The sequence below is a fragment of the Tauraco erythrolophus genome, chromosome 2 (genome assembly GCF_009769465.1).
Source record: "Tauraco erythrolophus isolate bTauEry1 chromosome 2, bTauEry1.pri, whole genome shotgun sequence".
Lineage (NCBI taxonomy): Eukaryota > Metazoa > Chordata > Aves > Musophagiformes > Musophagidae > Tauraco > Tauraco erythrolophus.
This window is the reverse complement of record NC_141466.1, coordinates 4775180-4917776: the sequence shown is the minus strand read 5'-3', so window position 1 is coordinate 4917776 and position 142597 is coordinate 4775180. Positions and strand designations below refer to the sequence as shown.

Below are 142597 nucleotides of genomic sequence, written 5' to 3'. Positions count from 1 at the left end.
TAAACAACTCATTTGCATTTAGAGCAATTGCTTAAGAAAAGGCACCTCATGGGTCTCAAAACATCTCTCAAAGATCATTCACCAATATCTTGGATATTCACAAAATACAATGCTGTTCAGAAACTCAAATGTTATTCCTTTAAAAAAGAAAAAAAATGACAAAACCACCACCAACAAAAAACTCTGAAGCAACCTCGTCAGCTAGCCTGCATAGAAAAGATTAAAACTGGGATTCCGAGATGTTACACGTCACTCTGCCAAGGTGCCAAGTAGCAAAACCATCATGCTGCTCATTTTATATTAACAACAGGATGAGAAACCCATGGGTTTAGTTCTTTTTTCCACTTAGTTCTCTGAGAGGTTTTTAGGCATCTTGCTTCCCTGCCCCGTAGTAGATGGCGTTTATTAACATCTCCCATCCCACACACACCAGTGCTTTGGACTCTTTCTCCTTTCTAAAGCTGTTTCTCATCTCTACTGAATGACAAGTATGACCCATCTCAAACTCTCACTTTGAAACAAACTTGCAGTATGTGACTTACGGGAAGTCAGCTGAGGCTTTTCACAATTTACATACAAACAAATATTTAAACGCGAGGATCTGAAAAATCACAGGCTAGCACTGAATATCATATTTTCGATGCTTATAGTCTACCTTACTATGATTTATGCCTTTCATCAAAAACCTGAAACGTAAACATTTTACAAAGTACCAAAAAGTTGCAGTCACATAGCAATATAAAGGGCAAATTAGTAAACTTCTTATTTTTAGTCTGCTGAAAGAAATTAACGCCAAATGCAAAGGGAAATCTCGCTTTAAGAGAGATATTGAGCTCCTGGAGCGAGTCCAGAGAAGGGCGACTAAACTGGTCAGGGGGCTGGAAAATAAAACTTATGAGGAGCGGCTGAGGGAGTTGGGGCTGTTTAGCCTGGAGAAGAGGAGGCTGAGGGGAGACCTGATTACAGCCTATAAATACTTGAGAAAAGATGGTGGGGAGATAGGGGAAGGGCTCTTTACATTAGTGATGGGTGATAGAACAAGAGGAAATGGGCATAAGCTTAGTGAGGGGAGATTCAGGTTGGATGTTAGGAAGTATTTCTTCTCTGAAAAGGTTGTCAGCAACTGGAATAGGCTGCCCAGGGAGCTGGTCGAGTCCCCATCCCTGAATGTGTTTAAGAATAGGGTGGATGATCTACTTGAGGATATGGTTTAATGGGGATTAGGGATGGTTGGACTCGATGATCTCTAAGGTCTTTTCCAACCTAGAAATCTATGAATCTATGAATCTATGAAATAAAATGCAGTGCAAACCCATTTCAGCCACAGTCACAACAGACTTTGCTGCTCGCCTCTCAACAGACAGGGAGTATAAAGTCCACAGTGGCACAGAAAGGCTAATGGCAGCCTGCAATCTAATTAGCCCTTATTACAGTATTGTCCAGAGATTCTACAGATTCTTCTTGAGAAAGGACACAAGCACAAAGAACCCACCCACAAAGGAGCTTCGTTTCCTTTCAGAAGCCTAGAAATGCAAAATAAAGGAGAGTCTTTGACCAGGAAGGAGCTTGGCTGAGCCTGGCATGTCAGTTAGTCTGCCTTGAGATTTTCTTGACTGAAAGAAGCAAAATCGAGAACAAGAGTATTTAGAATCATAGAATCACAGAATGGTTTGGGTTGGAAGGGACCTCAAAGATCATCTAGTTCCAACCCCCCTGCCATGGGCAGGGACACCCTCCACTACAACAGGTTCCCCAAAGCCTCATCCAGCCTGGCCTTGAACACTTCCAGGGATGGGGAAGCCACAGCTTCTCTGGGCAACCTGTGCCAGTGCCTGAGCACACTCGCAGTGAAGAATTTCTTCCTTAGATCCAATCTAAATCTGCCCTCTTTCAGTTTAAATCCATTGCCCCTTGTCCTATCACTACACGCCCTTGTAAAAAGTCCCTCCCAGCTTTCCTGTAGCCCCTTTAAGTACTGGAAGGCTGCAATAAGATCACCCCGGAGCCTTCTCTTCTCCAGGCTGAACAGCCTCAACTCTCTCAACTGTCTCGGCCTGGTGCTGATTCTCATCGTGGTCTAGGGGCCTTCTTCACTCTGGTGTGATGTATCCACGATGCTTGTTCTCGAATCCTGACTGCTGTGTGAGTGGTTAGCGACACCTGGAATGGACCTTCCCACCCAGGTTCTAGAGATGAACCTAAAAGACCTCTAACACATCCATAATCACCAGGTTCAATATTGTGCACGGGCCCATCGAAACCTTGGGCTCTAGTTCCCAAAACCAGCTTCTCTATTTCCCGAAGCTGGTTTTGCAGACTTATTAAATAATCAGTTACTATCTCATCCCTGATTTGAGTCGATGTTCCTGCCTGTACAGTGTCAAAAGAGCTCAGCCCTTCCTTGGTTCTGGGCTTAGTTCTAATTCTCAGGAGTGCTAAAGGCAGTGATTGGGGCCAAGACAAACCAGCTTCCTGACCTAATTTTACAATTTGCAGCTTCATCAGGTGATTCACCTTTTCTACTTGACCACTAGATTGGGGATCATATGGGGTATGAAGTTGCCAATCTATTCCCAAAAGCTTACTAACTTGTTGAACAATCTTTGCAATAAAGTGTGGCCCCTGATCTGATGATTACCACGGGAACCCCGAATCTCGGGATTATTTCTCGCAATAGTATTTTGGTTACTTCCCTGGCTTCATTAGTTCAGCAAGGGAATGCTTCTGGCCACCCTGAAAAGGGATCCATCAAGACCAACAGGTATCAAAACCCCCCTTTTCTTGGGAGTTCTGAGAAATCAATTTGCCACTGCTGTCCTGGATAATTCCCTTTCCCTACTTCGCCGGGCCGGGCTTTTGTTCCTGACTTGGGATTATTCTGCAAACAAACCTCGAACTGCTGTGTTACTTGCTGGATAGTGGTCCATAACTACGGCCCAGAGCAACGCAAGGGGTATTATTATTTTACCATGTGGAGTTCGTTTTTTTTTTTGTGATACCAGAGACTTTTATTGCAGTTTACAAGCAGCTTTTATAGATCATGCTTCCAGCCACCATATGTGATGACCAGGCAGGTGTCAGGCAGCTGGTGGCCCCGAAGCACTCAGATGCTGGCCGGATCTGGAGGCTGCACCACGTCCTCCTGCAGCCGGTCGCCGGTGAGATCTGCTGGCTGGGTCACCTCCTGCTCTGTGGCTGCCCACTCCTCCTCGTGCTGGCGGAGCTGCTCCAGATGCAGCCTGGCCAGGCAAAGCTACTTCTCCTGCGGCGTCTCCTCCAGCTCGGAGTCGCTGGACTACTCCTCGTCGACAGCCCAAGAGGCCGCCTGCGGCGTCCCCTCGGCGCCCGGCACCTCGGCGCGGGCAGTGCCGGGGGGCTGCGGCTGCGGCTTCCCCTCGACCTGAGCAGAGGCCTCGCTGGGGGCCGGGGGCCGCCCCCGCCGTGCCTTCCGCAGCTGCGAGCGCAGCCATTGCAGGCTGAGCCTCGACTTGGGCTCTCCTCCTCTTCCTCCTCCTCCTCCTGCTTCGAGGATGTGGAGTGTCTGAATCGCCAGGGAGGTGACCGCGGGGCTGGGATCTCTGCTGGCGCCTTGAAGGGCCTCTCTGATGTGCTCCATCTCACCATCTGCCACCCGCCGTCCCAAGAGCCCCAGGAACCTGACGGCCTCCTGCCGCAGGAGCTCCTGCGGGTTCTGCAGGTAGCGCTGGCTCTGCTGCAGGTAGTCCTTGGCCCTGCTCTTCTTCCTGGCCAGCAGGCACTCGCCGACCTTCCACGCCTGCGCCGTCTCGACCAGCTGCACCAACTGCCTCCACTTGAGGAACCGGCCAGCGCTGCAGAGGGCTTCCTGGGAGGCCTTGGCCACGCTCTTGTCCTCATCGTACAGGTGAAAGAGCAGCGGCAGCAGGCTGTCCCACACCACCTCCTTCATCTTCTTCCTTTTGGCACCCGCAACGAGCCCCATCGTGTCTCGGAAGAGACGGATGGAGAGCTGCCGCACGGTGCCCGACTCCTTGTCGAAGAGCCGCCGCAGCTTGGCAGCCAGCGCCAGGGCGGTGCGGCTGGACTCCTTCCCCTCCAGGAGCTGCAGCATGTTGGCGAGCACGGACAGGACCATGTCACCGGCATCACCGTCGCCATCCTCCAGCTGCTCCATGACGACAGGCAACAGGACAAGGGATTTCTTTGCCACATCTGGCCTCTCGCAGAGCGAGAGGATGCCCCTGAGCACCAGTCTGGCCATCTCCGGGCACTGGCTCTTCAGATAGGTGGGAAAGATTTCCAGGACACGGTCCAGCTCTTCGTTGAGGTTGGTGCAGCCCAGCATCTCGATCAGGAAGGCCATGGTGACCATCTCCTGGATGGGGTCCTCCACCCTGAGGAGCTCTGCCAGGCAGCCGAAGATGGTGGAGCACACGTGTCTCGGGGTCTTCGTCATCTCCCTGGCCACAATGCACACTCCCGAGAGGTGGGTCTCAGTGCGGAGCAGGGCATCCCAGCCACCCTGCGCCTCGATGGCCAGCACCTGCTCCTCAAAGCCCATGCTGCAGAGCAGCAGTCTCAGGGAGTACACCAGGGACCTCAAGGCAGTCAGCGGATCCTGTTCGTCCTCCTTCCAGAAGATGTGCACCTCCTGCAGCGTCAGCTCCCTGGCAAAAGGCACTTGGAGAAGCAGTGCCAGGAAAAGCCGGGGAAAAATCGCCTCCACCACCTGCAGGTGGGTGGGCTGCACGAGGATCTTGGTTATCATTATGGTTGTGGCCAGCGAAAGGACACATGCGTCATCCTGGGTGAAGGTGGAGGTCCGGTGTGTCAGTGGGTCCATCAGCATGCCGAGCAGCTCCCGCAGCACCCTCTCTGCAGCCTGGGGCTGGGACAGCATGGTCTCCCACATGGCCGGGGCGGCACCGGTGCACAACGGGGAGAGCCGCAGCAGGCTGGCCACCACCTCGCTGGGATGTCTGTCCAGCAGCACCAGCAGGGCCCTGTTCAGGCCGTTGAGGGCTCTCATCTCACTGATGGAGGGCAGGTTTGTGTAGATGGCCCACACGATGTTCGTGACCTGCATCGCCTGGAAACCAGAGTCTGCCACAAGGACGTCCAGCATGTCGGCAGCCGCTGTGATGGTGTCGGCACTTGAGGACTTCAAGTTCTTGATGGCCATGAGGATGATGTCTACTCGCTCAGAGGGCCGGAGGCATTTCAGGAACTTGAGGAAGATTTTGCATGCAGGGCTGGTTTCTGAGTGCTCCCAGGACTGCCCTGCTTGCCAGTCCTCCTGGAGCCACTGCTGCCCTGCCTCATGCAGCCCCGATCCCCTGCTTCTCTGCTGCAGGACGAAGGTATGCAGGTGATGGAGAGCTGCTTCAGCCTCGTAGCGGGTGCCCGTGTCCTTGCAGGTGCAGCAGAGGGTGAGGTGCCCCACCAGCCTCCCCAGCATCCCAAAATGTTGTACCTTGGAGCACTCATGCTCGCGGGCTCTGGGTAGTGCAAAGCAGGGGCAGACCAGCAGTAGAGGGTAGGTGGTGAGGAATTCCATCAGCCTGGCGATCTGTGCCATTGCCCTCTCCCGCACCACTGCTCTCCGGGAATTGGTGAAGGGAAGCAGGAGCTGCAAGTGGTCCTGCAGCTCCAGGATGCCGAGGCTGCCCGCGCTGCATACCAGCGCCTGCAGCATTCTGTCCATCTTGGCCAGGGTCTGGGAGCAGAGAGAAGCCTCGGGGTCCTGGCTGTCCTCCTGCGGAGGCAGGTGGAAGACGCTGTGGAAGCAGGTCTGGATGAGGCTTTTCTTCTTCTCGTCCTCCGCAAGCAGCCCTGCTTCACTCATGGAGGTGATGGCCCGCATGGCTTGCAGCCGCACCATGGTGCCCACGTAGTCAGCGGGCTCCTCTTGCAGCAGCATCTCAACGGCCTGCATCAGCAGCAGATGGTAGAAGAAAAGCTTACGCCACATGGCGAAGCTCAGGCGGACAAGGCGGCAGGTGGTGCAGATGGAGGACAGAAACCTCAGCTTCCAGCCCTCTTGCTCTCGCCTGCTCCTGACAGAGCCCCGGATGATGTCCGGGTCGTTCTGTCCCTGCCTGGCCGCAGCCGAGGTGGAGCAGCACGAATCCGCTGGCAGCGGACCGTCCTCACGCATGTCCCTGGGCTCGGAGCTGGGAGCCGGGGCAGCTCCGTTCTCCCCCCAGTCCTCCCGGAGGCGGTCAGGGGGTCTCCTTGCCATCCTGCAGAAGGGGCAGAGGGAGGGAAGAGAGGGGCGAGAGGGACCCGGCACCACCCGGGGCTGCCTTGCCAGAGGCGCTGGGGCAGAGGTGGCCGCGCTGGGGGGCTCCTGGCTCCCGTGCTGTCCCAACACCGTCCTCTCAGACACTGCGAGGCCAGGGCCAGGTGACACAGAGTCACACAGTACCCCAGTGCCACCCCCAAACCCCCTCCTGCAGCCTCAGGCACGCCGAGGCTCTTCACTCTTCCGCACAACGCCGGGGAAAAGGCCCACGGGGCTCCCCTTCTCGCGGACTCGCCAGCACACTGGCACGCGAGATGCGCTCCCGCTGCTGGCTCAGCAGCGAGTGACGGGCTCTGCTGGGTGCCCCAGTTACAGCTGCCCCAGTGCACGCCAGGGTCCCTATGACGTCATCCCATTATGAAGGAGTGAAATTCCGTGAAGGAATTGCAGGAAGAGTTGAGGAGGCTGTTTGCACGTATCCAAAGCCAGACGTGCACACAAGGTCTGAGGACAAGGTGACCAGCCCTGAAGTTACACAGAGTGTCTCGTTGAAAAACTCCCCAGCGAGACTTTGCCATCCTTGAAGGGGGAACACGCAAAGTCATTTACATGCTGGGCAAGAGAAAATGAACCAGTTGGCTAAGAGAAGAACACTGAATATGCACCATTTTGGGGAAACGTTACCCAGATGGATGATTACGAGGTATAACTAAGGTTCTGTCCCGGGACCATGTAGATACATTGGGAGGAATTTCTCCCCCATGTCTCCAGGATGAAAGTTAGCCATGCCAGCAGGAAAACGACTGATCCCAGTGTAAGCTCACCAGCAGCAACTCTGCAGTGTAGATAAAAGGCTCCCAGCCTTGTCATTCCCCATCTTGTTCCAGCATTCCCCCGAGTAGCTGGCTTCTGCGGCGAAGCGGGCTGCGGTGGAGAGGGCAGCCTGTGGGCTGGAATCCTTGGAACATCCACAGAAGAGCACAGCCCCCACGCAGGCTCTTGTGCCCAAACGTTCTTTGGTGGTGTGACCGGAGAGGGAGATGACGTTTCACTACAGGTAGCAGCTCTACGCCAAGGGTAGACCTGTAGAATCCCGGGGGATTCCCCAGGGATTAGAAAACGGCCCAGTTCTATTTCTGTAATTTCAGGGAGAAACAGACTGACTCAGCAGGAAACCTTAAAATAAAGACTGCTGCTTTAGCACACGTGCATTCCGTGGCTTGAGGATGTTGTCCTTTCGACATGTGGTGGCTGTCACACTCTAACTTTTTTCCACTTCTGCACTTTTATTGCAAACAGCTAATCCCTCTGTTAGCGTTCATCCTGCTTTTTTCTTCTACATATCAGAGTCCCATATATTCCCTGCTTTCTAGAGAATGTCAATATTTGTTTCAATACACATCAGTATTTGTTTCACTCTTGAATCCTGCAGAAAGCACACAAACCTGTCACTGGTGGTCATCTTTTTAACATTCACTGACTGGAGTTGCAGTAGCAATTAAAACTCCAAAGGACAAGGAATTCTCCACCCATGCTGAACTCCTCCCAGCATCAGAGTCCGTGTTAAAGTGGTGCAATTAGAAAAATGTTTCCCAAACACCGCATGAGGACAGGCAGGCACTGACAACTCCGATTATTTAATACAGAAAGTTGCAGCACAGAAAAGACTCCATGCAATGGAAGGAATCCGAGATATTTTTCTTTTATTGCTTTGTTCAGGTAAAAACACACTTGGCACAATCCCTTGTAATGAATCTACATTATCACTGCAGAATTGCCTATTTTTTCAACTTTTAAAAATTACATTTCATTGTGGTTTTACTTTGTTCAGATCTCCAAACTTACTTCTGTGGAATGTCAGGGCTTTATAATTTCATAAAAGTCGGGGGGTTTCCTATTTATAGGTTAAACAACTTCATATTTTGTTGTACTGTGGCACACTGGCACATTTGCGTTTTCCATCATCCCGATAATAGATTTTTATCGTGTGTTTCCCCATTTTCAGATAGAGCAATCAAGTTTCCTTTTTTTTTTCAGCCTAAGGACAAAACAACTACCAACATGGACTTCTATCCTACAAGTCTTTGTAGATCTTTAGGTTGATGTAGATGATGCAAAGATTCAAATGGAACTTGACTTTATTAAGAATATTTTTAATTTAAAACACTAAGTTTGAAATTTTCTATACTAGTTAAAAGTATTATTTGATAGGTTTTATAGATCTTTACTCTATATTGGAACTCTCCAATGCAGTGCTCAAATCCCACTCGGTGTGCGGCAGCGCTACCAAAAGCGAAACGAAAACACGGGCCTATGAATAAGAAATGGTGAAACTGGCACATTTTTATTACTGCATCGACGGCACTATACATAACTGTTTCTCTGACGTGTTTACAGCCTGAAAGGGAAAAGAAAGCTCTAAAATACACACTTATTAAAAGGCTCTCTTACATTTATTGTTGCCTCTTCTCTCAAACACATTAAGCACCATTCAGGAACTTCACCTTGTTACTCTTCAAAAAGAAATCCCTTACTTTCTTTCTCTGTAAAGTGATAAACACTCCATTGACCGTATTCTCTGTTATTGCAAGAACCCCGAGATATTTAGACACGGTGATGAATTACCTCTGGGAATAATACATAATAATATTTTACACTTCTGTGATCTTTTCACCCAAAAGCCATATAACACTTGACTATCAGGGTAACTTTACAGATGATGAAAGAGGAAAGCAGAAGGTGAAATTCATTTTACTAAAGGAAATCATGGAAAAGAATCATAGTTATATTCCACAGAGCATGGAATACCTTTTCATTTTTGTTCTCTGTGTTGTGGTAGGTTTAACCCACACAGTGAGCAATGAAACTTGCTCAACCTCAGACACTACGCCAATGGCACAGTTTATTATTCCTTAATTCTGAATCTTCTGGACTCTGACACTTCCTGGTCATCTTATTTCCTATCAGCATGATAGGAGCCATCATGTCACGGTTTAACTGGGCCGGCAACTAAACGCCAACTAAACGCCACACAGGCGCTCGCTCACCCTCCTCCACCCTGGGGAAAGGGGAAATAGAATTAAAGGGGAAAAGGCAAAGAGACTAATGGCTTGAGATAAGAACAATTCCTACTAATGAGAACAATAATAAGTCATCTATATATATAATAATATATACAAACAAGTGACGTGCAGTGTAATTGCTCAGTCTGCTAACAAACGTCTGTCTCGTCCCAGCAAGCAATCCTGAAACACTTCAGTCCTGACACCACAATCCCAATCAAGTGAGAGGCCCAAAAAGAGAGTGAGATAGAGCTCTAAGAGCCCAAGAGTCCCAGAAGAGACCAAGAGAGTTCTTGCAGAAAAGAGGGAATTCCAACTTCTCATCTATACACTGGGCATGATGCTGCATGATATGGAATAACACCTCACTGGCCAGTTTGGCCCTTAATCCTAAACCTAAGTTCAAATCACAAGGGGAGTTGAGGACCCCCATCCCAGCCATGCTCCCCCCCAGCCTGTTGTGCTCCTGCACACTGGGAAGAACACGGGAAGCTGGAAGGTCCTTGATGTCTCAACAACAAACATCAATGCACTATCAACATTCTTCTCATAGCAAATCCCTGACTAAATCCAAAACACAGAGCTCTTCCAGCTGCTAAAAAGAAAAACTAGCTCTGTCCCAGCTGAAACCAGGACAATGACTAAATCTGAATTGGGCACAAATCACCTACAATTTTTAGTAATGCTCTGTTAAGCGGCTATCTTTGTTGTCTAGTAACTGTATCTCATATAATTTAATAACTAAATACACTAAATAAGTAAATTACAAAGCTGCCTACTCCAGTTTCTAGTCCTATTGTTAATATGCCCTTCTGAAATTTTCCAAAGACAGAAAATGAAGTAAAATCTGATGACTTAAACTTCATCAAAGTAAACCTAAAGGCATTTTCTGCAAAACAAATACAACATGTACTAGCAAAAAATGTGTTGGGAACAGAGCTTATACCTGTTTTTTTGTAGAACTCAATCTGCCAGACAACGTATAAAAATTCATACACAGACATCCTGCTATTTCTTTCAAAGGAATAATAAAAGTATAAGGCTAGCCAGGTTTATATATGAGCCAAACCAATTGCTCTCTAGCTCTGGCTGCCCCGAATCAAGTCATACGAACACCCATATTAACATTCCGCTATTCAAAATAGGACCATTAATCATAAAACATAACACTTGAGACTGCTTCTAAAACTCTAGCCTTGCTTTTTGTGTCTATCACTACTCTGTTCAGCCTGTCAGAGAGACTTTAAGCTTAAAGAAAAACCCAAAGAGTATTTTGTTAATGCATGTGTACGTACGCGCAATAGTATCTTGCTTTACTCTAGCTTGTTTGAGGAACAAGGTTTACACAGAAATTGCACAATGAAAATCAGAAGCTCTTTAGACCAGCACACCCCTTACTGCTGGGTGCCCCAGTTAGAGTTGCCCCAGCGCACGCCAGGGTGCCTATGACGTCATCACAGCAGATCTTTACCAAAGACTGAATTGGATTCACCCCTGGTATGTGGAGCCATTTCCTACCCAAGTGATAGTTTATCTGACTGAAGAGTTATATATTAAATATATACATATCAACTGAGAACTTTTCTAAAAACTCCTCTCAGGCAGAGGCAAGCTTTTTTCCAACAATTTCCTGTTGATTTTTAATTTGCAATGTTTCAGTAATTTCTCTTGTGTTCATTGCAAGAAAGCTTAATTTTTGCATGTCTTTTTAGGTGGGAGTCACAGTCCCACACGTCCAAGTGCACTTACCTCGGCACAGTTTGTACACTTGGCCTCAAACATCAGAAATTGCAGTATCAGGTGCATTGCCATGAACACATGGTGATGAGGCAGTATCACCAATTTCCTATGAGTTCGAGCATGCATTATTATGCTAATTATTATTGCTTTGGAGGCAACTGCTTGTGGCATAATTCCTTGTAAACAACTCATTTGCATTTAGAGCAATTGCTTAAGAAAAGGCACCTCATGGGTCTCAAAACATCTCTCAAAGATCATTCACCAATATCTTGGATATTCACAAAATACAATGCTGTTCAGAAACTCAAATGTTATTCCTTTAAAAAAGAAAAAAAATGACAAAACCACCACCAACAAAAAACTCTGAAGCAACCTCGTCAGCTAGCCTGCATAGAAAAGATTAAAACTGGGATTCCGAGATGTTACACGTCACTCTGCCAAGGTGCCAAGTAGCAAAACCATCATGCTGCTCATTTTATATTAACAACAGGATGAGAAACCCATGGGTTTAGTTCTTTTTTCCACTTAGTTCTCTGAGAGGTTTTTAGGCATCTTGCTTCCCTGCCCCGTAGTAGATGGCGTTTATTAACATCTCCCATCCCACACACACCAGTGCTTTGGACTCTTTCTCCTTTCTAAAGCTGTTTCTCATCTCTACTGAATGACAAGTATGACCCATCTCAAACTCTCACTTTGAAACAAACTTGCAGTATGTGACTTACGGGAAGTCAGCTGAGGCTTTTCACAATTTACATACAAACAAATATTTAAACGCGAGGATCTGAAAAATCACAGGCTAGCACTGAATATCATATTTTCGATGCTTATAGTCTACCTTACTATGATTTATGCCTTTCATCAAAAACCTGAAACGTAAACATTTTACAAAGTACCAAAAAGTTGCAGTCACATAGCAATATAAAGGGCAAATTAGTAAACTTCTTATTTTTAGTCTGCTGAAAGAAATTAACGCCAAATGCAAAGGGAAATCTCGCTTTAAGAGAGATATTGAGCTCCTGGAGCGAGTCCAGAGAAGGGCGACTAAACTGGTCAGGGGGCTGGAAAATAAAACTTATGAGGAGCGGCTGAGGGAGTTGGGGCTGTTTAGCCTGGAGAAGAGGAGGCTGAGGGGAGACCTGATTACAGCCTATAAATACTTGAGAAAAGATGGTGGGGAGATAGGGGAAGGGCTCTTTACATTAGTGATGGGTGATAGAACAAGAGGAAATGGGCATAAGCTTAGTGAGGGGAGATTCAGGTTGGATGTTAGGAAGTATTTCTTCTCTGAAAAGGTTGTCAGCAACTGGAATAGGCTGCCCAGGGAGCTGGTCGAGTCCCCATCCCTGAATGTGTTTAAGAATAGGGTGGATGATCTACTTGAGGATATGGTTTAATGGGGATTAGGGATGGTTGGACTCGATGATCTCTAAGGTCTTTTCCAACCTAGAAATCTATGAATCTATGAATCTATGAAATAAAATGCAGTGCAAACCCATTTCAGCCACAGTCACAACAGACTTTGCTGCTCGCCTCTCAACAGACAGGGAGTATAAAGTCCACAGTGGCACAGAAAGGCTAATGGCAGCCTGCAATCTAATTAGCCCTTATTACAGTATTGTCCAGAGATTCTACAGATTCTTCTTGAGAAAGGACACAAGCACAAAGAACCCACCCACAAAGGAGCTTCGTTTCCTTTCAGAAGCCTAGAAATGCAAAATAAAGGAGAGTCTTTGACCAGGAAGGAGCTTGGCTGAGCCTGGCATGTCAGTTAGTCTGCCTTGAGATTTTCTTGACTGAAAGAAGCAAAATCGAGAACAAGAGTATTTAGAATCATAGAATCACAGAATGGTTTGGGTTGGAAGGGACCTCAAAGATCATCTAGTTCCAACCCCCCTGCCATGGGCAGGGACACCCTCCACTACAACAGGTTCCCCAAAGCCTCATCCAGCCTGGCCTTGAACACTTCCAGGGATGGGGAAGCCACAGCTTCTCTGGGCAACCTGTGCCAGTGCCTGAGCACACTCGCAGTGAAGAATTTCTTCCTTAGATCCAATCTAAATCTGCCCTCTTTCAGTTTAAAGCCATTGCCCCTTGTCCTATCACTACACGCCCTTGTAAAAAGCCCCTCCCAGCTTTCCTGTAGCCCCTTTAAGTACTGGAAGGCTGCAATAAGATCACCCCGGAGCCTTCTCTTCTCCAGGCTGAACAGCCTCAACTCTCTCAACTGTCTCAGCCTGATGCTGATTCTCATCGTGGTCTAGGGGCCTTCTTCACTCTGGTGTGATGTATCCACGATGCTTGTTCTCGAATCCTGACTGCTGTGTGAGTGGTTAGCGACACCTGGAATGGACCTTCCCACCCAGGTTCCAGAGATGAACCTAAAAGACCTCTAACACATCCATAATCACCAGGTTCAATATTGTGCACGGGCCCATCGAAACCTTGGGCTCTAGTTCCCAAAACCAGCTTCTCTATTTCCCGAAGCTGGTTTTGCAGACTTATTAAATAATCAGTTACTATCTCATCCCTGATTTGAGTCGATGTTCCTGCCTGTACAGTGTCAAAAGAGCTCAGCCCTTCCTTGGTTCTGGGCTTAGTTCTAATTCTCAGGAGTGCTAAAGGCAGTGATTGGGGCCAAGACAAACCAGCTTCCTGACCTAATTTTACAATTTGCAGCTTCATCAGGTGATTCACCTTTTCTACTTGACCACTAGATTGGGGATCATATGGGGTATGAAGTTGCCAATCTATTCCCAAAAGCTTACTAACTTGTTGAACAATCTTTGCAATAAAGTGTGGCCCCTGATCTGATGATTACCACGGGAACCCCGAATCTCGGGATTATGTCTTGCAATAGTATTTTGGTTACTTCCCTGGCTTCATTAGTTCAGCAAGGGAATGCTTCTGGCCACCCTGAAAAGGTGTCCATCAAGACCAACAGGTATCAAAACCCCCCTTTTCTTCGGAGTTCTGAGAAATCAATTTGCCACTGCTGTCCTGGATAATTCCCTTTCCCTACTTCGCCGGGCCGGGCTTTTGTTCCTGACTTGGGATTATTCTGCAAACAAACCTCGAACTGCTGTGTTACTTGCTGGATAGTGGTCCATAACTACGGCCCAGAGCAACGCAAGGGGTATTATTATTTTACCATGTGGAGTCGTTTGGGGTTTTTTGTGATACCAGAGACTTTTATTGCAGTTTACAAGCAGCTTTTATAGATCATGCTTCCAGCCACCATGTGTGATGACCAGGCAGGCGTCAGGCAGCTGGTGGCCCCGAAGCACTCAGATGCTGGCCGGATCTGGAGGCTGCACCGCGTCCTCCTGCAGCCGGTCGCCGGTGAGATCTGCTGGCTGGGTCACCTCCTGCTCTGTGGCTGCCCACTCCTCCTCGTGCTGGCGGAGCTGCTCCAGATGCAGCCTGGCCAGGCAAAGCTACTTCTCCTGCGGCGTCTCCTCCAGCTCGGAGTCGCTGGACTACTCCTCGTCGACAGCCCAAGAGGCCGCCTGCGGCTTCCCCTCGGCGCCCGGCACCTCGGCGCGGGCAGTGCCGGGGGGCTGCGGCTGCTGCTTCCCCTCGGCCTGAGCAGAGGCCTCGCTGGGGGCCGGGGGCCGCCCCCGCCGTGCCTTCCGCAGCTGCGAGCGCAGCCATTGCAGGCTGAGCCTCGACTTGGGCTCTCCTCCTCTTCCTCCTCCTCCTCCTGCTTCGAGGATGTGGAGCGTCTGAATCGCCAGGGAGGTGACCGCGGGGCTGGGATCTCTGCTGGCGCCTTGAAGGGCCTCTCTGATGTGCTTCATCTCACCATCTGCCACCCGCCGTCCCAAGAGCCCCAGGAACCTGACGGCCTCCTGCCGCAGGAGCTCCTGCGGGTTCTGCAGGTAGCGCTGGCTCTGCTGCAGGTAGTCCTTGGCCCTGCTCTTCTTCCTGGCCAGCAGGCACTCGCCGACCTTCCACGCCTGCGCCGTCTCGACCAGCTGCACCAACTGCCTCCACTTGAGGAACCGGCCAGCGCTGCAGAGGGCTTCCTGGGAGGCCTTGGCCACGCTCTCGTCCCCATCGTACAGGTGAAAGAGCAGCGGCAGCAGGCTGTCCCACACCACCTCCTTCATCTTCTTCCTTTTGGCACCCGCAACGAGCCCCAACGTGTCTCGGAAGAGACGGATGGAGAGCTGCCGCACGGTGCCCGACTCCTTGTCGAAGAGCCGCCGCAGCTTGGCAGCCAGCGCCAGGGCGGTGCGGCTGGACTCCTTCCCCTCCAGGAGCTGCAGCATGTTGGCGAGCACGGACAGGACCATGTCAGCGGCATCACCGTCGCCATCCTCCAGCTGCTCCATGACGACAGGCAACAGGACAAGGGATTTCTTTGCCACATCTGGCCTCTCGCAGAGCAAGAGGATGCCCCTGAGCACCAGTCTGGCCATCTCCGGGCACTGGCTCTTCAGATAGGTGGGAAAGATTTCCAGGACACGGTCCAGCTCTTCGTTGAGGTTGGTGCAGCCCAGCATCTCGATCAGGAAGGCCATGGTGACCATCTCCTGGATGGGGTCCTCCACCCTGAGGAGCTCAGCCAGGCAGCAGAAGATGGCGGAGCACACGTGTCTCGGGGTCTTCGTCATCTCCCTGGCCACAATGCACACTCCCGAGAGGTGGGTCTCAGTGCGGAGCAGGGCATCCCAGCCACCCTGCGCCTCGATGGCCAGCACCTGCTCCTCAAAGCCCATGCTGCAGAGCAGCAGTCTCAGGGAGTACACCAGGGACCTCAAGGCAGTCAGCGGATCCTGTTCATCCTCCTTCCAGAAGATGTGCAACTCCTGCAGCGTCAGCTCCCTGGCAAAAGGCACTTGGAGAAGCAGTGCCAGGAAAAACCGGGGAAAAGTCGCCTCCACCACCTGCAGGTGGGTGGGCTGCACAAGGATCTTGGTTATCATTATGGTTGTGGCCAGCGAAAGGACACGTGCGTCATCCTGGGTGAAGGTGGAGGTCCGGTGTGTCAGTGGGTCCATCAGCATGCCGAGCAGCTCCCGCAGCACCCTCTCTGCAGCCTGGGGCTGGGACAGCATGGTCTCCCACATGGCTGGGGCGGCACCGGTGCACAACGGGGAGAGCCGCAGCAGGCTGGCCACCACCTCGCTGGGATGTCTGTCCAGCAGCACCAGCAGGGCCCTGTTCAGGCCGTTGAGGGCTCTCGTCTCACTGATGGAGGGCAGCTTTGTGTAGATGGCCCACACGATGTTCGTGACCTGCATCGCCTGGAAACCAGAGTCTGCCACAAGGACGTCCAGCATCTCGGCAGCCGCTGTGATGGTGTCGGCACTTGGGGACTGCAAGTTCTTGATGGCCATGAGGATGATGTCTACTCGCTCAGAGGGCCGGAGGCATTTCAGGAACTTGAGGAAGATTTTGCATGCAGGGCTGGTTTCCGAGTGCTCCCAGGACTGCCCTGCTTGCCAGTCCTCCTGGAGCCACTGCTGCCCTGCCTCATGCAGCCCCGAGCCCCTGCTTCTCTGCTGCAGGACGAAGGTATGCAGGTGATGGAGAGCTGCTTCAGCCTCGTAGCGGGTGCCCGTGTCCTTGCAGGTGCAGCAGAGGGTGAGGTGCCCCACCAGCCTCCCCAGCATCCCAAAATGTTGTACCTTGGAGCACTCATGCTCGCGGGCTCTGGGTAGTGCAAAGCAGGGGCAGACCAGCAGTAGAGGGTAGGTGGTGAGGAATTCCATCAGCCTGGCGATCCGAGCCATTGCCCTCTCCCGCACCACTGCTCTCCGGGAATTGGTGAAGGGAAGCAGGAGCTGCAAGTGGTTCTGCAGCTCCAGGATGCCGAGGCTGCCCGCGCTGCGTACCAGCGCCTGCAGCATTCTGTCCATCTTGGCCAGGGTCTGGGAGCAGAGAGAAGCCTCGGGGTCCTGGCTGTCCTCCTGCGGAGGCAGGTGGAAAACGCTGTGGAAGCAGGTCTGGATGAGGCTTTTCTTCTTCTCGTCCTCCCCCACAAGCAGCCCTGCTTCACTCATGGAGGTGATGGCCCGCATGGCTTGCAGCCGCACCATGGTGCCCACGTAGTCAGCGGGCTCCTCTTGCAGCAGCATCTCAACGGCCTGCATCAGCAGCAGATGGTAGAAGAAAAGCTTACGCCACATGGCGAAGCTCAGGCGGACGAGGCGGCAGGTGGTGCAGATGGAGGACAGAAACCTCAGCTTCCAGCCCTCTTGCTCTCGCCTGCTCCTGACAGAGCCCCGGATGATGTCCGGGTCGTTCTGTCCCTGCCTGGCCGCAGCCGAGGTGGAGCAGCACGAATCCGCTGGCAGCGGACCGTCCTCACGCATGTCCCTGGGCTCGGAGCTGGGAGCCGGGGCAGCTCCGTTCTCCCCCCAGTCCTCCCGGAGGCGGTCAGGGGGTCTCCTTGCCATCCTGCAGAAGGGGCAGAGGGAGGGAAGAGAGGGGCGAGAGGGACCCGGCACCACCCGGGGCTGCCTTGCCAGAGGCGCTGGGGCAGAGGTGGCCGCGCTGGGGAGCTCCTGGCTCCCGTGCTGTCCCAACACCGTCCTCTCAGACACTGCGAGGCCAGGGCCAGGTGACACAGAGTCACACAGTACCCCAGTGCCACCCCCAAGCCCCCTCCTGCAGCCTCAGGCACGCCGAGGCTCTTCACTCTTCCGCACAACGCCGGGGAAAAGGCCCACGGGGCTCCCCTTCTCGCGGACTCGCCAGCACACTGGCACGCGAGATGCGCTCCCGCTGCTGGCTCAGCAGCGAGTGACGGGCTCTGCTGGGTGCCCCAGTTACAGCTGCCCCAGTGCACGCCAGAGTCCCTATGACGTCATCCCATTATGAAGGAGTGAAATTCCATGAAGGAATTGCAGGAAGAGTTGAGGAGGAACTCAAGAGTTTCTAGAAAGTTGTCATCTCTGACATACTTATTGATGCTTTCTCTATAGTGGTGCTTTTTTGAAGGTGAGGTCCTTATCTCTCTTCTTTACTGTGGAGACATAACTACATACACATAGAGAGTTAGTCAAGTAACTGACTTTAAATAGACACCTCACGTTCGGGTGGCTAAAGTCTGGTGGGATAAATACTGATGTAAGGTGTACACAGAGGTAATACAATTTAAAAGCCTCACTGAAAACTAGGGATCTTCCAACTCCTACCCAGAATCCTAGGCACTGCATTTCACCACAGGATTTCTTAAATATGCCTGCTGACTTTTCAGGGAGATTGTTAATTGTTCTCTACACGCTTCACATCAGTTCTACTTGCTAGCATCTGCAGATAAGCACATTTCAATGGCTAATGTACATCCTAGTGCAACGCCAGCCCTTTTAAACAGTGTGCGTCATGGTCACTCTTTCTTCTGAAAGGTGCACTAAGAGAATGCCAGCTGAGGTCAAGGGAAGTTTTACAAAAGATTAGAGCACGAATGGTCACAACCCACCCTTCCAAGAAAAAAACGAGGTTAGGCTCTCACTACATTTTCTCATCGTATCTCTTTTCTCCTTTGCTTCCCCTGGCAAGTGAAATAATTCAATAGGAGGAAGGAGGGAAAGTTGGCTGACTGGAGTCTTTGGCTTTGCATGCCTCCCTAGTACTAGGCAGATTGACTACTGATGACCACTGATGGACCTGATGATCAGTTGCCTCTGTTTTAGAGACTCTTTCTCCAGTTTTCCTCCACCCAGAGGACTGCTGTGAACCATCCTCTTACGGCTCCAGCTATGCCACTGTGTAAAATAACTGAGATTAAGTCTCTGCTCTGTTTTTTATTTAAGACCACCGCCTCTCCTGATTGTACTCCTGAGGAAGACAGCTGGTGTTTCCTCTATACCTTATCCCAAATACTGTGCATGTGCCCACCTGTACCTTTTCCCTCTGATGGACCTGCGTACCTTGTTTGTGGAGCTGGAAGGTCCCTCATCCTGCACTGACTGACTTTATTTAGTATATGCTATAACTGATTGCCTAAAGAAAAAACAAAACTGTCCCTCTCATTTCTGTTTCCTGCTAGCACTGTAATTACACAGTTATTTATGGGTTTTAGAGCAAAAATACTCAGGTATATAGCTTCTGGAATCATCATCAGCCCCCTATCCCGTTGTTTCCACCAGATTTGCAGATCGTCAGAAGCACACTTTCACATCATCTAATATTATTTTACAAGCTTCCATTGAGTTCAAAATGGAGATGAGCTGTTGAAAATGGAGTGATACGTTGGTTCCTTGTAGCAGAAGGAAGTTGAAGCTGGTCTAAACTTGCGTAAAGTAGACTTGGATTCAGAGGAAGTTCATTGGGAAGTTTCTGTAACAGTTCACAAGGAAAAAACTTGTCTGTGTGCAGGACAGCTTTTGTGCTTCCTTCAGTAAACACAAGGGAAGTGAGATTCATTTGTGCTCTTCGTGTGACAAAGAACAAATAATATTTGATTCAAAATATGACATCACAACACCTTGAGAAGCAAATATTTTTTATATACATGTAACACAAACATAGGATAACTGTGAACCAAACAAGAAGATGGTTATACTTAGTTTTCTTAAGGGTGTTTTTAAATCTAAGCTTCTTCAACACGCCAGAGATGCTTGGACAAAATTTCCTCGAGGAAAAATAAAAAAGGGTAAGACTTATCCCAGAAGTTTGGGATTCACAGTTACAATTAACTTTGCGGACGAAAAATTAATAAGAATTCATAAAATTTAGGTGTCAGATGAAGGAGAGAACTGGCATATCATTTGTAATAAAACTATATGATGTGTTTAAAAGTGTAAATTAATTCAATGTTCTCATAGTACTTCCCCAGTAGATATTTGTCTACTCTTTGAAATCAGTATACCATTTCACCTTCCACATCACGACAGAAATTCCTCCTAGGCTATTAGGTCAACATGTGAGAGCATTGGCAGAGCTCTATGGGAAGCTGGGAAGGGAGTCTGATCGTCGTTCTGCGTTGCACTTTTAAACAACCTGGAATCAAATTATTTAGGATCAAAAGACTTGTGGCTTCAGTGGCAGTTTGATTGGTTATGAATTTGGACCTCATTCAGATTTCAGAGCTGGCACTGCATCTTGAAACCAGAAAAGAATTCTTAAAAGACAGTTTATACATAAATTTGACCCTAAAAATACACTTCCCCATATTCAGCAACCAATAAAGTGCTCCTGTACTTGACTTCAAAATTGCAAACATTATCAGATTCAAATGATGCAATGTGCACCTTAAGCACAGTGTTTGAGCTAAGAACCTGGAATGTAGACTAGCAAAATTACAAGTTTGTCCCTAAAAATGCTTGTAAATGGGATTGTTGCATTAAATTATTATTAACTGTCATTAATCATAGAATCATAGAATGGTTAGGGCTGGAAGGTGTCGCTCACCAGCCTGGGCTGCGGCACCAAGGACGCTGTTGCATCTTCCGCAGCCAGGAGGAAATGGCCTGCCTCTTGTGGGCAGGATAGGTACCTTGAGTTGAGTACTTAATTAGTTAATTAGTAGTTCATTAGCTCAACTCAGTCCAGCTGGATAAGAATGATTGGTGCCATAATTCCCCCTTTTTGTTTTAGTATTTTTGTTTTCACAAAGGCTTTATGGGTGAGCAGAGACCCGGCCCATTCATCCAACTCCAGCACACTTCCCTCCCGCGAATACCATGTCGGGGCTTGCGGCTTTACCTTCTTCTCCGAAGGACTCTCGCTCGAGCTCCCGGCTCCGGCTCTGGCTCCGGCTCTTTTGGCTCGGGCTCCTTTGCAGCCAGGGCTCTCGGCTCGGCGAGGGAGTCGGGGCTTCCCAGGGTCTCATCGATGTATCACGTCGACGTATCACGTCGGGGTCACCAGTTGTCACTCACCAGCCTGGGCTGCAGCACCAAGGACGCTGTTGCATCCTCCGCAGCCAGGAGGAAATGGCCTGCCTCTTGTAGGCAGGATAGGTACCTTGAGTTGAGTAGTTAATTAGGAGTTCATTATCTCAACTCAGTCCAGCTGGATAAGAATGATTAGTGCCATAGGAAGGGACCTTCAAAGGTCATCTAGTCCAACCCCCCTGCAAGGAACAGGGATATCTCCAACTAGATCAGGTTGCTCAGGGCCTCGTCCAACCTGGCCTTGAACGTCTCCAGGGATGGAGCATCCGCCACCTAAACGTGATAACGTTTTCTTAGGCTTTTTAGCCAACTATAAACTTCTGTGAACAATGCTTGCATGGCTAGCAGGAGGTCTTGACATTTCACGAAAAAAAATTTAATGCAATGACCTTTGCCATGACAAGATTTCGTGGGTTAAGTAAATGCATTCCGACAAATGTCAATCCACAGTTCCATTTTCCTTCAGGAACGATTTGATGTGCTTCTGTCATGAGTCATTATAAATGCCTGAGCTTTAGGAAGGAAATTTATATGAAGCTAATAAATAAAGATATTACACCTAGAGCTGTATTTCATGTGGATGTGAATAGTAATTCTGTATTAATGTAACTGTCATCTCTGCTGTTATTTGACATCTTCATGCCAGTATTTTTGGTTTTCTGAAAAAGTCCCCAAAATGTGAGTGTGTTTATGTACATGTTTAGAGGGAAGGGGAGAAGGGGAGAAGGAGAGAAGGGGAGAAGGGGAAAAGGGGAGAAGGGGAGAAGGGGAAAAGGGGAGAAGGGGAGAAGGGGAGAAGGGGAGAAGGGGAGAAGGGGAGAAGGGGAGGTGATTTTTTTTTCATGATGCATTCCAGACAAGAGGACAGAGGGGCTGGATGATTCAGCTGTTACCATGCCGTCTGGAGATCAGGAGATATACTGCTATTTCCTTGCTACAAGAGATTTTTTGATTCCAGGAATCTGTGAAAGTAATTAGTCTTCATGGTCCTCTCTCTCAAATACTCAGCTGTTACAGCAAAGAACACCATAAACCACATTAAATACAAACAGTTATTTATATATTTTCCTTCTCTTTGTAAACTGTCTCCAAACACTTTTTGATACTCTGCTCCCTTAAGACATTACTGCACATCCTCTTGTGTAGAAAAGCATCACCCAAGCTCAAAATACACCCCCTACTAATTCTGACTCTGTGCATATTTAGGGAGGTTTTGAGTTCAGTGTTACCGTTTTCAAGTAACTAACTAGTCTCAGACACATGATTAGGGTCACCCCGTCGTTCTCTTTACAGTTTGTGCTGTATGACTGACATTATGACAGCATCTTTCTGTCATTCCATACAGAGGTTTGCTCTTGGGTTAGGTGTAGAGCAAATAATTTTGGTGATTTACATCAAGATTTTAAGCACTCTTCTTTTCTAGTCATGATTTCTATTCAAGATTTACATGCTAAATTTAGGAAGAAGCAGCATTATGTTGTTTGAGGCATCTAGTGGATAACAAGACAGGTATGATGCCCTGAGGCCATTTCTGAAGGAAGTCTCCTCTCCTGGACAGGCACAGGTGAGTTACAGCAGAAGTGAATCATTCCGTTTACTTCAATGAAAGTGCTCGTTCAAGTGCCAAGACTGTCAGTAGCCACCGTGTTTGTAGTCTCTCTTGTTCTGAGGCTGGTCCATCGTGTTTGCTTTTACATTGAAAGAAATGCTTAAGGAAGAAATTCTTCACTCGGAGGGCGGTGAGGCACTGGCACAGGTTGCCCAGAGAAGTTGTAGATGCCCCATCCCTGGAAGTGTTCAAGGCCAGGTTGGATGAGGCTTTGGGCAACCTGGTGTAGTGGAGGGTGTCCCTGCCCATGGCAGGGGGGTTGGAACTAGATGATCTTTGAGGTCCCTTCCAAACCATGAGTCTATGTTTTGCTAGGTTACTTATTCAACTTGCTGAGAGAGAGAAAAAAGAGAAAGTAGGGGTTTTGTTGCTATGTTTTGGTTTCGCTTTGGGTTTTTTGGTGATTATTGGAAAAGTAAAGCTAAGATCCCATACAATTAATATTTTAAAACACGGCTTTACAGGAGAATGCTTGGAAAGTTTTCCAGAGCATCACTATGCTTTTCATTTTGGTAAAATAATTTTCTCCCTTGAAAGAACTGCTGACTTAAGACAGAGAGAGCAGTCGAGTAACACTAATAATTGGACCAAAAATTATGGAGTTGCTTTGGCTATGGAGTTTGTAAGAGAATAGAGTGCTATTTTCCTGATGGACTGGCTTGTCTCAAACAATATAGTTGTTCTTCTGACTACCTCTAACAACTGTACTCTCTGAATATTGCTTACTCCCCTCAGATTTCTATAACAGCATTGGCTTGCTATCGTATTTTCTTTCCCATTGTATCCAAAGACCCTGTCTTGTTCTAGGAAAAGATATCTTACTTTTTCCATGGTGTTACAAAGTCCACAGGAATAAGGAATGCAGTCAGTCCCCTAGCACTTGAAATCTTGAAATCATGCGAAGACATATTTTTAATGACCTGTTTTAACCTGGGCTGAAGAGGCTTTACGACTTCATATTGAGTCATAACCCTACAGCAGGTTGCATAATTGGGCACACCCATGTTGAGAAGCGACTCCCAACAGGCCAACGGCACGGATACGTGATGGGGCTGGGCTAAGACGAGACACATATGCACACTCCTTGTTGAATCACAATTTAGAGATTCTGTAGTTTCTGTCCAGCTTTGAAGACAGTGAAGAGGATCTCTGGCACTTTGAACAGGTACAAGTTGCTGGTGTTAAAGCAAAGGGATGGCACGTAGGCACATGAGACAGGAACTCATGTCTCCACTAAATCAACAAGACAAAAATGTGTTGAAAGAACAAAGTAAGACGTAGGCTACGTAAGAAGACAGATAAGTTGATCTCTTCTAGCAGTGAAATCTGCAAATCACGGTGGCAGTTGTAATGGTTTTTAGCTGGGGGAGGATCTCAACAGAAAACTGTATGCACGTGTGGTGCATGTGTCTGCTATTCACAAGCAGATATAATGCAACAAAAATTCAAGAGAACAGTATTGTGCAAAACAAGAACAGCATGGGTTATCAAGATATACCAGTAAAGTGAGAATATTTAGTTAATATATGCTGTGAAACAGAAAAAAAAATGGCCATTACCGTGCAAATGACCTTGTAATTTTTTCCTACATTTTTCAGGCTTGGCCCATGCTGTGACACGCCTGTCTCTGGAGAAACCTGTTACAACAGGTATGTTTACAACATGCTTACTGTAAACATTAAATACTTTTACAAAACTAATTTCTCATGGGGAAAGAAGACAAGCTCCATTCAGAATCAATAAAGAGCTGAAAGGGAGGAGACAAAGAGGTAGAGCTGATGGTCAACTTTCAGGAGGAGGGAGGCTACTAGTGTGCTACTAGTACCACCTCTGTTTGGACCCGTGTTGTTCAAAGCTGTCATTGATGACATGGAAAAAGAGGTGACAAAGTTTGTGTGATCCTATTTCAAATCACAGAGTAAAACAGCCGATGGTACTGAAAAATGCAAAGTAATACACTGAGGGGAAAATAATCCTAGTTCTGTCTAACAGAACGATTAATTACTACCACTTTGGAAATAGTTTTTGAAACCACTGTGGATAGTGCTCAGCACTTTTCAAAAAGGCAAGTCAAATGTTGGGAATTATTAGGAGTGAGAACAAAATAGAAAACATTATTATGTTATTGTATATACTATACCCATGTGCTGAATAATGCTGACAGTTCTACTAATTCAATCCCAAAAAAGAATGTGGAATTATATAAAAAATTAAAACAAACAACAAGAAGGATCAGCAACATGGAAAGGCATTCATCTTACATGAGATTAAATAAAACTAGGGCACTTCATCTTAAAAATAAGATGAGTGATGGGAGAGATACGGGCATGAACGTGATGGAGAAAGGAGAAGATGGAATAATTACTTGCTCCAATAAGTGCCGGAAGCCAGGAGAGAAACCAGGGGATCAACAATAGTTTTCATTGATTATACTGCTTCCCAAATGCCTGCTTTTGGTCACTGCTGGAGGCAAAATATTGGGTTAAATTGATTTTTTTGATCATATCCAACAGCGTCATTGTTCCCTTAATTGTCATGGTAATGGATGGTTTTGATTACCTATTTATCTAGAATTATTTTAACATTACATGACAAGGAAGGGCCATGAAAGAAATAGGAATGAAAGTATACTGTGTTTCAATAATCTCCTGATGTATTCCTAGGGACCTGGGCACATAACACTTTCTCTTGAAAAGACAGAATTAAAAAAAAAAAAAAAAAAAGTACCTCCTTGAAAAAAATGGTTAAAAGAAAATATGAGGAATTACAGATTTTTGTTCACCTTTCTCAGATATATAGTTGGTCTGCTTCTTATAAATAAGGGGCTATGATTCAAAACAGATTTAGAACAGAATTTCTAACATATATAACAATAATAATAATAACAATAATAATAATAATAGCAATAATAATAATAATACCACCTTTGGTCTAAAAATTCCCAAACTATTACTGGATCAAGTATAAATTATCCATAATAGCAATCACATTATGCAAAGCAAAGGCCTTGATTATTTGTGCAAACGTAGTGGTCTTCTGATGACTGAGAAATCTAGAGTCCATGCATGATACAACTGAAAGCATGTTGTTAACAATAAAAAACAGAAGATAAGCACTTTTGTTCTATACTTCCAAATAACTGGAATATTTGCTATTATTTGCTAACATACTAATTAGACTCTCTTTTTAAAGGTTTATCTCAGATTTTCCTTAAAAGTCTATCCTTTTTACTGCAGTATTTAGCATCGTGTTGGCCAACAAAACGAAAATATTAGGAAAAGCAGTATGCCTTCTTATAAGCACATATGCCACAATATACAAAAAGCATCAATGCTCTTCAGATACTACATTTTTCTGAGAATTCTCCATTCAGACAGATTTAAATTTCATTGATTTCATTATTGACTTAGGAACGTAGCCCTTTCAATCTTAACTTATTTTCCTAATGATCAGGGTTTGTTTTTTGAAAAGAGCACCCCTTACTGATGTTAAATACAGCTAATCTGTTCGAGAAGATGATTTGATATGCCATCACCTGCTGAATACATAGCTCCTTGAGCAGAAAGCAGCATGTGGTTTTTTTGACTAACCAGAGATTCTGTTACTGATAAATAGTGATTATGCTAAGAGACAGTTAATCTTCTAATAAAAACACCACTGATAAAAAAATCCCTTGGAAAAGCAAAGGGCTTGGACTCCAGTTATATGTCCCTGGAGTGACAAAAATGTGATCTTCTTGGCATCGTTTCCACTGTGCCAATCAATTTATCTCGCTGCAGTTTCTGCCAAACAAGCCCTAGCAGAGCTTGCTGCAGTGGTTTAAGGTAGCGTTAGCTATTTATTCATCCTTGTACCCGGGACGGGAGAATGTAGGAAGGGACCAGACCTAACTGGCACAGTCTGAGGAAGTATCTCAGCCTTCCCTTCAGAAGCTAATGCATGAAAATGTGAATTGCAGGGGCTGGAAATAGCTTCTCATACCAACTCTGCTTTATGGGCAGTCATTCCTGATAAGGAGGTGGGAGAGACAGCCAGGAACGGCAATGCCTTGAGCTGTGCCAGTGAGAATTTTCTGGAGACGTCTGGCACGAGCCTTGCCTCTGACTGGTGGGGTGGCAGCAGCCTCATCGCTTTGTAGGAGATAATGCAGCTCTCAGTGGTAATGCCTGCGTCCTGGAGAGAAGATGTAAACATTTCTGCGAGGTGAAGAGGAAGCGAGAGACGAGAGCAGTGGCGAATACTGAGATACGAGATACAAGATGGAAGACATTAAACCGCCTTCTCTCTGCAGTGTGGAGTGCAAGGACATGGCGTTGAATGAAAAATAAGATAAACTGCAACATGACTTTATCAAAGGTAAACTGCGTTAACCTAGCTCATACACTTTCTCTGGAAACAGACCTGTTTTTCTTGGAGAGAACAAACGTGGAGGGCATAGGAGAACATCGCATGGTGTCACTTGGGGAAGCCAAAGGAGATCATAGAATCATAGAACCGTCTGGTTGGAAGAGACCCTCAAGATCATCGAGTCCAACCATTCACCCTGCACTGTCAGGGTCCCTAAACCATGTTCCTCAACACCAAATCCACACGGTTTTTAAACACCTCCAGGGATGGGGACTCCACCACCTCCCTGGGCAGCCTGTTCCAATACCTCACAACCCTCTCTGTGAAGAAATTCTTCCTGATATCTAACCTAAATTTCCCCTGGCGCAACTTGAGGCCATTCCCTCTCGTCCTGATGAAGAGGATGCGGCGTAGGACCGTGACAGAAAGCGGCTGAAGCAACACAGTGCCTTCTGTCGAGAAGGGACCTGCTGGAAGGGAGGGAGTCGCTGGAGGGCCGGCATTGTACCCGACACTCATTAGCGCCTCCACCACGGAAAGGACGGGGGGTGCTGGAGAAACCTGCAGCTGGCACCACGCTGGCAGTCACTGACGTGGAAAGCGGTGAGGATCTCGCAGGAGACAGGACCCCGCAGCCCCGGGAACGCCGGGCCGGCGCTTGGCCGCGCAGCTCTCCTCCCGCCAGCGGCCGGGGCAGAGCCGGGCCCGGCGCCGGGGCTCGGTGCCCGCCCGGCGGGGAGCGGGAAGCGGGACGCGGGCGGAGCAGCCCGGCTCCTCCTGCCGCCACCAAGGGCGCCTCCGGAACGGCAGCGGGGCGGCGCGGAGCTGGGAGGCGGCCGGGCGGGCGGGGCGAGGCCCCGGCGGAGGGCGGGTAAGCGCCGCCCGCCCCTCGCCCTGCCCCCGCCTTCCGCCGCCTGACGCGGCTCCCGCCGGCGGCCGCCCCTCGCCAGAGCGGCGGCGGCAGCGGGTGAGTGGCGGCGGGGAGCGGGAGCGCGCCGCGGGAGCCGTCCTTCCCTCCGCGCCGCGGGGAGAGCGGCGCTGCCCGGGCCCCGGGGCGGGGGGGGGCGGGTGGTACCGGAGGGTGCCGCGGTGGGAAGGGGGCACCGCGCTCCGCCTCTAAACGCGGGCCCGCCCAGGAGCCATCTTCCCAGGTACGTGCAGGATCTGCGGCGGGAGAGGTCGGTGCGGTCGGGTAGAAAGATGGATTTGTGCTAAGTAAGCGTTGGGTGGATTTTATAGAATGGAATCATGGAATGGTTTGGGTTGGAAGGGACCTCAAAGATCATCTAGTTCCAACCCCCCTGCCATGGGCAGGGACACCCTCCACTACACCAGGTTGCCCAAAGCCTCATCCAACCTGGCCTTGAACACTTCCAGGGATGGGGCATCTACAGCGTCTCTGACAACCTGTTCCACTGCCTCACCACCCTCAGAGTGAAAAATTTCTTCCTTATATCCAATGGAAATCTCCCCTCTTTCAGTTTAAATCCATTGCCCCTCGTCCTGTCACTACATGCTCTTGTAAAAGTCCCTCTCCAGCTTTCCTGTAGCCCCCTTTAAGTACTGGAAGGCTGCAGTAAGATCACCCTGGAGCCTTCTCTTCTCCAGGCTTTTTAAACTCTGCTTACTTACCACATCTGTGCGGAAATCCTGGTTTCTTGAAGAGCAGAGGCTGCCTCGGTGCTCACTGAGCCCCTGTCGGACAGTGCTGGGCACCAGCAGCTCTCTACAGCTTTTGTTCCAGGCTATGCTGTTGGCACCTGTGGAAGCTGCATTTGATGCTTTGCTTTGTCTGTGGGGCCCAGTTTCTTGATGCCAGTCGCTTAAGGAGTTCAGCATCTGAAGGTTTCATTGTGTTCACGCTGCTTTGCCTGGCACAGATGCCCACACACCTTTCAGGTGCCTGCAGTTACTGACCATGGATGCTTTGAAGCCAAATAGTGTTTTGTGTGACCAAGTTCTACTAAGTTGCATATGGCTAAACTGTTGCAAGGCGTTGATGAAAATTGCTGTGTTTCACGGGATGTGTTTAGCCGTGTAGCAGTTCCTTGGAATCACTAGGAGTGGAAATGAATGTTGGCCTTCTTAGGACACCTGTACAGTTTGTCTCTGGTTCAGTTCCCCTCTCCAGAGCCGACGTGCAGTAGCTGCTGTCCTTTCAGGCAGTTTCTGTTTGCTTCCCCTCAAACGTGGAGATGCTCAAGACTGAAATCTCAGATTATCCTGTAGCCATGTGTCTCCAGGCTACTACATTTACAAAGCGCTGTGACGTTCCTGATGAACCGAGAACGGGCCAGGATGGCGCAAAGGATTTACAGGTCTCCTAATAACTTTGTCAAAATTTATTTTGCTTTTAGACCACAATGAATGTAGAACACGAAATTAGCCTCTTAGTTGAGGAGATTCGGCGGTTGGGAACCAAAAGTAAGTATTGTAATATCTCTGACTGTTCAGGTGCAGTCATGTTACACATACATGTGTGTATTATATAGAATCATAGAATCACAGAACGGTTTGGGTTGGAAGGGACCTCAAAGATCATCTAGTTCCAACCCCCTGCCATGGGCAGGGACACCCTCCAGTACACCAGGTTGCCCAAAGCCTCGTCCAGCCTGGCCTTGAACACTTCCAGGGATGGGGCAGCCACAGCTTTTCTGGGCAACCTGTTCCAGTGCCTCACCACCCTCAGAGGGAAAAATTTCTTCCTTATATCTAATCCAAATCTGCCTTCTTTCAGTTTAACTCCATTGCCCCTTGTCCTATCACAATATACCTTTGCAAAAAGTCCCTCCCCAGCTTTCCTGTAGGCCCCCTTTAAGTACTGGAAGGCTGCAATAAGATCAGCCCGGAGCCTTCTCTTCTCCAGGCTGAACAGCCCCAACTCTCTCAGCCTGTCTCCATAGCAGAGGTGCTCCAGCCCTTGGATCATCTTCGTGGCCTCCTCTGGACCTACTCCAGCAGCACCATGTCCTTCTTGTGTTGGGGACTCCAGAGCTGAACGCAGTATTCCAGGTGGGGTCTCACGAGACCCCATGTGACATATGTGTGTATATATGACATAGAATCATAGAATCATAGAATGGTTAGGGCTGGAAGGGACCTTCAAAGGTCATCTAGTCCAACCCCCCTGCAAGGAACAGGGATATCTCCAACTAGATCAGGTTGCTCAGGGCCTTGTCCAACCTGGCCTTGAACGTCTCCAGGGATGGAGCATCCACCACCTCTCTGGGCAACCTGTTCCAGTGTTCTACCACTCTCATGGTAAAAAATTTTTTCCTAATATCCAACCTGAACCTACCTCCCTCTATTTTAAAACCGTTACCCCTTGTCCTATCATAACTGGCCCTCCTGAACAGCCTCTCCCCATCTTTCCTGTAGGCCCCCTTGAGGTACTGGAAGACCGCTATAAGGTCACCCCGGAGCCTCCTCTTCTCCAGGCTGAACAGCCCCAACTCTTTCAGCCTGTCCTCATAGGAAAGGTGCTCCAGCCCTCTTATCATCTTCGTGGCCCTCCTCTGGACCCTCTCCAACTGGTCCATGTCCTTCTTATGTTGGGGACTCCAGAACTGGATGCAGTACTCCAAGTGAGGTCTCACAAGGGCAGAGTAGAGGGGGAGAATCACCTCCCTCGACCTGCTGGCCACGCTCCTCTTGATGCAGCCCAGGACGCGGTTGGCCTTCTGGGCCGCAAGAGCACATTGCCGGCTCATATTGAGCTTCTCGTCCACCAGTACTCCCAAGTCCTTCTCCTCAGGGCTGCTGTCGATCCATTCACCACCCAGTCTGTATTTATGCCTGGGATTGCCACGACCCAGATGTAGGACCTTGCATTTGGCCTGGTTAAACTTCATGAGGTTGGTACGGGCCCACCTCTCCAGCCTGTCGAGGTCCCTCTGGATGGCATCCCTCCCTTCCAGCGTGTCGACGGCACCACACAGCTTGGTGTCATCGGCGAACTTGCTGAGGGTGCACTCCATGCCACTGTCCACGTCACCGACAAAGATGTTGAAGAGGGCCGGGCCCAACACGGACCCCTGAGGGACGCCACTCGTGACCGGTCTCCACTTGGACATTGAGCCGTTGACCACTACTCTCTGAGTGCGGCCATTGAGCCAATTCCTTATCCACCGAGTGGTCCATCCATCAAACCCATGCCTCTCTAGTTTAGAGAGAAGAATGTCGTGCGGGACAGTGTCAAAAGCTTTGCACAAGTCCAAGTAGATGACATCCGTTGGTCGACCCTTGTCCACCGATGTTGTCACCCCATCGTAAAAGGCCACCAAGTTGGTCAGGCACGATCTGCCTTTGGTGAAGCCATGTTGGCTGTCACCCACCACCTCCTTGCTCTCCATGTGCCTTAGCATGGTTCCCAGGAGAATCTGCTCCATGACCTTGCCAGGCACAGAGGTGAGGCTGACCGGTCTGTAGTTGCCCGGGTCCTCCTTCTTCCCCTTTTTAAAAATGGGGGTTATGTTCCCTCTCTTCCAGTCATCGGGGACCTCGCCAGACCGCCACGACTTCTCGAATACAATAGCCAGTGGCTTGGCAAAAAAAACATACCTGTCATACAGATGTAGTCGTGTTATATCAACCTATGAACTTATCGGATTTAATTAAGGAGGCTCGGGTAACCTGAAAACTTGCACGTGTCATTAATGTTGGACTGCATGGTCCCATCCTTTGCAGTAGTTCTGTTACAAAGTTCAACATTTAAGCCTCTGCAGCACAGAGGATGTAGGCCTGAAATCCTGCTCCCGCTAAAATCAGCTGCAAAATTACCCTTTTCTTTAGACTTCCAGTACTTGCTACAGCCATCAAAGAAGGAAGTTGCACCATTTCCTTCCACTCCTTCCTTGGTAACTTCTGAGCTTCAGAAGATACAGTTCAGTTCTCTTCATCACAGTCTTATTTGAAAGGAATTGATCTGTATGCCTAGAACTAATCCATTAGTTGTAGGTGTAGTCCCAACCTTCCATAAACTTGCTTAAAAGGTGGCCTTTTCTCCGAAGATTGTTTTTCATTGTTAAAACTCCTCTTTTTTTTTTACAATTTATGCAATTTGTGGATGTGCTACCTGCTCATATGTTTCAGTTCTGATGTAATTCTGTTCAGTTCCATCTGTTTTTCAAAGCCTAAATGGATACATACATCTTGCATTTTGTGTGACTGCATCTGCCTTTTAGGAATAACATAGCAAACCTTAACATATATTTTAAAACTCTTGCTTTGTGTGGGAAATGAGTTCACATTGCACCTTTTTCAATGTGAACCTTAAATATTGACAAGTGAAAAAAAAAATATTTGAAAAATATTTCCTATATTTTTACCTTTCCTATGAGGACAGGCTGAAAGAGTTGGGGCTGTTCAGCCTGGAGAAGAGGAGGCTCCGGGGTGACCTTATAGCGGTCTTCCAGTACCTCAAGGGGGCCTACAAGAAAGATGGGGAGAGGCTGTTCAGGAGGGCCAGTTGTGATAGGACAAGGGGTAATGGTTTTAAAATAGAGGGAGGTAGATTCAGGTTGGATATTAGGAAAAAATTTTTTACCATGAGAGTTGTAGAACACTGGAACAGGTTGCCCAGAGAGGTGGTGGATGCTCCATCCCTGGAGACATTCAAGGCCAGGTTGGATGAGGCCCTGAGCAACCTGATCTAGTTGGAGATATCCCTGCTCCTTGCAGGGGGGTTGGACTAGATGACCTTTGAAAGTCCCTTCCAGCCCTAACCATTCTATGATTCTATGAAAAAATATTTTAACTTTTTAATTATTTAAAACTAAATTCCTCGTTATGCTTTGAAGAGTTTCAGTGGCCTGTGCTGGTCATAGGTTTCAGAAAGTCATCAGTAAAAATTAACATTGCACATATGTGGTCCTTGATATAAGTCTCTGGAAAAAAGGGAAAGTCACACCAGCCAGGAGTTTGGCCTGCTCTTTATCATCGGCATCCATATGTTCCCCAACAAATTAGGAAACACCACGGGGTTGTCTGTCCGTGTTCTGACTGTGTATCAGTTTGTCTCCCCAGTAATCTCCTAACTGAAAGAAAATCTGCGTGTGTTTCCGTGTTGTGTCTTTGATTTAGATGCTGATGGACAAGTGAGCGTGAAATTTGGTGTGCTCTTTGCTGATGAAAAGTGTGCCAACCTCTTTGAAGCCCTAGTGGGAACCCTTAAGGCTGCAAAACGACGGAAGATCATCACTTATCAAGGGGAGCTACTTTTACAAGGTGTTCATGACGACGTTGAGGTTGTGCTGCTGCAGGACTGATGCAGTGTTTCAGCTATGCATTATTAGGCTGTTTGAGACAGTGACTTGCAACATCCTCCGAATAAGGCTGATCATTTTATGGTGTTTTGATGTATTTTCTGTATCTTTATAGTCAAAAGAAAACAGTCCTATTTTGGAAAACATTCCCTTTTGTAATTCTTCCTAAAATGGTACTGTATGTGAGTAAGGTAAAAGATGCCAGATCTCTCTTTCTTTTCTTTTTCTTAAAAATCTCAGGTAATGCTGTCAAATGTCTGGTGGTTATTTTCAACATAGGAAGAAGGCAGTTGGTAATTTAATGTTTACAAATCAAAATGTGCCATGAAAAAATAAAAATGAAAGCACATACTTAAATTTATGCAATTTTTATTGCTGTTGTTTCTCTTTTTATTTGCAACCTGAAATGAAAGCAAACTGAATTCCCGTAAGGAACATGGTTAAGTGACCGTACAGAAAGCATGATAGTGAGATAGAAATAATTTTGCAGCATGATTCAATTGAAGAATGACTGTTCCTTTGGAGTGACCAGATTGTGCAGAAAAAGCCACAAGTGATAGATGTACCTCATTCATCTCTGGCAGGATGATATGCTTTCATTTTTTTGTCCTCTAGGCTTTTGAAGGAACTGGGTGAGGAGCTCCCTGAATGCTTTCAGGCGGTGTTAACCAGAAGATGGTACAGCAGCTTCAGGTTGTGATTGTTTTCCTCACACAAATCATACTTTCTCTAAATCACTCCAGGCAGAGAGTAGGAGGGAAGGAAAAAAAGCCCTTTTGATTGTTTTCCAGCTTACTGCTCACTCTTCTTAGCAGGTAGAAGTGCTCCCTCCAGTAGGGAGGAGGAGTTGCTGCATGGGGAAGGCAGCAGTGGGTAAGTGAACTGCTTACTGCTCTGTGCTTCCGGCTGCAGCTCCTAAAGTTGCAGGAAGGGTGAATTTCCTTTCACTTTGCAGCCTTTTACAAGTGCAAAATGCTTGAAAAGTGTTTCCTTATTTCCAGATCCAGAAAAATGCATGCACAGTTACGGAATCTCTCCAAAGCTGTGTGGTTCCAGCTGCTGCCCCTTTCATCTTTGTTTGCTCTGCCTCGTGCAACAGGAAAATAACTTAAATCCTGTGTGCAAACAGATCTGGGCTGCCTCTGCCTGTGCTGGCCCCAGACTCTGGAGAGCAGGGAAGTGACACGCAGAGAAACTTGAGCTGTTTGGGTCCGAGCCAGCTGGAGAGGAGAAGCAGTGCAGGAGTTCAGCACAGCTTACTGGCTCCAGTGCCCTTCCACTGAGCTATTCTGCTTCCAGACCTGAGCTGACAGGTGTCTGTGCCCCACAGCTGGAAAGAAGGAGGACCCAGGAGGACCCAGGCCTTCTGCATTGGGGGTGAGACCAGACAGCTCTGTGTTACCAGAAAACCACAGTTATTTTTTACCTCCGCCTCTATATTGTTGACAGCCTGAGTTGTTTTTTTTGGGTTTGCAGGATATCCTGTGTGCTGACAGGTAACTGAGTGTTTTGTGATTGTCTGAGATGATGGTTTTGGTACAGGAGGGCACCAGCCTGCCCCAGCCAGGGTATAGTTCTCTGTGCATGTTGGCGACAGCTCTTTAAGCACTGAAGGGGCCTCTTCCATCTCGAAAATTTAGGTACCAGTAAATTTAAGGCTCCATGCTGGGTTGGAGCTGAGATGACACCATGAAAAGACCTTTACGTCTCTCATTTTGGATTTATCCTCTTAATAACGCTAATAAATGTGTTCAGGGCTTCTGGGAACATCATGTAGCAAGAGACAGAGAAAACTTGGCACTAAAACAAATCTGTGACAACCAGAGGGGAGAGTGACTGTGTACTGCCCAGGGGAGCTGAGATCCGTTTTCCTTCTGCTTCTGAGAGCAGAAGAGGAACAACGTGAACAAGTATGTATATCCAAGAACTTGACCTCAGTGCAATGCTTATCGTGTCTACTGGCCCCAGGATTGTGGAGGCTTCTTCAGGTTATATACAAGCCCTGAGGACTTTGTTTCTAAATATATTTTTTCAGAGAAAATCAAATACTAACATTGCTTCACGTGTGTGGGACTGCACCTCTGTGAAGGAAACAATTATCACAGCAAATGGCCTGGACACAAGATGTAGTTCCTGGAGCACTTGACACAATAATAGCAAAGCTAACTATGGGGAAGGCATTACCTATTTTTGTAAACAATAGGACAATCAGCAGTCCCCTGTGATGGCTTCATGACCTTACCAGCCATGGGTCTGAAGGAAGTTTGTAGGTCAGCGAGGAGCACCAGTGACTCCAAAATAGCAAGTCGTTCTCCTGTCTAATAGGAAGTAGGAAGATATGGAGACCTTTGACAACAGCATAGAAGAGTTGTCAATAAGGCGTTTACCCACCTATGATAATGCAGGGAATTTAGTGAAAGAATAGCTTAACTGAGTCAATCTCCATCTATGTAAGATCCAAGAGCATGGTGGAACCTTGAAGAGAGGTTAGATGACCTCCAGGCCAATCTAGCTGGTACGATTTAAGATGTCACTCTGTGTGTCTTCAGCAGGGACTGTTAGAGAAACTGATGGGACAGAGTGTATGCACTCACCTCACCTCAGCTGTTTCCATGCAAAGTCCAGTGACTGGACATAAACGTGCTTTTCAAAGTGGTTTTGACTAAGCTATGAAGGCGCTGAGGTGCAGGTTTGCGTAACCTCTAGTGAGTGGTGGTAACATCCCACACTGCACAGCTATTTCCCTTGGGAGCATAGGTTTTTGCTGGGAAATTGAGCAAAAGAAGGATTGAAATGTATACGATGCTATCCTTTCCATGCCCCTCTCATGTTGGAATGAATTTTGAAAACGCATGTTGTGTTTTGCTCGTTTCTCGTCTGCCCTCCAAAACTTTGCTGGAGATGTTCTTTCTGCTTCAAGAGATTTCTCTCAGGGACAGCAATGTCACTTTTGCCATTCATTGGGGCCTACAGGAAAGCTGGAGAGGGACTTTTTACAAGGGCGTGTAGTGACAGGACAAGGGGCAATGGATTTAAACTGAAAGAGGGGAGATTTAGATTAGATATAAGGAAAAAAATTTCACTCAGAGGGTGGTGAGGCACTGGCACAGGTTGCCCAGAGAAGTTGTAGATGCCCCATTCCTGGAAGTGTTCAAGGCCAGGCTGGATGAGGCTTTGGACGACCTGGTGTAGTGGAGGGTGTCCCTGCCCATGGCAGGGGGGTTGGACCTAGATGATCTTTGAGGTCCCTTCCAACCCAAACCATTCCATGATTCTAAGATTCTGTGTCTATGTAAAGTTGGTTATCTCTACTTAGTTTCTTTGTCACAAAAAACACTTGAATGAAAGAAAAAGAGTAAGAGAAGCACAAAGTTCTTATAAGCTGAAAATGTATTATATTGCCACTGACACTTAGCAGTTTTATTTGAAAATAGTTGGATGGTTTAGGAATAGGTTGACATTCTCCTCTACTCCAGCAGAACAAAATGAATATTAAGCATTTTTAAACAGTTGCGGAGCCTTTGCTAAGATGACGCAGCATGAACCAGTGAATGCCACAGGACTGGCCTTGTGACTCCGTATCAAAACTCTAACCATTAGTGATATCTTTGTCTCATCTCCACCTTGTATAGACAAGAGTCCTAAAGGATTGGTCTACACCCTGCAGCATAATTCATGTTTGATATTGCCCGGAAGTCCTCTGTCTGACAATTGTATGATGGGAATCATAGCTTCAAGGACTTTAATAAAGCAAAAAAAACCCAACATGCATTTCTTTTGGAAGCTGGTAAAGTCAATAATTTTGCAAAATTCCTGTCCTTCTCAAGCAAATATGGGACATTTTCTCTGTAATGGATCTTTTTTTGTGATGTGTAAGAAAGTGATTTATTCCAAAGTCAGCAACGAAAGGTAGAACTAGATACGAACAAAGCAATTTGAAGGAAAATGAACCCCTAGACCAAAAAATATGTTTCAGTGTTCTGACAGCTATTTGGAACAGGTTATCTGGCTGACTTGAAGAATATGAGTTTGATGACCTAGTGACACATGTAAGCCTGAATACTTGTCAGGACAAAAGTCAGTATGACACACTTTGTTTTGCAACAAAGGATGATTATATATGCCAAAATACTCTGTTTTGTTTCTTTTTTTTTTTTTTTTCTACTTCTTTATAGACCAGTCAATTTTTTCTTTGGAAACTGTCCATTAAGCTTATGATAAAGACCCAAACTGTCCTCTTTGGTGCATTTGTTATGTACCAGTGAAAAAGACAAGGGCAAAAGAACTGCTTAGTGCTGTCCAGTGCATGGAGAGGATCCAAGTTAATGTTACAGGTGATGCTAAAAACCAACCGTCTGCCTTTGCTCCAAGGTCCAGCACCCATACCAACTTAGATCTCTGAAGGATTTGCTTTTCAAGCCAAGATGTCTTCAGTGTTTTGATCTGAAATGGCATTCTCAAATAAAACCAATAGCGGGTTGAAGAGATGCTCCAGTGCAATGATTTCAAGGAATCTGTATGGTCAATATTTCCAGGTATTCCTTATTTAAAAAAAAAAACAAACAACAAAAAAGGTTGAATGGGTTATTTAAAGATAAGTGCTTGACAGTGTTTCTAGAAAGCCGATGTATTTAAGATCTAGTTACATAAACTGCTTAATGTGAAATTGTTCTAATAAAGTTTTCCTGAGGGTGGCAGTTCAGTTTAGTTCTGCCACTCGGAGTACAGCTTTAGCCAGGAAAGCTCTGTGGATGCATATTTAAGCAGCTGAAGTTATTCTGCTGGCAGATATTTTGAATAATGCACCAGAAGAAGCATTATCTTTCAGCGCAGCCTAGATGTCATCACAAATTGTGCTTATCTCCACCAGAGCACCTGAGCGACTCGGGGAGGTTAAATACCAGGCTGGCACCTGGGGAGGGAGCAGTGCCATCTACGAACGCGCTCCAGAGCCTTGTCAGATCAGATCCTGATCAAACTTTCTTTCAGAGAAACACTTAGAGTCAGACCTGGGCATTTTCCAGTAGGAAATTTTCACAAGCGTAGCTTGTCCATGAGCTCGAGGTCATGTCCATGACCTCGCTCCTTTTTGGAGCTTATTGCTGCACAACCACTGCGAGCTGAGTGACACAAAGAGTCTTATGGCCACCTTGCCATCTTTAAAGCTGTTCTCCAGAGAAGACAATAGTAGGTATCAGTCTCTGTACATGCATATTATGCATACGTATTCATACAACATGTACTCAAAACCTGACTATTTTTTCCCATCAGGGAAGCACTCAGTAAATGAGAATTGTTTTTGAATGGAACATGGTTTGGTGTTGAGGAACATGGTTTAGGGACCCTGACAGTGCAGGGTGAAAGATTGGGCTTGATGATCTTGAGGGTCTCTTCCAACCAGATGATTCTATGAATGGGGATATAGTGAGCTGCGTTTTCTGGTCTTTGCTAAGTCTGCTAAATGCCACAGAAGATCACATTAGAATAATTGAGTGTTTGTATCTTGCAGAATTAGGTCTTTTGTGAAGCTTTGATGATAGAAGACATATTATTGTCTGGCCTTTATTAGTCCGGAGGCCTTGGTCTGTCTCAGTAGCTAATGTTCTAAAAAGCTTCCTTTATAAAATTGTATTTTGGAGCACAGCATGATTTTCTGAGAAATCTGCTTTCAGTTTTCTTAGAAAAAAAAAAAAGACATAAAGGCAACAGCAGTTGAAGACACCACCATTCAGCAGGAGTTCAACACTATGTATCCTGACACAGAAGTCAGGATACAATGATGGAAATAATTGCATTATAGGTACATTTGGGGGCATTCGCGTACCTAAATTCAAGTACATGATTCATAACATCTGCAAGGTACTCAGGTAGCTCCAATTCCACAGGTATCGAAGGTTTGACTGGAAAACTTTGCTGGGAACCTAAAATCATGAGAGCCTCTGTATACCCAGAGGCATTGCCACCTTGTCTGTGCTGAGCACCAAAGTGCCCATCCCAGACTTACGTCCACAAGAGGATAAGCTCACGCTCATGCCTAAACTCCCTCAGGATCCATGCTGGGAAGCATAAACACTGAATAGTCCTCAGCCCTGTACAGAAATGCCTGGAATTTTTTTCTGAAGAGTCTACTAAAAGACTTTTTGTTATCTTGACAAACGAAGATGAAGAGAAATCACTCACTCTGTATAAAACTGTGCCTTAGGTTCCTTGGGATGTTGGTATGTGCTTCGGTGTTAGCAACACCGGGCTCGAAGGGTTTGCCCAGAGCCAAGAGTGGGGGATTCCCTAACCTGTGCCTTTCTTTGTGCTGTGGAAAACAATGCATGCTCTGTGTGCTTACATTTGTGTTGTATTACACTCAAGCAAGCCCAGCCAGCTGGCCCGATAGCGGGGAACTGCCGCAGTGGGACTTCTCAGAATTGTTTTCTTCTCTATAAACACATTTCGCAGTTTATAGAATCATAGAATACCTCAAGTTGGGAGGGATCCGTAAGTGTGTAGCAGATGTCAGCTTGGTTCCCTCTCCAATACATTGCACAGTGGGAAAACGAGCTTCCAGTCGTGCTTGGGACCCTATTTGTAGATGTGCGCTCTAGGAAGGGTCTTGACAGCTTTGTTGACATTGCTGAACACATCTTGTCTTCGAAGGCAAGGCCTTTGAAGGCCTACAGATGGGGGAAGCAAGGACAGGCGGCCTGGGAAGAATACAGAGAAATTGTCCCAGCAACCAGAGATCAGGTTAGGAAAGCTAAAGCCCTGATAGAGTTAAATCTGGCCAGGGACATCAAGGGCAACAAGAAAAACTTCTATAGATATGTCAGCGATAAAATGAGATCTAGGTAAAACGTAGGCCCTCTCTGGAAGGAGGCAAGGGACCTGGCCACCCAGGATACTGGTGGATAAGGGAGGAACAACCATCATCATCTACCTGGGCTTGTGCAAAGCTTTCGGGTCTGGAGTCCTCAACACCAGAAGGACATGGAGCTGCTGGAGCGGGTCCAGAGGAGGGCCACGAAGATGATCCGAGGGCTGGAGCACCTCTCCTATGAAGACAGGCTGAGAGAGTTGGGGCTGTTCAGCCTGGAGAAGAGAAGGCTCCGGGCTGATCTTATTGCAGCCTTCCAGTACCTAAAGGGGGCTACAGGAAAGCTGGAGAGGGACTTTTTCGAAGGGCATGTAGTGATAGGACAAGGGGCAATGGATTTAAACTGAAAGAGGGCAGATTTAGATTGGATATAAGGAAGGGGTGGAGAGGGTGGTGAGGGTGATGAGGCACTGGCACGGGTTGCCCAGAGAAGTTGTGGATGCCCCATCCCTGGCAGTGTTCAAGGCCAGGTTGGATGAGGCTTTGGGCAACCTGGTGTAGTGGAGGGTGTCCCTGCCCATGGCAGGGAGGTTGGAACTAGATGATCTTTGAGGTCCCTTCCAACCCAAACCATTCTGTGATTCTGTGTGATTCTGTATGACAATATGCAGTCCAGAAAACGAAGGGTTAAAAAAATGTCAATACCACAGTCCCGCTGTCATCACTAAGTTTAGGCCTGCACCCAACACGCTTCCTTTAGGTTGTTAAAACAGCCAAAGACAGCAGGCGCGGCGTTGCGATGTGAAAGTCAAGCCTTCTCCTCCGCGGCGCGCAGCCGGGGCGCTGGCAGGATGTGGTGGGGGGGACGGCCGGGGTGAAACGCGCCCCGGGCTGCTGCGGGGAGGAAAATGAAACCAATTCAAGCAAGAGGAAGTAAACGGTATAAACAGCACGACGTACATGATACTGCGAATTTTTGCTTTATCGCAGCCCAGACTCCCAGTGATCGTGCAAGCATGTGTTTTCAATTGCTGTGTTGATAATCTCTGTTTTAGACAAAAAAAGAAACATCACTGAAACTGTCTAGAAAAATCCTGGCTTGAGCCGTACCTTGCAAACGGCATGTGTTGCTATCAAGTCTTGAGACACTCTCCTTCAAATCTAAGAAATAAAACTAATCATCTTTGCGTTATTAGTTGTAGACGATGGCAATAATCTTGGCCAGTTAATGATGTCTCAAGGGTAAAATGCAGACAGTTGGCATTTCATCTATTTATAATAATTTTTTAAATGGCAGTGCCATCCCTTCACTCCCACTCTTCCTCTCCCACACACACTCAGCATTTTATGAGTCAGACTGTGAAAATACCAAGAGGCTGATGCAAAGATGAGGTTTTAGAAAGTTCTTTTGTAAGGAATGCTTGAGGTGCTTTTCTTTGCCTTCCTTATTTCTGGCTATGAATGGGTCATATTTCCAAGCCACTGTCTGCAGTACAAGGGCAAGGTTTTTCTTAAATCTAAAATCTGAGGGTATTCTATGTTTAAGGTGAGGCCACAAGAGAAATACATATTTTTTGCATCATAGGACCTTTATTCTTGTAGATGTTTAGGAGTCAATGGGGCAGTTCACACGCGATCAAGCCATGTGTGTGGCTGTGGCTATAGAAGCAAGGGAGCAATCCGTGTGGAGCCACAGGTCCCGTCACTGCACTCGCTGTTTCTGCACGTTCCCATCCCCGACACAGGCAGTTTGTGAGCCGTTCAGGCGTAACATTATGATCTTGTGGCTTCATGAACAGAATCACGGAATCCCAGAATGTTAGGGATTGGAAGGGACCTCAAAGGACCATCTAGTCCAATCCCCCTGCCTGAGCAGGACCACCTAGATCAGATCACACAAGAACGCGTCCAGGCAGGTTTGGAACATCTCCAGAGATGGAGACTCCACAACCTCTCTGGGCAGCCTGTTCCAGTGTTCTGTTCCCCTTACTGGGAAGAAGTTCTTCCTCATGTTTAAGCAGAACCTCCCATGTTCCAGCTTATATACATTTGCCCTTGTCCTATCATTGGATGCCACTGAGCAGAGCCTGGCTCCATCCTCATGACAGTCAGCCTTTACATATTTATAAACATGAATGAGGTCCCCCCTCAGTCTCCTCTTCTCCAAGCTCAAGAGACCCAGCTCCCTCAGCCTTTCCTCATAAGGGAGATGCTCCACTCCCTTCATCATCTTTGTGGCCCTGCGCTGGGCTCTCTCAAGCAGTTCCTTGTCCTTCTTGAATGCAGTTAAGTAGTGATACCATTGACTGGACGGCTCCAAGGCCACAGCTTGGACATGCAGTCATATTCTAGACTCATTTATCTCATGAGAGAGGTTTATATTACCATTTTAACCCATTAACATTACTGTTTAAGAAAATACACTCGGCACGAGATGTCTTTCAGGTTTAAAGGTTCACTGGGATAGTACCGATGTGAAGAGTGCTGGGTGACCCAGTCCCCTGGCTGCAGGAAGGCAGCAATCCTAGGGGAGAAGCCCAGGTTGAAACTCTCGATCAAGTCTGAGGTCCTGCTGGGTGCTGAGATGGGGCTCCACTCTAGGGACACTGCTGTCTCTACCTGGGAAACACCCACATAGTTCCTCCTCGCTCGGCAGTCCTCAGTATGAGGGGTGGGCATGCTGCCTTCACCTCCCACTGCTCTGAGATGTGGCTTTTTGAGTGACTATCCAAAAGGATGACTATCTCTGCCCTGGTTGGAGAAAAATTGAAGTGTGAGTTTGTGTCTCTGTAACAACAGCAGTCCGTTTTACAGGTCTCTCTTTATTTATTTTTTTTTTAGTTTATATTTACAGGGTAAGCATTTAGATTAAACAGAATCACATCCTTCTTTGCTCTCTTCCACCCCCTCAATGCCCAAGCAGCAAAACTCTACCTGTTACCTTGCAAAATATCTTCATCTTTGCATAATGGGTAGACAAAATAGCCTTTTGAGATGTCTTAGCCCATAAACCCTAGAGAAAGCTCTTGCAAAGGCATCTGATCACAGAGCCCATCCCTGTGGCTTTCCAGGTAGCACCTGGGCTTTTTGGTGGAAACTCTCCAGACTAAGTATTGTTTCTTTGGATTTGTCCATGTGTGTTACGCACCACTGTCCTAGACCTGACTGGAACATCTGCTTTGCTGATGTAATGGTGCAAATGCTAGTATCAGCTAAACTTACATTTAGTAGCTTTCCAAATATTTTTTTCTTGTTAGAGTTTGTTTCCCACAAATACAGCAAGACGTTTCTAAAAAAAATCCATATAAGACATCGTTTTGCACCAGGGGTGGGGGTGAGGCGAGATAGAGAGAGATGGAGAGAGAGAAAGATGGTGCAGGGCTCTTTCTGGATCTCAGTAAGAAAGGCTCAACAGCAAATAGATGAATAAAACAGCCATTTTAGTAAGATAGGATAAAGAGAGGAACACAGACCGTGAGTTACTATCCATGTTACGTCTATCTAGTAACTAAGTCATGTCCCTTCAAACACCGAGTACGTTTGCACAGCATCAGACGGGCCCTGGATGGATTTTCCCATGGCAGATCCCTCCCAGGAGAGGTTTCTCCTTTTTGGTTCTTTGAGCTTTTAAATAATTTCCTTACGAGAAGAAAACTCTATTCCTAAAGGACGTTGGCAGGAGAAGGTCTCACTGTATGTTCAGACAGGGGCAAGGGCAGGCGGGTGGCACGGTCTCGCTGGTACCGCCTGGGGGCTGCCCTCAGGCTTGGCTCACCTCTGAAATGAAGTCATTCAACATACTGGTGGTAGCAGAAAGGAAAATGGGGGAAGTACTTTCTGTTGTTGTTTTCAAGTGGAGTGACTGGTCTTTTAGAAAACTTTGGGCGTTTCACGTGTTGGAGTGGAGCTTAAAAACTGTCCCAAGGGGAATTTTGCCAAATGCAAATTTTCTATTATGGAAGAATTATAGCATATCACATAGAGGTAGGATGTTAATAGGTACCTAATCTTACTGGGTGTCATCTCCTGTTCCTGTGCTTTCCTGTTCTTACAAAGACTCAGTCTTTCCCGATTTCCAAAGCTGCCAGGCACTCTAATGTCAGCCCACGTTAGACTGACCCATACACTTCTTTTCTGCCTTGTCGTGTCCAAACTGAAGATTCGCTGTGGGTGAAGCAGACTGAGGGAACTGTGGTTACAGCCAGGGAGGAAGTCTGTAGCAGCGTCAGGGCCACGGCTGAGTTTTATTTTGTAATATTCACTGGCTTTCTTCCAAAAGACATGCTCTCTCCCACAGTCTCCTGCCTTTGCTCTTTGCAGAAGTTTCATTTCCTACATGGTGGAGCAAATGAAGCAAGGAGCCTCATTAATTCCCAGTCTTGCTTCTTTTTCTTATCACTGTTCTCACCATATGACAAGATCTCTGTTAAAAAAAAAAAAATAGAAGAACAACATTTAATTAAAGGTTATCTTCCATTGCACATACACAAGGAACTGAATTAAGACTGCATGGAGGGTGTCATTTATAATTCTACAGTGTTTAATCTCAGTCTAGAGCATATTGTGTAAGTGCTATATGTACGAGCATGGATACGTATCGATAAGCATTGTCTCCGTATCGATAAGCATTTATACATACAAGTCCTCGGTGAGGAAGCTGGAAAGCTGGAGAGGGACTTTTTACAAGGGCATGTAGTGATAGGACAAGGGGCAATGGATTTAAACTGAAAGAGGGGAGATTTAGATTGGATATAAGGAAGAAATTTTTCACTCGGAGGGTGGTGAGGCACTGGAACAGGTTGCCCAGAGAAGTTGTGGCTGCCCCATCCCTGGAAGTGTTCCAGGCCAGGTTGGATGAGGCTTTGGGCAACCTGGTGTAGTGGAGGGTGTCCCTGCCCATGGCAGGGGGATTGGAACTAGATGATCTTTGAGGTCCCTTCCAACCCTAACCATTCTGTCATTCTATGATTCCATAAAGATGGATAGGCAGGGTCTCACTCTGGATCCATGCATGAGTTCTTCCTGGTGGCACACTCCGTCCTCCCCCTTCGGAAGGGCTCGTACTCGATTATTTTGGCAGGATCTTGGCTGTGCAAACATAGACGGCAGAAGGATTTTCAACAACCTGAAAAATGCTGTTTGTCGTCCAAGCTTGAACGGAGCCCCACGGAAGGCAGGCAGAGCACTTACCACCGCTCCCCTCCAGCTTGCAAAGGCTTGCTATGAGACAGAGGTACCAACTGAGCTCCTCCAAAAAAAAGTCAGATATTATTTGCAATAGGAAATATTAATCAAGCTAAACAGGTAACTCCTCACAACCTACACATACAAGTTGAGTTTGCTCTCTCATATCATCCTTGGTGCTGAACTAAGTCATGGCAAAAGACAGGGAAACTTCTTCAGAAGAACAATTTTGGTACGCTAAGAAATGTGATAAGCTTAGAAATGTGTTCTCTTCTTTTCTCTATGGATACACAATGGCTTTTAGAAGCAAGTGTAATGTTTAAACACATCACAGCTGATACAGTGGCACTAATTACATCTTACTGAGCATCACTGATTGACAGCTGTTTGTTCCTAAATCCTTTTTAGAGCTTTCCCTTCTTAACATTTCTTGTTAGGACAGTACTAGGTCTCAGACAGTACAGGTCCAGTGTAAATAATACATAAACTGGACACAAGCTGTGTTTTCCTTCCAGTCCTCAAGACTGCCTGTGAGCAAGGTTAGAGGGCAAGATGGTAAAGATGAGAATGTTTTCCTACTCTCTGGCTGATGTTGCTTGTAGGAACGAAGCTGCTGCGCTTCCGTTCTTTGTCTCCTCCCATTTTATGTAGCTTCCACAATTTTGTGGGTGTCCTTTATCCTTCTGCCTTTTTCTGCTTATTATAGCCTGCCAATCTCGTGGAAACAAGAAAACTGTCTCTCCAACTTCTTTCTCCTTGTGGAACAAAGCATTCGTTCACCGTGGCTTTGCACCTCACAAAGATGGCAAAATGATGTACAGTTATTACTAGATCAGAAAAGGAGTTTGTGCTCGGTTTGCACAACAGCAGGTGATTATGCCAAGTGCAAACTGCTGTACAATTCGACCCGGTGTTTCTACATACATGCCCAGCTAGCAAGGGTAAGTTTTACTGGACGTTTTCCAGCAGAAAGTATTTGATCTTGTAGCTTGTACTTTGAAGTTTGTTGAATAGGTCTCAATCAGAGCTGTAGGATTGGGCTCAGCATATTCAAAGTGGTTTGAATCATAGAATCATAGAATGGTTAGGGCTGGAAGGGAACTTCAAAGGTCATCTAGTCCAACCCCCCTGCAAGGAACAGGGATATCTCCAACTAGATCAGGTTGCTCAGGGCCTCATCCAACCTGGCCTTGAACGTCTCCAGGGATGGAGCATCCACCACCGAAGCTTTCAAGGTTATGTCTTTCTTCCATTTCCAGGCCCAATGGTTTCAAATCATCACGCTCCACCGTAGCTGAAGTGATTTATATGTCTTAGCAGTGCTGCAAACTGCAGTCTTCTAACCTGGAACTCTCCCTGCAAGGTATTAATGCTCCCCAATGATTTCGAATCACTTTGCACACTGTAAAAAGGGCCACGTGATTAACACCCTGAAAGAATTTAAATCCCAGGCATGTAGAAAGCCAGGCTGATACAAACCACAAGATGTATTATTTTGTACCTTCGAATGTAAAAGGTATTTCCCGAGCGTTTTGCTCTATGATTTGGCTAAACGTGTCAGAGTCTGTAAAATTACTCTTTGCCTCTTAACTTCAGCAAGCTCTAGTAAAAAAGCCAGGAAAATCGGTGGGATTTTTTTGGCGGAAAACACAAACTCTGCCACTATTCTATCATGCTTCCCTAAACTATATACTGTCTGTGTTTCTCACTACCCTTTCTTCTCTCCTTTTTCTTCTCCGTGGGCTGTACAGAATTGCCTGTTCAGCATGGAGTATTGTTTACAAAGACAAGGGGATGGCTCTGAGACCACACAAAGCAGATCCAAAGCTGCCTTCAGAGACTAGAGTAAATCCACTGGATTTCTCCCTCCTCCTCCCTTTCTGTGATCTGGTAAAATGAGGGGACATAGAGTAAAAGAGCGTGTGAGGTTGGATCAGTGGGTGTCGGTGTGTTGGTTGGAAGCAGATGGACCTTCCAGATTTGTTGCCAATGGATACAAAGGTATTTGCACAGGTGGAGTAAGAACAGTCCAGGGTGGAAATTCTCCAGTTTTCCTTTTTTTTTTACAAAAATGCAGAACAGGCTATCCTCTTACTTTCTGGAAAGAGAAGGGCAAGAGCTTATTGCCTTCTCTGACTAGCTGCAAGCACAAAATCTGTCCCCTCTACCCTGTGCACATAAATACCACTTTCACTCACGTTAGGTCTGTCTGGAGGTGAACTCCTCCAGCCAGGTTCAAATTCTTGTCTCTCCTCATGTTCCTTTTGCTCTACCACATCTTTGTTTCCCCATACAGCTGGAGTCTCTGCTGGTATATATAACCTCAGAACTACGATGAGCTCTAATTGCTGCTGCTGCGCCAGTGACTTCAGCCCCTGAACCCTTCTCTCCTTTTCTCTCAGCATTCCAACACAACGTCCTCCTGACACTAGTCTCCTGAATTTGGATCAGCAGAGTTTTGCCAGTGAGCTAGTAATGTCCACAGAGACCTATTCCTTGGCATTAGCCCTTCTGAATGTAAGTGCCAAAATCTCTGTTTGCCTTATCCCATCAAACTGGGGTTAAATTCTGCTGTCGGCACATTGTGGCTACATCTCTACAGTCAATCGGAATTGGCTGGATGGTCACTCTCAAAGAGTTGTGGTCAACGGTTCAATGTCCAAGTGGAGGCCAGTGACGAGTGGTGTTCCTCAGGGGTCAGTACTGGGACCAGTGCTATTTAACATCTTTGTTGGTGACATGGACAGTGGGATTGAGTGCACCCTCAGCAAGTTTGCAGATGACATCAAGTTGTGTGGTGTTGTAGACACGCTGGAGGGAAGGGATGCCATCCAGAGGGACCTTGACAGGCTGGAGAGATGGGCCTGTGAGAACCTCATGAAGTTCAACAAGGCCAAGTGCAAGGTCCTGCACGTGGGTCGGGGCAATCCCAAGCACAAATACAGACTGGGCGGAGAATGGATTGAGAGCAGCCCTGAGGAAAAGGACTTGGGAGTGCTGGTGGATGAGAAGCTCAACATGAGCCGGCACCGTGCACTGGCAGCCCAGAAAGCAAATCGTATCCTGGGCTGCATCCAAAGCAGCGTGGCCAGCAGGTCGAGGGAGGTGATTCTGCCCCTCAGCTCTGCTCTCGTGAGACCCCACCTGGAATACTGTGTTCAGCTCTGGAGTCCCCAGCACAAGAAGGACATGGAGGAAGGAAGAAGTCCTTGGAGAAGTCCATGGAGAAGGAGTGAGTCCAGAGGAGGCCATGAAGATGGTCAGAGGGCTGGAGCACCTCTCCTATGAAGACAGGCTGAGAGAGTTGGGGCTGTTCAGCCTGGAGAAGAGAAGGCTCCGGGGTGATCTTATAGCAGCTTTCCAGTACCTAAAGGGGGCTACAGGAAAGCTGGAGAGGGGCTTTTTACAAGGGCATGTAGTGATAGGACAAGGGGAGTGGATTTAAACTGAAAGAGGGCAGATTTAGATTAGATATAAGGAAGAAATTTTTCAGTCTGAGGGTGGTGAGGCACTGGAACAGGTTGCCCAGAGAAGTTTTGGATGCCCCATCCCTGGAAGTGTTCAAGGCCAGGTTGGATGAGGCTTTGGGCAACCTGGTGTAGTGGAGGATGTCCCTGCCCATGGCAGGGGGGTTGGAACTGGATGATCTTTGAGGTCCCTTCCAACCCAAACCATTCTATGATTCTATGATTCTATGATTGAATCACATTCAAGGGTATGATGGAAAGGCAATATCAGCTACGTACAATACTTGTTCTGCAAAGAGCAAAGCTCTTTTGATAAAACGATCCCCTGTGGCTCTGGGATTTCAGCACCAAGCCCGAGAGCAAACAAGCTGAACCACACAGTTCTTTTGTAGCACATAGAATTGCTGATGTGTCAGTAGGGTAAATCAACTGTCAGCTCCCCAGAGGATGAGGTTTGGCCAAGCATCTTGTTTTCTCTGCTAAGTTTGATGTTGTTTTTTTTTAAAAAAAAATATTTATTTATTTATTATATTTTCCTTCTTTGTTCTACGGTGAGAGGAAAGGGCTACAAGCTGAACAATACCTGCGTGCTTATTTCAAGACAGGCAGTCTCTACAAGCTGTGAGTCTATGGAATGAACTGAGTTATAACAACAGGAGCACGATGTTTTTATTGATCTGCCTTTGAAAAGGACAGAGTCAGCTATGAGACCTGTGAAGCATCTACCATGATACCTCTGAGTTCAAGGAATGTCCAGGCTATTGATTTTATTTTTTAATGCAAAACTTTTAATCTGCGCCTGTGTTTGAATGCACACCATACAAAATGTTGAAAATAAATGAAACATTAGCTCATCTTCAAAGTTTTTCACTGTCACTTTTTGTGCCTGCTATTTTGGCACTATTGAAGCAACCAGAAACCCCTAGAACTATGGCGTGGGGCTCCTCAAGACTGCAATTCCTCTCAACAAACAAAGAACAAGTTACAAGAAGCCAAAAGTTAGGAAGTGCAACCTGCTCCTGGCAAAAAGCAGGGTCTGGCTGCCCCAGAGAGTCTGTGGGACGTCAGTACAGGTGGGCTGATGCCCTCCTCTCTTCCAGAGGAGCTAGCTTGAGTCTGGCACCGTGGGAGATCAGTTTCGTTGCCCAAGTGAAGCAGGATGGAAGCTAGCACACTGGAGAGTTTGGGTACCTGTTTCCTGGCACTGGCCCCAGCTCTTTCTGTGACAGCCTGATGACTCGTTTTTCCTGTATTATGTCCTGGTTTCGGCTAGGATAGAGTTAGTTTTCTTCTTAGTAGCCAGAACAGTGCTGTGTTTTGGATTTAGTATGGGATTTGGTATGAGAAGAATGTTGATAACACGCTGATGTTTATAGTTGTTGCTAAGACATCAAGGACTTTTCAGCTTCCCATGTTTTGCCAGTTACAAGTGCACAAGAAGCTGGGAGGGAGCATGGCCGGAGCGAAGGACTCACAACTCCTAGCTTAGGATTTGAGTTTGCTCTTAGGATTGAGGCCCAAATTGACCAATGGAATATTGCATATCATGCAATGTCATGCTGAGTGTATAGATGAGGGTTGGCTGGGAAGTTTTTTCCTTCTCTTCGGATCTCTCTTCAGACCACTCTATTTGGATCTCTCTTCGGGGCTGTTGTTCTTCTGGGATTTTTATTATTGTTATTTTTATCATTATTACTTTTAATTTAATTTTATTATTATTACTAAGTTATTCTTATCTCAACCCATGAGTCCCCTTCCCTTTACCCCTCCAATTCACTTCCCCATCCCCCGGGGGTGAGGGAGGGTGAGCGAGCAGCTGCATGGTGTTTAGTGTCCGGCCGGGTTAACTGCGACAACGTAAGATGAGGGTAGTAGTGATTACTTGGCGGGGTGAAATGATGATTAATTCATCTTTGTTTCTGCAGTCTGATGTGTAGAGTGCAATTAGTTGCAATTCCTGCAGACATCCCCCCAGGCAGGCCATTTTTGGGCTGCTCTCGGCAGTGTGAGTGCGAACCCCAGCAGACGTGGCTGCTTTCAACTCTTCCTGAAGCAGGGAGGGAGGTGCCTGGATTTTCCCTTCCTCAAGCCCCACACAAAAGTGGTTGTTTGTCTTTTACCTGAAGGCTTAGTGCAGATGTGAGTGTTTTGAAATCACCTGGTTAACCATTGCCCAGGTTCTGGGCTGGCCCTGTGCATGGTGATGAAGATCCAGTGGATGTGAGCTGGCAGCTGTAGGTGGCCAATTGCATCACAGGTTGCCCAGGAATCATAGAATCATAGAATGGTTTGGGTTGGAAGGGACCTCAAAGATCGTCTAGTTCCAACCCCCCTGCCATGGGCAGAGAAATCCTCCACTACACCAGGTTGCCCAAAGCCTCATCTAACCTGGCCTTGAACACTTCCAGGGATGGGGCATCTACAACTTCTCTGGGCAACCTGTGCCAGTGCCTCACCACCCTCAATGTAAAAAATTTCTTCCTTATATCTAATCTAAATCTCCCCTCTTTCAGTTTAAAGTCATTGCCCCTTGTCCTATCACTACACGCCCTTGTAAAAAGTCCCTCTCCAACTTTCCTGTAGGCCCCCTTTAAGTATATCATGCTTGTCTTTCAGCAATGCCTCCCATGAAGACAATTTTCAATCTAATTGTAACAAAATTCTTCAAATATAATGAAACATAATACAAAAACATTGTGATGGCAGCAATATAAACCAGCACAGCAATTAATAAGAAAAGGCTATGGGCCATTCATGTGTATGCTCCCATTAACTCACCTTCATTCTGTAACTTCATTCTTTTTCCTGTTTCACTGCAAAAGTTTTGCAGGTCTGGACATTAAATCTATCTGACTTTTGTAACAAAGTAGTGAACAGCACTGCAATCTAAATCTAAACTCAATACCTGACAGAACTACTCTTGCTCATTAGAGATGAGGTAACTTAGAAAAAAAAAAAAAAGTTCAGCTCTTCGAAGAAACTTCAGCTATTCTCAGTGTTTCCAAAGACTGAACATCACCTTCACTCTCTCTGCTCTTCTGATCACGTGCCAGGGGCTATCCTCCAGAAATTCTCTATGGATTCGCTAGAACTGGTTGAGTACATTGGATGTCGTCTCCTCTCCTCTCCTCTCCTCTCCTCTCCTCTCCTCTCCTCTCCTCTCCTCTCCTCTCCTCTCCTCTCCTCTCCTCTCCTCTCCTCTCCTCTCCTCTCCTCTCCTCTCCTCTCCTCTCCTCTCCTCTCCTCTCCTCTCCTCTCCTCTCCTCTCCTCTCCTCTCCTCTCCTCTCCTCTCCTCTCCTCTCCTCTCCTCTCCTCTCCTCTCCTCTCCTCTCCTCTCCTCTCCTCTCCTCTCCTCTCCTCTCCTCTCCTCTCCTCTCCTCTCCTCTCCTCTCCTCTCCTCTCCTCTCCTCTCCTCTCCTCTCCTCTCCTCTCCTCTCCTCTCCTCTCCTCTCCTCTCCTCTCCTCTTCTCCCTTTTGAGCTTCCAGGTTGCCCTGAGAGCTTTTTTCCAAAATTCCTCTGAAATTATCCGAGGCAAGCTCTGCTGTGCCCAGCAGCAGGGGCTTTGAGAGAGACCCCAAGGTGTAACACTTGCTGCCTGGATGGTGGCTCCATGCAAGCAGCCCAGGAGGACCTGCCTATCCGAGAGGGAGGAGGTAAAGCCGAGCACAAGTTACGGTGTGACTAAGCACAGGGAAGACAGTGCTGGGAAAATCTAGGATCTTGCTGGTGGCTGGCTGTGCTGGACCCCCTTCTGAGACACTGTCTCCAGCTTGCTGGGTTCTGCCTTGTTCAAGGAAGCAGGATTTTGTATGCTATTTGTAAACAAGTGGAGCTGTGTCAAAGCCACCCGCCTCTCCCATTACTCTTCCTAGCAGAAAATAAATACAGAACTTTGAATTTTGGCTAAGCATTCGGGTTAAAACACAAAAAGAAGAGGAACAGTAATTTAAATACACAAGGTGTGTCTGATTCTCTTCAGGCATCCTGCAAGACTAATTTTCTTTTCTTCTTTACCCCCTACCCGAGATTCACTCAGGAATGTAATTCCTTTTGGAAGCCATTCTTCTTTGGTATTTCTGGTTGTTTGTTTGCGTTTTTTTTTTTTCCCTTGGAACTTGCCATTTGTGGGAAATACTAATAATTTCTGAGTTTTTTATGATTTGGGCCAAAACTGAAAATGAAAAGAAAAAAAGCTCACTGTCCATGAACTGGGACTATGACCTTTTCAGACAGCTGTATCTAAATAGAACACTCCTGAATTAAGGTATGCATTTTTGTGTAATTTCAGGATAGCATTCTGAGGCTTTCAGAAGTTGCTCTGTAAATGCATGCTGCTGTTGATTTTTCAGCGTAAGGCTTGATTTCATCCATGGATTTGAAGGCATTTTGTGAAGGACAGTCATATCACGGTCCTTATTCTGTCAAACGGGAGATTTTAAACTAAAGAAAGAGGATGATTTGCTCAACATCACACCATAAACATGTGGAATTGCTGGGAAGAGAAGGCAGATCTCCTGGAAGGAAAGTCAATATTCACAAAAAATACCCAGTGGTCCTCATCTCAGTATCTCAGCATGAACCGACGGTTTAATTGGCTGTGTACATGATTTTGAGGCACTAATACAGGGTCTATTGGAATTGAAGCTATTTCTGAGTGACCTCTCTCGAAGCTTGCAGTTTCATTTATTTGGGGTTTTATTACTGTATTTACAGCATCCCATTTGTCTTGTTTTGTTGGCCTGTAGGAGAACAGAATTTACTATTCTGCAGACCTGAGTCTATACAAAGAATGACAGACTATCTATCGGCAGATAAAACTGGAAAAATATTAAATAACTAAGCTACCTTTGGCATTCTCTGACTCAGGTTAGATTAGCATAGAGGGAAAGGTCAAAGTACCTGCGAATTCCTTCTCTCAGCTGGAGGGAAGTGAGCAGAAATCTCGGCGGCTGAAGGACATTTCTTTGATGGGAAATTTTGACTGATAATATAATAGAATGAGCTGGGAGAAGAAAGAGGGGAAGGAAAAACTCCATTGATGTAAGTTAAATGTAACTGCTATAGCTGTAAGACAGTTGGTTTTGTCTCCATTTAATGTTAATGAAAAAGGTTTGAAAGTAAAACAATTAGTTGAAAAATTGATTTAAAAACAATTATTTGGAAGAGATCTGTGAATGACATCATATAGGCTAAGAAAAGATTTTCCGAGTTTAACATCTAATTTTTTTTTGCATTGCTTTCATACAGCTGCAAATTATATCTCCCCCTTTGTTACAAAACATCTTGTTCAAAGTAATTTTTAAAAACCTCACAGGTGATGTTTTGGTGAACAACAGAGCTTGAAACCAGAACTGGAAATTCCCTGAAAACCCAGATAGTCTTATTTGCTTTTTAAATGAGAAACTATGGATTTCACAGTTTTGAAAGCAAATGATTGGGATCTGGATCCTCAATCCAGGCTTCAGAGGCTCGTAACATTTAGTACACAAATTTTCTTTACTTTCCTGTGCCATCAATTCCTTACGAACTCCTTAACAGCAGCACCATCTCCTCTCCTCTCAATTTGGGAGGTCCACGTAAGAAAAAGCCAGCGGCAGCGTTGCCCTAGGACCCCTAAGCTGCCCAGCACAGATCAGCTTCTGTGGTCACAAGCAGACCCAAGGAAATGGGCTCCCTGCTGGCTCGGGGTCTTTGTAGGGCTGACATATACTGCAGGCTCTTCTTTGGCATCCACTCATTTTTTATAAGGCACTGGACTCGTGGCTGCTATCACTGGTGGCTTTAAGTCACAATTTGACCCATATGCTGGAACACAGAATTTGGTGGAGGCTGGCAGCAGGGTAGCGATCCAGTACCTGGCGTTATTCAATCGTACCAGCCCACATCTCCCAGGAGTCTGGGGAAAAAAAACCAAAAGCTCACACAGACCTATAAGCTATTCTATGACAGATTTAAAGCTTGGAATATGCCTTTCTGTAAAACACACTTACCCCTCGCTATACTTAGGCACGTTCTCAGAACGATCAGTCTGGATTAGCTCTTAAAATAAAACTAAACTCACAGCAGCAGCAGCAGCCGCCTCGACAGGGTTGTCATCAGCAGGACCCAGAGTCGGTGCCTGCTGAGGAGAACAGCTGGTGTGGAGAAATGAATAGCCAGCCATTGTCCTGGCACCTGGCCGGCACCGGCTCCCGCAGCCGGAGATGAAAAGTAGGGAGACCACGGAGACGACTGGTGTGTTTTTCTGGAGAGGCGTAAATTAAACGATAATTGTGGCAGAAGTGTAAGATGTTTAAGAATTATGTATAAAGGAGATGCGATGAACATGATCTTCTGCTCCCCCCCTGTCAAAGAAAGCTTTTTAGCTCTCTTGTCTTAGGGACAGAAAGACATTGGAGGGGGTCTTTTCATCAGATGGAAAAATGGGGAATAGCCAGATCAGGGAATGCAAATGAGCCTCCCAGCACGCTGGACGAGACTCTAATCCTCATTATCCTTTGTGGACGCAGTGGTGGTTTTGATTGTGGCTTTTGTCAGCTAAATGCAACAGAGACACGACTGGTACATGAGGCCCATCTGCTTGTAGGAGCGGGGACGGTGGAGAAGAGCAAGCGCCGAGCTCAGCCTGCCCTGCTGCTTGCAGCGGAGGGCATCCGCAATTATTCCAAACATCGGCGACGTCTTCCGACATGGAACATGGAATAACTGACCGGTATCACCACGCAGGGCTTTACTTTGTGACTGGGAAGGGACAGGGAAGCCTGTTTCATAGATTTCATAGATTTCTAGGTTAGAAAAGACCTTAGCGATCATCCAGTCCAACCATCCCTAATCTCCCATTAAACCATAGAATCATAGAATCATAGAATCATAAAATGGTTAGGGCTGGAAGGGACCTTCAAAGGTCATCTAGTCCAACCCCCCTGCAAGGAACAGGGACATCTCCAACTAGATCAGGTTGCTCAGGGCCTCGTCCAACCTGGCCTTGAACGTCTCCAGGGATGGAGCATCCACCACTTCTCTGGGCAACCTGTTCCAGTGTTCTACAACTCTCATGGTAAAAATTTTTTTCCTAATATCCAACCTGAATCTACCTCCCTCTATTTTAAAACCATTACCCCTTGTCCTATCACAACAGGCCCTCCTGAACAGCCTCTCCCCATCTTTCTTGTAGGCCCCCTTGAGGTACTGGAAGACCGCTATAAGGTCACCCCGGAGCCTCCTCTTCTCCAGGCTGAACAGCCCCAACTCTTTCAGCCTGTCCTCATAGGAAAGGTGCTCCAGCCCTCTTATCATCTTCGTGGCCCTCCTCTGGACCCTCTCCAACTGGTCCATGTCCTTCTTATGTTGGGGACTCCAGAACTGGACGCAATACTCCAAGTGAGGTCTCACAAGGACAGAGTAGAGGGGGAGAATCACCTCGACATATCCTTAAGTAGTTCATCCACCCTTTTCTGTTGCACTGGCCGTGCTCGGGAGGCTGGAGAAATGCTGTGCCCATGCTGCGGCCGCAGCTGCACTGGTCCCAGTACTGGGAAATAAGGTCTGGGGTGGCGGGAAAGGGGTTTCAGCACGAGCTGAACATCATGCTCACGCTTTGCTGGAGTCAGGGCCTTCACTTTTGATGGCTGGCGCTCAAACTCACTTGAGCACGAGGGACTGCACACTCCACCACTTTCCTTAATTTCACGTACTGCTCTGCAGCCCTTGGCAGTTTCCCTACCAACTCCTGTTCAACGCAATCGCAATCAGGAATGGCAATTAGTAACAGCAGAACCCATCTCCTGAGATCTCATCATAAATCCCCAAACTCAGGCGTTGACACACAGTTAGTGATAACAGGAGACCGATCCCCTGCCTGTGTCTCCCCTCAACGCAGGAGACAGATCCCAGGGGTGGCAAACGTTTCCCCACCGGATGTTTGGAAACTCAATCCAGTTTTTCAAAAGTAAACACCACAGAAGCAATATGAAGACTTCTCCATCCCTTTCTCCTCCAACTGTTGCTATACCACCTTCCTACAGACGCCGAGAAAACTTGCCCGTGTGTCGCTTGGGGCCTTTGCAAAAAATGGCATCCATTATTCAAAGAATGAGTAAGAGCTCACAGATTACATGTTGTGTTTCCTTTTTTTTTGTGTGAAGAAAAGCCTGGAAGAAACGCCAGCAACTTCTTTGCAATAAACACTCGTGGAGAACCGGAAAAATTTCCAGGTTGTGGATAATTTTTGTGTTTTGCAACTTCCCACAAAAAGGATATTTTTCACCGACGCATGATTCCCTTGGAAAATCTGTGCACTGCCTGTCATCTCAGCAATAACTATATGAAATTGATACAATTTCCTTTACCAGTTACCCACTTCTGAATAGCAGCAGTGAAGGTAACAAGTGCCACCAATTTTCCTTTCCGTAGCTGCAAAAACTTCAAATGTGCTGCTTTAGAACCGAAGCTCCCAGGACTTGAAAACTACTCGAGGTTTTGCAAGAGTCTGTGTTCAGCCAGTTGCCACACAGCATTTCTGAGCTGAGAAGCTCACATTTTCTGATTAAACCACCATTCCCTGGCAAACCTCACTGACCAGCTGTGATGAGAACAGCCTGCTTGCCGTTATTGCACACTAAGGACGGAGAAAGACGCTTCGGGAAAGCCAGCTTTTATTGTCTTAAAATTTGGAAGGATTCACATAACACTACTTACAAAAAATTACAAGTGGCTTGTAGGACCAAAACTACTTAGAGAGAGTAGGCAGAAGAACCAAAGTCACTTCATCTCTTGCTATCTGAGTTTCAGCCAAAGCCATTGAGGAAAGGGGAGCTGCAGCACAGACATTCCCAGGAATTTGGCTACAGGCTTTAATACAGGGGATGAGAGGCGAAAGACCACTGTGGCACTGGTGGAAACCACAGATGGGGACCGTGGAGGGTCTCATCTCTCTTCTGAGAGGGTATTTTTGAAAGATAACTAACTGGAGCCTCGAGGTGAGTTTTTAGTGTCATCTTAAGCAGCTGAGTGAGCAGCACCCTGTTATCTGGAGGGGTGACAGTAATAACTAGCAATAAAATAAACTGGTCAAAGTGCTCTATTTCGTCTCCCACAAAGGATATTTTGTTTTCATTTTGTGGTTTTCGGTAGTTCTATTTGATCAGCTTGAAACTGGACTTGAATGAACATTTTAAAGTTGCGCAGGAGAACCGCAGAGGTCCGAGCTTGAGTTTTCACTGTTTTAATCTAATTCTCTCTTTTTAACTCTATGCTTCCACAAAAGTACCTAAATAGAAAGTTTATAACACGGGATATTTGTATGAAGCATTTCAGACAGGAAAATCCCAAAATGATTCACAACCCCTTCCCATTAGCGCTCTCTCACACTTTTTGACAGCCATGGAGTGGAGTATGGAGCGTGCTCTCTCTCTGTCAGCAATTTAAGTAAAATGGCACTATTTTATCTACTCCCATTTCTTGTCCATTGAGTCTCTTTTCAGAGTATGACCCTGATTTCAAGTGTCTAGTCTGTATCTATTGAGAAATTCTTGTTTGTTCCTATACCATCATACTGATTAGGTGCAGTCATTTATTTCTGTTATTGGTGTTTTCAAGCTCGTTTTTTTAACCTCAAAGAAGATTACACCAAGAATGAAATACTGGCCAATATCTGTAAACCCAAAATACATTGCTTATGGGAATTTTTCTTCTCAGTAGAAAACAGTCTGAGCACATATTCTCCAAGTCCCTTGATCCTTTCTATGTGCATCTCTTTTGAAGTATACAAATGTCACGCTGTTTACGCTACTACAGCTGGGTGTTAAGGTGCCTTTTATGTTCTGAATCAAAATTCAGTGAGATTGAACAATTTGTGAACATCTGCAAATCAAGTAAGCCAAGGTCAGCTTTCTGTGACTGCTGCTGGCCCTTTGTATAGGGAAAGAAATAAAATATCAAAAATTACAAACAAATAAGAATAAAAGGCTGTGAAAGGTGGCTTGTTTTGCTAACATCTTCCTCATTTATTTGTTAAAGGAGGAGATCATATCAATTCTGATACAGGAACTCCTGAGAAAGTATGATAAATGGAAAAGATCCAAGTGTGAACAGAAATCCGGTTGAGTTTTTCAAAATTTGAGTGAATAATGGAATTACTTACCTGGCTTTAAAAGAATTACTTACCTGGCTTTTTTTACTTACCTGTTAAAAAACAACTCACTTCAGAGTGAAATGGTCACATCTACTCTGTGCGCTACATACAGAATGAAAAAGAGATGCTTATGTTTGAGCAGTGGAAAACAAGGTTTCTGCAAAGGATTGGACTGTGGAGGAAGAATTTGCAGTACCAGTTGGTGTGGACTAATCGAGCTCGTCAGCAACATGCATCTCCAGGACAAGTTCTGGCTGATGATGTGCAGTAAGGACCTGCAGACCCAAGCAGAGACACCCTGCTTCCGTGGCACAGGGACTGGGCCTTTGCCGAAAGGCTGGTGGAGACCCCGTCATCCTCACGTGGAGGGATCCTCATGACCCCACAACCAACCACGGCTCTAAGTAGGAACGTGCATGTACCAGGGGACTGTGCCAGTCTAGGTCCCCTGCTAGACCAGGCAAGGGAAATTAGGCAGCATACATGGTAGCACTGTAGTAGCAGTTGAGATGAGTTTCTCTGTCCAAAACTAGTACGTACCTTGAGCCTTCCCCTGCCTGGCATGTCTGCTCCTACTCACTGCTCTGCCAAAAACTTGCCCTAGGTCATGAACATGGCTCACGGCTGGCTCAGAGCTGCGGGAATCTCTGCATCACCTGGATGAAGGCCATTATCTGTGCTACTCCCTTTCTGATTCCACAGAGGGTTTTTTTGGTGCTGACCACAGTCATGCCCTTAAAGATGCCCAGTTTGTCTTTATCAAGTCAGCTCAGAGACATCATACCACTTCAGACAGGAAATTTCACCTTGCTGCAATTACCCAGGACCCCTCTTCAGTCCTCCTGCTGCGATTCACAACCCTTCTGATCTTTGTTAACTGACATAGGTCTTTGGTTCAGGAAGTCACATAGCTACAAACCTGTCCTCAGCAATGTTAACAAGACGCCTTTCATTTGGGTAAGCATTTAGCGATGGTGCTTTGTTCCCATGGAGAGCTTGTCACTACTTCATTAAGTAGATCTGAACAAGAAAGGCTGGAGAGGACAAGAAAGGCTGGAGAGGTAGACTCCTCTGTGCGAGCCTGCAGGTATTTGCCACACTTCTGGAAGACTTTTTTCACCTCCAGAACATGACGGCTGATCTCCATGACTATTGAAACTGCCATGAATTACTTGATCTCTGCACGTATTTCTATGATTTCATCCCGAAGAGGTCTCACCTGCACATCAAACAACCCTCACAGAGCATAAATGCTGCCTGGACATTACCAAGATTTGACCTTGCAAACCAGGAAGCTTAAATTTTGCAAAGCTGATGTTTGAGACGTTACGCTCTTGTACCCGGCCACGGCGTTTAAGTGGTTACTCCTCCAGCTCCACTGACGCATGGTAAATAGCTGCTTTCCTGGCTCAAACTGAATTATTTAGTCCAGCACTCCACACTCACTCCGGACATGAGAATCAGGCCCCTATTCTGCATCCATGGGGTTTTCACTGTTTTATAGGAACATGAAGACTTGAAAAGATTTCCTTGGAGGTCTGACCCCTTGTTACTGCAGGCAAGCACATTTATGAGCCTGTGAGCACGGTAGTGGAAAGGATTCATTTTTCATGGTTTTGGAAACCTAAAGAATCAGGGGTGAAATCTGCTCCTGCCAAAACAAATGGAAATTCTGCAATTCAGATGGCTGGGATCAAGATTTGCCCAAACTTACAGCCTCAGGATTTGGCCACGCTTTCTCCATTCCTCTGATTTCTAGAAAGAAATGGAATTTAGAAGCTTCAAAGCTGTGAACTAAGGTAGACAGGACATTTAGCTATGGGCACGCAAGATACAGAAAAGCATATAATTTCACAAGGTTTCCACCAACTCAAGAAACTGCTTTAAAATGTCTCTAAAATGTTGGTATCTGCAGGCAAAGAAACTAGGCCATGTGACTCAAAACTTCTTGTGATAGCTGCTTCAAAGAGTATTTGAAATTACAGCAGCTAATTTTCTTGGAACGCTAAGGCACTGGCTACAGATACAAGACGATCCAGGATGTACGTCCTGTTTCTAACAGGAAGAAATGCGGGAACTGTTCCAGGCAAACGTTTTGGCCGGTCGCTGTAGATAAATTGTAACTCACCAAACGTGGCACCTTTCCATCAGACTGACCTCACTTATTACGGGTTTTGACCTATCCACTTTGACTCAACCTCCAGAGCCCAGACAGCTCATGCAAGCTCGTGTCCTCCCAGCCTGGGTCAGTCACAGACCACTAACTCTAACTGCTCTATGAAGGCGCATTCTTGCACGCCTGTGTGCTTCTTCCATGAGGAAAGCATGGAAACCTAACCTGCGGGATCTGGGTCAGAAAGAAAAAAAAGTTAATTTATGTGCAAGGAAAAGCTTGCCAGGCTCAGAATAACTGCTCAGCCTGGGAGTTGGCGTGTCATTCTTAGGACAAGTTGCATTTTCTGTTCTCAAGTTGGATAAACTGGTAGGTACCAGCGTGGGCACACTAGCAGGTGACACTCAGGAGCGGGGAGCTGCCGATCGTTGGCCAGGCAAAGGCACGTCGTGAGTGCTGCTCTTTTGCAACTGACTGGCAGCATCTCGCCACACTGCGGGCGGGAATCCTGGGAATATTTGTTACCAGTTTTCTGCTGTGCCTCCCACCGAGCCCGGACTCCTGCAGAAGCTGATGCCCCTCCACAACGCCCAGTCGAGCCATGGTGGCTTTCAGCCGTGCTGCAGGCGTGCGCAGCTGTTTGACAGTCTTCGTCTAACTCGCATCCTAAAAGTCCACCCCCGCTATCCGTCACCTGCAGAACTACCCCCACCAGTAACCACATGAGATGAAAAATCTCAAGTCAGAGCTGTAATGTTGTAAAGGCTTTATGCTCCTTAACCTGCCCCCCAAACACGAGACTGCATTATTTTGATTCCCCCCCTTTTATTCCTGCGCCTTCAGGTGACATTTTCCAGCTGTCCCCCGCCGTTTGGACACGGACACCGCCCCGCACCCTGAGGCGGGAGCCCATCCCCGACCGCACGGGCCGGGGCTCCGGCGAAAAGCGCGCAGGGAGACCCCCGACAGCCGCCGGGCCCCGCGCTGCCGCCCGCCCGTCCCCCGCACCCCGCCGCCCTACCCTGGGGCGCGGTGCGGTTTCGTGGCGCGGCCGCCCGCCCCGCCGGGGCTCCCGGCTCCGGTTCCCGCTCCGGCTCCCGGGCGGCGGGGCACGCTTTGCCCCCTCCCGGGAAGCGCTGCCTCCTTCCCGCCCCGTGCCGGCTGGAGCGGGGCTTTCCCTTTCCCGATAAGCCCCTCCCGCTCCCCCCGCCTGGCTCAGCCCCAGCCCCCCCCCCCCCCCCAACGCGCTCCGCTTCCCGCTGCCGCCAGCGCCCGCGCCTGCTCCGGGAGGAAGCGGGGTGGCGGCAGCGGCCGACCGAGCGGGACACGCCTTCCGCCCTCCCCGTCCCGTCCCCCCGGGCCCCACCGCCCACCGCGGGCGCGGCGCAGCGCAGCGCAGCGCGGCCGCCGCGGCCCCGCCATGAGCCGGAGGTAGCGGCGGCGGTGCCTTCCGCAGCCGCCGCCGCCCGGCGGCGGCCGGGCCCGCGATGCCGAACCAGAAGGGCGGCAAGGGCAAGAAGAACAAGCGCGCCAACAGCAGCGGCGACGAGCAGGAGAACGGGGCGGCGGCGGGCGGCGGAACCGCGGCGGCGGCGGCGGCGGGCGGCGGCGCCGCGGCGGGCGGCGGAGCTGGAGCGGCGGCGGCGGGAGGCGGCGGCGGGGCGGGCGGCGGAGGAAGCGGCGGGGCGGCCGCGGGCGGCGCGGCGCCCGGAGACGTCAAGAGCGGTGAGCGGCGGGCGGCGGGCCGGGCCCCGCGGCCTCCCGTGGCCCGCGGTGGCGCAGCGGCGGCTGGGAGGCGAGTGGGCGGCGCGGGGGGCACCGGCGGGGCGGGGGAGTGCCCGGAGAGAGGGGATGCGCCGGGGGCGGGGGGGCGGCGGCCGGGGTCTAGCGCGGCCGCTGCTGCCGCCAGGGTCTCCCCGCAACGCGCGGCGGGGCGGGGGGCTGCTCGACGGCGTGTCCCCGCCCGGTGACCCGCCGGAGGGCGGGGGCCGCCGCGGCGGCGGGAGCCTGCGTGCCCCGCAGCGCCCGGGTGCCGTAGCGGCGGGCAGGCGGGGGCGGGGGGGGGCCGCCCGCCCGGGAGCGCATCCTCGGCGGCGGGCGGGAGGTGCATCGCCCGCCGGCTCCGGCGGCGTCTCGGCTTATTCTGCGCTGAGTTGGAAAAAAAAAAAAAATCCCGACTTTATTTCGACACAGTTATTAAAGATGGAGTCCTGCTTTTCGGTCCGTTTTATTTGTCGTTTTACAGCAGTTGGGTTGGACAGGGGAACGCGGTCACTTTTCATCAACCATTTTATGCTGCCTTTGCTTCGCGGGTGGGTTCGGAGCAGTTTTGGGAGGGTGTTTTCTTGCAGAGACGTGCGTTGCGATCCGTGTTTGGAGGTTGTCTTGCTGCAAAATGGTGTTTCAGGCTAAAACTAAAGGTAGGATAGGATTTTATTACACTTTTTGCTAAGCCAAAAAAAAAAAACCCACCCCACATCTTAGGTCTGCTGCTAGATGTACAAATGGCAGTTCAGACTCTTTTACTCTTGTCTTTTTTCCCCTCCCGAGTTAGACTTCAGGTTTTTGCTCTCCACGCTTTGAAAAAAGTGGGAGAGTGGCTACAACTACTTTTATACTTTGTGGCGGTAGTTTTGCCTGGCTGCTGTTAGGCAAAGGTATTTCCAAGAATCCGACTTCGGTTTTCAAGATACCCGATTCCCGTGTGTTACTTAGTGGAAACTTTTCCTTAGAAATATTAACAATTAATTGTGAATCACTTTAGCTCACAAAGTCTTTGCCAGACTGCTTTTATAAGAGTATTACTTACTCCAAAGAATCCAAGAATGCTTAGAATTTCCTTTTTGGTGTGGTGTTGTGGTTTTGTTTTGGGTTTTTTTTTGTCTATTTGTTCTAAGAGTGAACGAGGGGAAAAAAACCTTAAAAGATTAGTAGGAGTTAGAGAATTTCCAGAGCATTTTTATTATGACTTCAGGCTGATGATGTAACATGTGCGACATCCGTTTTGCAGGTGGTGTCTCCAGTGTCTCATACATGATGCTGTGCGTTTGTATTTAGTTTTTGAGGTGGGGAGAAACACTGTTTCTGAATTTTTTCGCTCAAGCCCAAGTGAAAGCAGAGTTGCATTTCTGATGTGGGTGTTTTGCATGGGGATAATGAAGCCTTGTTCCTTGTGCAGATGCCGCTGAAGGTGATGCCAGTGAACACTGGTAGCGGTACAGCTTTGCTGGCTGGACTGGTTGTCAGTCGTCTTCAACTGTAAGACTGTGTGTCCCAGGTACCTTATGTATCCTTCCTCTGTGCTGGGCAGCTTCCTCCAAAGTTGAGGCTGCCTTTCCGAGACCTAAGCTGAGATGCTCCTTTTTTCTCTCTCTGCCTGCTTCTGTATGACTTCGGTGGTAAGAAACATCCTCAACTCTTTCGTCAAATCCCCTCCTCCCCCTTTTTTTTTCCCCCTTCACGACAGAGGTGCAACATTGGCTTCGGTGTTTGCTGTAAGTGCCTGGTCAGCACACCTCATCTCTGCCTTGACAGGATCATTGCGTCTGGTCCTGTCTTTCATTTCAGATAATCATAAAGGCTGGAGGAGTACATGTGGTTGCTAGCTTTATTTTACATCGACTACTGCCCATCAGATAATCCTGAGCTGGAAGTTTCGTAAATTGTGTTCTCGCTGATAAGTCCAAAGCTTTCAACAGTTTTGGTTCAGGAGATGAAAGGAGAAACTGTTCCTGCCGTGCTACGATGCTGGGAATCTGGCTGTCATGTGCGAGGAGAAGATTAGATGATGATAATGGATTCCCTCGAGTCTTCAAAACCGATGAATCTGGAATGAAGCTATGTAGTATAGCCAGGGCCTTGGAGGCAAGCATCCCATTACTGAACTCAAGATGTTCGTAAGAGGCTGTGCACTTACGGTTACTGGATCACTAAGCAGTTTATGGAGGACGCGGCCTGCTGCCTTGAGTTGTTAGGTTAACAGAGTTCTGCTGTACACAGTCCACTCTCGGTTATTCATGGGAGATTATCTGGGTTGTGGATTAAGCGTGCTGGGTGCAGGGAATCTCTTCGCTGTGCTGCTTTTGGACCGTGCAGCTGCATGCTGTGACTCGTGCTGCCCAGGCCCACTGGTCCTCTGGGTCCCTCGTCCCTGGGCTTGCTCCTCTCTCCTGCATCGTCACCGTATGTTGTTCTGGAGTAATGTGCATGTGTCTGGTATTATCGCTCTCCTACTCTATCTTTTCCCTGGAAAAGCAGTAGATGATCATAATAGCATAACCTGTTTTCTTTCATTAATATGAGAAGACAGAAGTGTGCAGAGATGAAAGCAGCAGATTTAATAATTGCAAGATTAAGATTGTCTGCGCAAACCTTGGCTTTGCATCGTGATGTCAGTATGACAGTCTAATTACGCAGTCCCATCAGGACCCTGCTTCGTTCAGGGAAGGGATAGTGGTTCAGACATTGTTTTGGAAGTCTTCACAGTTCATTATGTGGTCCATGTATTGTTTCTGCCCCGCATCCGCTTGCCGTAATGAAACAGAATTTTTAATTTCCTCTGGGCTTCTCCGTGCAGCCCTGACTCGCAGTGCCGTGTGATACGGAGCTGTCGTTATAGCACCCCTTTACAGTGGAAAGGTGTTGCTCCCTTTTACATTTTGACAAATCCAGCTTCAATCCCTGCACAGTTTTCCCTCAAAGTGTCAGTCAATTTTTGGCATGATGATTGAGAGACATAGGCTGGTTTTTCCCCTACCGCAAGAAGGTGTCCGTTTATGCTTTTTTTTGGTGGTGTTTTAATTTTTGCATGTTCAGAGCTCAAACTGCGATCAAAGGGTTCCAGACTCCCACGTGGGTATCGGGAAGGTGGAGAGCATCACCACTGAGCAGATGTGATGTCTTTTCTCCGTCTTGCACTGTAACTTTTCAGCAGGTATTGGGATGATATGCACAAGGAGGATTCACATTCTGTAGCTGTGCCTTCCTTTCCTGAAGCAGGAATTCTGTATAGGATAGACGAATCTTTCTTGACCAAAGTGCATCCATTTTCTGAATTGAATGAGGCACAGATCATGGTTGGGGTGGACGGACTAATTTAACAGTATCTCAGTGCACAGGGAAACTGAAATGTGGTGTCACAGAAAGCCTCATTTCTTAGATTCCCTGTCTTCAGAGTGGTTGAATGATATTCCTAACATTTTGAGTTTTCTAGCTGATTTTCTGGATTACTTTTCTTAACCAAACTGGAAAATCTGAGCTGTCGTCATGTAAAATTATACCAGCAGCAACATGGGGCTGTGCACTTAACCCACTCCCTTGTGGATCACCAGGGTTCCCAATGGCAATAGTTGGTGACCTTCATCTGCAGACCTAAATGAGTGTGAGAGGGCAAGACATTTTGTGGATCCTTTGCCCTGAGCAGCAGAAGAGGAAAATCCACGAGGTTTACTTCAGATCTGAGGGCTCTGAGTGGCAAGTTCCTCCTCTGTTTCTGCCTCACTGAGCCTGGGCACTTTTACACCGTCAGCTCCAGCCACTTTATGCTTTTATCCTATAAACTACTCACTCTGGTCTCCACATATAGTTGTTTCTGACCCTAAAATTCTTTTTCCATCTATTTTCTTTGCCTTGTTTCCGTTCTTGGTTGCGTTGTCCAGTAGACCCAAGTCATCTTCCTCTTCTTGATGGTTGCTATCTTAGCATCTTGCTGCTTCATCACCTTGTCTTTGTCACTCTAGTCTCTCCAGTGTTGGTGCTGTGGGAAGATGAGAGAAAAGGAGAAGCTGGCTCTCCTTGTCTGTGTTTTTCCCATTTAACATGGATTTCATTATAGCCAGCCAAATGAGACTAAAAAAATACGGCATAGTTATCTCAAAACTGGTGGCCAATATACCATAAGACAGTGATTTAAAGACCATACTTTTTCCCCTCCAGCATAGGTGAACCCTTGAACTGCAAAAGTGGCAGAGCTGATGAGTTGGTGGGTTGTCAGGTGGAGTTGCCAGAGATCGGATTTGTACAGGATCCCCGGGCATGAGAGTCCGGAAAAAAAGGCTGTAGGAGGTACTGGTGGAGATGGTTGCTGTAGATCCTTCTGGATCGTGGTTTCCCAGGGTTGACGTTCCTGCTGCGGCAGCCGAAGGGTTATGTGAGCAGTGCCCACCGGGCTGGTGGGCTCTGAACTTGTCTGTAGTGAGCTGGGTTCAAAATGCCCAGCCGTGCTTTTGCACGCTCTTCACCTGGGTTTCACAAATTTGTGAGACTGATTTACTTTCAAATAAAAATGCTAATGTAGGACAAGCGTATGAAGAAGAAAATCAACGCAACAGTGACTAACCTTCTGGAAGCTGTTATTGGCCAACAATTAAGATTTACACAAAAAAAAAAAAAAAAAAAAAAAGATTATGTCCTGGAGATGGGATGGTTAAAGAGAGCCAGAAAATTTGTCAGTGCAATATTTAATTTCAAAATGTATTTTTAGAGCATGAATTGCTGTAGTATTTAAGCAGGGATTAATATTTGCTGTCAAATGTTCTCTGCTGCATATCACATCCAATTCCAGTTTAGCACTCTGGTGATGTTCAGTATTGGCACCTTCTTATTACTTAGCTTGAGGGTGTCCCATTGATATCAGTGAGACCACCTGGAAAATTAAGTTTCGTTTCTGTTGCAGTGACTACAAAATTTAATACCTATTAATTTTCTAGAGGAAAACCGTTTTGCTTCGTAATTCCATTGAGTTCCTCTAACTGCAGAAATCAATTGAATGCAAATTTCACTGTCTCTATCAATGCAAATCAGGTTTGAAAGGACTTTCGTGTTAGTTTTAGGATTTTTGAAACTGCGCTATTACATGCTTTTGTAGCAAATGCAATTCATGTTCTGCAAATCTTTGCAAATGGAGTCTTGTCTCTGGTATTACTGAATAAAATAAATACTATCTTTTCATGCAAGCGAGTACACACCCATTTGCTTTTTTTCAACAGTTATTTGCTATCAGAATGGTTATCGGTGCCCTGACGGCATTCTGTGTTCATGTGATCAGTCGTTTGCTCAAGTGTAGCACTTGCATGAGTAAGGGTTAGGCTTGATGTTTGTCAGGTTTCATATGAGGAAATACAGGTTTTGAACTGATTGGCTTTACTTTGTCTGTACTCATCCCGTATCTTCCTCCCAGTGATTTAACAAGTAGTGACAAAACGATTTCTAGTCCTTGGAGACATTTGTAAGTTTTCTCCAGCCTCGATTACAGCCTTGCATATTGAGATGTCCTTTGGTGTTAAAGTTCCACAATGACTGGCAGACGTTCATCTTTCTCTGCTTTTCTTCCTGCAGTGTATGGGAGGAAAAAAACAGAGGCCAGCCTTGCATCCAGCTCAGGGTAAAATACTCCAGCTAGTCTTCAAGGTGTCTAAATTTCAACAGCATTAGTGGGTATGGACTTTCTTTAAACGATTTCGATGGAAATTCAAATAATTTCAAAGAGGCCTCTTGAAGCAGTAATCTAGTCACTGGAGTGGGTAATTCCGTTTTGAAAGGTTCTGGGATTTTGAGCGGAGCACTGGCATTTCCCAGTAGACTTCGGTGACATTTATCTTGAGAGCACTCACTTTAACCTTTATCTCTTTGTCTCTCCTGCAATGGTGTAGCCTATCAGTCCTCCTTCCAGGGCTTGAGAAGCATACTGCTGTTGTTCCTATCTCAAATGCCCACTGGGAGAGGAGACAGCTTCAGTTGGAGCCTGGCTATTGAATGTACCTGGCACTCCCCTCCCCATCTCCACTTCTGTGCTGCTGCCGAGGTCTCCGTGTGCTGCACAGATGCCAAAGATGGCACACGGGCAGGGCTGGGAGCCAGCACGGCATCGTGATGGAGGTGTCTATCAGAGCCGACAGCTCCACGCTCAGGAGCTGCTGCCTTGCAGAGATGCTCGCTGCTGCAGCGAGGGCGACTGCATCTCTGGCTTCCCACTGAGTTTCTACCAGCTTCTTCAGCCTGGTAGAAACCAGAAATAAAAATACTGTCTGTCGTATTGAAACTTGGGAAGGGCAGACCAATGACGCAAACATCCCTAGACTTGAAACTAAAAGAGGTGCTGATAACGCTCGATTCAACCTTTCCTTCTTTTTCTCTTCCCTTCTTGTGCTTTAGGACTGGGTCTGGTGGCTAGCTGGCTCTGGTTCTGGGCAAGTCTGGCTCGTGGTGTTTACATCTGTGCTTGGCATTAGGGCATCTACTGCTTGCCACATCTATCTCTTTATTCCCAGCATGAGTTGGAGTTTGCCACTGAAAACTTGCTAGGGCAGGTGTGTTAGAGTCTGCTTTAGTTATCAGGATGTCTGTTTCTCGAGACACCAGAGTTAGTTTTCTGTAACGTTTCATGGTTTTTAAAAGCTGTTGGAAGGCTGCAGTGAGAGAATTTAGTGGTGGAAATGCTTTTTTGTGAGGATGGTTCATGTGTGGATGAAGCAACAGCCAATGTTCCAAACACGTTAATGCCCACCAGCCTTAGATAGTCACTAGTCTCTGCATTCACCATGGTAGACATCACCAGAAAAATTCTACGCTGAGGAGCACGAGGAGTCTTCCTGGTCTGGAAACGATTGCTTGTGGCACAGAGAACTGGGGCATGTCGCCTGACCTGTTTAAGCCAACTCGGAATTCACACGGGAGTGTCAGAAGTGCATTGGCATTAGTTGTCCTGGTGCTGATCCAGGTAGAGGCTCAGGTCTGTTCTCTCTGGTACGGTGAACTGGTGATATTTTTGGTTGGATTGAGGGTATTACAGCACAAGCCAGGGCAAGATTTCTCCCATGCAGAGAGAAGCCAAGAGCCAAAGCTGGTGATTGAGCTGTTCTCTGTGCTTGGACGACAGGTATTAAATGGAAAGAAGTTGGCAAAGTTGGGTAGATGGTAACTGTACAGAATATGGTGACTTCTACAAGGCTGTGTGAATTGTTCTGATGGGTTTCAGTGGCGTAGACAGTTGGTCCAGCTTGGATCAGAGATGGCTGTGTAAGCAACCTGCAAAACTATTGCAGGTAAGTGTCTGTCTTCCTTCGTTCGTGCAGTTTTCCTCTTGACTTTCTGACTTATTTTGGTGAGGTGATGGCTGAGCCAGGAGTGGGCGATTGAATAAGAGCTACAGGTAACTGACTTTGTATCGTGTGCTAGTTTCTGATTTCATAAACAGGCACTAGCTCTGACTGTGCTGTATGTTAGATGGTGTTAACGTGGCAGGTAGGAGTTAAGCCTTCATGATTTCCATGGCGTTTTCCTGCTGCTATGTAGTTGCTAGGCCTTTCTTGAGTTTTGTGTTTTTTTTTTTTTGTGAAGAGACTCCCTTGGAGGCCAAGTGTGAAGTCAGCGTAAGTGAAGTGCATGAAGATGGTTCTAGCACCTACTGAGCCCTCCAGGAGTCCCGCCATCTGAATTCCCAGGTGAACTAGGGTTTAGCAGCTCCAAATTACTTGAAATCTTTTCTAGAGGAGGGTGAGGACTTCTTGTGACTACTCAGCTGGTAGATCTAGCGACATCTTGCACATGGGGTAAGCGTGCCAAGGAGAGCTGGGCTGCTTGCAGCTTTGTTCTCTTTAAGTCCCTTCTGAGTGTGAATATTTACTGCAACTACTTGGTCCTTGGGGGTGGGATTGAGCTCCAGATTGGCACGCAAGTGTCAATACGTAGGTGCTTCCATATGGAAAGCTATCAGCCGGACCCTCATTACGATGAGGGGTTGTCTGCAGTCAGTGGTCCTCAGAGGGTCATTCAGGAGGGTCTGCACTGGGTGTCACGTCAGCCTGAGCTCTGTCTGTTGCTCACTGAAGATGGACTGCCAGCATTGTCTTCTCTTTCCAAGAATGTAAGAGAAAGTGTTGTGACACAGAAGAAAGCCTGTGTTTTAGGTGACTTACCAGGTACTGCTGTCTTATTTTTTTCCTCTCCCTCCTGGAGAAGGACTGGAAACTTTCACCTTGATCAGTCTGCAAAGATTGCTTAAGAAGTTTTGGAGAGACATCAGTCATCATCCGTGAGCATTATCAATAGAAGTCATGAGCCAAGCTGTTTTGAAAAACTTCTCTTGGTTGGTTGTTATCTGTTGTTGCTGCACAGAAGATCCAAGCCTGCCTTTTGGACCTGCTTGTGGAACGTTTTTTCCCATAGTGTTCTTCCTGCTGCATTCAGGCTCTTCGGAGGTGGCTGGTCGTTTCTGTATTGCCATGTTTTTTGTACTGTTTAACCAGTTGTGCATACAGCAATACCGTTTTGTCACATCTTGGTAAGCTTTTGAATATTCAGTTGTATTCCAAGGTTCACCAAAGCAAACACATAGGACGATTAATACAAGTTTTCTGTTCAGTCTGTTTCGTTGTTGTGATGGTGGTTTATTTTCTATAGCTGCATTACAGTATTAGCACGATAATATTGTATGACTTCAATTAAAATAAAGCAATGCTGATGGCAGAGGAAATTCGGGAGATTCATGCAGATGGTTGGTAGGGAGTAGCCTTCCACAGAAATGACTCAGCTCTGGTTCATGCTGGCAGTGAACAATTCCTAGCTGTGCAGGGTTGTGAAGAGAGCACTGTTCATGGGAAAGCGGTGGTAGAGGTTAAAGCTCTTGATTTGCAAAGTGTGTGTCCCACAGGTACCCTTTCTGGCCTGGGTGATGTGCTGGCCAAAAGTGTCCTTGGCATAGATGATGGGATGCTAGGGTAACGGTAGACCAAAACCAAGCCGTAGTAAGTGTCTTGCAGCTGATCCAGTGCCAAGACCTTACCTTGTTTATTTTTTTAGACAATTTCTTTTTCCAGATCCATCATAACCTACTGTCGCCTGACAGTTGTTTTGGGACGACAGCAGGGCTGCCTCTTCCAACAGCCGCTGCGCTTCTCTCTCCTCTGCCCCCAGCCTCACATGCTTAACACCTCCCTGGAGCTTTACCAGCCATCCTGAGTCTGCAGGGATCTGAAACCTACACTGACGAATACAGGAAATAATTATCTGTTTCTGTCCACTGACTGAAAAACTGCTGCTTAACACAATGGATAATGTGGGAATGTGGTGGGGGGAGAGTGAATTTTGCTTTAGGCATCCGCATTGAGGGCTTAGAACAAATGAGAGCAGTCACGAAACTGAAGCCGTGGAGTCATTGCATGTGGCTTGCTGGGTGCATCTTTGGGTTTATGATGGGTGTGTAAACAGAAGTAAACAACATTCTCCTCCATTTACTTCACCAGAGGGAAGTTCCTCAGGCAGACGTTGTTCTGCTGCTTTCATTTGGGTCATAAAACGGGAAAGATGGTCTTCATAAACCCTCTTTCTTTTTTATTAAAATGTAGAAACCGGTTAATGTGGTTTTTTGTGGAAGGAGATTTATCTCATCTGTCTGTTTGTATTCTTGGCTTTTGTTGATGTTTATAAACATTAATGGAAAAACTGAGAAAAAGCCACCCAAACCACCTTCCTTGCAGTCTTCCAACATGTTCTTGTTTTTGAAGGAAAGGTTAGTTTTATTGTAGTACTGTCAAAAGTAAAACATAACCTCGTTTAAACAATGAGCTATCTTTGCTCAAATGTACATTTGTTTACGATATTTTATGTTATTTGTGTTTTACAAGGACATTTATGTGCTGCTTCTTTAACTGTTTTCAGATATACTGATAAAAATCACTACAGTGGAATGTGAGAAAACTTTTTTCTTTAATGTGGAAATACAACTTTTTGAAAGAAGCAGAGTACGATTGTATTTTCAATTTGACATCCTGTCTGTTACAGCCATGCACTTGTGTATAAACATCGAAGCAGTTCTGCTACACCAAACTGCACACTGTCTTGTTTTGTGCTCTTAGGCTGTGAAAACCATCTCGAAACTGTGAGATAAAACAGAGGTACTTTTATTACCCTTTAGGCATTCTTTCAGAAGGGTCTACTGGGAGAGTGGATGCTCCTCTCATACCTTCTTTCATTTTTCCTGAAGTCCACTTTCCACAACTTTGGAAACCAGAAATCTATTGAGCTATTAGCTACTTGAAAGCAATTTACGTTTGGGTGACAAACCAGCTTGGGGCTGCAGGTGTTGATGGGCAGTTTGGCCATGTGAATTTCTATCTACTCCCCTTTGTTGTCTCTCTTGACCGTAATAGTCGTACTCTTATCACGAAACATTAATATGGTGATTCTAGCTCTGACTTTTTTAAGAATAATCTCAAAATGCAATTCCAATTAATGAGAAATAGAAGAGCTTGATAACAAGAATTTTTAAAGTTTTGTAATTCTGTAATAAGTGCTTTGTCTCGTTTATCAAAATGACGATTAAATAACCCAGAGCACTTTCAAGAGTGTGAATTGATGGGAAGAGCTCTTCACATTTGCTAATGTGGCTCCCATACTAAGTGATCTGAATGCTGGCTCTTTCGCTCCAAAGGCATATCTGTTGCTGTCAACTGGGAAAGTTGCGCCCAAAAAATTCCTTCTTTTTATGTTCCTCATTCATGCCTTATGTAGGAACATAGAATCATAGAACCATAGAATGGTTAGGGTTGGAAGAGACCTCAAAGATCATCTAGTTCCAACCCCCCTGCCACGGGCAGGGACACCCTCCACTACACCAGGTTGCCCAAAGCCTCATCCAACCTGGCCTTGAACACTTCCAGGGATGGGGCATCCACAACTTCTCTGGGCAACCTGTTCCAGTGCCTCACCACCCTCAGACTGAAAAATTTCTTCCTTATATCAAATCTAAATCTCCCCTCTTTCAGTTTAAATCCATTGCCCCTTGTCCTATCACTACACGCCCTTGTGAAAGTCCCTCTCCAGCTTTCCTGTAGCCCCCCTTTAAGTACTGGAAAGCTGCAATAAGATCACCCCGGAGCCTTCTCTTCTCCAGGCTGAACAGCCCCAACTCTCTCAGCCTGTCTCCATAGCAGAGGTGCTCCAGCCCTCGGAGCATGTGGTATGATGGTGTTTGGCAGGGTGCACGAATGGAGAGGAGTCTGCAAGGAGTGTTCAGTCCTGCACAGTGTTCTGTACAGGTCGACCTACTGGAAGTTGAACTATTAGGTGGAACCGAATGTCGGCCTGAGCGTTTCTGTATGGTTTTCAGGTGGTGGAGTTTTCTGCTTTCTTAAGTACGGGGATCCCGCAGAAGTGGTGGGGCTTTCTGCTGAGACAACTTTCATTAGCCATCTTGGGCTCTTCAGTTTCTGTTGTGGAAATACTGCAGCAGTTTTATCAAGGACTTCTCTAAATCAGCGGAGCTCGTGATAACGAACCTGTGTCAGTGAAAGCAGGTCCTTTCCTGGCATGGAGTTAGCCTTGATGTGCAGCATGGCAACACGGCAGAGAGACCTGTTGGTTTCTCGAGTATTTCCTGTGCTGCTACAGTGACAGTGAGTCCCCAGAAGAGGTGAGTAGGAACCAGCTTCTCCTCTCAGCAATGATGTTTTCCAAAGCGATCTCAGTGCCACCATTTAACAATTCAGTGGATTCTTTTGCATGGGGGAAGGCTCTTGTTGACTCCCTTGTTTTCTTCCAGCTGCTCTAGACCTGCTTTTGCTATGGTGGTTGTGTGACCAGCCACTTCACACTCAGTAGGTAGAAGGTAAGATGTGGGAACATCTGAAAACTTTGTAGTCATCTAGTTAAATGTTGAAAAAGACATTGCTGCCCTAAACTGAAGCTTTTTCTTGCTTATAGTTATGCTGTGTGGGAAGTTCCTCAGGTAATCTGGCATCTGTAAGTTCTCAAGGAGAAGCTGGTGAAGATTTATTCCACAGTCCTTCCACTGACCAGCCAGGGAAAGGGCAAAAAGTCTGTTGAAAGTCACCTTTGCAATAATCTCTAGGCACCCAATACACGATAATAATCCAATAATTGTGCACGTGTTCTATGGAATACACAAGCTGTGGTGTTTTTTTCTGTATTCAACCACTTATTTTATTAATTTCATTTTTTTTGTTCACATAATGAAGAGGCTGTAAACTTCTCAGGGGGCTAGAGATCATACGTTTTTGCATCCAAAACCAAAACCATGTTTAAAGCCTAATCAAGGAAACGCTTTTCTTTTTCAGTCAGTTAACTATGCCAGTATGGATAAGCAAGTGTGAAGCCTTTATTCTAAAGTGGAGATCTCTAGACTTGCCTGTATAGTAAATTTCTCGGCTGTCAGCTATAATTACACCTGTGACTGTTGGAGCATTTACACTCCGAAACACAGAGGGAGCATAAGTGGATTTTTGGCATGTTCTTTCTTCCTGTCTCCTGGCAGTGGTGGAAGGGAGTGTGTACCAGAATAGATGAATACAGGAAATGTGTAAGTGAGAACTCTTCATATTGGTACCTCCAGTATCTTGCTGCACATCTGATTTCTGCTGATTTGCCTTTAATGGTTTCAGTTTAACTGGCTTCTCTGAGGTGAATTGCATAAGGATGCTGTAATTGCAAACTATATTTTCAGACCCTAAATATGACGAAAGAACGGCTGACAATGAAGAAAGAAATACCACCTTGCAGAGGTGCTTGGTGTGGTATAGTGTGACTTGAGTCAAAGTCTGGGAGAGTGGGTGGGAGAACTCTCTGAACTGGTAAACTGACAGATTTTGTTTCGAAGCAGATAAGTTATCATTCACTTTTGCTCTTGGCCAGTGACATAGAATCATAGAATGGTTTGGGTTGGAAGGGACCTCAAAGATCATCTAGTTCCAACCCCCCTGCCATGGGCAGGGACACCCTCCACTACACCAGGTTGCCCAAAGCCTCATCCAACCTGGCCTTGAACACTTCCAGGGATGGGGCATCTACAACTTCTCTGGGCAACCTGTGCCAGTGCCTTACCACCCTCAGAGTGAAAAATTTCTTCCTTATATCTATGATAATAATTCACAGTAAAAAATGTGGAGGAAAATTAGTCATTGAGAGCCAATAAAATTCATGCTTCTCAAAGGCATCTCAAAACCTGCATGTTCTTAGTGGGCTTTTCAGAGACCTGAGACAACTAGTGAACAATATAGGCGGTCGCATATATAGGAGGAACTTCCAAAGAGTCCCTAGGGAAAGCCTCTCTTATCTCTGTTCTCTCCAATTTGGTAATTTGTTTTTAATGGCTGAACAAACCCATATTTTGAAATGAAGTAGATTTTTTTTGCTTTAAGAGAAAGTTCTTGGGAATGTGCTTGGCTTGCAGTTTATAGGCCAGTCCCTGAAGGAGAGGTATTGCAGAAAATTCTCCTTGCAACTGTGCTGCTTCTGACATTTGAAAGGGAGGCAGAGAAATGAGGTGAAGGATATGGCATCTTTCAGGGAACGGCTCGGAAAAATTTTCTTGTGCTCTTTGTGCCCGTCTCTTCTGGGTAAATAAGTTTTAAGAGCTCTGGTAATCTTGAATGTCCTGAAGGTAACCTTGAAGATTTTATTTGTTTGTTTGTTTGTAGCCTTTTAACAAAAACTTCTTGGGAAGGGGCAAAACCACTGGCATGGCAAAGATCTGTTGTTGTAAAGCATCTGGTTTGTGTCTCTCTGCTGTGGGATGGGTGATGATGGGTAGTGTGTCTATTACTGAGAATCTGAGCAAAAGTGAATGTAGTGGTGTAAAACCTATCATCCCCCTGCGAATTATGTTGTGTTATTTGTGCTAGTGGAGACAAGAATGAGATTTAAAAGCAATGCAACGGAGTGTGGTTTTTTCCCCCTGCTTATCAGATAGAAATTTGAAGTCCTAAGGAAAAAAAAACTGGATCATGGCAGCCTCTCTTCATGAGGGTCGGTGTACCTCTCCTGTGAGTCCTGGAGCTCTGGCTGGGACTGGGAAAGTAAATAGACTTTACTCTGTTTCGCACAGGGCGAGACAGTGCTTGGCCAGGGAAGACCCTGAAGAAGCCTGCTAGTATTTGAATGCAGCAATACAGGGGTTAAAAGGCAGCCCACCAGGCCAGTTGGAGCAGTACTCTTTGGTGAAGTGGAGGAAGTAGGACGTCAGAAATACAGAGGAGAAATATTTGTAATACTCGACTAAGCATCTGAAAACTTCATAATTAGAAACTCTTAAGATTCAGTAGAAACTCCAGCTGAAAATTTCCTGTCTTTTCTGTGCCTCCCAGCTGCAACTGAGGAGCCAGAAATGGGAGTCGTGTGTAGTCCGTGGTACGTTGGTGAAGGAGGGGAAAACATCATTGGGGCATAAACGCGGAACGTTTTTTGTAGCGCGTTTTCGTGTAGAAGTTGGTGGTGTTGCAGGGAGAGAGTTGAAATAAACTGTTCTTTGCTAGGATGTAGCAAAGGCTGCTGCTTTGCTGATAAAAGACACGTAGCATTTGGGTTTTTTTAAGCTGCCTGTGTTGCAGAACTATTTGGTTTGTGAAATTTAGCTATCCAGTCGGTCCGTGATGGTCGTGTAGTCTGTGTTTGCCTGAGCAATGTACTGAAGGCCCTTCTTTCTGCCCTGGGAACATAAGCTGTTTGTCTTGCTTTTCAGAGTCCTCTGTTTCCTCCTTCTCTCCCTAGCTGTTGTCTCTTGCTTGATCCCAAAGAAAAGATCAATTCCTGCCTCTCCCTGTGATCGCAAAAGCCAGGCTGTGTTGCCTGCTTGTTTTTCAAACAAGCACATCTGTGTGTTCTCCCCATGCTGCCTCTCAGGCTTCAAAGCAACCCTCCAGCAACATCCACAAAGCTCTCTTCTTGCTTCTTAACGCCTTTGCAACGGTATCCGCAAACCCTTGAGGAGGGCTGGTGCTTCTGAGGTGCTTTGGCTTCGAACATTAAACAAACCGTAATGTCGTTTTGTTTCCTTATTCCTTCATTTCCATATCTCTTTTCACGTACTTAGCTTTTTTTGGCAAAGACTGCTTTTTGCCCTGACCCACAGCTAGTGCTTGTGGACCCTCCAGTAAGATGGCTGACCAGTACGAGCTGGCGTGTCTATTTGGCACGGTGTTCAAAGAAGCGTCGTAATTAACGAGCCATTAAGTTATTAATGCACCTGTTTTATCTTCACAGAAGCCCCCTGTGCCACTCCACTCATCTGCAGCTTCGGAAGGCCGGTGGACCTGGAGAAGGATGACTACCAGAAGGTTATATGCAACAACGAGCATTGTCCATACAGCACCTGGATGCACCTTCAGTGCTTCTACGAGTGGGAGAGCAGCATTCTCGTCCAGTTCAATTGCATCGGCAGAGCCAGGAGCTGGAACGAGAAGCAGTGTCGCCAAAACATGTGGACGAAGAAGGGATACGACCTGGCTTTTCGCTTTTGCTCCTGCCGGTGCGGGCAGGGTCATTTGAAGAAGGACACTGACTGGTACCAGGTGAAGCGGATGCAGGATGATAAGAAGAAGAAATCAGTGTTGGAGAAGAGCACGGGAAGGTCGATGGCGGAGTCAGCAGAGGAGGCCAAGAAGGGCAGGCCGGCCAACAAGCCGCAGAAGGGCTTGAGCCATGACCTCCAGCGACGGCACTCGATGGACAGGCAGAACTCCCAGGAGAAGGGCGTCATGGGCGGCAGCTACGCAGCGCGTTCGCCTTGTGTCTCTCCCGGCCAGTCCCCACCCACCGGCTACTCCATTCTCGCCCCCACGCATTTCAGCGGCCCTCGTTCCTCGCGGTACTTAGGAGAGTTTTTGAAGAACGCCATTCACCTGGAGCCCCATAAGAAGAACATGGCCGGTGGGGGCATGTTCAGGAACGCGCATTTCGATTACGGGGCGGCAGCCGGTTTGCAAGCACATCGGTCGGGACACTTCGATGCCCCTGTGCAGTTTTTGAGAAGGCTCGATCTATCTGAGCTGCTGACTCACATCCCCAGGCACAAACTGAATACTTTCCACGTGCGGATGGAAGACGATGCCCAGGTGGGCCAAGGGGAGGACCTTCGGAAGTTTATCCTTGCTGCTCTTAGTGCCAGCCACAGGAACGTTGTAAACTGTGCGCTATGCCACAGGGCGCTGCCAGTGTTTGAACAGTTTCCGCTGGTGGACGGGACCCTGTTCCTTAGCCCATCGAGACACGATGAGATTGAATATGATGTTCCCTGTCACCTTCAAGGTACAGGTTGTCTGTCAGTCATGCTAGGTGTCATTGAACGATGGAACTGCCTTCTCTGCCCTGTCCCCCCCTCCTCATTGTAGATTTTCATCCTGGTTCTGCGTTTTTAAGCAGTTCTGTAAAGCTCGAAGTGGTGTCCAAATTAATCACGTGGATTAGATCGAAACACTTAGAAGATGTTACAAAAAAAAAAAATACCGTGTAGAAAGATCTATACCTTGTGTTTGGGTTTACAACTAGGAGATTTCTCATCTGGTTTCTAGGTAGACCACGAGAAGGTTTGCCAGCCGCTCCGTTCTGCAGTGCATGCTCACTGATTTATCTGTTGTGAGCTTTACTCCAAGATAGGACAAGGGGCAATGGATTTAAACTGAAAGAGGGCAGATTTAGACTAGATATAAGAAAGAAATTTTTCACTCAGAGGGTGGTGAGGTACTGGAACAGGTTGCCCAGAGAAGTTGTGGATGCCCCATCCCTGGAAACGTTCAAGGCCACGTTGGATGAGGCTTTGGGCAACCTGGTGTAGTGGAGGGTGTCCCTGCCCATGGCAGGGGGGTTGGAACTGGATGATCTTTGAGGTCCCTTCCAACCCTAACGATTCTATGATTCTAAGATGTACATCAGCCTTTTAAATTTAAGCGTGCTGTGCTGCAGCATGGGTGGAAGTTATATTTGTACCACCGGCAAGATGAGATGCCTCTCATCTGCTTTCAGACCAGAAAGTAACATTTTTGTTTCGTATCAAGCTATTTATTTTTTATATGGAGAAGACTATAGTCTGGCCTATGTTTAACACCGGCCTGGAGAGGTTGGACGTCGTAAAAGTAAGCTTTTAATACCGTGGGTTGAAGCAGCAATGGTGTAGTGGGGGATTCAGACTTATTTCCAAACTCCCACCTGTTTGGACTGCATCCTCATCATATCCCAGCTCCGAGCTGAGTTGAGGCCAGGGCAGGTACTACTTTTCTCCTCCTGGAGAAACAAATGGATGTGGGCTAGGACGAGCTTCAGCTCTTCCTGAGAGCTGTGCCCCAAAGTGAGTGATAAGGGCAGTACATGGCAAAACATGCCTGTCCTGCAGCCTGCCGGCAGCCAGCACGGCTAAAACCAGTCAGAGAAATTACTTGTAGTTTAGGCTTCAAAAACATAGAATTATATCTTGGAAAGGGTGTTGGGGAGGTATTCTAAAATTTAAGTTTCTCTCCTTTTGATGAAATTTGTTATATCCCATGCATGGTCATAATACGTGTTATGTGACATTCCTTTGCTCGACAAATTTTGTATTTTTTTTTTCCCTTCCTTAAATCACTGTGCGCTAAGTCACTAAGCTGTATTCATGCTAAAATTATTGTTTCTGTCTTGCCTAATGTACTTTAAGGAGAAAAAGTGATAGGCAAACGTGCAAGCCAAGAAATCTCCAGGATGAAGAGAATATACTTACGTGAGATAACAATGCTTATTTGATTTGTGGGAAGGCATGCACAACGTGCTTGTGATTTTATCAGTACTTATAGCTGGTTTAGTAATAGTGAAACTTGTCGCTTGTTAACGTTTGCCACTAAGAATGAAACTCTGCAAATTTATTTTTTTTTTCTAATTAATTGCTCCTCACCCATTGGATGATACATCTGAAAAACTCGCTCAGACAAGATGCTGTGAATAATTAATTGTTAAAATTTTTATCTCCTTGTACTGGGGAATTTGGTTGATTATCAGAAGTACTCTTTAAAATGAAATTAAGCTTGCAAGGTGCTGTTCCAGGGTGTTATTTTCTCTTCACTACAGAGAATCACTTCTTTTATTTGAGGCATCTGTAAGATATCAGGTGCCTCATTTCCTATATAACAAGGATCTGGAAAATTAAGCGGTGGGAGAGTGCAGTATTTTAATGTGCAGAAGCAGTGCAGAACTTCAGATGGGGAAAATTATTTTATCTTCCTGCACAACACAAAGCTTCTCTGTGTGGAATTGTTTGAACGTCTCCAATCTTGAGTGTTCGCTTTAGGAACAGAGTTTATTATATTTGCACTTTAGTCTCATCACATCACATTTTCTAGAGCTGAACGTGCCAATGTGAAATAACTCAGTTTTTCCCAGCTCATACTAGCAAGCTTATTTTGTATATGTATATTAAAAAGACTCTGATTTTTCTTCTCACTTTTCTAAAATAGTTGGCTTAAAAACCAAAACAAGTTAAAAACCAAACCATTAATTCTGAAAGTGTCTGGTATGGACTAACCATAAATTGTTAATATTCTATTCCCTTTTATCTAGAAGAGGTGCAAGATTTGTGCGTTCATTAAATTACAGGTTGTGATGTGTTCAGTACTTTGATGGTAAAAAGCACAAATTGCAATCCAAAATAAACACATATTATATGCAGTCCTGTTTTGTAGCTGAGCTGTAATTGCACTGCTTCTTAGCTTTGTCTTAGATAGCAGTGCAAAATATGGTGTATTACAGAATTAGTACTCTGTGTCAACCCACTTCTAGTAGCCAACTATTCAACTACAGGTTGATTAGATGACTACAAATTGGGCATAATCTAGATACTACTACGCCTTTGTAATTTGCGTAAGGCTTTTTGTTTTGTGTGAAATTTGCATCATGGATTTTGCATTGGTGAGTTTAGTCACGTTTATGTCGAGAAAACATTTCATTTTCAGGTCTGAACCACTTGATTTTTATGGAAGTTCGTATGACTCAGGTTTTGAAAGTCATTGTGCCTACAGAGCCCAAGGTCACAATAGAGCTCGATAGATTCATAGTTCTGAATGGCCAGTTAAAGTCTGTGTATATGTAATATATGATGTTTTAAAGTATACTTACTGTTAATGAAGGATCAGGAAAAAGTATGTGAACAGATATTGCTCTTCTGACTGTTGCTTTTTCCCATGAAGAATATTAGATTCTTAGTTCCCTCTTTGCTGGAAGATTTTGGCAAGTTGTTAAATGAATCTGTACCCAGCTTGCTAATAAGCTTCAACACTTCTCCACTCCTTCTGTCAGGTGGGGATGAAGCTAGGGCACAATCCTGGTTTTGGAAACGCTGCAGCTAATCATCTGTCTTAACCTGGCAGCTGTTCATGGAGCTTCAGCAACTCCTTTTATAAAATATTTTGCTAAAGTCTACCAGCAAATGGAGGAAGGGAGGGTGGGCAGCTTGATGACTAATTCCTGAGTTTTGCATTCATGGAAAATAGCTTTAGTCAAGCCCTATGTATTTCCTATAGAGAAATGCTTTTTACTTAATCATTCACCCTTTTTGAAAAAAAAAAAAAGATTTTAACAAGGTGTGATGTGTGTCACTAAAAAGCAGATAATACATTGCAGGAAATGTCTGTTTTAATCTTCTGTTCTAGTCTCCTTAAGAAGTGTGTTTCCTGTCCACAGGAAGGCTTATGCACCTCTATGCTGTTTGTGTAGACTGCTTAGAAGGGGTTCACAAAATTATCTGCATTAAGTGCAAGTCCCGATGGGATGGAAGCTGGCATCAGCTGGGAACTATGTATACCTACGATATTCTGGCAGCATCTCCCTGTTGTCAGGTTAGTACTGTACTTAAATAAGACTCATAAAGTGAATTTCCAACTGGTGGTAAGCAAAGCCAAGGTTTGTGTTTCCTCTTCTGCCTTCCCATCCTCCACCCTTCTTTTCCAGCCTTTACCTGTGAGTGAAATACAAGAAAGCTGACCGAGTCCTTGTCCTTTGGTCTTAACATACGAGGTACAAAGACCTGTAGCTAGACAAAGGCCAATGAAATGGTCAGTGGTTATTTTCAAATAGAGCATTCACAGTTAAATCTGATGCTTAGGATGATCACTAGCAAGTACGTTTGCCATCAGATATAATTCCAGTAGTATTTTAATAACAATTGCACATTTTTAGGAGACGCTTCATATATTCAAGTTTCTTTTAGTTGCTTGAGCTGTGTTTTATCATAAGGTAATTGTAGCAAAAAAGCCAACGGAACAGAAAGGTCTAAAGAGTCTGTGTGCTTGGAGGTTACCCAGCTCTCCTTAATCAGGCTGCGACCGACTATGATGATGGTACTCTGCCACAGCCTGAAGCAGCTTAGTTTTCATTAAATGCTCACCTAATCTGTACCTTGGGTGAGAAAGATCCGAGGCCTGGGGTTATTCCAGAGTAGTCACATGCCTGAGGCAGCAAAGTGCTCAGTGTCCGAGAGAATTGTCCATGTGGTCATAGAATCACAGAATGGTTTGGGTTGGAACAGACCTTAAAGATCATCTAGTGCCAACCCCCCTGCCATGGGCAAGGACACCTTCCACTAGATTATGTTGCTCAAAGCCTCATCCATCCTGGCCTTGAACACTTCCAGGGATGAGGCAGTGATGGGCAGAGCACTTTTGTTGTGCAGGTGGCACATGGGAACAGCCCTGAGAACCGTTTGTCTGGGAACAGCTCAGTGGTCCACTCGGGATGCCCAGGAGCGAGCTGTTGCCTTTGGGCATGGAAGTGGTGGTACTGGGTGAGAACAGGAGCGTTGCAAAGATGCATTCATTCCAAGTATGATCACTTCATGGTATTGTGCGTACGTAAGAGCAATCTAAAATAGAGTTTTGTCAACATGGAAAATGCCATTTAATTTTAAATTGAACCTACTTACCAAAATGTGCTGCTCAAAAGACAAGTGGTGTTGCTGCTACTGGATAAAATGACATTGATAACAGTTATAAGTAAAGGCAGAGATAGTACCTCCAAATTTAACCTCTTGAGATTGTAACTTTTTTTTAAAAAATGGAGACTTTTAAAGATAAAACACTGATGTTGACTTGCTAGCTCTGTAAAAGCCAGCAAATTTAAATCTGAATTGCTTCTGTTGACTGTACAAGACAAGAATTAAGGTCTCATTACACAAGAGCCTTAATTATATGATTAATGGACAGTGTGACAGTACACGGTAAGTAATAGAACTATGAAATCATTAGCTGCGGTGACTGTGATTGCCAGATAATACGCGCTATTGTTTCACTGTGATTGTTACAGATGATTCTGTGCATACAGAGGAATGACACTTAAATATGTTATATAATTTAACTCCAAATTGCCTTGCTAATTTCTATTTTGAATAATTTCGTACCTTGTTTCAAAATATTTAATTATGCATCACAAATGTACGTATAGGATAATGCGGTGCAGCCACTGTCAGGTTACTAGCAGCCTGATGTGCGAGACAGTAGCAAAGGGGAAAGCAACACTTTAGTTAAAAAAAAATCTTACAAATCCATGCCCTACTAGATTGTATTTCTTAGAATTTCTGCTTTTCAAGCAGAGCAGATGGCTGTGGAGCTGATAGCTTGTTTCTTTTTGTGTCTTGTCTCAATGGTAATAGTACTTTAATAGTTTCTTCCTCTCCTCATCCTAGGAAAATTCCTTAAATCAAGATTGCCACAGAAAATCATTCTTTGTTCTTTTTGGGGAAGAGCTGAAGCTTTCACTGGCGTGTCAGGCTGCGAGGTTAAGCTGTGATACAGCTCTGGCCCTCGCTGCTCTTTTGCCACCTTTACTCTTAAACTCCTTTGCCATCTCAAATCTCTTCTGCTTCTCTTGAGTGTTCCAGGCAGCCTGCTGAGCTTTCACACCGCCTGTTGCTTTCTTTACATCCCATGGGCTGGGTTTCTCAGCTACATTTCTTCCGAACACTTACTTGTTTTTGGTGCTGCTGAGCATTAATAGCTCTGTCTGTCCTCACCCCTGACCTTTAATTATTTCTCATATCCACCCCGTTAACATTGGTCCTTTCTCAGCTGGATTTTGTAGAATAGTTTGTGTGCTTGAAGTGATGTTTTGTTTGTATAACCTGATAGATATTATAAATTTTTAAATAGATACCTCAAGTGATAAAACACCGTGCCATAAAGTAGATCGAGTTATACATTTGTTAAGCCAAAAGATTAAAATGCTGGTATATTTCATGGACAGATCATGTTCAAAGGTCAACCTAAACGGTTAAATGGCATGATACAAATGTAAAATTTCTCTCTCTGCTTTGAGGCTTCATTAATGATTTATTGAGACAGCACTTCTCGTACTGGGGATTGAGGAATTGGTCCAGAGATTAATCAACACAAACCACTCGTGTATTTGTATAAACTTGGAAATTCTCTACCTCCTATCAGTCAGAGTGGGAGGTGGTTTTTACTCTCCAGAATTTGGTGGTGGTATTTCACATGAAAAACATTTGTGTGTGCCTGTGAGTTACTGGTCCGGGTGAGGAATGTCCTTACCAGCAAATCCCATTACAGTCCCTTCCCTGACGTACCCCTCTCCGGCTGGGCCGGGCAGGGGGCTGCGTCCGACACTTTCTTTTTCAGAGCAAGAAGCAGAGGTGAGTTTGGGTATTTCAAAAGGTTTTTTTTGTTTGTTTCTTTGTTCTTTTACAGGCTCGACTGAACTGTAAGCACTGTGGGAAGCCGGTAATAGATGTACGGATTGGCATGCAGTATTTCTCTGAATACAGCAACGTCCAGCAGTGTCCTCACTGTGGAAATCTAGACTACCACTTCGTGAAGCCATTTTCTTCATTTAAAGTTTTGGAGGCTTATTGACGAAAGCTTTGCTTTAGTAATAGCTATTTTATGGGTATTTCAACTTTATTACATATCTTTTTATAGGATTCATTCTGTGATGAAATTTAATTTCTTTTCTAACTGAAAGAGCAGCTTCTTTGTCTGTGTACATATTAATATGTATATATATACATGTTGTTAAAACCAGAATCCTCCTGACAAGATCTCTGTGAAGGTTGGAGGAAGCCAATTTAATGGCCTTGGAATATATCCCAAGTGTGGGGTAAAGTTCAGCTAAAAATGAATCGATTTGATTTTTTTTTTTTTTTGTATAATTGTAATACAGTTTGTAGGAAGGGTGCGGGGAGACAGAAGAACATGTCCGGTTGGAAAGTGGGTAATTCTGTAGGGTTGTCTTCCCTCCAGCTTGGTGGAAATGGGGAATCCCTGGAAAGAAACCGTCCCATTATTGTTCGACTCATTCAGCCTTTCGCATTGGTTCCCACGGGCGCGGGAGCTGGCCCCGTGCTGCCAGTCCCCTCAGCAGACCTGCTCTCAGATTTCCTGAGACGGGGTAAACTAAGGTATTGTGACAAGTGAATGTAAACGTGTGCCAGAAAATGCAATCTTCAAAGGAATGACTCTTTTTTTTGGCATAGTGTCTTCCTGCCGTGTGCGTTTGATGCGCCTTGCCCTCGCTGACGGAGCGTACGGCAATAGCGCTGCTGCCACCGGGGCTGCCGTGTGCCCGGTCGGGTCATCTGCTCGTCCCAAAACAAGACAGAGATTAAAATGCTTTATTTAAAAGTGTTTCTTCGCAGGCATTTTAGGGAAGGAACAGGCTGAGCTGAACGGGGATGTGTTTGTATGTGTCTGCTGGGGCTGAGGCTTTGCTGCCCACTGCGAACCGGTGTGACTGGTGTGGAAGCAGGACCGTGAAGTGGGATCGGGGCTGTCAGACCTGTCAGAGCTGAGAGGTACTGAGTACCAAACATGGCCTTGCTTTCTAAAACAATTAATTGCTGCACCTTTGTCTTTCAAAATTGCATTCAGTCCACGATCTAAGAACTTGGAGACTTTTTAACAAAGCAAACTTAGCGTATTTGCTTTTTACACACCTCTGTGCTGTACCTAATCGACTATGCATTAGGCACTGAATTGGTATCAGAGGGCTTGGCCCTGTAGGCTCTGCAGTTGTTTCTTGGTTCCCATTTCTCCTTTCCTTAAATAAAATTTTTACAATAGGTCATTAATCTTTTGCTTGGTTTCTCAAGCCAATTGAGATTTAGAGGAGGTGGTTGGGTTTTTTGTTTGTTTTTCTCCATAGTATATTTATGGAGTGTTTGTCCACTTGAGAGCTGTGGGTTTTGTTTCTGTTTAAGAGGTGCGATTATTTTTAGTTTCTTCTGAAGTCGTTTGGTTTTCCCAAATTAGAATCTTTTTAAAGAGCGTATCTGTTGAAGTCACGGTCTGGAAAAAGGCCCTGATACTCTGCCACCCTGGGAAGGACAACAAAAAAGTCAGAAGCCAAAAAACTGTTTCATACGCTGGACTGAGAATTATGCTTTCTACTAAGTTAAGAAATTAACGTGCACATAAAACTCAAACTGAATATCCATGTTTCTTTGTGCATAAAAATGCCAAGTTCACAGATTTATTTCCTGGCTGTCTTCACTGCAGAGTTAGCTCCTTTTAGCGTTAGCCACTGTTCTAGTAATACTGGAGCTGCACAGAGGGCTTATGTTGGCACAGATCACTCACTGCTAACTTGCGTGGTAATGTCCTTAGAAGGGAGCCAGCTCATGTTAATGGTTTTCACATCTGGACTGTCTTGTACAGTTACACTGGTGATCCGCTGCTGGTCTGAACAGTGATGTTAGCAGGCTGTGGTAGTCATCACCACTGATGCTCCCTTCCTTCTGTCCTCGCTCCTGTGCTTGGTTTTGGGTCTGGAGCACATCCTTGGGGTTTTGTGCAGTTGTTCCCTGTTTGTGGCAGTTTTGGGAAAACCTATTTCCTTTTTAAGGAGAATTACGTCTGTCCTGGTGCGGCTACCACAAACCAAGTACCACCAAGCCCAGTTGTAGCAGGACCAGCTCTGTGACCATTGCCCATAGGAGCAGGAAGTGGTCCAGGCACACCTGGCTGGAAGAAGTTGTCTAGCAGATAAAACCTTGTTAGCTGTGCAGTATAGACGGAGAACAATCAAGTTACAATTTGAATTAACTCCTCAGGGAAGATGGCCCCTTCAACTTTGATGGTGCCTTGAGCAACCTGATGGAGTTAGGGTGGCTAACAAGGTTTAGAGTTGCGTTGCCTGGCAGAACCTGACCAGACAGACAATGGCTAGACTGTGCCAGTGGCCTGAAAAAAACACAGCGAAGACAAAGCTCCTGTAATGAGAAAAATTAAAGGATACATCTGTAACTGTAGCATTTGATCTTGAGTGCTCATCACTCATGCCATGAGTCTAGGGTGTTGATCCCATATAGACCACATGGTGTTTTGTATCCACTTTTTCATGCATTCATCGAGGGGAGGTGTCACTGTACAAAGAACGTGGTAGAGGAGAATTGAGATCTGGAGTCCTTCTTAATATTTGTTCATTTCCTTTCCTTAGAGTATCTTAATTTACAATTGTGTTCTTAGTACTTAGGTGCCTCTCCAGACATGTAAGTGTGACAATCAATAATGAGTAGACACGGTAAAAGGGAAGTTGGACAGCTTTAAAAACACAAGCGTAGGAAAGGAAGTACAGCATATTCAAGTCAAAACCAAGAACGCAGCAGACTGAGAAACTGGGAAGGGGAAAGCATATTTAAAGTCTTAACAGTGGCAAGGAGTTGGTGTACAAATCTATCCAAGAAAACAATTTATTTCTCCTTCAATTTTCCTTTTAATTCTGCTGTGAAGTGAGTCTTGCCTACTGCTTCAGGAAATACCTATTTTCTTGCAAAACACCTCTCTCAACTGGAGGCTAGCAGCACGTGTAGCACTGTAAAAATGACCCTTGAAGGAAACCAGCTGAGCTACAGAAAGATTCCTCTGAACTTTCACTCCAAAGTAAATTGTCCCTGATTTGTACAGAATACTTTCCGTGCTTCTTGCTGGTACTGAAAACTAGTCTTGGGTTACTGCAAAATGCTGTTATTTTTTGTAACGTGCATCAGATTCCAGTCAAACAGTCAGGCCCACCCTTTGGCCATGAGAAGTTAAGCTGGGCTTTGCATACGTACGAAGGCAGAGGTAACTTCTTTGGGACCTAATGGCTACTTCAGGGGTTAAACTAGACCGCAGTTGGTTTGCTTTCTGTCTTGATGAGCACTGGAAGTAGTCATGAGCTTTAAATGCGCCAAAAAGGAAATGATTTCCCTAGCTAGGGGTTTGCTTGCTTTGCTTGTTCGGCTAAAGTTTATTCTTCATTACCTTTCATTTTTCTGATGCTGCGTGTTCTGTTTAATCTGTCCTGTGGCCAGATTAAATTGTGCCTGAAATATGTTTTGTAAACAAGAATACAGCCTCTGGATTTGGAGGTTCATTCTACTCCTCTTAAGTGCACGATACTCCTTGTGATAGTAATAGGAGTTGCATGTGCAAATGCTTTTCTTTCCAGTAGTTAACTCTGTTTTCCATAGGAGAGGCTTGCATTTAGATAGACTTCATATTTTGGATGTGTAAAAATGAATCCATCCATCAGTGGGATGTTTAAAAGTAAATTTTGTTAACCGTAGCTAACACAATGGACATCTTTCACACGCTGATGTGTAATTTGACATCTAGCAAGGTGAACAGCCTGAAATTCTTGTTCTGTCTAATGCTGTGGAGTCACTATAAAACTACAGTGTTTTATAGCCAGCCCATAGACTATCCTATAGTCTATTTGCATTAACATCTCCAGTAGTGAGCAGTGTATTCGTAATGAATTTAGTTGGGAGAATAGGGAAAATTCCTTCAAGGGAGGCATCTAACCCAATTTCTTTCTTTTTTCTTTTTTTTTTTTTCCTCCCCTCATGTGCTCTTCAGTTTGCTGTACCAGGTAACCGAGGACAAACATGTTATTGTAAGGCCACTGGTGAGAAAACCCCTCAAAGATATACTTGTCCATAAAGGTTTCTTGTTGAGACATTCTTGAATTGCACTTTTGCAGATGGAAGAATATGTACATAGCAAATGAATGTTGATGAAATTAAAATAATTGGTTATGATATCCTTCGCGTGTGTTGTTAGAGAATATTTTGTTGTGACTTCTCTGTATTAAAAAGTAATAAATACCAGACAGCTAACAGTGTGGGTTCTTCTTTCTCCCCTCTTCTTTTAACTGGTTTCTTCCACCTGCTCTTCATAGAGGGACCTGCCCTACTCACCTGAAGTGTAAAGGGCACGGTGAAAACTGGCTTTTGGCGTCCATTAAATCGAAGCTTTGATGTAGTCACGTTGAAGACTGCTGTACTAAAAGGTGGGGTGGGGTGTGACGTGTCCCCTTGCAAAACACAAATTCTGTTCCCTTTGTTGGCATTGGAAATGCTCCTCCTGCAGCGTAGCATGTCCTGTGGGAGCTGTTTCGGGATCGCCCGTGTGCCATGCCAGCCGTGGTCGGTGGGGATGAATAGAGGTCGGAGTGCCGAGTCCTTCACTTCTGGTTGAGTCTGTTAATGGAAGTATGCCCCTCTGGTGCCTGAGAAATATCAGAAGGGCTTCTGTAGGGGAGGATGCAATACGGCAGCACTAGGCAAAAGGGTTTCCCATGTTACAACTCAACATTTGGTCTCTGAAACCGCGTTGCAGGGGAGGGAGCCTCAAATCCTTGCTTCCTGCATAAGGTTTTCAGTGGCCTGACTAATCATCTAATCATGCATTTTAGCAAACCTTGCTCCATACGCTTACAGCATGGTGTTTCAGCCTTTGCATATCACCACAGAGAAGTTCAGGAAGGATATAAATGACCAAGGCGATCTGGACTTGGAAAAGGTAAAGCAAATACTGCCACGGGGAAAGGAGGGACATGGCTTAGGAGAGGTGAGGTGTGATTTGAAGGTTGGAAACACTGTCTGAAGAGCCAACTGCAGCTGTTCAGGTTTAATTCTGGAAGCAGATACTGTGGCTGGCTGGAATAACTTTCAAGCTGAAAAACTGTGTGTTGTGTTCATTGTGAAAAGCACTCTGGATAGATGCCCTTAAAATACAAAAATCTGTTTACAAGGTGGAAATGTAAATAAGCTACAATCAAGTAATTGCAAGTGGATGCAGTGATTCCATATCGATATTTTGCTGAAGGGATCTTAGGTCACGGTTTAAGCCTTCAGCCCACGTGGGAAAACAAAATGAGAACTAGTATTTCTGGGAAACTGTTCCCCTAGCTTAATTACTGCAGTCTTTACCACTTTTGGTACTGAGCACTAAACTGCAGAACTTCAGGTTTGATCTGTTGCTTTAATTACTGTGTTGCTAAATAGCGTTGTGAGAATGTGGAGGAAAGAAAAAGTCACTGAAAAAAGGCTTTTCAAGCTGTTACATGATATAGTATGTGGTTAAAATGGGGATGGCACAGGCAAATTGGGTTAGGAGCATGCCTGGGCTCATGTTCCTGCTGGAGGCATCCCTGATTCTATCAAAAGAGGGGAGTGAACTATTCGGGCTGCGTATGTGTGTGGGTGTGTGCACCTAAAAATACACGTCCAGGTTTCACACAGCTACATTCATATTTGATTTCTATTCTGACAGTATTGTGTGAAACAACTTCTGTTCGTTCTGATGCTAGTAAAACCTGGCCATATAAATCAAAACGCGCTTCCCTGTTAAGGCTGCAGCTGCTGTGCTTTGTCATGGACTTGGTGGATTAGTAATTTTTGGCCTTAAATACATGTATTAGTCACTGGGTTTCCTGCACATGGGCTTTTCATTCGGTGGTGTCCAGCCAACATCAATGGGATGTGCAGAGAAACTACAGCGGCTGGTGTCACTCCGTAACCCACAGACCTCCTGATGTGATGCTCACGTGGGCAAAGCCTGCAGGGCCAAACCAGCCCTGGTGGCATTCAGGAGTAGCTCTCAAGCCACGTTCCAAGAAGAGATTTGCTCCTTCCTCCCATGAAGAAAAAGGTTTCCTTTTTGTAATGTACCTGCCTGGAGTGCTGTATATTCAGGAGTTTCCATCTGGCACCACTATATGATGTAACCCCGAAGCTACTCCCTTTTGTTAAACGTGCCCTGCGCTTGTTTTCTTGTGAGAAAAGCACGTGTGCAGATCACATCCATCTTACTGCTCCTGCGTCCCATTTTCCTGGCTACGTCCTCATTTAACGAGCATTTGAAAAAAATAAAAAGCTCCGGCAGGATCGTTTCAAAATAAAAATCTCCCTGGTATCCAGATAGAGTTGCAGAATTCCAAATCAATGCTGCCTTTGTGCGATGCCTGCATGACTCTTACTAATACAAGAGTCATAACTGGAATGGAGTCTTTGGAGACAGAAGGTAATCCGGCCATAAAATCAAGGAGACTTAAATAATAACATAAATTGCCAATTGCCAAATACTTCCGCCTTTTTTTTTTCCTTCTCTTTTTTTTGGGTTTTTTTTTTTTTCATTGCCTGAGCTTTTAGATGAGTTTGGCTCCAACCAAAGTAATACCTTGTATTTGGAATGTGATTAATAGTAGGCTCATTTTAATTGCCCGGGACTTGTTCTAGGAACCATCCCTGCTAGCCGACTACTTGTATAATGTTTGCAAACCTCTAAATCCCCACGTGGTAAACTGATCCTTTCGTATTCGTATGTTTAGGAAGCAGCATTCTGTTGGCACAAGACACAGATGCCAGTTGAGGATACTGAGCCGAGCTCTTCCTTTCCTGTGTCGTCTGTAAGACCTGGAGGCAGACAGCGCCTCTGAGATGGCAGACAAAAGGAAGATCAAGAAACTGAATCAGAATCAAGGATCAGCATTTTAATAACGAAGGAATATTTTCTTTAAAGCTTTATTTAAATGATTGCTATGGTTACAGGCTCTGTAACCAGGATACTCCAGTTGCCACAAATAGTAATTGAGATTAGCCTGCTTTTTAATCTCCAATTTTCTGCCAAAGGATACATTGGACTGCGTGGGAGTCTTTCCTTGCCATCGGGCAGCCTTTCCGTTTGGTGCAGGCGGCGCTGGGTGGGCTGGCCGGGCTGACGCCGAAGCGGGAGCAGGCTGCAGACCTTGGCATGTGGCCGGGAAGGACGTGGGGATCGGGGGGCCGGGAGCGAAGCGCCGCGTGCGCCGCGGGGCGATGCTGAAGGCACCGCGCAGCCAGCTGGGCTGGAGCACGAGTGAGGCACGGGGTAAGGGGTGTTGCCTCTCCAAAGGCTTATGGCAGTTTTTTCCTGATGTTTTCGTAAGCTCACTTAAAAATTGGCAGTGCTGGTACCTTGTTGAATTTAACTTCCCGTGGCTCTGGCTGGAAGAGTCCCTTGTTCTGCTAGAAGAGGTGTGGTGAGTAGGTCGAGAGAGGTTCTCCTCCCCCTCTGCTCTGCCCTGGTGAGGCCGCATCTGGAATATTGTGTCCAGTTCTGGGCCCCGCAGTTCAAGAAGGACAGGGAACTGCTGGAGAGAAGTCCAATGCAGGGCCACAAAGATGATGAAGGGAGTGGAGCATCTCCCTTATGAGGAAAGGCTGAGGGAGTTGGGTCTCTTGAGCTTGGAGAAGAGGAGACTGAGGGGGGACCTCATTCATGTTTATAAATATGGAAAGGGTGACTGTCATGAGGATGGAGCCAGGCTCTTCTCACTGGCATCCAATGATAGGACAAGAGGAAATGGATATAAGCTGGAACATAGGAGGTTCCGCTTAAACATGAGGAAGAACTTCTTCCCAGTAAGGGGAACAGAACACTGGAACAGGCTGCCCAGAGAGGTTGTGGAGTCTCCTTCTCTGGAGATGTTCCAAACCCGCCTGGATGCGTTCTTGTGTGATCTGATCTAGGTGGTCCTGCTCAGGCAGGGGGATTGGAGTAGATGATCCTTTGAGGTCCCTTCCAATCCCTAACATTCTGTGATTCTGTGATTCTTCACATCTTCCCTCCCACTCGTGCTGGGGCTGAAGGGATGCTCACTCCTGGGGTGGGAGGCATGGACCTGGCTCTTTCCAGACCCACTGAGCTGACTCCGCTCCTCAGTGCTTGCAGGTACAAGATGCAACGTGGAGAGGCTGAAGCCGGCCCTGCGGAGGGCCAACATGGATATGACTGAGCTGAATCATTTTGCCTGTGTTCTACCTCCCTCATCTGCAATATGCTTGTGACCTACTTCTAAGGACTATTTATCTGAAACGTTTGCATGGAAAGGAAGGAAAAAAGGAACGACTCTTAACTGCTGTATGTCAGTGGCATAATACCTGTTGCCCAGGGGAACATAAAGCATCGTGAGCTTGCTCGAGATGTCTGCACCACACAGATGTCTCGTGAGGGTCCGTGCTTCATTACTCGTGCACTGGCATAACTGCACTGTTACTGCCGTGATGTGACCACTTAGTGCGAGGCATCGTGCCCGTGGAGGTGGAGCAGCTACATGGAAGGTGGAGCAGGATCACCTGCTCATGTTCCTGCTCTTCGGGAAGATCCTGATAGAAGTAGCTTTCAGGAGCTGCCCATCTATGGCTGAAATAAATGAGAAAAGAGTAGCTTGCAGCAGAGCTGGGAAGCCAAGCCAGGATTTTGACAACGTAGCTAGCCTCCATCTCCTGAAGTCTGTGGACATGGTGGTGTGCCTGTTTATGCCAGAAGAGGATTTGTACTAGTGCTTCAGATAATTGCTGGACATCAGAAGTTCAGAGTACAGGTGTTGCTGAGAACAAGCGCTGTATACATTAGTCTAGTCATGTGTTTAGCAGAACTCTCATTAACAAGGAATTCTTAATAAGAATTATAATATTCTTATTAATGAGGAATTACCCTCTAAATCTCTTTCACAGGAAGAAAAGAGTCAGAGATCTGACCCATACAGTAAGGTGAGGACCTTTGGCTGAAGGCATGAAAGAGGTGATGGGAGAATTAACATTTCACTTCTCCTCTGGAGAGCGCAGAGCAGAGGACAGTTAGAGGGAGCAGTGTCCTGACACCACAGACCGGGGCAAAGGCGGAATTAGCATTTTGGTGAAGATGGGGAGAGCTTCCATCAAGGTGTTTGATGGCTGTAAAATTTGGCTTGGGTGAAACTGTCGTTGAGAACAAAGGGCTTTGGTCTCCTTTTCCTGTCATTACCATTGTTAGGGCTGGTGGCACAGCTCGGGCACAGCCCAATGCAAGAACGCCTTGAGAGAGGAGGGGAGTCTCTGGGTTGCCCTCGGCTTTTGCCGAGGATCATGTCCACATGCTGGCCCTCTCCTCCATGGGGATGGCAGCGTTGTCGCAGCCTCACTGGAGGTTTGTTGCTTGTGCAAGTTTTGGTGTGCTCCGTGACTGACCTTCCCTGCGTGCTGGCAGGAGAGGAGCGCTGGGTGCCCAGCCACGTTCTGCTCCCGGGCTGAAAGCATGGCTGCCCTGCTGCCACCTCCGTGCAAACACACACCTGCACCTAAAGCAGCTGCACTTTCCAGGCCAGAGTATTATGGAATCCTCTCTCCCCACTGTGTTCAGCTGCTGGTTAGTGGAAACGTAGTTTTGTGAGTCAAACCAGAGAAAGTGGGCCAAATTTTAAAGTAGGTGAGTATGATCTCCAGAAAAAATACTGCGTGACTGTGAACTCTTGTTTTCTTCTGATTGTTTTGACAGAGGACAAGGCACGAAAAACGTGCATGCGAGAACTTGCACTGGTTTAACTGCATCAATTTGAAAATGGTCAGGAATGATCAAGACTCAGGAACGTCTGCATTGCACTTTTGAAAATCTGTAGTGTGGTAGTGAGGACCCCAAAAGAAGCCTGACTTTCCTCTATAGTACCGTCACTCCCTCTGACTGCCGCAGATGTACACTGCACCGGCACAGTGGAAGATACTTCAGACAGGCTTTTGACTCCTGGAGTTAGTAGTGCGAGGGCACAAACCGTGAGAGCTTCATTGCAGTGTCTTAACCTTTTGGGCTTAAGGGACCAAGTAGTAGACACCTCACGAGTCTTAGCAGTTAAGTAGTTAATCATCAGCTATGGCTGTGACTCTTAGCTGTTTCATCAGTTTTTAAACCAAAAACACATATCCAACAGACTTCAAAACAATTCTTGCACACTTATTGTTCGGGCTTTGCTGGTTAGAGTACCCCTGGGACATGCCCCTGTAGGGGTACGTTTCTGTTCAATATGTTTATCCATGATCTAGATGCAGGAGTTGAATGCACCATTAGTAAGGTTGTTGATGATACCCATCTGGGAAGTGCTGTTGACTCTTGAGGGACAAGAGGCGTCGCAGAGGGATCTAGATAGATTGGAACATTAGCCAATGATTAACGGGATGGAATGTAAGAAGTCAAAATGCTGGATCCTGCACGTAGGACGGAGTAATGCCGGGCACATGTATAAATTGCGAGAGTGGCTAGAGAGCAGCCCTGTAGAAAGGGGCCTGGGCGTGCTGGTCAACAGCAGGCTCAATACAAGTCCACAGTGTGTCCTGGCACCCCAGAGGGCAAACCGTGTCCTGGGGTGCATCAAACACAGCGTAACCTGCCAGTCCAAAGAGGTGATTGTCCTGCTGTGTGCAGCGTTGGTGCAGCCTCACCTCAAGTACTGTGTGCAGTTCTGGGGCCCACGATTTAAGAAGGATGTGAAGGTTCTTGGATGCTTCTAGAGGAGGGCAACAAAGCTGGTGAAAGGGCTGGAAAGAATGTCCTATAAGGAGTGGCTAGAGACTTTGGGCTTTTCTAGTTTGACGAAAATTAGGCTGAGGGATGACCTCATTGCTCTCTACAGCTTCCTGAGGAGGGGATGTGGAGAAGGAGGTGCTGATCTCTTCTTCCTGCTGTCTCTACCTTTCAGGTAGTTGTAGATTGTGATAAGGTCTCCTCTCAGCCTCCTTCTCTCCAGGCTAAACAATCCCAGTTCCCTCAACTGCTCCTCGTAAGACTTGTGCTCTAGACCCTTCACCAGCTTCGTTGGCGTTCTTTGGACATGCTCCAGCACCTCAATGTCTTTCTTGTAGTGACGGGCCCAAAATGGGCTTAATAATTTGCTTTTAACTTTTGGTCAGCCCTGAAGTGTTCAGGCAGTTGGACTAGATGATCATCCATTCCATTGGATGATTTCCAATGGAAATTATTCTATTCTATTCTATTCTATTCTATTCTATTCTATTCTATTCTATTCTATTCTATTCTATTCTATTCTAGATCAGCCGCTCAGTGGTAGGCTGGTATGACAAGACAATGTCTTTACAAGACTGACTTAAGCTTCTTAACCTTTAAGGATTAGAAAAGATTTTTGCTTGTTTTGTTTTCTCTGACTGAATGTAACACGCATGGGTGTGCTTTAACCAAGTTCTTGCGGTGCTGCATTTTTCTTCTTACTAATCCTTGTAGCATTTTGCCTGGCAAGCAGGAATAGTACATGCAGAAAGTTCGTACACCTGTGTAAATGTTGTTAACAATTACTACTCTGCTGAGGACTCAAAGATTTGCCAAAGCCTCAGGAGAAGAACTTTATCAAGCGTAGAACCTGAGCTTATGGGAGGTAGGGCCCCAGTAGCTGATGCTGTGTCACACATCCCCTTGGAGCTGCAGCTGCAGAGGGGTGAGGATTTTGCATTTCCAGCATACCTGGATGAACCCACCTGTTTGCCAACGGTTGCTCCTCTGCTCAGCTGGCACAGCTGCCTACATAGTCATCCCCCAAGCAAAGCCAGTTCAAAATGATCTGGTTTGCTTGAGCATTTTCCTAACTCAATCTAAAGCTGCCTGATGCATTTTCACCAGGCTGGGTTAGGGAATGATCACAGGAGCTGGTACGCTGGCAAAATTGGTGAAGGGTTAAGCTGTGGTGGAGGTCATGGTGAGGCACTGGGGGGACTGGGGGTTGAACGGGGAGTGGTAGCTGCTTTGCTTGATTGGCAGCAGTTCAAGCAGGCAGCAAACTCACTGATACAGTTAAGCATATACGTGGGCTCTCTTGTCATGAAATAAGGGTGTTTCATGTCATCTCAACAGAAGAAGAGCTCCGTTTGTTCAACCTGGAGAAGGCTCAGGGGGAATGAACTGTTGTCTTCAACCAATGATGGGAGGTTATGGAGAAGACAGTGGTGCACAGTGGCAAGGCGAGAGGCCAGGGGCATGGCTGCACCAAGGAAGATTCAACAGAAGGAAAAAAAAATCACTGTGAAGGTAATCAAACATGGGAACAAGTACCCAGAGGTGTGCAATCTCTGTCCTTGGAAATACTCAAAACTGACAGGACCCGAGCAACCCGATACAATTTCGAGATTGGTCCTTCTTCCCTTAAGAAGGGGAGGTCACCTCTAGAGGTCTCTAACAACATGAAATATTCTATGATTATAATTTTTTATAGCATTTTGTATTAGATGAAAGCAATCAATCTTACTGAGAAGTAAATGCTGCTTGCCCTCAAAATAACTCTCAACCATGTTTACTACCCAAATTTACATGCAGGAAGATGAGGCAGAAAGATCATTCATTTGTCTGAGACACAGGGTCCCAAGAGCAGGGATTATAATGCAAAAATCGCAGGGGTTTCAGGTGCACAACCTGGTGTGTGCAGTGTGTGTCTCCCCATGCTATCTACCAGTGCCGATGGGATTCTCCAGGGTGCAGCACAGTGAGAATCCCAGCTCCTCCCTGGGGCGGAAAGGCACCAAGAAGAGCAGTGTGTCCCTGCATGTTAGACCATTAAACTGTCTTACTACAGCCCTGCAAGTCTGTGTGCTTTGTAGCTGTAATAGACCATGCTACATCATATGATATGTTACATCAATATATCATGAAGATGTGAGTGTGATACGTGTTAATTCACCAGTAGCTGCCGATGAAGCTGTGCTCCATCATGAATGTCTATTGGCATGTGCATAATACAGACATAGAAATAGATAATGGCAACATGATGAACTGAAGATGTGGAAGGCCTGGGTGTGTTAAAGGCAGCCACTGTTCTGCACACACAAGGTAAATGAGATCTTTTATCGAAGTTCAGTCTCCTTTCTGGCGAGCCAGCTGAACACACCATGCTGCTGTGTACCATGCTTGCAAATTGTGGGTATTTTAGTCTATATTTTGAAGTGTCGCGGATGTATTTAGTGATGCGGAAAATGAAAGGTGAAGAGGAACAGGTTGACCTAGGCAGGTGCTGAGAATGGCTGCTGCATAAGACATCTCTTGAGGTGCCAGGTACATCTGTTCCTGACCCCATGTCAAGCTGCTCTTTCTGTTGTCAAGACTTTTCTGAACAGACTTTCTAGCTGTACAGAACAGCACCAGTCAAAAGGGTGGTTTTGTGCGATGGTCTGGCAGTCTAGCAGCACAAACTTAAAACCAAACCTGTCTCCAGTTGATGTAATTCAGATGTGACTCTGAATTTCAGGAGGTAACGCTGCATTACCAACCCACAAAAAAAAAGGAAAGAAATACTCATTACATTCGTATTGCTGAGGGAATTTGCCAGTTAAGATCTACCAGAATGACTGGGAGCACAGAAAGGATCCTTGAACTGTGAGTGATTACCTTGCTGCTGGCACATGACCTGTTCTCATGTGTGAGAACTCAGAGTGTCCATATGGAAGCACGAGATCTTTCTTTTTTTTTTTTTGTGAGCACAAGATGTCACACGCAGAACGCTGGAACTGGTCATTATTGTTGTGTGTTGGGTATTGTGTCTTCCCTGTCTTTTGTGTAGAGGGTCAGACTGAGATTTACAATACAACTTTTCAAATTCTATCTTTGGTCCAAGAGTTTTCTGCTAAAATAGTCAATAGAAAGGCTACCGTTAACTCTGAGAATAGCATTATGTTCCAGAGTTAACATCCAAAGAAAATGAATGGGTTCTCCTCATGCAGCTGTGTGTGTTTGTTTCTCTGCTGTGTGGATTCCTTTACAAGCAAAGGATGAGTGAAGTTCAGTTAGCAGTTATTGTGACCAGAATTCAGTTCATAGTTTCATGACATACTGTCACAAAAAAACCCAACGGGATCTCTGCAATGATCTGAGTTAAAATTAGCCCTTCTTGGTGGTGGGATATTTTTAATCTGGATTGTTTGAATGACCCAGTTCAAGTGGAGCCATGCAGCAGCAGGCCAGCGAGGCCAGTGGGAGCGATGCCTTGCACGGAGGAATGAGGGAAGAAGCTGTAAGTCATGTTACTGCTGGAGCTGACATTTTATTTTTAATTCTGTGGAAACACCCTGGAAGAGACAGCCGAGTAACATGATGACTGGCACAACCTGGGGCTCTTCCCCTGGGACTTGCTTAAGGTTTTTCTGTGTACGATTGCTGTGACACTGGAGGTGTTCAGCTCGCCACTTTGCTTTTCAGAAACTGAACTAGCTGGCAGTTCACAGGCTGAAGCTTTCTGGTGTTAGCCGTAGGGCACCAGGACCACCTAAACTGAGAAAAACAGAAATTCTGGAAAAGTGACAAATCTCAGCAAATGCTAATTTAAAAAAGCTATTGCTTTTTGTTGTTGTTATTTTTAGTAATACTCTCCCAAAAATGGATTGAAAAGGGGACTAAGCATCACAGTGCCCAACTTTAATGTTGCTGAGACCTGGCAAATCGTAGAACGATAAAGCTAGGAGGGAGCTTGAAATGTTCCCTGTCTGGGTGAGGTCTGGCATGGTCCCTGTGCCCAAGTTGCACAAGCCAATTCTCCCAGCCTTGTTGTCGTTTTGGTAAGGTGCCCAGCCCTGTGTCCACATCACACCTTGCTGAGCTGGCACATCGTGACGGGACCTCAGAGGCCTGTCCAAGTCCCCCAGTGCCTAGACCATAACCATAGAATCATAGAATGGTTTGGGTTGGAAGGGACCTCAAAGATCATCTAGTTCCAACCCCCCTGCCATAGGCAGGGACACCCTCCACTACACCAGGTTGCCTCGCCCATGGCAACTTGCCCTTTCTTTAAGGGATCCAGGGTGTCATGTAGCACACCTCTGGGCTGCAAAGGCAGATGGTGCCATAGCCTGCCATTCAAGGTAGCTTTTTTGGCCTAGAAAACTGCCCACCTTTCCAAACTGGAAGTGATGTGAAATAAGAGTGATCTGCCAGAGCAGCTCTTTGTGGCCTGAGTAGTGGGGGGGGGGGCGATGTGGAGGCCAAAAGCCCTCGGCTCCTCTTAGCCCTTGTGCACTGAGTGAAGCACTAGCACCCCAACCCCTCAGTAAGCCAGTTTTGGGAGCCCCACCAGCAACAAAAAAAATTTTTTTTTCTTTTGCAAAGTTGGTTTTCTGCCAGGTTAAACCCCAAACCAGCCCACAGCTGGATCAGAGGGGTGCCAGCACCCAAATAGGAGAGGAATCTGTGATACTCAGGAGAAGTCAGGCAAGGAGGACTCCCTCGGTGATGGTTAGTCTTTAAGAAATAACGACCACCCTGCTGCTCAAAGCAGTCGTCCCTCTGGTCCTGTATTCTGTCTCCAGCTGTGGCAATAAGAAGATGACCCTTTGGGTAGCACTGTGCTTAAGTAGTAAGCGAGCAGGATTTCGGTGCACCCCAGCTGACCTGGTAGCTTGCTGCTGCCAGAAGGACTATTCCCACTTGATCCGTCAGCACTCGAACGTGGTGGAAAAGAATCCTTTTTTTCCTTAGTTGGATTACTTTTCCGTTGGGCTAGGGAGTTAGATCAGTTCATTAGGGAGCCTGACAAGCGCGGGAGCCGGCGCAGAGGAGGGTCTGCGGAGCCGTGAGCTGGCGAGAGGGGCAGGACCTCCTCCATCGTGGAGACAGGGAGACGTTGGGGCAGCTCGAACGGTATCGTCAGCCCTGACCTAGATCTTCTGTGAAACGAAAACCCGAATCTAAGAATATTTTTTTCTATTTTTAACAAGGTCTATCCAGCAGGCTGCAGCAAGCACAATAGGCTCAGACCTGTCGCTGGGTGAGAGGAGTGTGAGAAAGAGCGAAGGACCACAGGGAACGGGCGAAGTGGTTGCAGAAACGGTGCTCTGCCCTCCATCCTTTCTGAGGAGAGGGTGTGAGCTGGAGCTCTGCAGCACTTGGTGTTCGGATGAGCTGCGAAGCGGAGGCCGTGGCCACTTGTGGTCAATAAAGATTGCTTTTCTGGCATTTTTCCTAAAAGTAGCTTCATTAAACGCAATGTGCTGCCCAAATTCTAATTGAGTAAATCCGTTCTATCTTTCCTGGAGCCCCTGAAGTATCGGCTGGGTAAAATGCTTCGTAGGAACAGAGGGCTTGTTAATGGCCCAGTAATTCAGCCCCTTGGACGGGATTCTCAGTGGATGTCAATGCATGGAGCTCAGCTGGCTCTAAAGGAGCTACTCTGATTTACACCTGCAAAGAGCTCGACCTTTATTTTCTGCTGATGGCAGTGCCAGAATTATCGGGGCAAAGCACAAAAAATAGTCAAGTAGGGAATAAACTGGTCATTGAAAAGGGTTCTTTCTATTACCAGACACTTAGTGGTTGGATTCTGCTTTGAAGGTTTATACCTAGTGAAAGCCTCTGCCCTAACTCTCTGTATTGCTGCAGCATTACAACCCAGGGCAGATGGCCCTCAGCCCCAAGTGAAGTAATTTCTTAACATGTACAGCTTGAAAAGCATTTTGGGACCCTCTGAAGGCACTTTCTGCCATGTATTTTGATAATTAGTGTATAAAATGATTCATGCAAATAAGAGGGCTTCCTGAACATCCTCGCCCCCCCCCCAAAAAAAAAAAATATTCTGCTAATACTGAACTTATACTCTTGTTCAGTGAACATGAGATATTTTCTTCATCTCTTCTTTGTCTCATGGCTTGTGGCCACAAGGTGTGACATCTTAGCCCACCTTTAGAATCTTTTTTTTTGTGCTGAGCGTAGTTTTGCTAAGGCTGCCTTTCTCTCAGGCTGGATTGCAAGTGTTTCATAGAATCATAGAATCATAGAATCATAGAATGGTTTGGGTTGGAAGGGACCTCAAAGATCATCTAGTTCCAACCCCCCTGCCATAGACAGGGACACCCTCCATTACACCAGGTTGCCCAAAGCCTCATCCAACCTGGCCTTGAACACTTCCAGGGATGGGGCATCCACAACTTCTCTGGGCAACCTGTTCCACTGCCTCGCCACCCTCAGAATGAAAAATTTCTTCCTTCTATCCAATCTAAATCTCCCCTCTTTGAGTTTAAAGCCATTGCCCCTTATCCTATCACTACCTGCCCTTGTGAAAAGTCCCTCTCCAGCCTTCCTGTAGGCCCCTTTAAGTACTGGAAGGCTGCTGTAAGATCACCCCAGAGCCTTCTCTTCTCCAGGCTGAACAGCCCCAACTCCCTCCGCCTCAGTCATCTGCACCTCAAAGCTGAATCCTACTACTTTGACAGAGACAGACTTGTACTTAAGCCTCTCCCTTTTTTTCATTTAAGCATAAAAATATTTTCAATTGGACAGACAGAGAAAGTAACCTCCAATCAGAGATGCATGAAGGTTAAAAAAAAAAAAGCCAGGATCCAAAGACAGGGAAAAGTAAAGCTTTTCCCAGACTTCCAGCCAGGGCTGCATGCATCTGTGACAGAGAGGGTGGACGATGCAGCTGTTGCCTCCTATGGGACATCCTTATGAGACACACATCACTTGTCTCTTTAGGCAACATGAAAGTCTGCATGTGCACACCTTCTTCACATCTGCAGGGTGAATCCAGGACTGCCCTAGCCTGGATGCATGACTTTGGTTGCTCTGTCTGGGCATGCTGACGTTGTGTGGCTCCCTTGAGTAGAAGCAAGGAGCAAAGAGCTTTCTCTTTAGACTCTTGTCCACACACTTGTGATGTAGATATTGTAAAAGATATTATTCTGGTCTTATTTCTGGATCATTACTGCTTTTGGCTCTTCATATGCCCTTTCTTTCAGACCATCTCCAAATACGAGGAGCAGTGTGGAAGCTACTTTGCTGATGTAGAAAATTGCTCACAAACGGCCTACACCCTGGTGTCTGTCTTTGCAACCCCACTCCCATGGTCAGGGCTGGAGCATAAGATCCTTCACCGCTCCTTGCCGTGCCTGCAGAGGGGCAGCTGGCCCATGGTTTGTTCAGCCATCTGTGGTCCATGAGCAATTAGCACTTGACTCTCTGTGTTGGGTCAAGTGTGATGAGTGGCTGGGGCTGCAGGGTGACCTGAGCTGTCAGCCATCTGAAGCTGTGAGCCAGTGGGGGCTGCAGATGTTCATGTTTCTGGGTTTCCCTGGGGTTTGAGTGCTGGCCCAGTGCTGGCCCAGCACTGTCCTGCCACAGCCATGTCTGTCGTCTCCTCCTGCATCTTTGAAAGTAATGTGAGAAGTCTTTTCTAAGTAGAAAAAAAAGCATTGCACAGTAGTGAACCCCGTTAGTGCAAAAAATTCAGGGGAAAGGAAGCCCACTAGTGCAGCAAACACTCATTTTCCATGTCTACCATTCCCTGTCCTCCCAACTCCCTCATCCAGCTGGCAGGTGCTGCGTTGTGGTGCCTCAGCCGGGCAGGCAGGGTTGTCTCTGTTCCTTACACTTGGCCCTTGGCTAAGCAAAGTCATGTCAGAGCAACGAAACTAGTGAAGGGTTTAGAGAACTTGTCCTATGAGGAGCGGCTGAGGGAGCTGGGACTGGTCAGTCTGGAGAAGAGGAGGCTCAGGGGGGACCTTATCGCTCTCTACAATTACCTGAAAGGAAGTTGTAGGGAGATGGGGGTCGGTCTCTTCTCCCACGTTTTGAATGACAGGATGAGAGGGAATGGCCTCCAGTTACGCCAGGGGAAATTTAGGTTAGATATCAGGAAAAAATTCTGTACAGAGAGGGTTGTGAAGTATTGGAACAGGCTGCCCAGGGAGGTGGTGGAGTCCCCATCCCTGGAGGTGTTTAAAAACCGTGTGGATTTGGTGTTGAGCAACATGGTTTAGGGACCCTGACAGTGCAGGGTGAATGGTTGGACTCGATGATCTTGAAGGTCTCTTCCAACCAGACGATTCTATGATTCTATGGTTGGCAGTTAGTATGAATGGCAATGGTAGTGTGTGGACCTGGGAGAGGAACAAGTCCTGCTGCCATTTCCTAATAAAGTAAAAAGAAAAGTCTGAATTCAATGCTGATGAGCGCAGTGATGGTCATGGCAAAGAGAACGGGTGAATCCAGAGACTGCCGCGTATGTGGTTGACTGCAACCTGGTCGACAAAGTGAATTTAAAGACGACGTTAATAGTGAAGTTTTAATAGCAAAAGCTGCAAAGTCTTTTATTATACGTCTCTGTTTTGGGTCGCACTATTGCTGCAGTTCTGTCATCTGGATTGTATATTCCATGCCTGTGTCCACTTCTGTTCAGTTTTGTGGGAAAAGTTAAGCTGAAACAGATCAGCTGTTTCTTACTAATCTCTCATCAACAAGATTTATCATTACTGTGGTCTGCCACAGGGACCAGAAATTAGGTGAGAGGGTCATGTTAGCATCAGGGATGTGATTTTAGCTGTCATCGTGAAAATCCCCTCGCATTTGGATAAACTCCAGGTTATTGAAAAATTATGTTTTTTGCATGTTCAGCAGGGGAGCTGTTAAATTTTTGAGGTGACAAACGTCAGACGTGCAGAAAGGGAAAATATTTTTGTTCTTTCCCTGCAACTTTTGCAAATTAAGACTGTTGCTGGTTTGGAAGCAGCTCAGTAATGGATGGTTTTAGCAAGGAGGATGCAACTACCATTTCCACCTTTCCTCCCCCCAAATCTGTGCCTGGTAGTATAGGAATAACTGTGTGAAATAAAAGCAAGACTGAAGGAGGCAACCACAGCACCCACCAGGGTTGATAAGACTGGCAGTATCACTAGGAGAATGATGATAAGGATGAACAGCAGGGAAGACACATGTCTCACTGCTACTTACTGCCTCCGAATGATCACAGAAATGTGGTGGGTTTCTGTGTCTTGAGTGCGGAGGCACCCAAGGGAAGTGCAGCAGAGCCCTGAGACTGCCATCTCAAAGGCTTTTTCATCAGGACACTGCAACCATGCAGAGGCAACTTTTGTACCAGGTACAATTAACATCAAAGAAGAATGAGAAAAAGCAGGTTAACACACAGAAATCTGTGAAGGTGATGGTGGATTAAACTGCCAGTCTGGTGCAATGGATGACACACAGTTGCGTGTAAATTTTGTAGATTTTCCACCTCTACTGAGGGTACTCCAGCCTCCCACAGCTCTATAGGCCATGAGGTTACACGTAAACCATCCTCACAGTGTGACAAGAAATGCTCCATCCAGCTGAGAATCAGCCGGAATTTTCCCTGCTTTTTTTTTTTTTTTCCCATTGCTTGCAAACACGTGAGGCCAAATCCGGGAACTAAAAGCTGGGAGGGTCATTCTCCTGTGCTTTTGGTGTTGTATGTATGCACTGAGAACGAGGAGGAAACCACTGGGATAAAATGCAGTTAGTAGATGGTACAGAAGAAGAGAAGCAACAGGCTTGTGGGCAGAAACTCACAGAGTAATGGGAATTGCAAGTATGTGAGTGCAATTCTTAGATGCAAGAATTAAAAGGGTGAAAATGAGGAGGGCGGAATAAAGTGGGAGTGATTTTCCCAGAAGGCTGTGTAATTATTCATGAGGGATGACACTGTAAGAATCAATCACGACTATGTAGGAAGTTTTTATCTGTAGGATCCTTGTCTCCCTGCCTGCTGAAGTTGAAAGGTATGAGGCAACAATTATATAATTAAAGATGCGACCATAATGATTATGCAAAATGGAACCAAGTTTAAGTTGCAGGGTCATGTCAATCATTATTATTATGTCATTGAATATCTGAATGTATAAGAAAACTTCAATAATTAGAGGCATTCTAAGAGCCTACTTGAAGAAAAAGAAGTTGGTTACATGCAGGCAATTACTGAAATGGCAACAGCATCAAACAAGACCAAGAAAGGAATAAAAAGCATTACCATTAATATGGTAATGCAATATAAATTGCATTAATTTTAAAACTCACCCTAACAAGAAAAAAAACTTGTACTTGTAATGGAAACTAGATTTCTACAGACTCAAGTCAATGGAAACTAAAAAAAGTAAATCAGGTGAGTATAACTTTTTATGGTAGGATAAAAGATTTGTTACACGTTAACATTTTCACAGGCACATAAGTGGCTTGGTTTTCAGAGATGGCCACTTGGTTAGGGCTTTGAATGTTTGATGAGATTCATCTTGCCTAATTTAGACACCTAATAATAGACATTTTATATTTAAGCTAGTTGTCTTAGGCTGGCTCTAGAATCAGTGATGTGAAATGACATCTTCAGAGAAAAAGTTGTTTCTTCCTTCTTGGTTGCCAGCCTTACCATGGCCAGACTTACCAGTTGCCAGACTTGTCCTCGAAAGATGCCTATTGTTCTCCACTGCTTATAAAAGAAGCTTAAGGTAACTAAGACTTGAATGATCTACTTTCAGGTGATTAAAGGCATGAAATAAATCCCATCGATCTTAGTATCTAACATAAGGCATCCACATTTGAAAACTGTAGCCATGTCAGAACAACGAACTGTTGCAAATCATGCTGGGTGTACTCCAATGGTTAGCTCTCGTGTAGGCTGGACCAGACACTTGCGACTAGGGTGCAGACTACGTTGGCAGCAAGCAAAGAGTTAAACCCCACCTTTGGGGTTTGGGGAAGGTCTCTGTGACTACAGTCTCCCATGGTCTGCCAAAGATGCCATCCTTTCTCTTGGTTCACCTGTATTTCAACTTCGGCTTGAATGAGTAGCATTGTGTTCAGGGGCTTCTTGGGATTTGTCTATAAACGTGGGTTTGTTTGATTGTAACATTTCCCTTTCCAGCCTCCGGACATCTTCTGTATTTGCCCTTTTCAAATTCTTCAGCTATTCAGCTCAGACTCCAAAAGGCCTAGGCTGAATTCAGAGAAAGGGGATGAGAAACAAGAAACGTGCCAGCAGGACTTTTTTAACCTTCTTTCAGAAAGCCCTCTTACTCTCCTTGCTTGAGACCATAGAGCTGTCTGGGTAGGTACCCTCTCTTGCCCTCTTCCTTCTTCATCTTTGTTCTTGATGCCACAATCAACCAGTTTCTGGTAAGGTGGCTAGGTTATTAAGCAGTGATGCGTTGGCAGGCAGATGGGAAGAGCTGCTTAGACATGAGAGGGGACGCGACTGTAGCCAGTCCATGAAGGTGTCTGTGAGAGGGATTCCTGCTTTCCTGCTACCTGTTTGCTTCTGGGCTATTTACTTGAGCTCCGCTCCAATGAAGGAGGTGACAGGCGAGTGTGCCCTTCTCCTGGGAGCATCAGCACATGAAGCAGAGCCAGGAGGAGGCTGTGGTGAGGAGCTTCATGTGGCTGTGACGGGGAGAGATGGCACTCACTTGTATGATCTCAGGGGTATCTTCTGGAATACATCCTGGTACCTTCTAGCTCCAATCTGCTTCCCGCTCCTGGCTTAGAAGCTGGGACCTGCGACCAACTTCTGACCTCATTCGTGAGCTGGAAACAGCCATGAACCCCTCTGTTGGGCTCATGATCCCAAATAGCATGACAAACTAGCAGCTTTCTGTTGGATGCAGAAAGAGGATTGTGACCCCTGCCTTGGGAATTGCCATCAGTTTGGAAATTGCTGTTGTTTTCAGTGATTTTTCTGAGGAATCTAGAAAAGATCTTCTCCCCTCCCTGTAGTTCTGTTGAAAACAAAACCTCTTTTGAACACTAGGCAGGAAAGACCAATTCAAGGTAAGGCTAAGAGCTTGTTGGTGTTCAGGCCACAGTGCTGAGTGGTAGTTTACTCGTACAAAAATACACCTTTTGTTAGTGCACCTCTCCTTGGATATGGCTGACCGCATCGATGATTTCACTATTTTACTTTCACCTCATTTATTAAAATCACTGCCTGTCCAAGTAGGCCATCTTTTATGCAATGTCATAAAAAATAGATACAATTAATTATGAGTCTTTAAATATATGTGTAGGAATTGCAATTATTTTTGAAAGATGAAACTCCAACACTTTAAAGTTATTTTGCTGAATGAGATGACTCATTATGTCTGGGAAAAAAGATTCTGTAATTTTGTTGTATTTTCCTGTCATTAAGAAAATATTATGCTTCAAGCAGATGAAGGACAGCAAAATTTGCAGACCTGTGATTACTGGATAGTGGCAGCAAAAAAAGTGCATTACATTTGCCTACAGATATGTGAGTGTGTTTTAGCGCTCACTTTTTGTTTCTTAAAAAAAAAAAAGTTATAATTTTGGGGGACAAAGTAGAGCCGTGGTTTGTAGAAGACAAGCCTGGACCCACCCGTGTCTTCAATCCACTGCTTCCATGTCTGTGTCCCCTGTTTGCTCTGCGAACTGGCCTTGGACAGACCGTTCCACTGGGTCATCCACAGGTTCTTCAGCTTTTGGTGGACTTTTCGTGGGTACTGGCATATTCCCAAGGGGAGTGGGCACGTTTTGTCCTGGTGTTGGCACGTTTTCGGGGGTTGCTGGCACGCTTTCAATAGGTTTTGGCATATTCCCAGTGGGTACTGGCACGTTCTCGGGAAGCATTGGCGCACATTCTGTGGGTGTTGGCACCCTTTCTGGGAGCACGGGCACACTTTCGATGGGCTTTGGCACGTTCTCAGTGGGCGTCGTTATATTTTCAGTGGGCACTGGCGTGCTCCCAGTGGACACTGGCACGTGTTCAATGGGCCTTGGTGTGCTTGTGCTGGGCTCCTCACAGCTATTCCCAGCCTCTGACTGTGGAGTGAGAGGAGAGGGGAGCTCTGGCACCAGGATGGGATTGCATGTTTGGGCGTCACGGGCCTCTGGATTGCTGCTACCGCTTGGGAGAGACTCCTCTGCCTTGTGGGACACCCTGAAAGCTTCAGCCAGCTCCTTCAGCATGTTCTCATCAGTAGTGCGCAGCTCAATGCCTGCCTGCTCGGAGGAGGAAGGGCTCGTATCAGCGTCGTCTTCCTCTTCTTCTAAGATGCCATTTCCATTCAACTCTTCAGGGAACTGCGCTTGCTTTATTTTTTTGTACAGTTCATTCCTCTCTTCCTGCAGAGCCCGGCAAAGGTTCTCTAGTCTCTGGATTTTCAGCACGAAGCACTCATATTCCTTGGACCTCATGGCTTTCTGTGGTCAAAGACAACAGACAAAGGTGCGGACTGAGTTTGGGTGCATGAGATTCATTGGTGGAACAGGCAGTTAGGAAACTATTTGAGATCTAGGCAGCCCTCACAGGACTCTGCCACGTAGCTGGCTTTCACCAACCACTCTGCGATAGCTATGGTCTTTTGTAGTGAAGTTCAAGAGGAAATTCATCCCTCTTACTGTAGGGTATTAGCATTCTCCATACAGATTCAGATCAATTTCATCCAAAAATATTTGGGAATACCTGCTGATGGTCTGTAGAGATGGAAAAACATAGTGGATGTTCATACAGATAAGCATCCAAAAGCCTACCTGGATTTCTGGTGGGCGTGGGTGTGAATTTTGGGGAAAACAAGCAATATTATACTTTTTGTTTATTTCACTTCTAGGTTTTGCAAAAGCAGCCTGCATTGGAACTTCTCTTGCTTCTACACCAGTGAGGAATAAAGAGGTACAGAAACTCATAAAAATAATGATAGCACAGAGCTACAAAGCTAACCAGAAAGACCTGGTCCAAATTCACTCTAAGTTTGGGATGAAACTTCAGGTAGCCTCTTATCTTATCTAAACAAGTCCCAACATGCTTATGAATTTGCTCTGCAATGCCCCTGTGACTGCGTGTTTAAAACTATGGTGAGCCACAGTACTTGCTTTCAGCTCTTAGAGTTTGCCTACACAGGAAGTTAATGAAAAATGTGAATTTAAAGTTCATTAGCTAGAGCACATTAATTCCCTGGATGGATGCTCTTACACAGAAAGAAAGTAGCATAAAATGAACTAATGTCAATTTGCTTCTATATGACAGAATTGACAATCACGCCTTTTTAGAGCGCTTAAAATTCACAGTGACATAATTTGGTTTCTTGTGGATGTGATCAATGTCTCTGCACAATCTAAAAGCCTCAGCAGTTGGGATTTTTGTCTTTTTTTTTTTTTTAAAGACATCTAATTATCAAAGTAGCTTAAAAAAAAAAAGACTCTTAGATTCAAGAATTAATTTTTCATTGACTTTTGGTGGTTTCAGGTCATCTCATTTCCTGGTTAAAGCATTATGTGGGGGAAGTGGTGCATCCTGAGAAGAAGAAGACCGCTCACCTCTTCAATCATGTCCAATAACGCTCTGTTACAGTTCTCGAACCTGGATTTCCATGTAGCAGTATCCTTTTCCAACTTCTTCATTTTCTTTGTCATCTATAGAAGCAGGAAGAAAGGCTGAATCACAACAGGAATTCCACGCTGCAGATTAAATTAAGGCAGCCCTTTTATTTAGGTCTTTGGCTGTGACTCAGATGGGAGTCTGCTCCTGAGACCGGCAGCTACCAGCAGCTGTAGTGGCTGTGCTAAGTAATAATTTATGTTAAGGGATGGCTTTAGTTTTAAGTAGCTGCCATATAGCTTCCAGCCTCCAGTCTGTAGTCCTAAGGTAGGACCAGTTGATTATGTATGTAAAAGTACAGCCAACTCCCGGAGTACAAAATATCTCAAAGGATAAAGGCAAAGAAAAGGTGACATTATTCCGTTTGTCTCTTTACAAAGACTGCAGTGTTGTATTGCTGGGGAGTTAAAGAAGGGCTTGTATCTTCTGAGGCAGCACTGCTGAGGAATTTCCCTCTGGATTAGTCAGCTCTATACTACCTCCAACACACATGGCTGGATATATAGCATCATCTTCCCCTTTGGTTTTCTGCAGGCTGAACTCTGTGAAGATCATTAGAAGTTGCCTGGATCAGAGCTCCAGGATTTGGGGCTCTCGTGGCAGAGCAGAACATTGTTTATTATGACAATGGGTGTGTTTGTTTTTTGATTTCCATTCATTACAGGACAGGAGTACAACAGCTGCCAGAGAACAGTCACTTGGGCTTAATGGTGGGAAGGTGTTGGTGGGCTTCAGCTCTGCCCACACACTCTAGTGGGAAGACGTGTAGCCTGTGTCAACCTTTCTGTACCAGTGTCAGTCACCCAGGAGGCTCTGGGCTCTCCTGGAGACATGGGCTGACCAATGCAGCTCCAGACTCCCTCTTCGGCATCGTCTGTACCCAACCACCACATTAGATTTTAGGTAAAATGTTTATTCTTCAAAGCAATTTCAGTTTTAGTGGAAAGGGAGAGTGAAATGTTCAGGTTGCAGTGCTGAAGTCTAAGCTGCTGCCAGTTGTGGCCGAGTCTGCTTCAGATCTTATTTGGATATCAATGAGCTTGTTCTCCAAAACGTGCAGAAATGTCCCCTTCCCAGGTAAAATTATTGCAGTGAGAAATGTCAAAATCTAAAAGGAGAGTATCAAGCACAGAGTTCAGGTATGAGCTGCTACTCACTTTCTCCATCTCCTGTTTGAATGTGGCAAACACTTCATTGCTTTTGGTCAATGTTTTCTGAAATTCTTCAAACCTTTCAGAGTAGAGAGTGATCTGCATTAACAGGGAAAAACATAAGCACAGTAATTTCAGTCTCCTGCAAGGTGAACTTCTAATTTTGTAGAAGATAATAAAATAAGTTTTGTGTTTGGACACGGAAATTAGCATCTATTTGGAGACCATGAAGCACAAACATCAGGGGACTGAAACTGAGGAAGAAGAGAAATACCTAGGCCAGTGATTCTAAAAAGACTTGGGAATTATAGGTGCCCTGTTCTCCCGAATGTTGCAGCTATGGTGTCTCTACACAGAGTGCCCAGAAGCAAAAGAATCCCTAGATTCTGAAAACATTTCCCTGGGGAACTCCATGGAGACTTCGAGAGGACAGTGTCAATATTTCTTTTCTGTGTACAGTTGTGGCTGACATCTACAGGAAGGGACTCCTAGGATGACCTACAGAACGGAAAATGATAATATGGTCCTTGGGCCATCTCCATGGACAGGAACTAACCTGAGCTGGTCTGACCACTGATGCTGTGCAGGACCAGGCAGTGGGATTAACTTAAGGTGAGAGCCAACCTGGTCAGAGCTGTGCCTGACCTCTAAACCTTGCTTCTCCATGCAGACATCACCAAATTCCAGCTTTAACCTGAGGGTGTAAGCTCTTGCAGGCTTTAGCAGAGGAGGTCAGCACAGCCTGGCTGCCCAGCTCCTTACCTGCCTTCTCGATTACCCAACAATCCAGGCTGGGAGCTGGGTCCTACCGTGGCTTTGCTGCTTCTGACATCCAAACAAACTGGGGGAGATGCATCCCCACATCACGCTGCAGCTACAGTTTCCCCTCTTCCATCTTTCCAGTCCCCAGTCAGTGGCTCAGCCTGTAGCCAGGAGCTGCACGAGGCAGCACCCGATGTTCTTCGCTGGAGTCCACCACCAAAAAGGAGCGTTGCTGCTCCCTTCCTATGTAATCTGGTGCATGGGGTATCCCCACCACTGAGCAAAGCCCACCCTTCGCTTCACACCACCGTGATCCTGCACTGGATTCCTTCAAGCTGCATCCCTGCGCCGTGGCTTGAGTGATATGGGAGGGCAACTTGTCAGCTCTGTTTTGAAGCCTACGTGTGGACTGCGGCTGTGGGCAAGGCCAGCAAAGGTACAGAAAGTAACGCCCTGCCAGCCTCTTCTGCCAGCCTCACTTCACTTCATGAAGCAGAGCAGGAGAGATGGGCCAACGTTTAAGATTAGGGCTCCATCTTTTGTTACCAGTTTACACTTGGCAGCCACAGGAAAGTTCATCTGTGGCTGTATTTTGTCAGCAAGACATATTTTTATGTGTGGATGTTTTTGAAAAAAAATGTTCCAAGGATCTGAGTTTTTCTGTAAGATTCTCTTGGTTTCTACTTTTTCTGTTTTTTTCTGAGTGGGAAACATACTTTCAAAACTCAAAAATCATGCCGGAAGCTATAGAGATAAAGTACAGTTATCTGCTCTTTGGAAGAGAAGACCAGCTCCAGCTCAGCCACTTCCTTCTGGTGCCAGAGCACCCCAGCAGCGTTTAGATGATCAGATGTTTGACGTTTCATCTGTCCAGCCTGACAGCTCTCGTTATAAAAAGAGTGACTGACATGACGCGTGGTGGCTGAGGCAGGGTGGGCACCGAGCAAGGGGAGGTTCAAGAGCAGCCTGTGGTGTTCAGGTGTCTGCCTGGAGGCTGGCTGCCCTCCCCACACTGGCAGAGATTAATTAATTAAATGATTAACTCGGAGCTTTTATTTTGTGCGGTGCCAGCCAATGCACACCCTCCCCTGATTCTGCTCTTCGGTTTCCAAGGAAAAGAAGATTTAGAAAACATGGCTAATAGTGGGGTGGGTTTATTATGGTTATGTTATGACTCACGTTCGTTCTGGTTATAGAACTTGTGATAGGACGAGGGGTAATGGTTTTAAAATAGAGGGAGGTAGATTCAGATTGGATATTAGGAAAAGATTTTTTACCATGAGAGTTGTAGAACACTGGAACAGGTTGCCCAGAGAGGTGGTGGATGCTCCATCCCTGGAGACATTCAAGGCCAGGTTGGACGAGGCCCTGAGCAACCTGATCTAGTTGGAGATATCCCTGTTCCTTGCAGGGGGGTTGGACTAGATGACCTTTGAAGGTCCCTTCCAGCCCTAACCATTCTATGATTCTATGATTCTATGGTTAGTTGTGACGATGCCCCTTAGAAAACGTTGTGGCTGTAGCTGCAGTGTGCTGTGGATGTGCCCGAGCTCAGTTTAAACAAGGTAGTTGGGGTCTCGGTGGCTGTGAATATGGCACTGGCTGCAGCTCTTCCCAGTGAGCTGGGTGAAGGCATGGGAGGTTAAGCCATGCAGAGCTCTCTGGTGCCAATATCTGGCACGAACCTTGCGTCTGTGTACCTATGGTAGGCTGTGGCCAGAGCTGTGACCTATTCACAGACAGAAATGCAGAGGGATTTGTTTAAGCAGCCTGAGTGCCACAGCCTAAGTGGGACACTGGTAACAGGTGGAATGTTTGGAATAGACATCATGAGTCAAAGGAGAAATGCCTGAGCATCCCAAAGCCAGGTGAGAAAACAAGGGTGGGAGCCCGCAAACCGGGGCTCTTAGCCCAGAGCTGTTGTCTTGAAAAACAACCTTGAGTGGAGGGTGTCTCTGCCCATGGCAGGGGTTTGGAACTAGATGATCTTTGAGGTCCCTTCCAACCCAAACCATTCTATGATCTGCTCGAGGGTAGGGAGGCCCTTCAGAGGGATTTAAACAGACTGGATCGTTGGGCTGAGGCCAATGGCATGAGCTTTAATAAGGCCAAGTGCAGAGTCCTTCACTTGGGGTATAAAAACCCCAAGCATCACTATAGGCTCAGGGAAGAGTGGCTGGAGAGCTGCCTGGCGGAGAAGGACCTGGGGGTGTTGGTTGACTACCGGCTTGATATGAGCCAGCAGTGTGCCCAGGTGGCCAAAAAGGCCAATGGGATACTGGCGTGTATCAAGAATAGTGTGACCAGCAGGAGCAGGGAAGTGATCCTGCCCCTGTACTCGGCACTGGTGAGGCCGCACCTGGAATATTGTGTCCAGTTTTGGGCCCCTCGCTTTAAGAGAGATATTGAGCTCCTGGAGCGAGTCCAAAGAAGGGCAACTAAACTGGTCAAGGGGCTGGAAAATAAAACTTATGAGGAGCGGCTGAGGGAGTTGGGGCTGTTTAGCCTGGAGAAGAGGAGGCTGAGGGGAGACCTGATTACGGCCTATAAATACTTGAGAAAAGATGGTGGGGAGGTAGGGGAAGGGCTCTTTACATTAGTGATGGGTGATAGAACAAGAGGAAATGGGCATAAGCTTAGTCAGGGGAGATTCAGGTTGGATGTTAGGAAGTATTTCTTCTCTGAAAGGGTTGTCAGCCACTGGAATAAGCTGCCCAGGGAGGTGGTTGAGTCCCCATCACTGGATGTGTTTAAGAATAGGGTGGATGAGCTACTTGAGGATATGGTTTAATGGGGATTAGGGATGGTTGGACTCGATGATCTCTAAGGTCTTTTCCAACCTAGAAATCTATGAAATCTATGAAATCTATGATTTTATGATTCTATGAAAAACCTCACCTCGATTCTGTGTCTCTGGTCTTCCTTCCCAACTTTTGCCTGTTATTTAATTAGATTAAAAACCATTCAGGTTTGAACAGGGCAAGCTCTGATCTCAGCTGGGGCCCTAGGCAGTGCCATAGCACCAAGAATAGCTTCTGCAATTTAAATTTGCATAATAAATGAATGTTTTCATAATGGCTGGGAACAGGCTGTGAGAGCTGTCTCTCGCTGTCTCTCGCTAGGAACGTGTGCTCATGCTTCTGGGCAAGGGAGACGAGGACCACCTTGCCACTGCCCACCAGCACCCACCACCCCTGCCAGCGCGGGCAGGGGGAGCGGAGGCAGCGCTGCTGCCGGGCGAGAACTTGTACATGCAAGGCTTCGGGATGTGAGGACACCTCGGCATCGCCATGCTGTGAGGGTGCTACAGCGAGGATGCCCCTTTGGCCCTGTCACTTTCTTCTTGGTTGCCATAGCCCAGTGGTTGCACTATGCCGGCTAGTGAAAGTTAAAGGTCTTGGCTGACTTTTATCTTCTCTCTTTGTTTCAAAGCATGAAGCTGAAACAGTCCACCTCAGCAACGTGCCTGGGGAGGGCATGCAGCGTCCTGGCAAGCACGACTGCGGTTTGGGTGTATTCCCTGAGCTGGTGCCAGATCCCTGTCACCACTTGGAGGGCTGGGTTCGGCTGGTCTCAGGCACGCTGTGCTGCCTGGAGACAGGCTGGCATGAAGCTGATGTCCCCTGGTTCCTTCCAGCTCATGGACGCATTGGGTGTTCACCAGCTCCTCCAAAATGCAGTAGTAGCTCATTCACTATTGCAGGCAGTGAGGGCTGTATTATGGCTTCTCCTTATCTCGTTGACCAATGTCTTCTCATAATTTCCATGCACGTGTTCCTCTGTTAATATCTCTGTGGTGTTTTGTGCTGTTCACATCAAGGAGCTCTTTATGCTCTTTCTGTTCTGTGCTTGCACAGTGCAGAATAATAATAATAATAATAATAATAATAATAATAATAATAATAATAATAATAATAATAATAATAATAATAATGTTATTATTCCTGGTAACTCTAAATGGAGGCTGCCGTGTAAGTGACAGAGCTCTCACACTCAAGCAGAACACCTAACTGCATTTTCCATTTCAGCAAGTGAATCACTTACTTTTAGTCTATGCAAGTCTGCAAGGGCCACGTGTATTATCAATGCCTTTGCGGACTTGTTTGACTGGATTTTTCTAAAAACAATTATACCGTTTCAAATGTATGCTTAATATTTTCTAGCTCTTATCAATACCTTCAGTTTCATTAAACTGGCTGCAGAGGTCTACCTGCATACAAAACCTTCTGGTTGAACATAAAAGTTTAATTAAAAACACTCTGAAAAAATTGAGAGCAGGTTTGCAGTTGGGATGGACTCAGCTAGAGGCCTTTGAGGATTGATTGCAGAACCTCTCAAACTGGTGTAAGCAGCAGTTGACATGATATTCCTCCATGGGCTACGGGCTTATCTTAGCCTTTGAAAGAACACATAAAGGACCAAACACCTCTTAGCATGTTTCCAGGTTATCAGTTCAAGGCTAGCCTTTCTTGACGGCTCAACAGGTAGGAATTAGACCATCTACAAAGGCAGAGCTGGAACAACTTGAGAGTTGTAGAACACTGGAACAACAGCGCTCTACAACTTGAGAGTTGTAGAATACTGGAACAGGTTGCCCAGAGAGGTGGTGGATGCTCCGTCCTTGGAGACGTTCAAGGCCAGGTTGGACGAGGCCCTGAGCAACCTGATCTAGTTGGAGATATCCCTGTTCCTTGCAGGGGGGTTGGACTAGATGACCTTTGAAGGTCCCTTCCAGCCCTAACCATTCTATGATTCTATGAACTTACCAGTATGATTAATTGTGAACAAGGGCTAGGAGGGGGCTTCCTGATGGGTGAGGAGATGGGCAGCGCAGAGGGGCTGAAGGACTAACCCCTCTCCCCTCCTCAGCTCTCCTGGGGGGTGTTTTTCTCACAGGCAGGTCAAAGAAGATAAATCTACATGACTGTTTCTGTAAGTCTAGGAAAATCTACTGATGCTGTCTCTTTTTGATGTGAAAGTCCAGTGTATGTTCTCACTTATATTCATTATTGCATTGCTCTCAAAGTGTAGCATATACTGCCTGTTTCTTGGTTTTACTGCCTTTCACTCCAGCCTGACTCATAGCGTAATTTTGGCAAGTAATTTTATTTTATTGAATGTTTCAAATTCCTAATAAATACTGAAATCCTAGAGGCCTCTTTGTATAAGCCTTTAGTAAGCAGAATTCCTGCTAGTGTTAATGAAAACACTGCCTTTGCACCCCAGCCCAGAAAAGCACATGAGCTCATCAGCTCCAGTTTGGTAAACATGTTTCATGATAGATATGTACTCCAGTGCTTTGCTGGATTAGAAACCTGCTTGAAGGGTAGTTATGATGAATAATCAAGCCAAGGCACCCTCATTGGTGTGTGGCTGGGTATTGTAAACACTCATAAATGACAGCACCATGGAATAGTTTGGGTCAGAACAGACCTTTAAAGATCATCTAGTCCAACCCCTCTGCCTTGAGCAGGGATATCTTCCCCTACATCAAGTTACTCAAAGCCTCATCCAACTTGCCCTTGAACACTTCCAGGGATGGGGCATCCACAGCTTCCCTAGGCAACCTCTTCCAGTGTCTCACCACCCTCAGAGTGAAGAATTTCTTCCTTATAGCTAATCTAAATCTACTCTTTTTTCAGTTTAAAACTGTTACCCCTTGTTCTATCATTACAGACCCTGGCAAAAAGTCTCTCTCCTTTTTTATTATAAGCCCCCTTTAAATATTGAAAAGCTGCAATAATGTCTCCCCAGAGCCTTCTCTTCTTGAGACTAAACAACCCACATGCCACAGTATGATTTGCAGTATGGGCATTACCTTACAGTTGGCTTGAAAATAATCTGTTTCCTTTGCAATAGTCTATGGGATGTAGAATGAGGCTAGAAGGAATACACAGAAAGTAGTTTGGATACTTTACCTGGAACGTGCCTCATGGGTTAAAAACTGGGAAACAAAGGCACACCATGCAATCACCTCTCCTACGTCACCTGTGCCTGCAGGACAGTCTCTTGCTCCTTTAACATTTTGGCCTGGAGCTTCCATTCTGCAGCTTGGTTCAGGAGCTGTGTTTTGGGCAACAAAGAGAAAAGTGTTAGGTCCTTGGTTTGTCAGTTGGACATCCTCATCCTCCAGCTCCCTAGCTTCCGCCACTTCTACCTCTTTAAGGAATGATCTGACTTTCAGATGAATGTTGTTAGAGGAGTTGGGCAACACAGAGTATTCAGTGCTATCCTGAGATGTGGGACAGGGCATTTGGTTTGAAAAGGTGTATTAGAATAGGAGTTCAAAACCTACTTGGAATGATGTGTGCAGTACAGTGGGCTCTAAAAAGTGTGATATTTATCCGCGTCTTCACCGGAGTCCTAGAGAGTGGTTATGATAATTTCTGGCACTTTCATCATGACTCCAGCCAAATTCCTGCTCTCTGGTGAACGGCAAACTTCCTTTTGCATTAATGATCACGACATGGGCATGATCACAGCCAGCCATGCCTCAAAAAATCTGCGAGCTGTCAGAAAGGGAATGCACAGTCAATGTCATACATTCACCGGTGCCTATTTTCTTAGGGCTCTGTTTACACTGACACGCCGTCATTGGAGAATCCCAGCTCTGGGTGATAAATGCCTCTCTTAGATCAAGGAGGCAGCCCAGGAAGAGCTTGACTGCAGTTTCATCCTCAGCTGCTCCTGGGGAGATGTGATTCCCTACTTCAAGGTATTTGGCAAAATGACATTCTGATGTGCAGGCTGCAGATGGGAGGGTCGGTGGAGGCTGGATGAATTGTAGGAATGAGGTGTACAGAGACTTTTCCAGGCTGTGGTTCTGAGTCAGCACTTCCAAAGTGCCTAGTAATATTCTAGCAATTGGTTTAATCTGAAAGCAGGAGACGTTTACTGAAGCGTTAAAGAAACATGCCTATCGCCCACTAAACACTTATAAAGTGTTTTACTGGTTAGGCCAAATGTATTTTAGAAAAGGAATGCTAATGATAGCTTGAGAAATGAGATATAAACAAGTTAGTTTACCACCATTTTTCTTCCGTTGAATTAATTTGTACTGTTTAAAACAGCACAGCTGGGCTCTGAAAATATATTGAAAATAAAAGTACTGGGTAAGTGAATAGATCACATTGGAAGTGAAAAGTGAATAGAACCACATGCAGAAAATGTATCTGACCCCTAGTAAAAACTTTTATTCTAACCTTTTTGTTGGAAATAACACATGTAAACTACTCGAATATCACCTGGCAAAAGAGGTGAGGATGTACTCTACAAATGCTGACTGCACAGCACAATGAATTCCCTCCCTGTCTCCAGCTATTTGTGGCACAGAGACTACCTGAATTAGACTTGTTGCCTGCATATATATATATATATATATATACACACATATAAAAACTTTAGAAAAACATTTCCTCCTTCGATTTGGCCTTTTGATTTGGATCCACTGAATTTTTACCGTCTGCAGTTTCCTAGACAATAATGTTTTACAGCTCAAGTACATGTTGTATGAAGAAATACCACATTTTGGTTTATTTGTACCTGCCTCTTAGTATTTATTCTGAGAATTTAATTTGGTGTTTAGTTCAATGGAGATAAGTCAAATTCTTGAGTTTAGATCTTGTTGACTGAAATTTCGAACAGATTGTGTCACAGCCAGTAAAAAGAGATGGTACGAGTAGGCCTGGGTTAAACAAGCCTCAGTTCATGCATTTTTATAGAATCATAGAATCATAGAATGGTTTGGGTTGGAAGGGACCTTAAAGATCATCTAGTTCCAACCCCCCTGCCATGGGCAGGGACACCCTCCACTACACCACGTTGCCCAAAGCCTCATCCAACCTGGCCTTGAACACTGCCAGGGATGGGGCATCCACAACATCTCTGGGCAACCTGTTCCACTGCCTCACCACTCTCAGAGTGAAAAATGTCTTTCTTACATCTCCCATTTTTCTTGGGAAAGGGTAAGTTTTACACACAAAAATAATTTTTTTTTTTAAGTTCGGGTGAAATCTGATTTTTAAGTTTCATATTTCTTCGCTGTCTACTTGTTTGGGTTTGGGGTGGAGGTTTTTTTTTTTAGGAATTATAGGGTGTCTCATTTGAATGATTTTATGAAAAGTGCTTTGAAAACTTTCAGAGCTACCCAGTCTCTAGGCCAGTCATTACTTCCAAGAACTGGGCTTTTATTTGTAGTGCTTAACTCTCAGCTAGGGTTATCTTCATACCCAGTGTGCCTGGGATAATGAAAAGGTCCCACCTCCTGTGCCGTGTCTTCTGCCACAGCACAAGAGATGGACAGAGAAGGCAAAGAAAAGTTGCTCCTGTTGCCTGTTAATGAAATCCTTCTTCTCTCCTCCTGATCCACATATAGCTTCTGCAGCCAGTAAAAATCCAAGAGTTAATAAATTCTTCTGTAATGGAAGCAAGCCACAGAGAAACTTGCTCAAATTAGCACATGCTTTTATGCAGCCTGCGGTCATCTGCAAACACCAAGCTGGGAGAAAACGAATCAGGAGAACTGATACATTTATTAATAGGCTATGAAGTGGTAACAAGGAGGCTGAAGTATAAAGAAATGAATAAATATTGCATGTGGTGTTTACAAAGCAGCACTTCAGTGAAGTGTGGTGATGTTATAGTATATTATTAGAGCTGTGATAGCTGCTGGAGGCCCAGACAGTCACATCATGCTCAAGACTAAAAAAGCCAGTGCCCAAGAACATACATTCCCATTTAATGACATGAATCTAGGGACTGGCTTAATGAAAATTAAGCTTCACTTTGTGCTGCCAGACTCTGCAAATTCCAATTATGTAGAAATCTGATCGATACCTTCCAGTCATATACTTGAAAGCCACAGAGGCTTTAAACAGCAATTAATTGCACATCAAAGTTTGTGTTACAAGTGCTAAAAATGTACGGTATGGGGAGGAAGTCCAAGTAGCACTGACCAGTTGTGGGATGATACTAAAATTGCATCCTTGGGTCATGTTGGCCCTTTGAGAAGGCCACAGGGTATGAACCATTGCTCCTTATCTAGGGAATCACATTCTCAGTTGCACGCGTAGCGTGAATTGTGCGAGCAATGAGATGACCTGCCTATTGAGACGTGATGTACAGAGGCTGCAGGAGGGGACATCTCTCCTTGTCTGAGGTAAAGAAGTTTTGTATAGGGGCAAGTTCTTCCTACATGGAAGAACTGCGTAGGAAGACATCAAAGTGAGCCTTCAAGGAGTAATCAAATAGCTAGAAGAATATATATATATAAAAAAAATAATTTAAAGACATTTTCAAAATCCTGCAGCAAAAGTCATGCACAGGGAGGGAGAGAATTAGCACATAGTTCTGAAATCTCTCAAATGACAGGATGCTGGAATGCAATAAGGCTCTGACTTTGCACTTTACTGACCTGGAGAGAGATGCAGTTGGAAAGGACTCCACCAAAACCACCTTGACTTCCTACATACATATATACCTACGACTCCCACAGACACTAACACGATAGCTGGGTGGGTGGGACTAAGTGCTCAGCAATATGATTGAGGTGGGAGACAAGTGTAGGCCAGCGCTCCGGGTGCTGGGCTACCTGTGATGGATCACGACACGCTGATCATGCCTTGACTCATCGCATGGCTTTTAGCCGCTCGCTTAAATTCTTCAGCTAAATCTACCTTGCTCTGGGGGGATGTTAGCAATACATCACCGGCCCACCTCAAAGGCAGGGGTTTTAAGCATTAGCTTGGACAGCGTGAAAAATGTTCTTTGCACACGGTGCATATCATTATACACCCACTACTTACAGGCTTTGTAACTTGTTTTCAAACCCGTTATTTCGTAGGTGCTAGTCATACGTGTAGCAAAGCCATAAAGAAAACCTCCCACTCCCGAGTGTAGATGGTGATGGCTTTCACCCATTTAAAAGAAATTAAAATAACGAAACTGTGCATATCAATTCTGGAAAAAATAGACAAAGAAGGTTTGGCTAGAAACAGGGCCAGTCACAGGCAACAGGCAGCCCCAAAACTCACGTTCCGTGAGGCACAGCAAGAAAGGTCATTGATGTAAGGCAGCATATGTCAGTTTTCTGCAGAGCCAGTGCTCTGTCTTTCATATCTTTTTCTTCTCCCCACCCCGCCCCCAGTATCCGAAATCTGGTACTCAGTAGCAAAACCTGCAGTGACTGCAGTAAAGTAAGCCCAAAATTTGCTTTGTCATTGCAAGGGATTTCTTGGAAAAGTTTCCTGGGATTTGAATCTACCAAAAAATCAACTGTCATGAATGAAATTTTGGGTTTGGGTTTTACACAGGCCTCACAACGAAAGGGAATAACTCAGCTGGACCACAAACCGTCATGCAGTGACATGCAGATGTGCACATGGAGAAGCCCTGGTTCCTCTTCCTCCTCAGTCTTTGGCTGGGAGTAAAGCTGAGCAGGAGTGGGTGTCCCAGCCGCAAGACGGGTGCGGAGGAAGAGGATAAATGCTCTTTTGGGCAATTCTTGGTAAGAAGTGTTTGCTGTGTTTCCCTTGCTTAGAGCCCTGCATTTTCATCCATATTTTATGATATTTTGGCCGTGCTTGTGCTAATGTATCTGTTTCCAGACATGAGGAGGGGATAAATATCCCGTCTTTAGGGCCCTCTTGTGCTGCTCCTGAGTTAGCTGCAGACTGCTGGAAACTAAAGGTTTCTTCCAGCCAAGGAGATCCTGTCGCTTCCCTCGAGTAGTCTCAGCTGCTGCCACCACTGAGAAGAGGGACTGCTATCCTTTGTAGATTTTGGATTGCTGTGAAAATACCAGGCAGCCTGAGAAAGTTAATTTTGGTCTGATTGAGTTGTGAAATGTGTGAGAGCAGGGAGGACTGCCCTCCTCCCATCCCAGCTGTGCCTGTGGGGGACATCCCTCCATCCCTCCTGCTTTTTGCTGTCCCCCTGCTAGAGGTGTCCCCTCTGCCAGGTAGGGAGTGGCAGAGGAGGCTGCTAAACCACCCCAGACCTTTCTTGCCCGAAAGAGGCACTGGCAGACCAATGTGGGGAGAGGAACCTCTGCAAAAGAGAAGGAGATGCTCCGTCACAGCAAGCAGCTCCTATGGCCTCATCCGCTGGAAAACTGGACCCCCAGGAGGACATTTAGGGAGGCTTCCAGCCTGGAGGGGGTGGTGGCCTTCAGCCATCTCACTTTAATGTCATTTAATGTCTTTTTCTCCTCTCTGATTGTTTAAGAGTGCTCATGTACCACGAGGGGAGAGGGAGTTATCAGATATCAGAGCCATTTGAAAACTAATGGCACCACCTGACCCAACACCACGATGAATCACCTGTGTAGTGATGGTGGGTTATCTGGACCAGCCTGTGCTCTAACCTACCTCTCTGCAGTTTGCCTCAAAAGCTGTACGTGCCAATGCAAGCAGCCTTTCAGGGGCTGTTCCTTTACATTGAGCATTGACAGTAGCCATAGAAACATCTCTGCTCCCATATCCCAGCTCAGACCTGAAGAACCAATGTATTAGTGAAATAGCACACAGGACTCCTTTTGCCCTGAAGTTAGATAAAAGACAGATTAGAAGGATAGGTACGTATTCCTTTTCTTTCTGATGTCGCTCCTCGGCTTCCTTCATCATTTCCTGAGACTGCTCCAACTTGGCATCCACCAGTTTCTGTTGAAGTTCTCTGTGCTTAAATATTTTATCAAGGTGCTGTAAGAAAACAAATTCTGCTGAGCGTGCAGGTTTGATTATACACACAGACCTTCATGCTCATGCATGTGCAGCTATCTACAGAAACACTCATAAGACAAAAACATTGCAAAACAGGAAGACTCCCAACCTGTTGCAATTACTAAAATACTGCAGTGCCAATAAGAACAAGTCAGGCCAGAATTTGCATGGAAAGGGAAACTTGTTTACATTATCTATTTCGATTTACTAGAGCAAAATAAGAATTTTTAAAAAGTGCCTTATCATCTTTGCCAGATCTATGGTCTACATACGAGGTCATCAGTATAATCCGATATAAACTGAAGAGGAAATAATTGCTCAGCAATAAGGAATGCGCAGGGAGGACACTTTTTTGGAGCTGTTAAATGGCCAGGGGATCCAAACCACTGTGTGGATAAATATGTAAAGGTACATTGCACCTGCAGTCCTTGGGAACATGTGCACAGCTCATACCGTCCTCTGGGTAAATACAAGCCCCCTACATCCCCTTTGCACTGGCCTCACATGTGTAGTATGGGCTTGGAGAGCCCAGGTGAAAGTACATGAGTGGGGCTGTGGAGAAGGTCAGACCAGATGAACCAGAAGCCTCCTCTGGCTTGCAAAATGTCTGGCTCCACAGTGACCTTCAGGAGGTAAATGTTACTGATAGCCCTCTTCACTCTTGCTTCATTTAGAAAAAACACTCTGAGCCCATCCCTTGGCTTTACATTCTCTTCTCATAGAGACCACAAGAGAGGAACGTGCATTTCCTTCATTCAGCATAAGACTTCATGCATGATGCAACAGATTTGGAAATGCATGTATTGCATCAGGCATTCCAGATTGTAAGGACAGATTACTTATGTTTTATTCAGTATGATAATGGTTCCTGGTAGCACTGAGGCTCATAGAAAAGATAAAAAGACCCACTGTGATATTTGTTAGCTTGTGAAATAAAATTTAAAAAAAAGGGTAGTTTGGGATTTTACTGGAGGGTTTTTTTTGGTGTCAAAGTTTTCTGACCAGCTCTAATGTTTACAGAAAGAATAATTTCCCATCTATTATCTGCTAGATCTTATGGTGAGAACTGTGCCTGCAAAGAAGAATCGATTCCAATGCAAAGGGCCTCCTTTTCCTGTCGTCTTAATTTTCTGCTTCTGGGGAAGGGTCAAAGCATTTCTGTCACAGCCCTTCTCGGCAACCTGTGTCTGGAGGGAACTAAAGCATATTTGGTGTCACGAGCAGAGCAGGCTGTCCAAAAAGATGGGAGCAGAGAGGTGCTTAGTGGGGACTTGGAGAGGGAAGCAGGAGAGGGATGCTGGGGGTTCCCTGGGGATCTGGGGGAGCTGTGAGGGGGTAGGGGGGGCAGCTTCGCAGGCAGCTGGCACACCTTGCTGCTTGGGCACCTCGTCCCCTCTCCCCGCGGTGGCCAGGCAGCCATGGGTGCTGCAGGCAGGGTGCTGCGCACATAGTCCCACCCAGACAGCAAAGCGTGGTGGGGGCTGTCCTCATTACCCCCACGAGACACCCGAATGATTGCCAGCAGGCAGGACAGGCTGGCCATGCTCTCTGCCTTCCCTGGGGAAGCCAGGTTTGCTGCCTGTCCCCGCCGGCAGCCGGGGCGTTGCTCTCACCTCTTCCCGCAGCTCGTACTGGTCGATGATGCTTTTCAGCTTCTCTGCCAGCTCTGTGTTCTCCTGGCAGAGCTTCATGTTCCTCTCGCTTTGCTGCTCGATCTGAGCCTGGATTTCACTCAGCGTGCCCTGGAAATGATTAGTTATTTCTTTCCTCTTCTCGTCTTCCTCCCGTGCCCGCTGAATTGTTTCCTCCTGTTGTTACACGGGAGAGAATGCAGTCGTGTAAGTGAGATGCACGGTAAGTGGTTCCAGAAAGATACTGTTTCAGAGTAGCGTAGGGCTTCCCTTTGAAGGATTATACGTGTTTGCATTCCTCTTTGGAGGTTTTCTTGCTTTCATCTGCTGCAGCATTAGACATGATTCTAAATTTACAGAGCAAATTACACAGTGGCCTTGAAAAAAATTAGGGAACTAAGAATTTGCATTTATAAAGATGGATGTGGAACAGAGTTTCAGATCAAAGCAAGCCTGGAAAAGGGGACACACTTGTCTTGATTCGTGATACTGCAGCACAGCTTTTGCTTGGGAAGAAGATATTTAGCGGAAACAGGCTAAAGGTCTTTTATCAAAATTCTTAAAATTCTTTTAAAAAGTCACCCTTTATAATCCCTCCTTTTAACTAGGAATCCTCATATCAAATTTATGGTCTTTGGGATTTTCGTTTTTAAAAGAAATCCATCACTTTCTGTAGAATCCCTCCCAATTCCTCGATTTTCCTTCCCTAAATTTTTAACTGACACTAACATTTGCGCTAATTCATTAGCTAGTGGAATCAAGGAAATCTTGTGGGCTGTTGCTTACAGAACCAAAGCAGAGAATCAGAATTCTGCCTGGAGAAAGATGGAGGGTTTTTATTTTTGTTTACCAATTACTGAAATTCTGGTTTGGATTTGTTTGTATAAAAGACAATGCAGAAAGAATCTGGATTCATTGCTTTGGATCCAGAAATATGGACTATTTTTATTCCCTACTCATTTGCTTCCAGGGCATTCTGCCCTTCTGGGGAATGTCATCCTGATGAACAGTGGCTAGGACCATATCTGCTGCAGTTGCAAATCATGCCAGAATCATGTTAAGAACCTACTCCACAAGCATGCACATGGCACACTCTGCTAAGGTTTTGACTAGCATAGTTGTTTACATAAAAATCTCTGATAACACTGCATGTGGATATTTTCTATAAATATACTTGAATAAGGCCTTAACTGACTCTAATGAGGTATAAATTATATCATAAATGTGACAGAGAAGTCTTAAAGTAAGATGAATACCAAATGACCCAATTTTTGCTTAGCATGCACAACACGAGCCTGATCTTGGCCGACTGCTGTTCAAGGTAGGGGATTGTTTGTCCTTCTGCTGACCGGGGAGCGAAAGAGATGACAGTGTCTTGGATGATGGGAGGAAAGTTTTGGAGCTGTTAGTGCTAATAATACCATAGTGCACAGAAATCACCATGAAGCCTTGCTGTGCTCTGCACTTTACACGAGAACACGTGTGTGTACTCACAAACAGAGTAAAACAAAGTGTGAGGCCGGAGGAACTCTCACTCTTAAGAGGAAGAATGAATTTCAGGTAGAGCCAGGCAAATGACTTGGGGGGTCCTGGTTCAGTACCTGGATTGGAAACCAGGCACATGAAAAATTTGCAGCAAGATGGAAGAAAAACTCTCCAATTTATTTTTTTTTAATTGGTGAGAATGATTTTGTGTTAGCCTGAAGCATTTTGCTTGACCTGAAATTGAGCTGTGTTCTGTTTGTAGTAACTTTTTGATTAACTCCTTTTAGTACAATATTGAAACAGAAATGCTGTTCCAAAGGAGTTAAAAATGCTACTCAGAAGATGTTTTAAATCAACCGCTTTAACATTGCCAAAAGGAAACTTTTAATTTTCTTTTGAAAGGGGATGTTTACAAACAATGTTGTCCTTTTTATTTTTGTTTGAAACTTTGCCAAATTTAACTTGAATTCCTAGATAGTTTCGGTCAAGTCAGAACTCTATTTTACCTCTACCATACTGTTTAGAAAACTAATCATGCCTCTTAGTTCTCCATTGTATAGGTGCAGCCCTGAGCAGGGGGGAGAGTGACCAGGTGCTTTCATTTCAAGAAGTCCAAAGACAGAGTGAGAAATCAAACTTGCATGTCTGGAGTCCTATTTCTGTGGCTTCAAAACATCCTTCCTCAAAAATACTTTATTGTTTCAGTGAACCAAATGGTGTTATAGCATGTCACTGCTGTGATTTAAAGCTCTCTGGACTAATAAATCCAGCTGAATATAAATCAAAAAATGGGCAGATTGTGCGTGTTACACAGAACAGTTCTGTTACAAGGTGAAATGAGACATCCTGAGAGTAGCAATCATGCAAATGCAAAAAAAAAACCCAAACCAAATCCATGCATGGGTTGCTCAGAGGATCTTATCTCCTGCTCATCCTCGCTTCTGAGGTAGAATAATTATACAGAGCACAGAGATGGTACAAAGATTCACAGTTAAAGGCCCTGAGCCAGCAAGCATTTAGTTGCAGGGCACAGTAACCTCTTCTGCTTCAGAGAAGAAGATGTTTGAGGAGGATATTTTCTTGATAGGGTGCTGGGGTGTGTCGCAGAGAGCTCCTCAGAGTCCCTCATAAAATGGCAGTGATTTGTTAAATCCTTGAGATCCCAGTTCCAGATTAAGGGTGGATGTGAGGCTGCACCTGCACTGGAGCCAGGGAGGGGGCTGGATGCCCATGGTGCCACCAGCAGAGCCCTGCATCCCTGCCAGCTCTGCTCTGGGGCTGGCAGGGCCAGCTCCCCTTCACCCACCTCATCTGGGCAGGCATAGTGCGGCATAGGTGGTCCCCAAATCTTTGGGACCACCCAGGTTTTATTAACACAAGGCTACAGCCTCAACTCTTTGCTTATACCTGTCCACGTAACCTGAGAAAATGCACTTATTTCCAATAGGTTCTTAGTCCTTCCCATTTCAAGATCCCGTTGCATAAAGTAAGATCCCTAAGTTTTCTCCCGAATTGGAGGCTTGGAGACCTGTTTTGTGTTACTGCTGTTGAAGCTGAAGTAGCTGCATGGAGTCCAGAGTTCCTGGCTTGCTTGGTTGTAGGGAGCAGAGCAGAGGGTGTTTGGGGTGGTGACTTCTCAGCATCATCATAGTGAGTTCCTAATGTGCAAACCACGCTTGGCCTCGTCAGCTGCTTCACTCTGTGCTTATTCTTTTAATAGTCTTAAATTAAGTGCTCAGTTTTAGTGAGAAAAGTAAAGCATTATAAATTCTTTATAGATTTCCTGTTGTGGAAGACAAAAGTCCAGCCATAAACTATTGTTCCCTTTCCTCCGCCATTTCTTAATCTTTGTGCTCCACATCTACCCTCTCAAAGATATATTCTTGTGTCCTACTCAATACTGCTATCGCTCTCCTGTTTTATTGCTAAAAATGTAATAAACCTTGAATAAAACCTTGTAAAATTAAGACAAGGGTATTTTGCAGTTTGAGATTTATCACTGGAATGTGAGATAATTTGCAAACAGAAAGGCATGATTGCCTCTGGTCCCCGTCTCTCTCTGGGGCGACTCAAGAAGACTATTGGTCTGCTGAAGTCATATCAGCAGAGAGGACATCAACGTGGACTCCTCGTTATCACTGAACCGTTCTCTTCATTCCCAGGCACCACAGCCTGAGCCAGTTTGGAGCTGAGCCCGTAATCAAAGCTGTTGACTGCTGTGGCCTTTGTGTGAAAGTCGCTGCTTAATGCCTGGTAGCAGGAAGGACAAGGGACCCGAGATGTTCATGTCACTACAAGACGCTAAGTAGCCACCAAACTGTCAGATAACTGGCAGAACAGGAACACAATGCAGAGAAACGGGGCAGTTGGCCTTAGCAGAGCCACTTTCTATTGCAGTGGGAATGCACTCTTGAACGCACTTCAAGAACGTTTATTCTGCTTTTCTTGGAAGGAGAATTAAACATCTGTTTTCTGCTGTGAAGTATAACTGCAAGGAAATAATCTGAATAGCTGGACTCTTAAATCGGTCAGATTTTGAGGCCAGTATCCAACACTAACCAGAAATTTTTCTTCTCTGCTCTGCACTGTGGATTTTCAGCTCGGCTCCACATTGCATATTCATCACCACTTGGCTGCACCGATCTCCAGCTAATGGGAATTCCACACACCAGATGAGTGAAGATGACATTTACATGACGTGATGTGCATATAATATACCACATGGCAAGTCAGAGTAGGTTCATGATCTGGACAGGCCAGGTTTCTCCTTTGCCGTTGAAATGACACAATCTCCTACAGTTTTTATTTTCCGTGCTTTGGAACATAATCAGTAGTGCTAATCCCAAGTGCTAAAAAACTATGAATCAGCTTCTCTGTCCTGCCAAAACCAAAATAAAAATGACGTAAACATGAGATTTTAAAAATAACATTTGATGGATTCTCCTGTTTTGGGCCCTCTCAGTATAGTCATAAGAGAAAGAAAATCACACTCATTTAAATGAACAGAAGATGAGATTCTGGAGATTCACTAAGCTAAAGCTTAAAGGCAAATATTCCAAAAATTGTGTTAAAATTCTTAGAGAGACAAAACTGGATAAAGGTATTGGTTGCCTTTGTTTATTAATTTAATCCTCATTCATTCTGCAAGTATATTTTGTCTTCTCATCTATTTAACTTTGTTATTTTTACACTGAAAGCATAGGAACCAGAGGAAAGCTAGTATTTTGGATTTCTTAAAAGGTCTCCAAATTCTTAGAAAGATGTGGCCAAAACTTGAACATTTCTTCCTACTTACCAGCTCAGCTCAGGTGCCTTTCCTGGCTCACCTGGTGTTGGTACAGGATAAAAATCAGAACTGAGTCTGAAATTGATAGGTTTGTTTAGGGCACCTAGTTCCAAAGTAAAACAGTCCAATGGAAAGATGTTGGAAAGAGACTCTCCTAAATGTAAAGATGAAATGTGTAATCAAGTATTTATATGCAAAGAGAAAGGAAAAATCATGCTCTCTAGTAGTGAGATTAATAAGCATATCATAGCTGGGAAATGGTGTGAGGAATTCAACAAAACCTGTTCCAGATATATTTTCCAAATATAATTAGTTTTTCTCTATACCCCAGTTTCCACTGATTTGTTCCACTGATAGGATTTGTTTGTTTTAGAAATCTCTGTTAAGCCTATGCAAAGCACTGCACATTGTACTTGCAATCACTTTAAAATTGGCTTGTATTTGTTGAAAGATTTTGCCCAAGAGGGTGTGAAAAATCAGCGTGGATCAATATGGAGGCATAGCTCAGGTCTGGTGCAAATTTGAAAGGCACAAATTTAATTGGCAATAACCAGTTTAGCATCACTATAGCTGAGCACACAGAGGTTTGCTTCTAGTTTTCCTAACTATCTGTTAAACTGCTTCTGCCCTTCTGCCAGTGCACGCTTTGGGCGTACACACGGCCGTGCCCCCTCCCAGCTATATTCTTGCCAACATACAAGTGAAAGTCAGAGCTGGACCCTGAAGGCCCAGTCCTGAGCTGGTGGGAATGAATGAAAACCCATTACAGTTAATAGAGGTTATATCAGGTGAAATTCTTGCTGCTGAGAATTCATATGTGTAATTCTATACATAACTATATCCCCTATATCATAGATTTCATAGATTTCTAGGTTGGAAAAGACCTTAGAGATCATCCAGTCCAACCGTCCCTAATCCCCCATTAAACCATATCCCTAAGTAGTTCATCCACCCTTTTCTTAAACACATTCAGGGATGAAATATCCCTATAAAGGATTTTGAATAGATCAAAGCAGAGGCTTTTTGTGTAATAATAACACCAACACCACTAACGCACTCAGAAAAAAAGGTAGATCACAACAGAAATATACTTTCTGAACCTAAAATTTTTCAAGAAGCATAATCATATTATAAATTTCACATTTAAATGGCGTGGTGCATCAAGCAATAGGCAGACATGGCGTATGGATCCCAGCCTTTCGACACTCCCGAAAATTTCCTTTTTGAACTGATGCTTGTAATCCGAATGACTTCCAGAGTGTTCAGCATCCTTCCTGTCTTAAGGCTTGATGTCTGGAGGCAAATGTCCTGATTGACTAGCCCTCACAGATCACTTGAAAATGCCCAAGTGCTCAGATTACATGAAAACACCTGCTGGCGAGTCCCCTGGAGCAGAACTGGTGTTCCTATTACGCTGTCCACGCACACGCATTCGCATCTGCACTTTCAGGGACCTGGTCTGTAAGCACCACTGTTTTTCTCTGTGCTGAGCTCCCTGATAATACCAGGAGGGCTTCGAGTTAATGTGGGCAAACCCAATGTCCAAAAGTGCTCAGATATTTCCAAACAAGGAATAAAGGGGTCTTGGTGTAAACAGACTTGAAGACTACAGCGTATATATAATTATATATTGCACGTGCAGATCACATAGAATCACAGAATGTCAGGGATTGGAAGGGACCTCAACGGATCATCTAGTCCAATCCCCCTGCTGGAGCAGGACCACCTAGATCAGATCACACAAGAACGCGTCCAGGCGGGTTTGGAACATCTCCAGAGAAGGAGACTCCACAACCTCTCTGGGCAGCCTGTTCCAGTGTTCTGTTCCCCTTACTGGGAAGAAGTTCTTCCTCGTGTTTAAGCAGAACCTCCTATGTTCCAGCTTATATCCATTTCCCCTTGTCCCATCATTGGATGCCAGAGAGAAGAGCCTGGCTCCATCCTCACGACAGTCACCCTTTCCATATTTATAAACATGAATGAGGTCCCCCCTCAGTCTCCTCTTCTCCAAGCTAAAGAGACCCAGCTCCCTCAGCCTTTCCTCGTAAGGGAGATGCTCCACTCCCTTAGATGCAAATGTCTCTTTGACTTGGTACAAGAGCAGGATGGGAAAGCATCAGCAACTTCTTACCCCTACTGCCAGGCACCTTGATAAGGCCACCACTCACCTTAAGGTTTTTGTTGTGCCTCTGGAGCTCCCGACACAGGCTCTCGAGCTTGCTGCGGGCAAGGATGGCTCGGCTGTGCTCACTTTGCAGCTGGTCCTTCTCCTTGGTGATCTGGGCTTGTCTCTTCTGCAGGTACTTGAGCTTTTTCTGCTCAGCGCGATGTTCTTCGAGCTGGGCGGGGAATGGGAATTAAAATGAAAGGAAGAGGAAAAGGAAAGAAAAGAAAAGGAGCTCTTTCAGTTTCAGAAAAGCGTTCACACTTCCGTAACCTCTTAGGGAATGTTTTGCATTTATCAGTGCTAATGGAAGAGGAGCGACCGACCTGGAGGCAGTCCCAAGCCTGCTCACTGCAACAGTCCCAAGTGTGCTGCAGTGTGGGTGGGTGAAAATAATTTTTCATACTCTCACCACAGCATTTCAGCCCTTCCTTCTTTGGTTTGAATCTCTTCGAAGGGCAGCTGTGAGGTTTTATTTTTGTTTCAACGTTAGGAACAGGCGCAGCTGGTAGCACTTTACGTGGTGAGATTTCTCCAGATCATGAGATAACTCAATAGTTGTTAGTTTTGCTTTGCAGCTTCCTGAAAAAGAAGCAGCTTCTTAGATACCTGTGATCCTGCTGGAAAAAAAAAAAGCAAAAGAGGCACCGGAGATCAGGGATGCCATCTGTATGGGGGCTTTGCTGCTGATGGGGGAGAATGCTCTTCAGGGAAGAGTTCCCCAAAATGACACGTGGGTATCTCCTCTTGCCAGGCTCCTCTTGCTCGTGGGAGCATGTGGAGCATCCATCAGTTGTGTTTCTGGAGGTTCCATCATCAACATGGGTGGGTTACGGGAAATCAAACCGCTTCTGGGCTCTTTGGCTCCGTGTAGTTACTGAAGAAAACATGGACAGTCGCTGACGTTCACTTGGGACCCTGCTGTCCCTGTGGGTGTGTGGCTCCTGCCTTCCCTATGGGGCTGGAGGGGAGGAGGGTGCGTTTAGAGGGGGGATGAGGGGCAGCAACAGGATTGCTAATAGCCATCCCCGTGTAGACTGGTTGTTTCTTCTGACATGTATCTGTTACTGGCTGTTCTGAAAAAGATTGCCTGCACTGCAAACTAGCAGCACAATGGACACATCAAAGAAGCATTTCGCCTCTGAAGCTTTTAAAGTCTTCTTCTCCCCTTCTGACACGCAGCAGCCCTCCTTGCTGTGTTACAGGCATTAATACGTTGTGAGGCATTTGCAAAGTCCAGATGTTTTCTGGATGAAAAACAGCAGCACATGAGCTGCAATGTGCAAATCTAAGAATCATAGAATGGTTTGGGTTGGAAGGGACCTCAAAGATCATCTAGTTCCAACCCCCCTGCCATGGGCAGGGAAATCCTCCACTACACCAGGTTGCCCAAAGCCTCGTCCAACCTGGCCTTGAACACTTCCAGGGATGGGGCAGCCACAACTTCTCTGGGCAACCTGTTCCAGTGCCTCACCATCCTCTGAGTGAAAAATTTCTTCCTTATATCCAATCTAAATCTGCCCTCTTTCAGTTTAAAGCCATTGCCCCTTGTCCTGTCACTACACGCCCTTGGATAAAGTCCCTCTCCAGCTTTCCTGTAGGCCCCTTTAAGTACTGGAAGGCTGCTATAAGATCACCCCAGAGCCTTCTCTTCTCCAGGCTGAACAGCCCCAACTCCCTCCGCCTCAGTCATCTGCACCTCATCTGTCTCCATAGCAGAGGTGCTCCAGCCCTCGGATCATCTTCGTGGCCTCCTCTGGACCCGCTCCAGCAGCTCCATGTCCTTCTTGTGCTGGGGACTCCAGAGCTGAACGCAGTATTCCAGGTGGGATTGGTAAACCAATCTTAATAATAATAGTTGCTATTAAGATTATACTATCTAATAATACGGTACCACTAGGATCAATTATTAACCCTGGGAAAGTCTGTGAGCGCAGGGGAATGATGTGCAGCACAAACAGGACAGTCAGCAGACATTGCATTTTACACTGTCTCCGCCTGGGGATCTGTTTTCCGCAGATGTTCCGTAATTCCTGCTTACAGTACAGAGCTCTGTGCATTACCAAGCAAGTCACAGCCAGGCGTACCACAAAACAACAAAATCGCCAGCTTGGAGCATATTTACAGTTTCTGCTCAACTTTCAGCACATGTATTGAGTGGTTTCAACCCTAGTAGATCAGAATAGGGGCTTTTGCATCTAATCAAGCTGCACTAGCTGAAATAATTTTTCTAGTATTGTAGGGAAAAAATAGCCTCTCTATAATTAAGGCTGAGCTTTGTTTTCCTTTATAAGCTTGATTTTGGTCCCTTCCCTTTCCCTTTTAAAAACACAAAATAGGTTCTTTTCGCCTCACATTTTGAATGCATAGTCTGTGCTGAGTGGATAATGATTTATCCAAATTTTAGATGATTCACTCAAGCTGTGCTTGAGATAGGGGGCTTAGAATAAAATAGGTCTTAATTGTCATAGGAGAAATCTTCCAAGCTTTTTTTTTTTTTTTCCATAAAAAGGACTTGTATTTCAAAGCTCTCAGGAATGTCTGAGACATGGTGTTACTTTTGCATTGAAGAAAGGAATTCACTGGTAAATAAGAATGGCAAAAGGGATGACAATGATAATCTTTTAAGAATAATTGATGAAATATCAGGTAAATTAACTACAAGTACAAGGAATTCTGATTTTGGAAGGCCGACCTCGAGAGATAAACTCTCAATTTAGGAAAAAAGTTTTATCTTGACCTCACTGCAGACAATGAGAGCACTCATATTTATTTATTAGTGTGTACTTCTTGCCCTCAGGACCTCTGAAAGTAAACCGGTCATGAGCAATTCTGCATCAGACGTTTGTGGGCAAAAGCTGAAGTAAAGCACAGTCTGCTTTACTAACCCAACCTCTCTGCCTGCACCAGTATTAGTGAACAAAATGTTCTCTGATGGTGAGTAGTGTGGCATGGCTTGTGCCCAAATGGCTATGCTGTCTTCCTCCAGCAGGCATGACTTCCTTCACACTAGCCCATGCTCTTCCCTGATGCCTTCCATTTCCTGGTGTACCCATCACTCTGGCCTGTGCCAGGGCATGTGCTAACAGTTAAATAGCATATAGCTGGGTGGCTGTGGTGTGTAGGGTACCTGAGTACAGGCAGCAGCAGCACTATCGAAGGCAGCCAAAGCCATTGCCAGCACCCAGCTCAGCCTGGCACGTGGCTGCACCATCCCCTGCGTTGGGCTGCAACAAGTTTTCGTGTCACCACATGGTTCACTGGACCAGGGAGCTGATCTGGCTGGCAAACAACTCAGCAGAAGCAAAAAGTGGCCTGAAGTGTGTGATGGGGATGGACAAGAGGGAGTAGAGAGAGCGGTATCTACTACAGCCAGCTGCTGACAAGGTATTAATCACACTACACCCCTCAGCCATGCTGAGTGAGCAGTGTAAGGCTTCCTCCAATAAGCTTTTAGTCTTATTTATGAAATGATTTATTTTAATGACATTGCACAGAATGTCAAAAACGAATGCTCTGAATTTATGTTTTAGCACTTTTCCTCTGCATGGCTTACTGGCAATACAGCCTCTGTTTTATACAGTGCTCCAGTGATGTTTGAATGCAGTGGAGAATACTTTATAGAAGAAGAGCTATTTCAGGTAATCCATGGGCATGAAGTCCCTTTCAGCAAGGACTAGACCACAAACTGCCTGAGCCAAATTTATGAAATCAGAGAATTTTACATGAAAAAAGAGAAAAGTTGAACTTCACATTAGGATGAGACATGGACACATCTGTGCATAAAACCAATTATAAAGTCAATGTTCTGCTTGGCACATTTTTCAGTACTCCACAAACTGTAAAATGCTGCAGCCATTTCATTTATAAGGTTTCCACAGCTTATGGCCATAGAGCCCTTTAACTACTTAGAAGAAAATACTTGATCTGAAATTAACCCATCTGAAGTGTGGAAAGAACAGAGTCAGGTAGCTGGCATTGTTACAGAAGTGACATGATGGTGGCATGGGCTTTGACTCTTCATTTCATTATGTTGTGGCTTCTCTCCTGATTAGCCTCAGTTCTCTATCTTTTGATTTTCTGCTTCCTAACATTTTATACTAAGCCCTGTATTGTTTCCATTTTGATTAAATCACTGATACGTAATTTAAAGCAACACCTGCATACAGAGATATGCAAAATTCCTTGCCAAAGGCGAAGACAGGAGCCTAGACACTAGTCTCCAGTGTGGGTTGGTTTGGTAGCTTCATCTTTAAGTACAAATATTCTGCCTCATCCACTATTTAACTCTAGGTCCTGCTTGTTTTCCTCACTTTTTACTTTTTTACTCCATCTCACCCGTAATTGATTATTTAACCCCGATTAGTTTAGAGTTCACTTAACAGGACAGGCACTACTACTACATGAGGTTCGACCATGCTGCCCAGCATATGTTTTTTATACCTTTCCATATAGACAGTTTGCACAGAAGAGAACCAATGCTGTACTAACCAGTTCAGCATACTTCTTAAATAACAGGTCCAGCTTCTCCTCTGGAGTATTCAGCTTGTTCAAGCTTTGCATCAGCAGGGTGGCTTCCTTCCCTTAAAAAAAGAAGCAGAGATTTGATAGTAAAGGTAGTTTGTGGCTGACATGCTGTTACCAAATTTGTTGTTTGATGCATGAATCTGTAAGAACTCGGGAAGAAATGAGGCATTTTGGAAGGAAATAAATAATTTTTACTACGATTCATGTTGATTTTTTTTTTTTCCACAGAAGATCGAACATGCTGAATTTTCTTCCATTTCAGCCCTCAGTAATGTGCTGTCTTCTAGCGAAAGCGCTGGCTGTGAAATGCCTTTGTCCTGTATAATCTGATTTTCAGTTAATATTTTTGTAACATGACTGGGTCACATATATGGCACATTTGACTGAAACAGGAAGGAAAGGGCCTGGACCTCGAAGGTTCAGAAACCAGACCTTTTTGCAGGCAAAAACTGATCAAAGCTGGTGTGCTCAACTCCTGTGCTGCTCAACCCGTACACGACATAAGGAAGACTAAGCTAGGTACAGAGACTATGGTGTGCATGGGAACAATGAGAGAGCAGCAGGTACTGCCTGCCAGGTCTGGACTACATGGTAGTGGTGTAAATCAGTTCCATGACTTGGTAACAACAGCGTGGATACCAGAGACAGTCTAATAACTATCTGGGCATGTGTAGCTAAATCACTGCTTAGCCATTTACGTATTGCTTCTCTTCTGATACCTCTTGGTATTCATTTCAGCCCTGAGTATGAGTTGGAGCTTGAACACCACTTCTTTATCAAATACAAAACGTCCCTGGAGATAAGGATGGCTGTGGTGCCAGGGGCTTGGCTGTGCTTTTCCAAATGCTTCACCTTCCCAAGGCTGTGACATCAAATTTGCTTTCTGCTTTAGGCTGGACTTTTTCTACTTGAAGCCTAGTGCAGTCCAGGAGTACTGCCTCTGGAGAAAATCCACTATTTCACACTAAGTTCTCTCTACAGCACCAGCATAAATAAGTTGAAGAGAGCCAAAATAAAATCCTGGGGTGAAAACTGTTGCAAGTGCAGCTGGAGAACTGTGCTTTGGTAGTGTTTTCACTGGTCTTGGAGAGGTACCAGTAACTGCACCAAAGCCAAGGCAATAGAAACTGAGGAGCGAACTTTCTCTGGGACATTTAAGGACTTTTGGGGGAAAAAAAAATCCCTGCTCTGTCCGGTGCTTAGTCCCTTGTCTGTAAGAAGGTCCTGCAGCGATTTTTTCTATAGGTTTAGTCTGCGATTTGGTTTGAGTTCTCACGCAAAGGAGAGGCTTGAAGATTGGCGGGAGTTAAACGTAGGAAGGGAAATAAATTACACGTTCGCTGGATTGGGATGTAACTACATTGCTCTCTAGTGGCTGCCCAGCGGAAAGGACGTGCTTTACAAAAACTCGTGGAGACTTCCTTCTAGCTTAGCTAGCTAACAGAGCCCTGCCATGGCCCGTGTGCTTACAGAGAATAAGCTGTCGGCTTATTTCATATGGCCCGTGATGAGTCCGGGGATGTGCGAGATGAAAAACAACCTGGGCATGACAGGGAATTTGTTCTGCAGATTCCCACGCCACATAGGATCACTTCCCTATTCCTGCTGGTCACACTATTCTTGATACACGCCAGTATCCCATTGGCCTTTTTGGCCACCTGGGCACACTGCTGGCTCATATCAAGCCGGTAGTCAACCAACACCCCCAGGTCCTTCTCCGCCAGGCAGCTCTCCAGCCACTCTTCCCCGAGCCTATAGCGATGCTTGGGGTTTTTATACCCCAAGATCATTAGCGCTGTTTCAACCGGTGGGAAGTCGTACCTGAGGAAGTGGGGGAAGAAAAAATTTACTGAAGCACGAAGGAGAGGCCAGGTTTTCCTTTGTCCGAGATGCAGCTCTCTGCAGCGTGTCATCAGACTCACAGCTTTGGCTAACTAGTCTGGGTGGCCCAACAGTACATCAGAATCGTGTGATGCAATCCTAAGCTTTTGTCATCTTAAAAGGGCTAATATCTGATACAGCCTGCATATGTCTGTCAGGTAATTGCTGAAAATAATGATCAATTAGAGAAAAGTTGTATTGTAATTTACAGTGGCAACTAGAGGTCCCTGTCTTCCAGAGTAGGGGCTTATCATGGGAAAGAGCAAGGACCAGGAAGGTTTCACTTCTGCTCGCAGAAGGGCTGCAGAAGTATGTGAGTACTTGCCTAGTCCTTTCAGGATTTTCTTCTCCAGCTTTTGCTCCTTGCTGCCGCTGGGCTCCTTTGCTCTGGAAGGATCTCCAGGAGCCAGCTTCTCCTTCTCACTCTCCTCATTAGCATCTTCGTACTCTGCATCCTCCACACTGCCTGGCTCTCCCTTTTCAGGCCCGTCGGTTCCCGTCACAGCGCTTTCCTTCTCCATCAGGCTGGCAGCAGACCCGTAGGTTTTGATAATGTCCTCCAGCTGCCGGCTCAGCTCCTCCGAGATGTCACACGTGGCAGCTTCGGGCCGGGCGCTCAGCTGCTCGGCAGGGGCTGGAGCCAGGGGTGGAGAGCTGGGGGCAGGTTTGTCCCCGCTTTGCCCCCGGATGTCCTGCCCGGGTGAGGTGGGACACTGGTCATTCTCCATGCTTGGTGTGGCACCTGGCAGCAAACAAATGCAGAGTTAATTTAAAAGCACGTAAAATTAGTCTTCTAACTGTTCCCAGAGCTCGGCCAGCACCTGAGTGATTTTGTGCGGAATTTGGGACGGCAGCTCATCCGTCGGCTCTGGCTTGATAACTATGTCGCACTCAAACGAGCAACCAAGGTGATTTACCTGCAAGGAGAAAAGCAAATCATCTACTTTCCAAGAGGAAAGGCCTGCCCAAACCAAATACCTAAAAATCAAAACCTTTTATTCCTATTGCCAGCAATAACACACAAAATGACACCCAAGTCTTTTATGCCGTTTTCCTCCCCAAATGTACTATTTGCCACATGTTTACTTTTCGTGATCTGTTTACCTACAACGCTGGCTACCAATATGGGCAGCTTCCCTTCAGAGCTGCAGCAGTTTCATTTCCTATTTCTCCCCTGTTGGCACATCTGAAGTCAATAATCACGAAAGAAGAGCATTTTAAATGAAACTGGTGTACCGAAAATTGCACTGTGCTCTTGGAGAGCCCAGCGTGGTGTTTGATCTACGAGTGGCCTGGCTTGGTACTGTCACAATAATGGCAAAGAATAAGATAAACAACTATAAACTGCTCTTCCCTTGTACTTGCTGCGTGCTGCTGACAGCTTGTTTGACAAAGTACAAATACAGAATAAATCACAGTGAAGTAAAACCGACCGGGTGTAACATGCGTTGGTAGTCTGAGGTGTTTTCTGGGGCAAATTTCACATAATTTGTTCCCGATTTGCAAAGGGAAGCTTTTGTTTTACCATGCCTTTGTGCAGCTACACTCAGCCAGGTGGATCCAGAGCCCCTGACGTGTCTGTGTTCCTCCGGAGGCTGCTCCGGCTTCACCAGGACCTGGTGATGAGGATGTCAGCGAGAGAGTCCCAGGCACCTTCTCCCCAGCTCCTGCAAGGTGTGGGCCAGCAGAAACAGTGTCTTTGACTGCATGTGGCTGGAAAACCCAGTGCAAAGAAGGTTCCTTCCTTCTCAGAATGCCAGCAAAGCTGCTGTTGCCCTCACTAGGTAGTGCAGAGGTGTGGGGTGCACAGCTGGGTCTCTCCCTGCAGCTAGCTCACTTCTGCATGACTACAGACTCTGTACTCTTTGTAGCCGTCTCTCTTTTTCAGGCTGATTTTTTTAATCATACAATTTACAATGGTGCCAGTGGGGAACAAAGAGAGGAAGAAGATTGCTTCCTCAGTTTTGCTCCTGCATCTGAGGTGGTTGCTTTCTTATTTTTTAAAAGACAACTTGCTTGGAAAACATGGAGCTAACTGGGAAGCATTTTGTTCCCTGTTCGGTTGGCCGTAACGTATATCTTCTATGGTGTCTAAATTTCTACAGCTTTCAAAATCATAAACTGACTTGGCCAAAGGCAATATATGATAAGAGGGATGTAATTTACTGTAATACGTGACTCAGTGTCTGTGATTAAACTCTCCTCAGTCAAAGTGATGTTTGGAAGTGCAGCGATGGCCATCGCTAAGGCAACATTTTTCAAGATTTGATTGTCTAGCTATTTGACTGAGCTTGCAGATAAGAGAGTCAAATACTGTGGCTTATCATCTCTCAAGCAATTAATTGTGGGTCTGCAATTGAAAGCTCTGAGTGGGGCTCAGGCTGTGCTTGAAAACTGCTAGCTATAAATCCATGCCCCTGCAGCCCTCCCACAGGTATAACTCACCAGCAGGAGCGACTTGGGAAGATGGTTGGACCTGCTTCCCCAGACCCTGTCAGACAGATCCATCCCATTCTTTCCATCCTGCTTGTGGCATGGTCTTTATGCTACTGCAAAGTGATTGGAAACTTATATCTGTCTGATTTGGTTTCATATTGAGTTTAATTTACACTGAAATACTAGACTCTGCATGTGCAATTTAGGTAAATAATTCCAGAGAGCACAAATGTTAGACTACGGTTTGTGATCTTGTTTTAACTAGAGTTAATTGACTGCCAGTTAATTCAAGGTCAGTGAGATTACAGTAAACGCTAAGCTAGAAGGTCCACAAAATATGTATTTATTTCTGACATGTTCAGACTAGTGTTTACAATTGTATTCATTAGTTTGAGCTAATTGGCAATTGGTGATCAATCGGCTAGAAAAACCAGAATCACCAGCTCTTGTCTAGACAGAACAAAAGCCTCACAAAGTACATCCTCGATTTAAACTAGCTATTTTTGCAGTATGTTCATCACAGAAGAACAGGGTTGCTAAATGCTCCGTTTCCAAAGATTAATTAATCTTTTGCTATCTCCCTCTCTTTGTAACAAGGCATAAGTCCATGTGGTCCTCACTGCACCCCAACTCTCCCCTGGCTGCCTCCCAGCTCCCAACTGCATCGCTCATGGAGTAGTGATGTCCAGCTAAAGGTTTCCTCCGACGTGGATCACGAAGCACGCCTGCAAACACAGTGGGCTTTAAATCAACAGTGGCCATCGCCTCACGCACGGTGTTTCTCAGTAACAGGGGAAAACCACGAGTGAATGGAAGAGAAGCTGCATGTTTAGAATCAA

General features: G+C 45.9%; 5 protein-coding genes across 5 annotated transcripts; 2 read left to right on the top strand and 3 right to left on the bottom strand.

Moving 5' to 3' along the window:
- Window positions 1-3295: 3295 nt before the first annotated feature.
- On the bottom strand, window positions 3296-6220 carry LOC147529136 (maestro heat-like repeat-containing protein family member 7). The gene has a single exon (XM_086631953.1). It carries the CDS (start codon window positions 6218-6220, stop codon window positions 3296-3298), a length of 2925 nt encoding a protein of 974 aa, XP_086488079.1.
- An 8281-nt stretch (window positions 6221-14501) lies between these two features.
- LOC147529135 (maestro heat-like repeat-containing protein family member 7) lies at window positions 14502-17429 on the bottom strand. The gene has a single exon (XM_086631952.1). It carries the CDS (start codon window positions 17427-17429, stop codon window positions 14502-14504), a length of 2928 nt encoding a protein of 975 aa, XP_086488078.1.
- An 11762-nt stretch (window positions 17430-29191) lies between these two features.
- Window positions 29192-33453, top strand: ABRACL (ABRA C-terminal like). Its single transcript, XM_086632036.1, has 2 exons — window positions 29192-29253; window positions 32911-33453. The coding sequence occupies exons 1-2, from the start codon at window positions 29193-29195 to the stop codon at window positions 33093-33095; spliced, it is 246 nt and encodes an 81-aa protein (XP_086488162.1). The 5' UTR covers window position 29192; the 3' UTR covers window positions 33096-33453.
- Window positions 33454-62282: 28829 nt separating this feature from the next.
- HECA (HECA ribonucleoprotein granule regulator) lies at window positions 62283-85567 on the top strand. Its single transcript, XM_086632035.1, has 4 exons — window positions 62283-62520; window positions 77788-78831; window positions 82225-82379; window positions 85239-85567. The coding sequence occupies exons 1-4, from the start codon at window positions 62283-62285 to the stop codon at window positions 85401-85403; spliced, it is 1602 nt and encodes a 533-aa protein (XP_086488161.1). The 3' UTR covers window positions 85404-85567.
- A 23161-nt stretch (window positions 85568-108728) lies between these two features.
- TXLNB (taxilin beta) lies at window positions 108729-140050 on the bottom strand. Its single transcript, XM_086632034.1, has 9 exons — window positions 139648-140050; window positions 137406-137497; window positions 132919-133089; window positions 125962-126156; window positions 124208-124327; window positions 118620-118694; window positions 111876-111968; window positions 110658-110753; window positions 108729-109544 (listed from the first exon to the last, which is right to left on the bottom strand). The coding sequence occupies exons 1-9, from the start codon at window positions 140048-140050 to the stop codon at window positions 108729-108731; spliced, it is 2061 nt and encodes a 686-aa protein (XP_086488160.1).
- Between the last annotated feature and the right edge of the window lie 2547 nt (window positions 140051-142597).

Bases quoted from the DNA above. Each gene is read 5' to 3' on its own strand.
- LOC147529135 (XM_086631952.1), bottom strand. From the start codon at position 17,429: ATGGCAAGGAGACCCCCTGACCGCCTCCGGGAGGACTGGGGGGAGAAC.
- HECA (XM_086632035.1), top strand. From the start codon at position 62,283: ATGCCGAACCAGAAGGGCGGCAAGGGCAAGAAGAACAAGCGCGCCAAC. The intron at 62,521-77,787 runs GTGAGCGGCGGG...TTATCTTCACAG, and splicing joins GCCCGGAGACGTCAAGAGCG to AAGCCCCCTGTGCCACTCCA. The intron at 82,380-85,238 runs GTTAGTACTGTA...GTTCTTTTACAG, and splicing joins CAGCATCTCCCTGTTGTCAG to GCTCGACTGAACTGTAAGCA.
- ABRACL (XM_086632036.1), top strand. From the start codon at position 29,193: ATGAATGTAGAACACGAAATTAGCCTCTTAGTTGAGGAGATTCGGCGG. The intron at 29,254-32,910 runs GTAAGTATTGTA...TCTTTGATTTAG, and splicing joins TCGGCGGTTGGGAACCAAAA to ATGCTGATGGACAAGTGAGC.
- LOC147529136 (XM_086631953.1), bottom strand. From the start codon at position 6,220: ATGGCAAGGAGACCCCCTGACCGCCTCCGGGAGGACTGGGGGGAGAAC.
- TXLNB (XM_086632034.1), bottom strand. From the start codon at position 140,050: ATGGAGAATGACCAGTGTCCCACCTCACCCGGGCAGGACATCCGGGGG. The intron at 137,498-139,647 runs GCAAGTACTCAC...TCTTTTTTTAAG, and splicing joins GAAAATCCTGAAAGGACTAG to GGAAGGAAGCCACCCTGCTG. The intron at 109,545-110,657 runs GTGAGCGGTCTT...CTTTGACCACAG, and splicing joins TATTGGACATGATTGAAGAG to AAAGCCATGAGGTCCAAGGA.